Below are 144179 nucleotides of genomic sequence, written 5' to 3'. Positions count from 1 at the left end.
TACGGATACGGTATCAATGTTGGATATCCAGACTCGGATACGGATAGATCTAAACCCCCCTAAACGGATTTGGTCTCAAATATGGTCGGAAAATATCCATACCATTTTGATCCCTACATATGCTTGATCTAAGTCTAGGTAATTGACCGATATAATATGAGGAGGTCTGAGCTGTTGTCTATCTTGTTTCAAGTGATACTAAAGTTTTAAAGATTTATCTTTTGAAAAACATAAAAATGCTATATGATGAGTTTCTGTATGACAAAGCTTGAATTCCTACCAGAGCCATACATGTTATTTAGGCTAGAAAAATTTCCACTTATATGCTACTTGTTTTGCATTGAGTTTAGTCAAGCTTTGTTGACCCTTACGAGAGGTTTGTCATGCTCTTACAATCAAGATCACGTACACTCCACCCACTTATGTACTACTACTACACTAGGGGTAGGCGCAAAAACATGCCATTCCATTTAGATCCACCCAAAAATATTTTACTCCTACACTAGGAGTAAACAGTAAAAACATACTTGATAGGATATCCATCAAATAAATGCTCTAAGTTCTTTTTGCTATCTCTCAAAAGTTTGTTACAGAAAAGAAGCATGGGCTATGCAAAAGTTATTCATAAAAAAGAGTTGAGAAAAAATGAACAAGTGTCTAAGATATCTAAAATAATGGGTACTTACATGCTCGCTTGAAAAAAGAAAAAGAAAGAAAGAAAGAGATGAATAAGATGGCCCATGTTTTCTTGCAAAAATATTTCTAAGTTTCAAAAGAGAGATATGTTTTCAAGGAGCATAGTAGAATTAGGTTAGCCATCATATATATCTACCATATATTCCACACACATGCACATCTTGATTTGATTGTATGACTCAACTCTCTTTGAATTCGAGGTTTTACTTTACAATATATGTATTGCAAGTATGCTCTATCATGCTATTTCCACTCCTATGAGCTCCACATAAGCCTTAGTTGTAGTAAGAGAAAGACATAATATCATTATTTCCTTGGGGAGGATCCACAAATACCACATATATTGAGAGACTTGAGAGTGTCATACAATGGAAGCTCTGAGTTTTTATTTTGAAAATTCATAAAGACTCCAAAATAATGGTTGAACAAAGAACTTGAGACATAGTGCTTGACTTGATGGTTCTATCTTTCAATTGCTCAAGACCCAAGTGAAGGCTAAGAAGCCCCATGGTTGAAGGTAATATGGGTAAGTTTGAAAGTCAGAATAATTTGATCTAATCTGGAGGAGAATTCTTGTTTGAATACATGCGTACTTTTGAGGAGGTACTACAATATTTTCAAAAATCTTAAAACTCCTGATCCATTGCTAAGTTTAGCATTGCTTAGGGATGAGCAAAGGTTAAGCTTGGGGGACCTTATTGATGATAGTTAACACCCATCATAAACCATCAATATAACTTGTATAATGCATGAAAATAATCACCAACATAGGTTTAGGGGTTTAAACTGACAAATTCCACGAGTTTTGGTGAACTTGTATTTTCTGCAGAGTTTATCTAGAAAACCATCAAGGAGGACCTACTTATCAGATTTAGTCACGCTTATCCATGATGGAACCAACTACAGAAGACTCTAGAAGACACCAGAAGGCGAACCACGGCGGCAGAGGGTAGGAGGCTGCCTGGTGGGGCCGACCGAACCCACCTGTAGGCCGCCTAGCCCCCTAGGTCCACTTCTCAGCCTCTCCTTCAAATGTCAGTGCCCCACTGCCTCCTAGGTTCAATCTACGTCATTGCTTTAAGTTGGTTTGATCTGAGGGCTTATGATTGATGGTTCCCCCTATGTATACCCCCCTACCCTCCCTGAGGCATCCTCCATAATTCCATCATCAAGAGAAAGATCATCAAAAGAAGAACCTCAGAGCTCCACAAATATTTAAGGAATAGCTAGTTAAGTTAGATCTAGAGGAAGGCAAGCTTCTCTTAGATTCCAGATCTTGTCAAGAGCGTGGCTTGGTATAGCCTTTTGTATCCTCTCTTGTGTCTTTCATATTCCATATGTTTGCTATATTTATTATGACATTATTCTTCATATTATTCATGTTCTTAGTTATCATGTTCATCGTTTACTTTGACTATATGCTTAGTATAGCTAGATTATCTTTATGTTCAAGCATAAGTTCGTATAGTACTCGCTCTAATGTACATGGGGTGAGTGGCTGACATTGTGTAAATGTGGTGCTTATACGTTGTTTACCTGTGGATGCACCCTATATTCCAGGCCATGTGGTAGATCATGAGTGTGACACTCTCGTTGAGTCCTTTGTAGTTCACTCCCCGAATATAGCTCAAGTAGGATCTAGTTGTGAAGGAAGTCAGGCTCTGTTCTAGATCTTAGTAATATCCCTTTTGTGTAGATATGAAGTTGATCTTAGACATGATTATTAAGTATAATTGCACTAATCATAGTATGCTTTGACTTGTAATTAAGAATGACTTGGGAATTATTTCTCTATTGTATCTACTTAGCCATGCTAGTGCCATCTAGAGGAGTACTCTGAGTGTTCAATTATTATTTATCATTTACCATTCATATCACATTTATCTCGTAATTTACCTCTATTGTGAGTAGAAGAATGGTTGTGGTTTATCTCTCTATCATAAGTATAAGTTATCAATATATTCCCTTTGCCCGTCGTTCCGTAAGGTAAAAATATAAATAACGATACCTAGAATACTCCCGGGTGAAGTGATACAATGGTATATTATCTGTGCGCTTGCAGAACTCTTCATTTATATATTTGCATTATTTCTGAGTCACAATAAAATGCCAAAGTACTTCTTAGTGTCATTCTAGTAGTCATGCTAGGAAGTACCAACAGTGCCCTAATAAACTTTGAGGTGTAAAGTGTGTACTTTACACTAGTGCCAAGTGTAGGGTATGAACTCAAGTCCAACCCACTAAAATTTGAACTCCAAATTTGAAAACAAAATTGAATTTCAGCACTTAGGCAGTTTTGGCTGTCTTGGAATTTAGTTTTGAGTTCAATTTGGGGGAATTATTAAAATAAATTTCATAAATAAACTTGTTCATACAATAGCATCATTTCAAAGTATAAAGTTTGTACTATGCAATGGTGTCATTGGTTGTTATGTGTGGTCGATAATTAATCACTAATTAATTACCAAAGTAGCTAAGTTAATATATTTTCAAAACCTAACTAAAAATGCTAAGTTTAGTTTCAATGTGCCTCTGTTCTTGATCCTATATCTCTCTAACCACTTAGAATTAGATGTTGATGCTTGAAGCAAAGTTGTAGACCAGAGTAAGGAGAACAACTTTTGTTCTTGGAGATTTTTAAGTTGCTACTAAGATTCGGGAGAAAAAGGATGAAGAAGATGCACTGTCAGGCTGCTATAGTGTCGCCAGAGAGCAGCTTGCTTGCCACCGCCGACCGGTTGCGCCGCCCTTGTGCGCTCCAACACGTAGCTACTTCGGTGGCAAGGCCGCAAGCAGGAGCTAGACACCCAGACGCTTCGCCCTCGCCTATACCTCACCAAGCCGCCTGTCGTCCTCGCTTTCTCCTCTTTCCGCAGCAGTCGAGCACCTCCATTTCTCCAGTTGTGTTCGCCGTACTCGGTCATCCATCTCCTAATTGCTCTTGCAGCTAGCTTCACCTCGCCCTTGCGCATCTGCTGAGCCCGCTTGCGCCAGCTCTACTCGCTAGAGTTGGTCGGGAGACGCTTTCTTCCTCGCCGCCGAGCGGAGCGCCGCTGTGCACGCCTCCACCGTGGCCAGGCCACTCCGGTGAGTCTCTTGCCATGTTGTTTCGTGAGCTAGCTTCACCTTCACACCCTGATGCTCATCGGCTGGGTGGTTTTCTCAGATGAGCTCCAGGTGCGTCGGAACGCCGCCGTGTCCGCCGGTTCACGCCGCCATCTTCGTCCTCAACGTCGACCTCCTAGCTCCGCCTCGCCTCCGTCTCAACCAGTAGGCACAGCGACTTTGTGGTGAGCTCTTGATGCTGCCTTGGTCTTTAGCTAGGCCGATTAGGCCGGTTTTGACCGGAACGCCGCCGCGCCGGCAAACTCTACCGCGCTGTGCCGCCATGGCCGCAGGCGAGCTTGCTGCTAACCCTAATCCGCCCAACTGATCCCTTGGGCGGGTTTATGTGGTCGAGAGGAGCATGTAGGAGTAGTTTCCAACGCCGGTGATCTCACCGTCGGCCGCCTCTGCCTCGTCAGAGCATTGTCGGGCCACCATGGTCACCGCTGCGTGTGTGCAGTGCGCTAGGGGCTCAACGAGCACCACCAGGGTGTGCGCAAGGAAGAGAGGAGTGCACTGGGGTAGGTCTCGTCGCCAGCGAGCTCGCTGTCGGTGAGCACCCGCTGGTCCACGGCACCAACGCCGCGGTCAGCGCGGGCGTGGCCCGGACCCCCCATCAGTGAGAGTGGGTGAGATAGAGGAGAGTGAGAAAATGATTTTTATCTTTTTCGATTTTTAGAAAATGCCAAATTATGCTGATTCTTTTTTAATTCATAACTAAATAATTAGAGCTGATAAAATTATGAAACTTTTTGTGTAGCCTTCTTATGATGTGTTTAATCATGGAAAAATATGACTTTGCCATAATCGGTAGTTTTGCTATGCTAAAAAATTACCTATTTGAATTATAAAATTGACCTTGTATGATTTTTGTAGATTAAAATAGTAATCCAAAAATCATGAATTTTTTTATGAATGCTTTACATGCTTAGGCCAACCTTCACAAAAACTTGGTATTGTTTTGATGAATGCTAATTATCCACTTAAATTAGGTATGTTTAAAATGCCTTTTATTAATTTAGGGCCCTGATGAAGATGGATAACCCTGCGCATAGCTAGAGTAGTAGTCAATAACGTAGACGTAGAGTCTAGGATAAAGACTACCTTCGTTTGCCTCATACTCCACGGTTGAGGGGTAAGCGGCAGGCGGTGACAGCCATGTTCGTCCCTCGTAATCCCTCACGTCCAGGTACGGCGTAGAGCTACAGGCTGGTATCGCTTGTTGTGAAAAAGAGCATCCAATGGCTGAGCTGATATGACTATGATGCGATGGGCTTGGAAATAGTGCTTTAGCTTTATGGAGTCCATCACTACTGTGTATGCTATCTTTTTGAGTTTCGAATAGTTTAACTTTGTTCCTGACAAGGCTTTATAGACGAAATAGATGGGAAACTGCTTTCACCTTGTTTTCTTTCTCCTTCTCTTCCACCAGAACAGCATCGACTATTCTAGGTGAAGTTGCCAGATAGAGCAGCAAGACTGCCCCAGGCGATTGCTTGGACAAAGTTGTGAGGTTTGTTAAGTACTTTTTTAGGTCGTCGAAAGCTTGCTGTTGTTTGGGACCCAGTCGAATAGGTCAGAGTTTGGAGTACTCTGAAGAAAGGTAAGCCTTCCGCAAATCTGGTGATAAATCTATTCAAAGCTGCCAATCTGCCTGACAACTTTTGCACTTGTTTTCTATTTGTCGGTGGTTGCATGTTTGCTATCGCCGCTATCTTGCCTGGGTTTGCCTCAATGCCCCTCGCCAAAACCAAACATCCGAACAGCTTTTCCTTCTGAATGCCGAAAATACACTTGTCAGGATTGAGCTGGAGACCGCTCTTACGGAGATTTGTGAAAGTTTCTTGTAGGTCCTCTATGTGTGTTTCTTTCTTTTCACTCTTCACTACTATATCGTCAACGTAAGCCAGTAGGTTATTTCCCTTTTGTTCGTGAAATACTCCATTTGTCATCCTGGAGAAAGTAGGGCCTTGATGAAACTTGTTTTCTCTTCATCCTCCGAGTTCAGACAGATTTGGTGATATCCTGAGAAATAATCCAACAAACTCATCATTTTGCCTCCTCCTGCGATGTCCGCCAACTTGTCAATTCTTGGCAGAGGGTACGGATCTTTCAGACAGTGCTTGTTTAGGTCTGTGAAATCGACACACATTCGCCAATTCTCATTTTCTTTTTGACCATGACTACATTTGCTAAGCATTCTGGGTAGTGAACTGTCCTGATGACTCTATCTAATAGTCTCTGTACCTCTGCTTTCGCTGCTTCGGTTCTTTCAGTTGACATCTTCCTCAACTTTTGCTTTCTTAGCTTGGACCCCTTCGACACATTCAGGCTGTGCTAGGCCAGGTCTCGACTGACTCCTTGCAAATCCTTTGCGGACCATGTGAAAATGTCACTGTTTTTGTGCAGGAAAATGAAATGAGGTCCTGATTCTCTTTGATGGATAAGTCTATGCTGATATGGACGCACTTATCCGGTACTGCTTCGGTTAGAGGAGTTTTCTATGTGTCTTCTCCGGCTTCTGCCCTTGGACTGATAATGTTTTTGTTATTTCGCTCGGTTTCTTCTGGCTTCTTGGCCACTTCGTTGATGAGGCTATAACCGGGTATTGGCTTCCCTTCTATTCGCCTTGATGCAATTTGGTCTCCATGCACTATGATTATCTCGAAAGTTTTGGCTTTGCTGAGTGCTGGGAAAAAACACTCGGCAAAGTTGCACTTTTGCTAACGACCGGCACGCCATCAGACGGCCGTCGCACCTGCCGGTCACGTGATAGTATTTTGCCGAGTGTTAATTTATTGCCGAGTGTCGTATTGTTGTTTGCCGAGTGTCTTATATTCTACACTCGGCAAATTGGGTTTTTTACCGAGTGTAATATGTATGCCGAATGTCTTCATCACTACACTCGGCAAATTAGGTCTTCGTTGAGTGTCCGATGGATTACACTCGGCAAAGCAAAAAAACACTCGGCATATTTACTGGGCAGTGACAAGTCACTTTGCTTGATCACCACTTCGAATTTGTTGATGAAACCTCTGCTGAAAATAGCGGTATACGAATAGTCCATATTGACTATGTCGAACATTATCGTCTCGGTACGAACCCTTTCGCCCTCCTCCAATGATACTGGGATGGCTTTTTGCCGATGGCGTCTATTTTCTTCCCACCGAATCCGTATAATGAGTTTCATGCCGGCTCGAGGGTACGTCTATCTAAGCCCATAGATTCGAAAGCCTTGATGAAAAGAATGTCTGTTGAACTCCCTGTGTCAATGAGAATGTTGTGCAGTGTGTATCCGGCTACGTTCGCCATTGCAACGAAAAGCATCACAATGAGGGTAATCTTGCACTTGGAAGTCGTTTTCGTCAAAGGTGATGGGGACAAGGGGCCAAGCTGGCCTGTTCGAAGGCAATCTTGGGGATACCGTATGGACGCTTCTCTCGTAGTCCCTTCTTGCTCTTTTGTTGTCATGTTCTTGATTGGATCCGCCTGTGTTATGGCAAATATGTGACCATGCGACAGAAGGATGTTGTTCCCTGTATGCTGGTCTTGCGCGTTCTCTTGCTTAGTCTGGTGCGGATGGCTGGACTGTTGCTGATCTGGCTGAACCGGCGAAGACACTACGGCTGATTGAGTTGGGTATTGAGTGAATTGCTGGTAGGGAGGGTATGCTGGGTGCTGCCGGGCGAAAGGTGTCTGGATGTATCCCTGCGAAAAGCTAGGCTGATGCATTGCGCTGCTTCTTGTCGAAAGGAACGGTTGACTGTAGAACTGATTATGCATGTTTTCGGCGCGAGGCCAGTTGTGGAAGATGTGCTTTGGTGCCTCACAGCTTCTTGACGCATCATCTTTTTCCTTGAGCTCTCTCGCCATCTTGCTATATTTGCACTCTGGTGATATGCTCGGCGTTTTCGCCGCATAAGAAACAATACGAAGGTCTGTGTCCTCTTCCTCTTCCTCTACCATCTCGCCCCCTGCGGGAGCCACGACTGCCTCTGGCGCCACATGACGATTGATCGAAACTACGGTATGGTTGAGATTGTGACGGGCTGGATTGAGCTTGCTCTGGTGCAGATTGCCCTGAATCTTCTTGTAGGTTGTTTATCAAGCGTAATGGTCTTTCGTTTCGCTGCACCGTTGTCTGGGTCAGCCTTTGGACTTTGACTGCCTGTCTTTGGATGTTTGAAGTAGGAGACTATGTATACTTGAAAGTGTCCCCCATGAAAGGAGTGAAGAGATTTGGAGTGAAAAGGAAGCTTGCGCCTAGATATGTAGGGCCATACAATATTATGGAACGGAAAGGGAATGTCGCTTATAAGTTCCAACTTCCACCAGAGATGAGTGCAATATTTGATGTCTTCTATGTTTCTCATATGAAGAAATGTCTTCGTGTACCTGAAGAAGCTATTGTACCCACCAACATAAAGCTTCAATCGGATTTGACCTATGAAGAAAAGCCAATCCGAGTGTTAGAAGAGATGGAAAGAGTAACGCGGAGTAAGATCATTAAGTTTTATAAGATGGTATGGAACAATCATAGTGAACAAGATGCCACGTGGGAAAGAGAGGATTACTTACGTGAGGTTTATCCCGCCTTTTTCCAAGAATGGTACGTCTTGCAAATCTCGGGTCGAGATTTTTATAAGGGGGAGGGGCTGTAACACCCTAGGTGTTAAGCTTGCATAATTTGACTTACATTGCATGAGCATGAGCATTCATATATAAGCTTTTACAATTGAAACATGTGATTAAAACATATGAAACATGTTTGATATTTTATGTTTCTTTGTATATATGCATATGATCATGAGTGAATACATGTAAATGGTTGATGTGAGTCACTAAAACATATTAGCTACACTTAGGATGACTAATGGAACATGGTTCATGAAGATCACTTTGCATGATCAAGTACTTAATTGATGCTAGGTATGTTGATATGGAAAGCTTTCTGTGTAATCCATGTATGAAATGATTGTGTGACCTTATAAATAGCTTAAACATGTTTAGAGTGTCATTATGAACAACTTTGGTATTCACGGCTAGGGCTAAATTGGTCACTAAGTCATAGTTCAAGTACAAGTCATCATTTAAATGTAATGGGTTTGACCAAGTTTGAACTATATGATAGAGACTTTGCATGGATGTGTGTACTAAAGCAAAGTTGTAGTATATGATGAGAGGAACAACTTTTATTTTTGGGTTATAGACTAGTTTAGCTCCTAACATATTTGAAATTGGCTCACAAAAATCAGCTTTTCACTGTTTTCAACACTTAGCAAATTTTTCTAAGTCAGTTAACTGACAGTGTCGACGCAGCCAGCTTTGAGATGATATTACTCCTTAACCATTGAGAATTAGGTCTTGATCCTTTAAGAGAAATTGTAGCTAGTACATAGGGCTTCGAATGTTGTTCAGATTATTTGCACTAAGGAGCTACGGATAAAGAGTTTGATTGCCTTCAAATCGTGTCGTCAGGCTCGGGTTCAGGCGCTAATGAACGCCGCATCGCGCTCTGTCATGGCCGACCATGGACAGAGCATGGCCGTCGTTGGCCAACGCCTGGCCTCGACGCCGTGCGCTGGCAGCTGTTATCTACACCGCATCGCGCTCCATTTCCACTCACACCCGCTCGCTCTCTCACTCTCCAGTGCTAGCCCTTCCTCTCACCGCGGAAGAGCACAGCGCCACCGAGCACCGTACCACCTCTATCGTCGCCTCGTGTGCGCTCCACCGCACTGCCACTGCCTCCATCTTGCCCATAGCTGTGCACATCCCCCTCTACCTCCTCGACTTGATTGCAGCAGTTGACAAGCTTCAGTGAGGGCGTATTCGCCGTTTTCTTCCTCGCCGGAGTTCTCAGCCGCCATGGCCGCCTCCACGGTGAACTCGCCACTGCTTGGCTCACGCACGTGTTGCTTTCGGTTGTTTGTGTTAGGGCTTGGTTAGGATAGGTGCTATCTCGTGTTATGATGTTACCACCGTTAGTGGTCTCACCGGCGCGGAACACGGCGACCCACGCCGCCGCGCTCTCACCTCCGCGCCACCGCGCACGTGGCCGGAGCACGTCGGAGCACCTCGCGTCACCTACATAGACATAATAGATCCGTGTAGTCACCGCGGTTCTCGTGTGCCTCTTGCCGAGCCTCGCCGTGGCCTTCCATGGCCGGTGCACTGCAGCACCGTGCTGCCGTGTCGCCATGGCCGACGACAAGCATTCTCCTGTGCACAAGCACCTTCACCACCTAGGTCACCCGACGCGCCTGGGTCTGTAGGACACGTCAGTGCACTTCGTTTCACCGGAGGACTCACCAATGATGAGCTATGGCCGGTCCGCGTCAATCCAGCGCCGCTGCTCTGTTTTGTCTCACTGACATGTGGGGTCAACTGACCAGCGGGTCCCGTCTGTCAGTGACTCAGTGACTCAGTTCAGAAAAGATAGTTCAATTATTTCCAAATTTCATGCTGTTTTGCAAAGTTTATATCTGGAGTTTGGTAGATCCAAATTTGGTGGTTCCAATTTTGTTAGGATCTTGGTGAAGTGTAGTATTTAGGAAAAATCTAATATTAGCACATGTAGTAGAGTTTCTAGAAGAATTAAATTAAAACTTGAAATGTGTTTTTAAATGAATGCAAACTTGTTTAATTTATATCTAGAGTTTATGTGCTCCAAAAATTATGAAATTTATACGGTGAGCTTTTCTTGATAAGTACAAGCTCTGGTGAAAATTTGAGGGTCAGTGCATGAATAGTTTTTTAGTTATAGATTTTCCTTTTATAATTAGGTGATCCTTATGTGAATTGTTATAAATTATCTATGAATCCAATGCCCATGAAATTTATTGAAGGTTGTCCTAGTACCTTATGGATGCTATAAAAAATATAAAATCTATTGCTTGACACATTTCACTAAGGTTTCCTATTTATGTTATTTTAAGCTATTATGCCTTGTCATTTTTGCATAGGATGTTTTACTTGGTAAAATGGCATGAAAATTTTATGGTAGTCTATTAGTAGCACTAGTAAGCCACTATAAATTTCTGAGAATTTATGATGTACATTTGGTATATGTTTATTATTTAACCTAAGTATCTTAGTAAATTGATAAAGGCATTTAAAATGAATAGTTTGGGCATGGTAATTATGTTTTCTTGAGTGTATTTGATGTCCTTATACTGTTGATATGATTGGTGAGGTCAAATTTGGAATGTTTATCTGCAATAGAAATATCGTTGCTTTATAATTCAGGTAAGAAGGGTTTTTGGATAGATTCTGTGGTTTGGTATGTTGCATAGTAAGAATGATGTTTGCTGTAAAAATGGTTAATAACAAAGTTGTAAGTAACTTCTTCATATATCTCGTGTCAAAATTTCAGGACAATAGGCCAAAGGGTTTAGGAGTTATAGCTGTTTAAAGTTAGTATTCCGAAATGCTCGCTCTCTGGAATTTCTAAACAGCACTAGATTGATTGTCTATTTTGGTTAACATAGATTGTGAATTAACTTTTTGTGATTAAATAAACATTGTAGACAATTTTATAATCTTTCCAGAAAGTCCAAGATCACAACATTTGGATAAGTAGAACTTTAGTTGTGAATAAAACAAGTAGCTGTTGTTTGTGGTATAGTAAATGAATTGTTGAAGTGTTTGATTAAGTAATCAAGAAGAGATATGCATATACTCAGTAAAATGTGATACACTTGTTATTACGTTAACACCATGCTATTAAGAATACTTACATGAATGCATTCATCATGTGTCATCATACTATACTTGTCAGCATATATGTATTCACAATATCTTATGCCATATTTATGCATATAGGATCGACAGAGGAGATAACATTGTTGGAGTTCAACAAAGGAGAGGAAGGGGACCAGCAGGAGATTCCTTAAGCTGCAGCTCTCGAAGGCAAGGAACAGACCCCAGAAGAGCTTCTAGAGTGCCCTGACCACCGCCCCACTTCCTTTCTAAAAGGCAAGCCCCGAAGCATTCTAAGTTTCTCAGTATTTTACAAACTATTACTCGAGTCCTTTATGATTGATGCATTAGGTTATAAGAGTTGATTGGAACCACTCAATGCATATAATTTCCTTATCCAGAAATATACCTTTAACCCTATGTAGGTTCAGGATCAAATATATGCTTAGCCATGCTTAGACCGGTAGAAGTCGGGTGATTTCTTGTCACCTACGAGATATAGGTGGATACCGAAGCACGGTTGGCTATATTTGCTATCGTGGAAAAAGAACCATGGGGTAATGTAAACCGAGACTGGGCGGAGTCTATGGTAGGTTGACTCATGTGATTTCATTTGTGCCGATTAAGGACCGTACCATTGTTGGACCTTTTGATAAGATTGAACGCATGCCTATCACTTAGCTGGCCAGATAACTCGTTCTGACCACGAAACCGAGTAGCTCAACTTAGGCCGGGCCTTGCTCTATAAGAGTGTGCACTCTGGATGGTAGTAAGAATGTGTGGGGAGCTAGACTAAGCCCAAGGGTAGGCTAGGCCTAAACGTCCTGGCATTTGGTGTCCCCGATTCTGCGGCGCTGAGTGAACCCGCGAAATGTGTACTTGAGTTGTACCAAAGGTGACCTAAGGTGACTGTGATCTGGTTTGCCTAGGTTTGTGTTAGGAATAAATTCCCAACTGGTTGAAATCGATTTGAATAGCCGTCTCTCCTGGATAGTGAGAAACTTGGCTAGTTCCAACCTCGTAGTAATAGTATTATGGAATATGATGGTTTGGATAAATATGGAATTACAGTACCTGCTATGGTTACTATTGTATGCTCTTAAAATGATATACCACATGTTTGGCATAGGATAGTTGCTAATTTAGAGATGGATAGTCATAATTAACTTGATAACAGAATCATAACTATATAACTAAGTTAATCGCTTTTTATGCAAAATGGTGTCAAGCTACAACCACTTATACAGCCTTGCATAATCCTTGGAGTCAATTTATTTCTGGTTTATGACGGGTAAGTCTAGCTGAGTACCTTCTCGTACTCAGGGTTTTATTCCCATTGTTGCAGATGGCACCGTATATCATGGGTATTGCAAGAGTTGCTTCTATCCCGCTGTGGATGAGGAGTAAGCCTTGGGCAGGCTTCTTTATTAATTCCTCTACATGCTTTTGTGGACGGTGATCGTCTGTTAGCACTGTATTAAACTATGTTGGAAACACTACCTTCAACTTAATTTGCTTCCGCTATTATCTATCAAACTTGGTTTGTAATAACCTTATTTCATACTCTAATGATGGAAATGTATCTGCAAACTTTATGTAATATGTGACATGTATGTTGAATCATGTATGATCTTGGTTGTTTGTGGATTGTTTATCGAGACCCGTCGTGGTACTCGACAGACTACTGGGTTTATATGGGCTCAAGTATGGCAGTGCGACCGCTTGCGGGCTGTCATTGTACTTGTGCTCTTATAAATTGGTCGGTTCTGTGACATTTTCCAATAAGGAAAATCATCCCCCTCAAAGATAGAAGGAGGTACATCCCCGTGAGACATCTTTCTCTAGGCGGTTAAGCCTAAATTCGTGAGCATGAGGCTCTAATACCAATTGAAAGGATCAAGATGGCCAAGAAGGGGGGGGGTGAATTGGGCTAATTCTAAATTTCTTTGCAATAATTAAGTCCTACAGTTAGCCCAATTAACCCCTTGTGCCTAGAAAGTGTTTCTATTGATCTAACACACAAAAGTTTAGCAACCTATGTTCCAATCCTACTCTAGCATGACAATTCTATGAATGTAAATGACAAAAATTGAATTGCTCAAAGTAAAGAGAGAAGGAGAAACATGGCAATGTTTTGCCGAGGTATTGGAGACTCGCCACTCCCCACTAGTCCTCGTTGGAGTACCCACGCAAGGGTGTAGCTCCCCCTTGATCCGCGCAAGGATCAAGTGCTCTCTATGGGTTGATTCTTCGACACTCCATCGTAGTGAATCACCCACAACCGCTCAAAACTTGAGTTGGTTCATCCACAAGTACCGCCAGATGATCACCAAGCTCCAAATCACCACCAAGCCATCTAGGTGATGGCAATCACCAAAAGTAACAAGCACGAACTCTCACTTGACCATGATATGCCTAATGAGAAGGGTGGATGCACACTTTGCTACTCTTGATCTCACTAATGAGGGCTCCCTTTGGGATTCTCAAATCTCAATCACCTCACTAGGACCTTGCTCTTCTTGGCACTCTCAAAGGTGTTTCTCAGTTGTTGGAATGAGCAAAAGTCCCCCCACACACGATTGGAGGAAGTAATTATAAGCATGGCTGAAAAATGAACCGTTATGTGCCTCTACGGGGTAACCAGATGCTCCGGTCATATTGACCGGATGCTCTAGTCAGTTCACCCCAAACTCCAATGTTTAAGTGGTGACCGAACACTAGACAGCGTCCGGTCAACACTGATTAGACACGTCCGGTCGTGATTTTCCCTCTCTAGAACCTTACTGGAGTCGACTAGATGCTAGGACTCAACATTCAGTCACTTCACCTCTCAGCGTCCGATCACACCAATTGATTTCATTTTGATCAAATGAACTGACCGGACTCTATGCTAGTGTCCGGTCAAACCGAAGCCAGCGTCCGGTCAGTATTTGATCCTCCATTCACTTCCAACTCTCGATCATATGTGAATGAAGTTTGCTCCGATGGATCTAAGAGCTTTTTAGGAGCTACCTAGTGCTAGGTTTAGCAAGTGTGCACCACACCTAACTCACTAGACTCACCTAGGTTAAGCTACCCATCCATGCCCCCCTTAATAGTACGGCCAAAGGAAAAACAAAGTCCTAAACTACTCTAAGTGTCTCCTCAACACCAAACGACACTTAGAACTAGTCCATCCTTAACCTTGTCGTCCATCCTTTGAAAACCAAAATGATTTCCATCGTAGGGGCATGACCACCATGATAGACCAATCAATCTCCATTACCGTGGCCTAACTTAATTGCCTCTGCAAAACACACGTGTCGGTGTTTTGGACCGGCGAGCCCTCAACCAACTAGTGAATTTGTACTACGTGTTCCTGATCCCGGATGGTGATGCAAAGAGACACAAGGTTTATATTGGTTTGGGCAATGGGTACCCTACGTCCAATCTGAGAGATAGATCTTGTATTCCTTGCACCGAAATGCTCGTAGTAGGGGATTACAAGCAGGGTGAGAGAGGGAGCTAGTCCCAAGTCTCTACGTGGAGCGGCGTGGGTTGCTTGAGATGTTGATCTCAAGCAGCGAAGAAGCTTGTGTGTTTGTCTGTGTGTTTATGTGTGAGTTCATCGCATGGCGTAGGCCTAAATCGTAAAAACGTCCGATCCCACTGAAACGACCCTGGTCCCTCCCTTTTATAGTTGAAGGGGGGACAAGGGTGATACATGCGCTAGCTACACGGCGTCATGCGAATGGAGGCGGCATGTCCGAGCCCTGTAGCCTGTTACTGTGGTGGCGTCGTCGACGGAGTGGTCCCATCCTTGAAGTACTAGGGCGACGCGTCGGTCACATCCGATCCTGTGCGTCATGGGAGCTCTAGTGTTATCTTGAAGCGGGGCATGGCGGTCAACATACCGGTCACTGTGTGTTGACTGCGTGAGAAGCCGAGACTCAATTGGTGCCGAGGCCGAGCCATCGGGGGAGGCTCGGCGGGCATGAATCCCTAGGTTGCCGAGACCCTAAAGTATATTGCCGAGGCTCAGGGGGGGGGGCAGTAGGTCCTGTGTGCTGATTCCAAGGCTATGGTGACCCGGACTTGACTCCCCATGCTGCGTTGTTCCTGGGGTAGGGGTTAGGTGGCACAGTGTAGTGCAAGCACTGATTGTGGGCATAGCACCAGAGCATTGTGGCCAGTAACCCCTACCCCATCCTATCTGGATGGTATGGCGTTGATGCGACTTCCCGTCTCATTGGGCGCTCTGTAGTGTTGAGCCATCGTTCGGCTGATATCGCGGGAGTGGTTAGCGCATTAATGGGACGTGACGCCTGGCCGAGGAGACTGGTCAAGGCAAGAGCGATGGGTTGTTGCCGAGCCAGCCTCAAGCGGTATAGCAAATCATCATCTCATCTGAGGCTTCACGCGCGGGGCCTTGGGCGAGACGAAGAATTTGTTCCCTATCGAGGCCTCCCGTGCGAGGCCTCACGCGAGGCGGAGATTTGGCAGGCCGTCGAGGCCTCGAGCGAGGTGGAGAACTGGTGGGCTCAGACGAGGCCAGGGTTTAACCAATGGCTTGCCTTTTGGCTTTGTTTTTGATGGGGTCTAAGTGATTCTTTTGGTATACGCTTGGGGTACCCCGTTTTATGGTACCCGACAGTAGCCCCCGAGCCTCAGGGAGAGCGCGAGCGCTCTTCTTGAGGTTTTGACTTGCGGTGGCTCCTGGAGGGATAGCGTTTAGTATTTTGAGGCCTTGGTGGGTGCGTGCGAGCGCACCCACTGGGTGTAGCCCCTGAGGCCCTGGGGGGAGTGGATTCATTCCTCCAGGGTCTTTTTCTCACGTTGAGCGAGGGATTTTATCGTATTCGCCGAGCCCACAAGTGTGAGTTCGGGTCGTGGGGTTTCGGCAAGATCGCAGGAAGAGCCCCCGAGCCTCTGCACATAGCGAGAGGGCGATCAGGAGTTCCCCTAACTTTTTATGCGACCCTCGTGCTTCCTTTTTGCTCGGAAGGAGGGGTGGAATATGCTAGGCTACCCTCGGTGGGCGCGAGCGGTGACATTTCCGGTGAGCTATTATTGGGTAAGTCCAAGTGGAGGCCTGTGCCCCATTCACTAGGGGTCGGCTAGCGGTCCGGAGACACACTCCAAGAGTACCAGAGGGTTTCTCTAGTGGGTGTCGGGGCCATTCACTGGGCCCCAGTGGCTCTGTGCCTCCTTACGGTGGGATCCCATTCGGAGACCTCCCTACCGGTCTCGGACACAACTTAGGATGTCCTGAGCGATTGTTTGCTCGGGCCTTGGCCATACGCGGGCTCACCCATAGTCGTCCCTGACTCTGTTGCCCTGGGGTGGCTGTCAAAACCCTCAGGGGCCCAGCCTTTGAACCCCTAGACCATAATGGGCTCGATGCCCTTTATCACGTTTTTCCGAATCTTCCAGCGTGGGCTTGGGTCGCTTGTCTTTGTCTTGGGTGCAGGAGGAGCCCCTGAGCCTCCGCATGGAGCGAGAGGGCGATTAGGGGCCCCCTGAGTTTTTTTGTTCGACCCTCGCACATTGTTTTTGTTCAGACAGAGGAGTTGTTTGCTGAGCCCCCTCGAGTGCGAGCCTGGGTCGCTGGGTCTCGGCAAAGTTGCAGGAAGAGCCCCCGAGCCTCTGCATGGAGCGAGAGGGTGATCAGGAGTTCCCCTGGCTTTTTGTACGCCCCTCGCACGTGAGGGTTTGTTTGCCGAGCCCCCCTTGGGTGCGAGCCTGGGTTGCAGGGTCTCGGCATATCTGCAGGAAGAGCCCCCTAGCCTCTGCATGGAGCGAGATGGCCATCAGGAGTTCCCCTAGCTTTTTGTATGACCCTCGCACGTCCTTTTCGCTCAGAAGGAGGTGTTGTTTTGCCGAGGCCCCTCGAGTGTGAGCCTGGGTCGCTGGGTCTCGGCAAGGTTGTAGGAAGAGCCCCTTAGCCTCTGTGCGGAGCCTAGGTCATTGGGTCTCGACCATCAGGGGTTCCCCTGGCTTTTTGTACGACCCTCACGCTTCCTTTTCGCTCAGAAGGAGGGGTGGAATATGCTAGGCTACCCTCAATGGGCGCGAGCGGTGGCACTTCCGGTGAGCTGTTATTGGGTAAGTCTGAGTGGAGGCTCGTGCCCCATTCACTAGGGGTTAGCTAGCGGTCCAGAGACACACTCCAAGAGTACCAGAGGGTTTCTCTAGTGGGTGCCGGGGCCGTTCGCTAGGCCACGGTGGCTGGGTGCCTCCCTACGGTGGGATCCCATTCGGAGACCTCCCTACCGGTCTCGAACATGACTTTGGGCATCCCAAGCGTTTCGCTTGCTTGGGTCTCGGCCCCGTATGGGCTCACCCATAGCCGTCCCTGACTCTGTTGCCCTAGGGCGGCTGTCGAAACCCTCGAGGGCCTAGCCTTCGAACCCCTGGACCATTATGGGCTTGGTGCCCAGTCCCTTCGTCCGAAAGGAATCAGGTGGGGGATATCTCCCCCGTTGGCCGGACAATGGCAGGCACGCCTTTTGAGGCAATTTTCTTGGGGAGGCAGAATGGCGTCTGCCACTATAGTGGTTGGATGTGACGTGGTGTCAGCGGATGGAACATAACTGTTCCCGCGATTAATGAGGAAAAGGTGGGCACATGGGCGGTAAAGTCGGATCAGGATTAACTGTGCCGGATCTGAGGGAAACTTCCCTGATTTCATCCCTCGTCCATTTTGCCTTCATCCTACATAAATACGCAATGAGCCTCGCCCTTCCCCTCCTTACTTTGCCTGCATTAGCTTTGCCACCCTAGAGCCGTCGCTAGAGCAAAGAGCACTAGGAAGAAGAAGGGAGAAGGGCAAGGCAGAGAGAGAGGGAGAGAGAGACTCACCACCGTAGTTGAACCTTCCACCGCACTCATGGCCGGCAACATTGTTGTCATCGAGGTGGACCCTTGGGGTCCATCCGATGTATCCGTGGAGATGCTCCAGTTGCTCATCGACAGCGGTCTTCTTCGTCCGGCTACCGACCCCAATAGGCCAGAGTGGATTGCTCCGTCGGGCAAGCCGGAGCCGAGGCCCCGCAACGGCTACGTCATGAGCTTTGTGTCTTTTCTCGAGCGCGGCCTCGGCCTTCTAGTGGACCGGTTCATGTGGGCGCTCCCACACTACTATGGCGTAGAGCTCCACAACTTCAACCCCAATTCCATCATGCAGGTGGCCATCTTCATCGCCGTCTACGAGGGGTATCTGGGGATTGCTCCCCATTGGGAGCTGTGGCTCCACCTCTTCCGAGCAGGGCATACCACTAAGCCGATGGGTACATCGGGCATGAGGAAGGCGGTGAGGGCCGGTGGCTGCACTCTCCAAGTGCGCTAGGACCATCAGCACCTCAACATCTCAGCCTAGCTTGCGTCAATGAATTGCCACTGGTACATGAGCTGGTTCTATCTTCGCAACGATGATGGTGGACTTCCCCCCTACACCGAGCGAATCGTGGGGAGCTGCCCAGAGAGGTGGAAGTATGGTGTCCCGAGGGAGGATCAGCCCAAGCTACAGCCGCTCCTAGAGGGGCTAGAGACGCTACGGGACCACGGCCTTACTGCGGCTGTGGTCGTGGCCGCCTTCCACCGCTGGAGGGTACGGCTGCTGATGGCTCGGCGGCGGCGCCTATTCAAGATGAGGCCTAATGAGCTGATCGAGGGCATCTGGATGTCTACCTATGCCCTCTTCGATGAGGAAATTCTTCGCCGAGTGAGGGAGATGGTGGAGGTGAAGCTGAGGAGCAGTGGCCCGACCCCCTTTGTGATGTGCCCGTCATGGGGGTTCCTCTCGCTGGTAAGTCACGCGCCGCTGCAGCCCCTAAGGCCTCCCCGTTTCTCATCGTTTCTTGTTCCCTTATCCGCGTTCATCATTCCTGCAGGGGATGAGGGATGTGCGAGACTCCCCGCCGCCCGTTCCCAAGGATGCAAGGCGGTGGGCGGTCAACCAGGCGCACACCGAGGCATAGAAGAGGCGGAAGGATGCTAAGGTGGTGAAGCACACGAGGAAGATCCTCGCGTGCGAGGAACTAGAGAAGCACCGCTATCATCAAAGGTAGGACGGTCTCCCGTTGGAGGTGTCCCCATCGCCATCGCTATTGACAGACGCTTCGGATGGAGATGATGAGGGCGAGATGGGGTGGGGTCCCCTGGACCATCTCCCTAACATCGGGGAGACGGTGCTCGGGGCGTCGGCATGTAGTCCGACGCTCCTAGGGGGAGGAGGAGGAGCTAACTCGGGGCCAGCAATCGCCCGCCCCAGGGCCGAGGCTGACACACCCAAGGCATGGGCATTGGGAAAGCACGTCGTCAGCCCTGTGGGCTTGATGGCAGTGGTGGAGCAGGTGGCGGTGGGGGCGACGCAACTACCCCCGCAAAGGACCGAGGGGGTGCCGAGGTCCGTCGAGGACCGGCCGGCGCCAGCGGATACAGAGGTCGTGCCTCTACCTCTGCCACTGCCTTCGTAGAGGAGGGTCACCGTGCCGATGCGGTTGCAGCCCCGCTCGAGGTAAGCATATTTTCGGCAGAGTTGTAGCATTTTCCGTTCGTTCTTCGGTCTTATGCTAACCCCATAAGTATTTTGTCTTTAGCTGATAGTGACCTATGGAGGTGCCCACTTTGGTGCCCTTAAGCCGCTCAAGGTGAGCCCTGGCTCCTCCGCCCACTAGGTGGCGGAGGCGCAAGCCACCATACAACGTGGCATGGTGTCGGCGAGGGCCAACCCAAAGGAGCTGGCCACCCAAGGAGGGGCTACCGAGGTGACCCCGACATAGACAGGGGAGGGAGTGCCTCCACCCCGTGAGATCAAGGCTTGTGAGTTAGATGGGGTCGAGGCGCCCTCAGTTGCCGAGGCCCCCCGGGCCTCCGAGGCTGAGGCGACAGAGGCTGGGGCGCCTAGGACCACTGAGACCACAGCGGCGGGGGTCAGAGCCCCTGGGACCATCGAGGCCACGATGGCAGAGGCTGGAGCCCCAGGGGCCACCGAGGCCGATGCGATTGCGGCGAGGCCATTGGCCCAAGTAGTGGAGATGATGGCGGCGGAGGCCTCGGTGGCACCCCTAGTCCAAGGACTTCCACCATTGCGGGAGAGCGCCTGGGAGGCTAAGGTCTATCCGATCTCCTCTGACAATACTTCCTAGGCGCAGGAGGTGGTCGACACCGAGGTGGCTGGCACCGTGGAATAGCTGGCTCCAACCCTGGGTGAGGGAAGCTCAGCCCTTGTGCGGGTACAACCCGAGCCCCACGGGTGGGATCACCCACGTGTTCTGTGGCAGAGCCAGGACAGCCTTGAGGGGGAGCCTCTGTTCGCCCTCGAGGATGCGGCCGAGGGCGGGCGCTAGGACACCTTCAAGCAATACCGCCAGCTGGCGGAGCGGTCACTGCGGATGGCGCTGTTTGTGGTGGCCGACGATCTGCCCGGCGTCGCCCAGGTTCGCGCCTTCTTTTCTCATGTGGTGTTATCTTTTTCTGAGTTTTCTTGTAGTGAATGACCCCTATTCTGCTTACCCAGGAGCTCGAGACCCGGTCCCTTGGGAAGTCGGTCTTTCTCCGGTGGGAGAGGGACATCTAGGACTAGCTTTAGCGGCAGAAGCGCCTGCTTGCCGGCACCAACGAGCTCCTGTCGGTGCGGAGCGCGGAGGTGGAGGACGTCCGCCTTCGTTGTGCCGATGCGAAGGTTGAGGCCACCACGGCCCAGGAACAAGTCACCCCTTTGGCGGCATGGGTCAAGGAGTTGGAGGAGGAGCTAACCCGCATGGCCGGTGATCGGGATGCCTTCAGGTCTCGGGCTAAAGAAGCGACGGCCTTGGGCAAGGTCCTTGCTGGGCAGCTAGGGGCAGAGCAGAGTGTGCACTAGCTGACGAAAGGTGCCTTGGATGAGGCCCTTAAGGTGGCTGAGGCCTCCCGAACCGAAGCTATGGTCTAGAGGGGAAAGGCCTAGGGTGAGTCCTATTCCCCTTGTTTTATTTGCTTTTCTTGTGTTCGCCCCCTAACTCCCTGGTGTGATGTAGAGCTAGGGAGAGAGGCTTCTAGGGTGGCCGAGGCTTCTTGGGTCAAGGCCCAGCGCCTAAAGGCGAAGGCTGAGGCTTCTCAGGTCGAGGCCCAGCGCTAGAAGGAGAAAGCCGAGGCCTCTCAGGTCAAGGCCCGACGGTGGAAGGGGAAGGCCGAGGGTGAGTCCCATAGGCTTTTGCCCCTATTTGGCTTGTTTTCCTTTACGCTCAACCCCATTCCATTTCTGTTGGTGCAGAGCTGGAGAAGGAGGTCACTCGGGCAGCCGAGGCCTCTATCGCTGTGCAGGCGGTGCTCGAGACCAAGATCGAGGAGCATGACATGCTGAAAAGTGCTGTCTGTACCACCTACAAGGCCCTAGAAGTCAAGGGGGTCCAGTCGGGCAGCTCCCTCGGGAGCCGCCTGATTGCGTTGAGCAGCTAAGTGCGCGAGCGGCTCCGAGGAGCGCTGCACATGGGCATCAAGCGTGCGCTGGCCGTCATCGCCTCGCACTACATCAGCATTAACCTCCAAGCCATCAGCGATGGCTATGTCCTGCCCGACGATGATGAGGAGGCTAATGAGGTGGTCGCGAAGCTGATGGAGGTGGTGGAGGGCCCCAGCATGGCGCTGGCCAAGCTGTTCGAAGAGGAGGTGGTCCCTCCCCCGCCGTCCACCGATGCTGGAAGCCCTGAGCCTTGACCTAGGCCCAAGAGGCCATGTAAATAGAATAGGGATTAACTTTGTATCATAACGCTTGTGGCTGTCAAGGCCTTTTTTAAAGTACTCGTGTTTCTTAATCGTTTTTCTTATATTTCTGAGCCTCTGTCCTTTGTTGTCTCTGATTTGATTTCTTTTGCAAAAAACCTCCTTGGAACCTAAGCCGCCCCTTAGGCAAAAGGTGGTGAGGGAGTGCCATAGCCCAAAGGCATAGGCCGTCTCATGACTCTACTAGCCTTCTAGCCCTGAGATAGACTTTTGGTCCTTGGGTTTTTCACAATTGATTCATCAGAGCGTGCTAGAGAGTTTGACATAGGAATTTTTTCAAAAAAATGACTAAAAAATGGTGCGTGGGACTTAGGGGGGAGTCCCCCATCTAGCCCCAGAGGGAGGCTCGGTTCTGCCAAGGCAGAGCTAAGTCTCCCTTACGGTGTTATCGTATTGCTGAGACCCGCGATGGGCTCGGGGGGTTTCTCGACAAATTAGAACAACTAAAGAAAGCTTCTTAATTGTATTTCAAGAAACAATGTATACAATGCTTGGAAATTCAAGGGTAAAAGCAACGTAGTTGTTCTATGTTCCAAGCGTTGGTGAGGATTTCGCCCTTCTCATTGGCTAGCTTGTAGGTCCTGGGTTTCAGCACTTGGGCGACGATGTATGGTCCTTCCCATGGCAGGGTCAGCTTGTGGCGGCCCTTGTTGCTCTGTCTCAGCCTCAAAACTAGGTCGCCTACCTTTAGGTCTTGGCTTCAAATGTGCTAGGCCTAATAGCGTCGTAGGGCTTGCTGGTACTTGGCCGAATGCAGCAGCGCAATGTCTCAGGCTTCCTCCAGTTGGTCGAGGGCGTCCTCGCGGGTGGTGCGGTTGCTTTGCTCGTTGTAGGCCTGTGGCCTCGGGGAACCATATTCCAAGTTAGTGGGGAGGATAGCCTTGGCTCCATAGACCAGGAAGAAAGGTGTGAACCCCGTGGCTCGGCTTGGAGTGTTCCTAAGGCTCCAGATGACCGATGGGAGTTCGGCGAGCCATTTCTTGCCAAACTTCTTCAACCGGTTGTAAATTCCTGTCTTGAGGCCTTGTAGGATCATGCTGTTGGCACATTCTACTTGGCTATTTGTCCTTGCGTGTCCTATAGCTGACCAGGCCACACGGATGTGGTGGTTGTCGCAGAATGTCAGGAATTTTTGGCCGGTGAACTACGTCCCGTTGTCGGTGATGATGGTGTTCGAGACCCCGAACCTGTGGATGATGTCAGTGAAGAATAGCACCGCTTACTCAGATTTGATTTGATTGATTGGACGAGCCTCGATCCATTTGGAGAAATTATCGACTGCTACCAGTAGATGGGTGTAGCCCCCGGGGGCCTTTTGCAGAGGCCCGACCATGTCGAGCCCCCACACAGCAAACGGCCATGTAATGGGGATGGTTTGGAGGGCTTGGGCTGGGAGGTGCGTCTACCGTGCATAGTACTGGCATCCATCACAGGAGCGTACTAACTTTGTGGTGTCGGCAACCACCATCGGCCAGTAGAACCCTTGGCGGAAGGCGTTTCCGATGAGCGTCCGAGGCGTCGCATGGTGCCCATAGGCCCCTGCGTGCAAGTCCCAAAGTAGGGCTTGGCCTACCTCGGTGGTGATGCATTGTTGGAGGACACCAGATGGATTTTGCCTATATAATTCGCCGTTGCAGAGGACGTAAGTTTTGGCTTGTCGTGCAAGCCATTGGGCTTTGGTCCTGTCACTAGGAAGCTCTCCCTGAGCGAGCCAATCAAGGAATGGGACTCGCCAGTCCATGTCATGGTTGGTCTGGGGAGGCTCCGTGTCGACTTCCATGACCTCAGGCTCAGCCGAAGGAGTCTCGGCGGCAGAGGGGGCGTCAAGCCCTACGGTGGGTTCGGCTGGTGGGCCCTCTTCCACTGCCGAGGCGTAGTCGATTGAAGGCTTGTGGAGGTCTCTGGCAAAGACATTCAGGGGGACCGGAGCCTGTGCCGATGCCATCTTTGCCAGTTCGTCCGTGGCCTCATTGTATTTCCGCACGATGTGGTTGAGTTCAAGACCATCGAACTTCTCTTCTAGGCGATGTACCAACTTGCAGTATGCCTCCATTTTGGGGTCAAGGCAGTTTGACTCCTTCATGACTTGATCGACGATGAGCTGTGAGTCGCCCCGGATGTCAAGACGCCATACTCCAAGTTCGATGGCGATCTGCAAGCCATTGACGAGGGCTTCATACTCGGCTGTGTTGTTGGAGGTGGCGAAGTGGAGCTGAACCATGTAGCGCATGTGTACTCTGAGGGGCAAGATGAAGAGCAGACCCGCACCTGCCCCGGTCTTCATCAGGGACCCATCGAAGTACATGGTCCAGCACTCCATCTGAATTTGAGTAGGTGGCAGTTGGGTGTCGGTCCACTCAGCCACAAAATTGGCCAAGACCTAAGACTTTATTGCTTTCTGAGGCACAAAGGTCAGGGCTTCCCCCATGAGTTCGACAACCCATTTGGCTATCCTACCCGAGGCCTCCTGGTTATGGATTATCTCTCCCAAGGGGAAAGACGACACTACGGTCATTGGGTGGGACTCGAAGTAATGACACAGCTTGCGCTGAGCCAAGACTACAATCTTGATCAGCTTTTGGATGTGGGGGTAGCGTGTTTTGGTCTCGGAGAGTACTTCGCTGATGAAGTAAATAGGTCATTGGATGGATAGAGCGTGCCCCTCTTCCTGCCTCTCCACTACCATGGCTGCGCTGACCACTTGGGTCGTTGCGGCGATGTAGAGTAAGAGGGCCTCATCCCTGGCCGGCGGTACCAGGATAGGAGGATTGGTGAGCAGTGCTTTGAGCTTGGCGAGGGCTTCTTCGGCCTCGAGGGTCTAAGAAAAGTGTTTAGATTTCCTCAAGAGGCAGTACAGAGGCAAGCCTTTTTCGCCAAGGCGTGAGATGAAGCGGCTCAGGGCTACAAGGCATCCCATGACCCTTTGCACTCCCTTGAGGTCTTGGATTAGTCCCATGCTGGTCACGGCCGAGACCTTCTTCGGGTTGGCCTTGATGCCGCGTTTTGAGACTATGAATCCCAAGAGCATGCCTTGGGGGACCCCGAACACACACTTCTCGGGGTTGAGCTTGATGCCCTTCTCTCTAAGGCATTTGAAGGCTATCTCTAGGTTGTCGATGAGATACCCAGCCCTTTTGGACTTGACCACGATGTCGTCCACATAGGCCTCGATGGTTCACCCGATGTGCTCACCAAAGACCTAGGTCATGCACCACTGGTATGTGGCCCCTGCATTTCTAAGGCCGAAAGGCGTAGTCACATAGCAGTACATGCCGAATGGAGTGATGAAAGAAGTCACAAGCTGGTCGGACTCTTTCATCTTGATTTGATGGTAACCGGAATACACATCAAGGAAAGACAGGGTCTCGCATCCCACAGTGGAGTCAACGCTTTGATCGATTCGAGGTAATGGGAAGGGGACTTTCGGACAGGCTTTATTCAAACTGGTGTAGTCTACACACATCCTCCACTTCTCATTTTTCTTCTTGACCAACATAGGGTTAGCTAACCACTCTGGATGGGATACTTCCTTGATGAATCCGACTGCCAAAAGTTTCTGCACCTCTTGGCCGATGGTCCTGCGCTTTTCCTCGTCGAATCGGCACAGGTGCTGCTTCACCGATCTAGAGCCAGCCCGGATGTCCAAGGCGTGCTCTATGACCTCCCTCGGTATGCCCAGCATGTCTGAGGGACTCCCTACGAACATATCGACATTCATGTGGAGAAAGTCGATGAGCACGGCTTCCTATTTGATGTCGAGGGTGGCGCTGATCCTCAGCGCTCGGTCGTCGGGGCAGGCTAGGTCGACCGGGATGAGTTTGACGGCCTCCACAGGCTCTAAAGTCCCTGTACGTCACTTGGGCTCGGGCAGCTGGCTGTTGAGTTAGTCGAGGTCGGCGATGAGGGTCTTGGCCTCTATGAGAGCCTTGGTGTACTCGATGCACTCGACGTCATAGTCGTATGCATGCTCATACGTCGACTCAATCATGATGACACCATTGGGGCCCAGCATCTTGAGCTTGAGGTACATGTAGTTGGGGACCGCCATGAACTTGGCGTAGCACGGCCGCCCTAGGATGGCATGGTAAGTTCCCTTGAACCCAACCACCTCGAAGGTAAGGACCTCCTTACGGTAGTTGGAGGGAGTACCAAAGCAGATGGGTAGGTCGATGCGCCCGAGGGGTCGCGTGTGTTTGCCCAGCACAATGTTGTGGAAAGGCGTGGCGTCACCCTAGAGCTGTGACCGGTCGAGCTCTAGGAGCTCCAGGGTGTTGGCGTAGAGGATGTTGAGGCCGCTGCCTCCGTCCATCAACACCTTAGAGAGTCAGGGTGTTGCCGATGATCAGGTCGACAACGAGTGGGTACTTCTCGGGATTCGGGACATGGTCAGGGTGGTCATCCCGATCAAAGGTGATCACCTCCTGAGACTAGTCGAGGTATCAGGGAGTGGCCACCTTAACCAAGAAGACTTCTCGGCGTTCCCTCTTTCGTTGGCACGTCGTAAGGCACGCTGAGGGTCCACCAAAGATCATGAAGGCAATGTGCACCTCTAGGAACCCATCGTCCTTGTCGTCATCCTGATCATCGGCGCCCCTCTTCTTGGCATCGTCGTCGGGGAGCCCTAGCTTGGCATAGTAATGCCGAAGCATGGTGCAATCCTCGAGGGCATGCCTCACTGGGCCCTAGTGGTAAGGGCAGGGCTTCTTTAGCATGTCGTCAAAGAGCCCAGGGCCTCTAGGGCCTCGGGGATTCTTACATTCTATGGCCATGACTAGATCGGCCTCGAGGACCTCTTGCTTCCCCTGGTGACCCTTTTTCTTTTTCTTGGGGAGGTGGGGAGCCGAGGCCCCAGGGGCCTCATCCCTTCGCTTCCCCTTGGAGTCACTATCGGGGATGATGGCCCCCACAGCCTCTTCGCTTGAGGCAAAGTTGGTGGCGATGTCGAGGAGCGCGGCAGCTGAGGTCAGCATGTTTCGGCCTAACTCTCGGACTAGGTCTCGGCAAGTGGTGCCGAAGAGGAAAGCCTAGACGATTTCTAAGTCACCAACACTGGGCAACTCGATGCACTATTTAGAGAAGCGCTGGATGAAGTCTCAGAGAGACTCATTCAGCTTTGGGTGACAGCTTTTAAGGTCCCAGGAGTTTCTAGGACGCACGTATGTGCCCTGGAAATTCCTGACAAAGACCCTGACTAAGTCACGCCAGTCGTGGATCTGTGTGGGAGGAAGGTGTTCGAGCCAGGCTCGTGCCGAGTCTGACAAGAGCAAGGGGAGGTTGCGGATGATGAGTAGGTCATCATCCATGCCGCCTAGCTGACAAGCTAGGCGGTAATTGGCCAGGCAAAACTCGGGGTTGGTTTCACCAATGTATTTCATGAGGTTGGCCGGTTGGTGAAACCAGGCCGGAAACTGAGCGCCTCGGATGGCCCTGCTAAAAACTCAGGGGCTAGGTAGTTTAGGGGAAGGGCTGCGGTCCTCCCCACTGTCGTAGCGGCTGCCTCGGTGTGGATGGTAGCTGTGAGCGGGCCCCTCATTGTCATTGCGTCGTCGCCTGCTGATCACCTCATGGTCACCCTATGCCTCGCGTTGGTTACGGAGGCGGTCATGCAGTAAGGGGACCCTATTGATTGTCGGTGCCTGAGGGGGCTCAGGACAAACCAAGGCCTCCCTATCCTATCGAGGCGGTGCCGTGGGAAGGTCCGAGGCGCCCCCGCGCCGTCGGGAGGCGGAACTCTCGGCTTGCTGCACCGCAGCGGTCTTGAGGAGATCTTGGAGCTTGCCGCGGACCCGTCGCCCCTCCGTGGTAGAGGGCTCGGGCATTGTGTGGACTAGCATCATCGTAGCCGCGATGTTCTGGCTAGCATGATTGAAGATTGGGGGTTGCTCACTCCCTTCGTTGTTGTGGATGCGGTGGTGAACGTCGCGAGCCCTCCGTCGGGCTCCTCCGCCATCACCGCGACCTCTCTGCTCCTGCTTGAGAGTGTCTCGAAGCTGCTGCAAGACGAGTCGGTCTTGTTCGACCTTGGCCTGGAGCTCACGGAGCTGTTCCAGGTCCGGACGTTGAGGTTGTGCGGGGGCAAGGTTCCTGATCCACGCTGCCAGTGGGACAACGCGCGGAGGTGTGGCAACGCCTGCTCCTTGGCGAAGCGGGGAATGGTTGCCTGCCCCCTCATCCTCCTCGCCCACCCTCGGCATCCCAAGCCTGATGTGGAAACACTTGTGAGTGGGGTCGTAAGTGCCTTCGCCATCGGAGTTGGAGTAGCCGAAGCAGTAGTCACTCGCGGCCAAGAAGCGGCGCATGGCTTCAGGGTCGCAAAGTCTAGAGAAATCCACTCCGGCCCATGCCTTGTCCTCCTCCAAGGAGTCAGCGTGGGTGTGGGTCAAAGTCGTGGTGTCGAAGTCGAGGGCGAAGCGCTGGCGGCGTCCTGCGGGATCCACGTGAGCGGAAGTGTAGGTGTAAGCGTAGGAGGCGGCAGCATTTCTCAACCCAAAGGGGTACGGGGATGGTGCCATCGCTGGGCTCTGCTCTGCCAGAGTTGGCTCCTTAGGAAGTGGTGGGGCAGAGCTTGATGACGGGGCGTCGCCGCACGCCGCCGGCGTTTTTCCCTTGTCCAAGCTCAGGCTAGACAGGTCCCCAACCAGGGACCTTGCGCCAATAGCTGGGCGTGGGATACCGGTGGGGCGTGGTGCATCACCCTGGGTTTGCGTAGTGTCGGGGTGGTCTTGTCCACGTCGCGCTTGGTGGGTGTGACGGGGGCGGTGGCCCTGGCGCCGCCTGCGCCTGGGCTGCCGATGTGTGATGTCGTCATCGGTCGGTGGGGCTCGGGGTGTTAGGAGTACCATGTCATACTTAGATCTTAGAGACATGAACTCTAGGCTCTCGAACCAGGTCACCATGCTGAGATGTAGTGGTCGTACGGGGTCTGCCATCCGGAACTTGTTGGGATGACAAAGCTAACATGTAGAGGCCCCTACCTGGCGCGCCAACTGTCGGTGTTTTGGACCGGCGAGCCCTCAACCAACTAGTGAATTTGTACTACGTGTTCTCGATCCTGGATGGTGATGCAAAGAGAAACAAGGTTTATACTGGTTCGGGCAATGGGTACCCTACATCCAGTCTGAAAGATCGATCTTGTATTCCTTGCACCAAAATGCTCATAGTAGGGGATTACAAGCAGGGCGAGAGAGGGAGCTAGTCCCAAGTCTCTACATGGAGCGGCATGGGTTGCTTGAGATGTTGATCTCAAGTAGCGAAGAAGCTTGTGTGTTCGTCTTTGTGTTTATGTGTGAGTTCATCACATGGCGTAGGCCTAAATCGCAAAAACGTTCGATCCCACTGAAATGACCCTGGTCCCTCCCTTTTATAGTTGAAGGGGGGACAAGGGTGATACATGCGCTAGCTACATGGCGTCGTGCGAACAGAGGCGGCATGTCTGAGCCCTGTAGCCTGTTACTGTGGCGGCGTGGTCGACAGAGTGGTCCCATCCTTCAAGTACTGGGGCGATGCGCCGGTCACATCCGATCCTGTGCGTCATGGGAGCTCCAGTGTTATCTTGAAGCAGGGCATGGCGGTCGACGTGCCGGTCACTGTGTGTTGACTGCGTGAGAAGCCGAGACTCAGTTGGTGCCGAGGCCGAGCCATCAGGGGAGGCTTGGTGGGCGCAAATCCCTAGGTTGCCGAGACCCTGAAGTATATTGCCGAGGCTCGGGGGGAGCAGTAGGTCCCGTGTGCTGATTCCAAGGCTATGGTGACCCGGACTTGACTCCCCACGCTGCGTTGTTCCTAGGGTAGGGGTTAGGTGGCATAGTGTAGTGCGGGTGCTGATCATGGGCACAGCACCAGAGCATAGTGGCCAGTAACCCCTACCCCATCCTGTCTAGATGGTATGGCGTTGATGCGACTTCTCATCTCGTCGGCCGCTCCGTAGTGTCGAGCCGTCATTCGGCTGATATCGCGGGAGTGGTTGGCGCATTAATGGGACGTGACGCCTGACTAGGGAGACTGGTCGAGGCAGGAGCGATGGGTTGTTGCCGAGCTGGCCTCGAGCAGTATGATGAATCGTCATCTTGTCCGAGGCTTCACGCGTGGGACCTCGAGCGAGACAGAGAATTGGTTCCCTGTCAAGGCCTCCCGTGCGAGGCCTCACGTGAGGTGGAGATTTGGCAGGCCATCGAGGCCTCCCGTACAAGGCCTCGAGAGAGGCGAATAACCGGTGGGCTCAGACGAGGCCGGGGTTTAACCAATGGCTTGCCTTTTGGCTTTGTTTTTTATGGGGTTTAAGTGATTCTTTTGGTATACGCTCGGGGTACACCGTTTTATGGTACCCGACAACACGTTAGTCACAGTAATCACGTATTGTCATTAATCACCAAAACCCCCTAGGGGCCTAGATGCTTTCACTGCCAACTCATGTCTTATGGTGTGTTTGGTTTGTGGAGTCACCCCATGCTTCATGAGTTGATCCATCATGAGTTCATCCCAAGAATTTTGGTGGTTCATTCCTCATCCATATACTAATTATTAGTTTGTGAAAAATGAGGTGATGATGGATCAACCTATTCCATTTTACAAACTAAATAAAAAAAGTGAGGAATGAGAAGAAGATTGACCACCCCATTTCTCAAATCAAACACATGTTTCTCCTTTCATTCCCACATAGTTTACCATCAGGTTTGAATGATCCAAGTGAGACGAGAACAACTCAAAAACCCTCTGGGAAATATGGAGACATTGAAACAATGTTGTATTCAGACATCTGGTGCCAAGCATAGACCGCCTGGTGGCTGCTTGCAAAGAGGCAGCCAGATCATGGACCTGCAGGATACCAAACAATGAAGCTTTGAAGAGGAACTGGAGTAACATAGTTGACATGTAATCTCATCCCCACCTTTGCTACTCTTGGTTGTAAACAGTAAACTGGAGGGCTCTACCCCATCCACCCACCTATCTAACCGGCATCAGTGGAATGAATGAATCAGGTGGGGATTGGTTGTGATCCCCCCGAAGCTTGACCTCAAAAAAAACCTCTAGGTTCAAGAATCGATCTACTCGAAACAATAGCCAAGGAAATTCGCAAACTGGTGGAGGTAAATTTTTGTCAATTATACATAGTCCACAGTTCCAAAATTCTGATGTATTGAATCGAACTCTTGATATCAGTGGTGGAACAATACAGTGTATGGAAACTCCCCTCAAGAATCAAAAGATAAAACTCCACAAAGCATAGCCGTCAACAACCGGCCTTCATATAAAGTGATTTGGCGTGTTCCTTAGATTAATCCAAAAGCTTGTACTTTATGTCAAAGGTGGTAGCATCTCAAGATTTTGGTTGGGTAGAGTCCTCATATCCCCAGCAAATCTTTCAAACAAGATCATCCTTTTTTCTTTTGTATGCAATGTAACATATTCAATAAGTGTTTGACAACTTGAGAGATGAATCAGGTGAAGGGACTAAAGTTACCATAAAAAATAGGACAAGGCTTGGTTTACATGAACTATATGTTCTGACATATGAATTATAATATAATCTTCAGTGTCTTCATAGTTTCAGACATCTGTCCATTTAGCATACTAGAGACCGACTGCTGCTATATATCCATCAACCACAAAGACAATCTTGTATATTAATATGGTACAGGACAAAGTAAGAGCTTTTTGCTGTCAGAAGCTCCAAGCCTCTTCACTCTTCGCTAAGCATGACTCATTGTTATTGAAATGGTGTAAAATCAAACTTGAGCTTTGTAACTTCAACCACCCAAAAGCATAAGGGAATGAAACTAAATTTAAAAACAATGATTGGATTCAATACAATATGCAAATGATGCGTCCAAGAGCCCAACAGGAAATTGAGAGAAATTTCATTAGAAGACAAGCTGTGGTCTGAGAAAGATGCCCACGAGATCTATAATGCAGGAAATGTTGACGAAAATAGTACAGACATCCGTGGAACCTATATCAAAGTTCAGAGCTACAACTTTACAAGGCACAATTGTGAAAACTAAAACTGAATAATAAGATCAAATGTAAACCAAAATATCTCTAAACCTTTCTTTTAATGCTAGAACACAAGTGCACATGTTGGATTATATAAGTTACAATCAAAACATCACACATAGTATTTCCTAATAGACTAACTATCCAAATAGGTCTTCCGTAACTAACTGACTGACATCTCAAAGTATTTCTGTTGTTCTAGGCCTTAGCATTCGAACACTAGGCTATCACTCGAGTTACCAAAAGCATAATAATGAATGAACAAAAGGAACAAGAATAGACGAATAGGCACTCATAAGCAACTGAAGGAATTAGGGTTCCATTCCTCCCCCTTGCATTGCTCTCCTGGAGCTCTATTTATACACTTCCATATCAGTTATAATGCCGGTAATGCCCTTCCAACTGCCTCGATCCTAAGGCATATTCCATACTTTTGAGCCCTTCTTGGTCCATTTTGTCTTTGACCTCCCTTGGAAAACACCTCCCTTGTCTGGTCCCCCCATCCTACACTTTGCCACTGACGCAACGAGGGGGGTCCATGTCGAGGGAAATGCACTGCTTCTGTCCTTTCGACCATTTCGCAACACCAACGAAAGAACTAACCTGCATGTTGAATAAACAGAGTTGTACCAAAAATGTCAAGAAGAGCAAAAGGGGGTTCACACCCTTTTGATGCGTCGTGGTTAGGATAGCTGAAAAGCTATCGGTACGATAATGGCCGAAAGTCGTTCGTGCGTCCTACCGATAGCCATGGGGCTTTGACAACAATGCCAGCAATCAAGGTGTGAGTACCGAAGGGTGTGCATTGCCTCCTAGCACCATTAGCGGGCCTTTCGGTTCTCATTGGAGAAATTATTGTTGAAAAGCACAGAAAAAGGGGAGTCAAAACTATGTGCCATCCTCCAACAGTAGCCCCTCGGTGCCTCTATTCATCGCTTGCATTGAAGAGGGCGCCATAACTTTGTAATGTTTCAATTCCCAGCGCCATCCCAAAGGATGTGAAATGCGCGTTTGAGAGATTCTTGCAATGGAACTTTGAACGTTTCCGTTGTGCACAATTGTGCTAATATAATTAATTAATTTGTTTCTTGGTGTTTTTTTCAATCGACGCGACGCCTGGGGCGACGGTTGGATTCCACCCCTTTTTAGTTTCGTGCCACATCTCTTGGCCTTCCTTCACATGGGTATATATGCCCCCCATTTGCTGATTTGAGTCATGCTTCCTGCATTTCAGTGGCCAAGAGATCGTTCGGAGCTCCCAGCACTTTCAGCAAGCGTTTCGCATCTTCTTGAAAATTTCGTGCTTCGGTTTTGTTTGACGACCCAGTAATATTTTGTCTTTCCCTCGCTATTTTCCTTTTTGTTTCCTTTATTTTTTTGCTTTCATCGCATTTGTGATTTTGCCATCTCTTTAGATGGCTCGCACGGTAGAGGTGACTTCCTCCTCTAATTTGTCAGGCAGGAACGATACCAACTCGAAATCTTTGAGCAAAAGGATTATTGACGGTTCAATGTCTGAGAGGGTGAATGATGGTTCGACCGGGTATTCGGCTTCATCCAGCAACAAACATTCTAATTCATCTGGCTAAAATGAGCACAACTCTCATGACTGTCATGCTGGAGTTGTATCTTTGTGGCTGGCTTACAATTCCCGCTCAAAAAGTTCATTGCTGATGTGCTTGAACGGTTTGAAGTCTAGCTTCATCAGCTTACACCGAATGCTATCACACGCCTTAGAGTTTTCGCTATGGCCATGAAGATGATGGGATGCGAATTGCTGGTGGACATGTTTGTTCATTTTTAAAAGATCCAACAATGCCAAAACAAGATCCAAAAACCTAATATAGGCAAAGAGGTTTACTCTGAATTTGGTGCTTATATTTTTGTTCCAAAGAAGACCCAAGGCACCATTAGTAGTCTAACCACTTATTGGAATAAATGGTCACAATGGACCAAATATTGGTTCTATCACCTTGTCTCCATGGACTCTGATGTTGATGCTGAAGCAAATGGAAGAGATAGGGCCTCGCCATTGGTCTCTAAGCTGACGCCACTTTTGGGGGCTCATTTGCCTACCGTTTCGTCATCTTGGCCAGAAGATGTGTGGAGCAGAGAAGCTTTCACTCTTACCTCTTTATGGCAAACTAGTCAAGATTTGATTGAGGAATGGATAGCTTATGGTCAAAAGCCTCTATGCTCTTACACCATGTTTCACAGAATAGTTGATCTTAATGGATATAAGGGCCCGACTCTAGAGTGCGAACGCCCTAAGTCTTTCTGCAACAACAAGGTATTCGTCAAATACATCGAAGGTCAAGTCAATAGGGTTTGTGGACCATATCTTGAGAAAGAGCTGGACGCAAAAGTTGCACCCCTCAGTTCAAAAAGGAGGATGAGCTGAGTTTTTGACTCTATGGGGGTGGTTTATGAGGACAAACCCCATTTGGAAGAAGAAGGTGAAGATGAAGCCAAAAAAAGCAAAGTTGCCCCAATACCAAAATCAAAAGGCGTTCGCAAGGTCGCTGGTAAGCGTAAACCATGTGAACTTGAAGATGTGCGAATAGGACGGGACCTAACAAAACCCATGAGAAGAAAAGGCCGCAAGGTCACATTCTACCTTGGCGGTGACGCTGGCGAAACTAGTGAAAGTAAGGATCAATTATTAGTAAGCTTTTCTGCAAAAGTTAATCTTGATTCTTGCTTCAAACTTACCTTGATTCCCGTAAGCCTGTATATCCTTGGAGTCTTTCTTTTTCATCGGTTAAGTCTTGTTGAGTACCTTTGTACTCAGGGTTTGTTAAACCCTTGTTGCAGGTGAACCTCAGCATCAAGTAGGCTTTTGTCCATGCTGTATGATGGTTCTGGAGGATGAGAGTCACCAGTAAAGCTAGATTGTGGTGCACTTGGGCAGGGTGAAACTCTTTTGATGTGATGTATTATGTGGTACCATCATGCTACCCTACTGCCTTACTAGCTAAAACTTATGGTTTGTAATAATTAACAAATGGTTTGTAAACTTATGGTTTGTAAGACTTTCGCTATTATTCTGATGTAATATATTTGTATATTTGTATATTTGTATAAACTGTCATAATACTGCAATGCTTTCTATAATGTATCCTACTCGAAAAGAAAATGTGGATGATTTGGGTTTCTTGAGGACACCCGACAGACTACCGGGATTGTGTGGCTTACGTGTGCAGCAATCAGAAGTCTGGGAGACAATGACAGGTGCATGTGGGCCATATAATTTGGGTGGTTCTGCCACAGCTAGTATCAGAGCATGTCATTATAGAGGTTGTTGTAGTACGACTTTATAAAACTTCAAAATGAACAATACAAATTAGTTTCAAGCCTACTTTGGTCAAAAATGTTGTTTCTAACTCACCCTTATGCTTGCTTAGGATGCCTCAAGGAGTACCGTTCATCATGACTAGGGCTGAGAACACTGAAGGATTTCCGGCAATGCTGTGAGAGCTGATGTGGCGTGCCAACTTCTCCTATCAGCCGGAGTACTTCGTCTACACCACTCAAATAGGTCCCAACACTGTAGAATGTTATGCTAGTGTCCTTTTACATCCTAGACTCATGACCGGACCACTAGAGAGGTCTCATGCTTTCTCTGGTATTGGAAGTTCTCCTAAAGCTACAGTCCAAGCCTGTGCCTACAGTGCTTTTACTAGCATTAGACGCAGATACTCAGAGCTTAACAATTCCTATACCTTTGCCTACTTTCCTTACCGAGTTAGCTGGGGTGTGAATGAAGTCCTATACCCACATCCTTTGTATGAGGATGACACCCAAAGTTGCATGATGTTGGAGCTTATCCGAGCTCTAGATGTCTTATATTGAAGCATTACTTCAAAACTAAACACAACTAGAAGACATTAGGGGATTTAATGTCAGATCTAGAAAATCTTCGTAACGTCATTCTTATCCTTCTAGGGAGAGTGGAGAGCGTTTTACTACTCTACCCCAGCATAATCGCTATACACCCCGGGACAAGCTAAGAAAGGCAATGGGAGAGCCAGGGAATCTTACCCGTCCTAAAGCACTAGGAGATACTAATCAACCTATCTTCTACTCTCTTCCTGCTTTTCCCCATCATAGTTTTTCGTGTTTTTTGTATCACCATGAGGGTAGAGGATAGACCTAGAAGAAGTTGTGTAAAGTGGGATAGCATGTTTAATATCACCCTATGTTGTAAAACTTAAGTATGTTGTTCATTTCTGTAATTTGTAAAAATATGCAATAAAGCTATGTAAATAGGTTTGTAGTAAGCGTAAGATCGTTCATGCATCATGTCATTAATTAAATTTTTATTTACCTTTCTTTTACAAGTAATTTGGGGTTAAGTATGCTGCCAATCCTATTCATGTTATCTTGTCCTATGTAACTCTATCTGTTTGTGGAATCCAGTAACTAAAGGATCATTACTTCCCTACAGTATGAGGACTCGTTCTAGAGCTACAGGTACACCTAGTTCTTCCCATGATTGTGCTGCCACACCTCCGCCTAATCCACCACTAGCACCCACTCTTACTGATGCAATGGTCACTTTGATAAACATCAGTGCCGACAATGCGCGTATCCATCAGGCTTTGGCACAAAACAAAATGCCTGCTCCTCAGGGTCATCAGGTTCCACCAACAAATAACACATATGCCAACTTTCTCAAAACCCATCCTCCTATCTTCTTGAAAGCTGAAGAGCCACTAGAGGCAGATGATTGGATCCGAACCATTGAACAAAAACTTGGTCTTATCACTGCAGTGATGTCCATAAAACCCTATTTGTAGCACACCAACTTTAGGGCCCTGCTAGCGCCAGGTGGGCAAATTACCTCGCAAGCCAGCCAGCGAGACATCAGGATCCATGGGATGCCTTTCACACTACCTTCCGAGCACACCATATTTCGAAGGGTGTGATGGAGATGAAGTTGGACCAATTTCTTAGGTTGCAGCAAGGAAGCCAGAGTGTGATAGAATACCTAGGCAAGTTCAATCATTTATCACAGTATGCCCTAGAACATGTCAGTAACGATGCTAAGAAGAAGCATTGGTTTATACGTGGCCTTAACACCAAGATTCAGACTATGCTGACCACCTGTACCACTGCTGGCCATAATGAGATTATCAATATTGCTATTGCTTCTGAAGAAAAGAACTGCCTGCACAAGGAGGCGAAGAAGAGGAAGAATGTGCACATGGGATTCTCTGGTGGCAATAATTAGTGCCCAAGGATTGTGTATCAACCTGGTCATCATCCTGCTTATCGTCCACCTTAGCAACATGGCCAGCAGCAGTCATCTATCTGACCCGCTACAGTTCCTTCCTATCCCCCCAGCCGAATACCACTGGTGTTAGTCCTAATAACCCACCAAATAATACTAACCTCCCATGTTACAAGTGCGGAAAGGTTGGGCACTTTTCTCGATATTGTTGTCTTCCTAGGCAGAACAATGCTCCTAGGCCACCCATGAACCAGCAGAACAATTATCAACAGCAAAATAGTCAGCAGAATGCTCAAAAGAAAGGACCTGGTCCAAAGATAGGTCAGGTTCATTATATTTAGGGAGAGGCTATTCTTGAAGGTGAACCTATTGTGATGGGTATGTTTTGTATCGCCCATACCCTACTGTTATATTCTTAAATTCCAAGTGCATGGCATGTTTCTTCGATAAGGCATTTGTCATAGAATATCAACTACCCTTGGGAAATTACAGAGAGTTACCTGAATTACTGAGTCTCCATTTGGGTTACTAACTCCTCCATAGTTATAACCTTTCTATAGGAAGTTGGAATAGTAATACCACTTTTCCCTTGTTGATCTATGAAACATCTTGCTTATGAATGTGCTTAACACATTTCCTTTTCTATTACTCAACCCTGGGCTTTTAGGTGTTGCTTAATCTCGGGGCGAGATTTCTGTAAGTGGGGAGGAGCTATAACACCCTTGGTCTTAAGCACCACTAAAACTTGATCATGTCAACATCATGCATAGTAAGCATCCATTTTAGCTAATCATGCCTTTCATTCACTAAAATCAATGTTAATTTGTAGCAATGCAATGCATATACATGGTGTACTGAGCAAGAAAAAATCATTTTAAGGTATTTTGTGACCTATTTTTGAATTTCACTAAAATACTTGGAAATGTGCCAGTTGACGGTAGTTTACACCCATCATAAACCATCAATATAACTTGTATAATGCATGAAAATAATCACCAATATAGGTTTAGGGGTTTAAACTGATAAATTCCATGAGTTTTGGTGAATCCATATTTTCTATAGGGTTTATCCAGAAAACCATCAAGGAGGACCTACTTGTCAGATTTAATCGCACTTATCCACGATGAAACCAACTCTAGAAGACACCAGAAGGTGAACCATGGTGGTAGAGGGCAGGAGGCTGCCATGTGGGGCTAGCCTACAGGCCACCCGGCCCCCTAGGTCTACCCCTCAGCATTTCCATTAAAAGTCGGTGCTCCACCGCCTCCTAGGTTCAATCTATGCCATTGCTTTAAGTCGGTTTGATCTGAGGGCTCAGGATTGATAGTTCCCCCTATATATACCAGCCCCTACCCCCTGAGGCATCCTACATAACTCCATCATCAAGAGAAAGATCATCAGAAGAACAACCTCAGAGCTCCACAAATATTTAGGGCATAGCTAGTTAAGTTAGATCTAAAGGGAGGCAAGCTTCGCTTGGATTCCTGATCTTGTCAAGAGCGTGGCTTGGTATAGCCTTTTGTATCGTCTCTTGTGTCTTTCATATTCCATATGTTTGCTATATTTGTTTTGACATTATTCTTCATATTATTCGTGTTCTTAGTTATCATGTTCATCGTTTACTTTGATTATATGCTTAGTATTGCTAGATTATCTTTATGTTCAAGCATAAGTTCGTATAGTGCTCGCTCTAATGTACACGGGGTGAGCGGCCAACATTGTGTAAGCATGGTGCTTATATGTTGTTTACCTGTAGATGCACCCTATATATCGGGCCATGTGGTAGATCACGAGTGTGACACTCTCGTTGAGTCCTTTGTAGTCCACTCCCCGAATATAGCTCAAGTAGGATCTAGTTGCGAAGAAAGTCAGGCTCTGTTCTTGATCTTCCTTAGTAATATCCCTTATGTGTAGATATGAAGTTGATCTTAGGCATGATTATTAAGTATAACTGCACTAATCATAGTATGCTTTGACTTGTAATTAAGAATGACTTGGGAATTATTTCTCTAGTGTATCTACTTAGCCATGCTAGTGCCATCTAGAGGAGTACTCTGAGTGTTCAATTATTATTTATCATTTACCATTCATATCACATTTATCTCTTGATTTACCCCTGTTGTGAGTAGAAGAATGGTTGTGGTTTATTTCTCTATCATAAGTATAAGTTATCAATATATTCCCTTTGCCCGTTGTTCCTTGAGGTAAAAATAAAAATAACGATACCTAGAATACTCCCGGGTGAAGTGATACAATGGTATATTATCTGTGCGCTTGCAGAACTCTTCATTTATATATTTGCATTATTTCTGAGTCACAATAAAATACCAAAGTACTTCTTAGTGTCATTCTAGTATTGATGCTAGGAAGTACCAACAGTGCCCTAATAAACTTTGAGGTGTAAAGTGTGTACTTTACACTAGTGCCAAGTGTAGGGTATGAACTCAAGTCCAACCCACTAAAATTTGAACACAAATCTACTTTCAATTTCTAGGACAAAAGGTATGATACTATTTTAATAGTTATACAACTTATGAGTAGGCAAAGAAGATCTGTTCCAAGAGAAGACATCGATCATCCCAACACTGGAGGAATCAACTTTCCAAGAATGAAGAAGAAGGAGAAGCTGTGAAGGATGAATCTACTTCACCAAAGGCAAGTCCACATACCAAGCAGGTCTGGAAAGAAAAGGTGGCATCATCATTAGAGTCACTATCACAAGAGGTGCAACCATCAAGGTCTCCATCTCCGAGACCGATTGATGTACCCGAAGAATGAAGGACTTCTCCAGCCAAGTCCTGTTCGAAGGACTAAAAACATCAAACCCTTGTCGGGAGGTAAAATTGGTAGTTATCCACATTTACTCTTCCGCATTGCATAAATTATTTTTACTTTAGCATATTTACTTTGTTGCATTCGCACTGCATTTAAAATAAAAAAATCATTATTGCATTATAAATCCTAAGCCCCATGAGAATACTTTTTACGGTGTGTAAAAACCCCCAAGAATATTCACTATAGTGGCATAAAAAATAAAATTACTATGCATACATTTATTTATAATCCATTATATCATAAAATCCAAAAAAATATTAGAAAGACATCCTGCTAAAATTCTGCTAGGTAAAAAAAACAATAAAAATCTTTCTAATTCCAAGAACGACTAACCCCTGGACGGCTGACCGCTAACCCTTTTATTCTAATCCGTTCGACAAGTTTTGTTGTTCTTGTTGACATTTTGTCGGATGATGCACGAGATCAAGAGCGATGTCATGCGGTCGTCTTTATCTCTCCTCATCAGGAACTCAGCTTCCTGTTGGATGAAAAGGACATCCACCGGCAAAACCGCTCTAAGAAAGACAACTTCAACATTCGACCACGTCAACAACCAGCTGAGGGAAAGGCATCCCCATATATCTAGATAAGTATTCCTTTCCTTTTTAGTTTTAGTTCTAAGTTTGCTTTATAAAAAATGCAAAACTAAAAACAAAATAAAAATTTATCTATATATAGTAGTAGTGTGTGATCTAAAAATGAAAACCAAATAAAAAGTGTGTGTCTAGTTTTCTTTAAGTTTGATTTTTAAGAGCTAAATAGAATAAATAAAAAGGACTCTAAAGATGATCTCTTGAATAGAAATGATGAATAGTTGCTCTGTTGTAATTCCTTTCAAGTACCTAGTTTTTAGCCTTGAATTCTCTTGAGTTCTGGATAAGATTGTTTTGATATAAGAATTTGCTCTAAACTTGAAACTCGTGGGTAGAGCGGATCAGATACGGACGGATATCACTGATATTATATTTGTTTTCATATTTCTATCTAGATTTAGATTCAAATAGGGATAGCGTCAACCATGCTATATAGGATATGACTGGATATCAACATCATAAATATACGATTTGAGTATTCAGATACAGATACAGTATCAATGTTGAATATCAAGACTCGGATACGGACAGATCTAAACCCCTCTAAATGGATTTGGTCTCAAATACGGTCGGAAAATATTCGTACCATTTTGATCCCTACATATGCTTGATCTAAGTCTAGGTAATTGACCGATATAATATGAGGAGGTCTGAGCTGTTGTCTATCTTGTTTCAAGTGATACTAAAGTTTTAAAGATTTATCTTTTGAAAAACATAAAAATGCTATATGATGAGTTTCTGTATGACAAAGCTTGAATTCCTACTAGAGCCATACATGTTATTTAGGCTAGAAAAACTTCCACTTATATGCTACTTGTTTTGCATTGAGTTTAGTCAAGCTTTGTTGACCCTTACGAGAGGTTTGTCATGCTCTTACAATCAAGATCACGTACACTCCACCCACTTATGTACTACTACTACACTAGGGGTAGGCGCAAAAAACATGCCATTCCATTTAGATCCACCCAAAAATATTTTACTCCTACACTGGGAGTAAACGGTAAAAACATACTTGATAGGATATCCATCAAATAAATGCTCTAAGTTCTTGTTGCTATCTCTCAAAAGTTTGTTACAGAAAAGAAGCATGGGCTATGCAAAAGTTATTCATAAAAAAAGAGTTGAGAAAAAATGGACAAGTGTCTGAGATATCTAAAATAATGGGTACTTACATGCTCGCCTGAAAAAAGAAAAAGAAAGAAAGAGATGAATAAGATGGCCCATGTTTTCTTGCAAAAATATTTCTAAGTTTCAAAAGAGAGATATATTTTTAAGGAGCATAGTAGAATTAGGTTAGCCACCATATATATCCACCATATATTCCACACACATGCACATCTTGATTTGATTGTATGACTCAACTCTCTTTAAATTCGAGGTTTTACTTTACAATATATGTATTGCAAGTATGCTCTTTCATGCTATTTCCACTCCTATGAGCTCCACATAAGCCTTAGTTGTAGTAAGAGAAAGACATAATATCATTATTTCCTTGGGAAGGATCCACAAATACCACATATATTGAGAGACTTGAGAGTGTCATACAATGGAAGCTCTGAGTTTTTATTTTGAAAATTCATAAAAACTCCAAAATAATGGTTGATCTGAGGGCTTATGATTGATGGTTCCCCCTATGTATACCCCCCTACCCTCCCTGAGACATCCTCCATAACTCCATCATCAAGAGAAAGATCATCAAAAGAAGAACCTCAGAGCTCCACAAATATTTAAGGCATAGCTAGTTAAGTTAGATCTAGAGGATGGCAAGCTTCTCTTAGATTCCTGATCTTGTCAAGAGCGTGGCTTGGTATAGCCTTTTGTATCCTCTCTTATATCTTTCATATTCCATATGTTTGCTATATTTGTAATGACATTATTCTTCATATTATTCATGTTCTTAGTTATCATGTTCATCGTTTACTTTGATTATATGCTTAGTATAGCTAGATTATCTTTATATTCAAGCATAAGTTCATATAGTGCTCGCTCTAATATACACGGGGTGAGTGGCCGACATTGTGTAGATGTGGTGCTTATACGTTGTTTACCCGCGGATGCACCCTATATTCTGAGCCATGTGGTAGATCACGAGTGTGACACTCTCATTGAGTCCTTTGTAGTCCACTCCCCGAATATAGCTCAAGTAGGATCTAGTTGCGAAGGAAGTCAGGCTCTGTTCTTGATCTTCCTTAGTAATATACCTTTAGTGTAGATATGAAGTTGATCTTAGGCATGATTATTAAGTATAATTACACTAATCATAGTATGCTTTGACTTGTAATTAAGAATGACTTGGGAATTCTTTCTCTATTGTATCTACTTAGCCATGCTAGTGCCATCTAGAGGGGTACTCTGAGTGTTCAATTATTATTTATCATTTACCATTCATATCACATTTATCTCTTGATTTACCTCTGTTGTGAGTAGAAGAATGGTTGTGGTTTATCTCTCTATCATAAGTATAAGTTATCAATATATTCCCTTTGCCCGTCGTTCTGTGAGGTAAAAATATAAATAACGATACCTAGAATACTCTCGGGTGAAGTGATACAATGGTATATTTTCTATGCGCTTGCAGAACTCTTCATTTATATATTTGCATTATTTCTGAGTCACAATAAAATGCCAAAGTACTTCTTAGTGTCATTCTAGTAGTGATGCTAGGAAGTACCAACAATGCCCTAATAAACTGAGGTGTAAAGTGTGTACTTTACACTAGTGCCAAGTGTAGGGTATGAACTCAAGTCCAACCCACTAAAATTTGAACTCCAAATTTGAAAACAAAATTGAATTTCAGCACTTAGGCAGTTTTGGCTGTCTTGGAATTTAGTTTTGAGTTCAATTTTGGGGGAATTATTAAAATTAATTTCATAAATAAACTTGTTCATACAATAGCATCATTTCAAAGTATAAAGTTTGTACTATGCAATGGTGTCATTGGTTGTTATGTGTGGTTGATAATTAATCACTAATTAATTTCCAAAGTAGCTAAGTTAATAGATTTTCAAAACCTAACTAAAAATGCTAAGTTTAGTTTCAATGTGCCTCTGTTCTTGATCCTATATCTCTCTAACCACTTAGAATTAGATGTTGATGCTTGAAGCAAAGTTGTAGACAAGAGTAAGGGGAACAACTTTTGTTCTTGGAGATTTTTAAGTTGCTACTAAGATTCGGGAGAAAAAGGATGAAGAAGATGCACTATCAGGCTGCTATAGTGTCGCCAGAGAGCAGCTTGCTTGCCACCGCCGACCGGTTGCGCCACCCTCGCGCGCTCCAACACGTAGCTGCTTCGGTGGCAAGGCCGCAAGCAGGACCTAGACACCCAGACGCTTCGCCCTCGCCTATACCTCACCAAGCCGCCTGCCGTCCTCGCTTTCTCCTCTTTCCGCAGCAGTCGAGCACCTCCATTTCTCCAGTTGTGTTCGCCGTACTCGGTCATCCATCTCCTAATTGCTCTTGTAGCTAGCTTCACCTCGCCCTTGCGCATCTGCTGAGCCCGCTCGCGCCAGCTCTACTCGCTAGAGTTGGTCGAGAGATGCTTTCTTCCTCGCCGCCGAGCAGAGCGCCGCCGTGCACGCCTCCACCATGGCCAGGCCACTTCGGTGAGTCTCTTGCCATGTTGTTTCGTGTGCTAGCTTCACCTTCACGCCCTGATGCTCATCGGCTGGGTGGTTTTCTCAGATGAGCTCCAGGTGCATCGGAACGCCGCCGTGTCCGCCGGTTCACGCCGCCGTCTTCGTCCTCAACGTCGACCTCCTTGCTCCGCCTCGCCTCCGTCTCAACCAGTAGGCACAGCGACTTCATGGTGAGCTCTTGATGCTGCCTTGGTCTTTAGCTAGGCCGATTCGGCTAGTTTTGACCGGAACGCCGCCGCGCCGGCGAACTCTACCCCGCCGTGCCGCCATGGCCGCAGGCGAGCTTGCTGCTAACCCTAATCCGCCCAACTGATCCCTTGGGCGGGTTCGTGTGGTCGAGAGGAGCATGTAGGAGTAGTTTCCGACGCTGGTGATCTCACCGTCGGCCGCCTCTGTCTCGTCAGAGCGTTGCCGGGCCACCATGGTTGCCACTGCGTGTGTGCAGTGCGCTAGGGGCTCGACGAGCACCACCAGGGTGTGCGCGAGGAAGAGAGGAGTGCACTGGGGTAGGTCTCGTCGCCAGCGAGCTCGCTGTTGGCGAGCACCCGCCGGTCCACGGCACCAGCGCCGCGGTCAGCGCGGGCATGGCCCGGACCCCCCTGTTAGTGAGAGTGGGTGAGATAGAGGAGAGTGAGAAAATGATTTTTATCTTTTTCGATTTTTAGAAAATGCCAAATTATGTTGATTCTTTTTTAATTCATAACTAAATAATTAGAGCTGATAAAATTATGAAACTTTTTGTGTAGCCTTCTTATGATGTGCTTAATCATGGAAAAATATGACTTTGCCATAATCGGTAGTTTTGCTATGCTAAAAAATTACCTATTTTAATTATAAAATTGACCTTGTATGATTTTTGTAGATTAAAATAGTAATCCAAAAATCATGAATTTCTTTATGAATGCTTTACATGCTTAGGCCAACCTTCACAAAAAAACTTGGTATTGTTTTGATGAATGTTAATTATCCACTTAATTTAGGTATGTTTAAAATGCCTTTTATTAATTTAGGGCCCTGATGAAGATGGATAACCCTGCGCGATGTTAGAGTAGTAGTCTAGGCTAAAGACTACCTTCGTTTGCCTCATACTACACGGTTGAGGGGTAAGCGGCAGATGGTGACAGCCATGTTCGTCCCTTGTAATCCCTCACGTCCAGGTACGACGTAGAGCTACAGGCTGGTATCGCTTGTTGTGAAAAAGAGTGTCCAATGGCTGAGCTGATATGACTATGATGCGATGGGCTTGGAAATAGTGCTTTAGCTTTATGGAGTCCATCACTGCTGTGTATGCTATCTTTTTGAGTTTCCAATAGTTTAACTTTGTTCCTGACAAGGCTTTATAGACGAAATAGATGGGAAACTGCTTCACCTTGTTTTCTTGCTCCTTCTCTTCCACCAGAACAGCATCGACTATTCTAGGTGAAGTTGCCAGATAGAGCAGCAAGACTGCCCCAGGCGATGGCTTGGACAAAGTTGTGAGGTTTGTTAAGTACTTTTTTAGGTCGTCGAAAGCTTGCTGTTGTTTGGGACCCAGTCGAATAGGTCAGAGTTTGGAGTACTCTGAAGAAAGGTAAGCCTTCCGCAAATCTGGTGATAAATCTATTCAAAGCTGCCAATCTGCCTGACAACTTTTGCACATGTTTTCTATTTGTCGGTGGTTGCATGTTTGCTATCGCCGCTATCTTGCCTGGGTTTGCCTCAATGCCCCTCGCCAAAACCAAACATCCGAACAGCTTTTCCTTCTGAATGCCGAAAATACACTTGTCAGGATTGAGCTGGAGACCGCTCTTACGGAGATTTGTGAAAGTTTCTTGTAGGTGCTGTATGTGTGTTTCTTTCTTTTCACTCTTCACTACTATATCGTCAACGTAAGCCAGTAGGTTATTTCCCTTTTGTTCGTGAAATACTCCATTTGTCATCCTGGAGAAAGTAGGCCCTGCATTTCGCAACCCTTCCGGCATACGACGGTAACAATACGTGTCACCTGGGGTGATGAAACTTCTCTTCATCCTCCGGGTTCAGCCAGATTTGGTGATATCCTGAGAAATAATCCAACAAACTCATCATTTTGCCTCCTCCTGCGATGTCCGCCAACTTGTCAATTCTTGGCAGAGGGTATGGATCTTTCAGACAGTGCTTGTTTAGGTATGTGAAATCGACACACATTCGCCAATTCTCATTTTCTTTTTGACCATGACTACATTTGCTAAGCATTCTGGGTAGTGAACTGTCCTGATGACTCTATCTAATAGTCTCTGTACCTCTGCTTTCGCTGCTTCGGTTCTTTCAGTTGACGTCTTTCTCAACTTTTGCTTTCTTAGCTTGGACCCCTTCGACACATTCAGGCTGTGCTAGGTCAGGTCTCGACTGACTCCTTGCAAATCCTTTGCGGACCATGCGAAAATGTCACTGTTTTTATGCAGGAAAATGAAATGAGGTCCTGATTCTCTTTGATGGATAAGTCTATGCTGATATGGACGCACTTATCCGGTACTGCTTCGGTTAGAGGAGTTTTCTATGTGTCTTCTCCGGCTTCTGCCCTTGGACTGATAATGTTTTTGTTATTTCGCTCGGCTTCTTCTGGCTTCTTGGCCACTTCGTTGATGAGGCTATAACCGGGTATTGGCTTCCCTTCTATTCGCCTTGATGCAATTTGGTCTCCATGCACTATGATTATCTCGAAAGTTTTGGCTTTGCCGAGTGCTGGGAAAAAACACTCAGCAAACTTATCATTTTGCCGAGTGCTGGAAAAAAACACTCGGCAAAGTTGCACTTTTGCTAACGACCGGCACGCCATCAGATGGCCGTCGCACCTGCCGGTCACGTGATAGTATTTTGCCGAGTGTTAATTTATTGCCGAGTGTCGTATTGTTGCTTGCCGAGTGTCTTATATTCTACACTCGGCAAATCGGGTTTTTTACCGAGTGTAATATGTATGCCGAATGTCTTCATCACTACACTCGGCAAATTAGCTCTTTGTTGAGTGTCCGATGAATTACACTCGGCAAAGCAAAAAAAACACTCGGCATATTTACTGTTTCCGGCAGTGACAAGTCACTTTGCTTGATCACCACTTCGAATTTGTTGATGAAACCTCTGCTGAAAATAGCGGTATACGAATAGTCCATATTGACTATGTCGAACATTATCGTCTCGGTACGAACCCTTTCGCCCTCCTCCAATGATACTGGGATGGCTTTTTGCCGATGGCGTCTATTTTCTTCCCACCGAATCCGTATAATGAGTTTCATGCCGGCTCGAGGGTACGTCTATCTAAGCCCATAGATTCGAAAGCCTTGATGAAAAGAATGTCTGTTGAACTCCCTGTGTCAATGAGAATGTTGTGCAGTGTGTATCCGGCTACGTTCGCCATTGCAACGAAAGCATCACAATGAGGGTAATCTTGCACTTGGAAGTCGTTTTCGTCAAAGGTGATGGGGACAAGGGGCCAAGCTGGCCTGTTCGAAGGCAATCTTGGGGATACCGTATGGACGCTTCTCTCGTAGTCCCTTCTTGCTCTTTTGTTGTCATGTTCTTGATTGGATCCGCCTGTGTTATGGCAAATATGTGACCATGCGACAGAAGGATGTTGTTCCCTGTATGCTGGTCTTGCGCGTTCTCTTGCTTAGTCTGGTGCGGATGGCTGGACTGTTGCTGATCTGGCTGAACCGGCGAAGACACTACGGCTGATTGAGTTGGGTATTGAGTGAATTGCTGGTAGGGAGGGTATGCTGGGTGCTGCCGGGCGAAAGGTGTCTGGATGTATCCCTGCGAAAAGCTAGGCTGATGCATTGCGCTGCTTCTTGTCGAAAGGAACAGTTGACTGTAGAACTGATTATGCATGTTTTCGGCGCGAGGCCAGTTGTGGAAGATGTGCTTTGGTGCCTCACAGCTTCTGGACGCATCATCTTTTTCCTTGAGCTCTCTCGCCATCTTGCTATATTTGCACTCTTTGGTGATATGCTCGGCGTTTTCGCCGCATAAGAAACAATACGAAGGTCTGTGTCCTCTTCCTCTTCCTCTACCATCTCGCCCCCTGCGGGAGCCACGACTGCCTCTGCCGCCACATGACGATTGATCGAAACTACGGTATGGTTGAGATTGTGACGGGCTGGATTGAGCTTGCTCTGGTGCAGATTGCCCTGAATCTTCTTGTAGGTTGTTTATCGAGCGTAATGGTCTTTCGTTTCGCTGCACCGGTGTCTGGGTCGGACTTTGGACTTTGACTGCCTGTCTTTGGTGATTACGCGATGCCTTCCGTCGCCTGTAATCATCATCTGATCTAGCATATCGGTTCATGATTTCGAAAAGTTCCTTTACAGTGGTTGGTGGCTCCCGGGCAAAACGCGCTTCACACTGTACTGTAGCTAAACCTTCGATGGCTGCTGCTATAACCGCTGCTTCCGGCACATTCAATACCTGTGCCTTGAGCTGAACAAATCTTTTCAGATAGTCTGATAAGGCTTCGTCATCTCGCTGTACGCAATTCACGAGGTCCTTGTGGTTTTCGTCCCTAGCTGGTATCCTTGGAAAGTTGCCAGAAGTTCCGCATTGATCTGCTGCCATGAGCAAATCGAAAGGGGATTCAGAGACGTATACTAGTCATGGGCGATATTCTCGACGGCCAAAGATAAGTGATTTCGCCTGAGTCATGGTGTCTCCTCCGTCCGAAAACACCGCAGTTTCATAGCATGCTATAAATTTTCTTGGATTGGTCTTTCCGTCCAAAGGTGGGATGCGAGGTTTGTAGTTCATTGGCCATGGGTGTTGCTGCAGCTCTTTAGACAACGGCGAAGTTGGATCATATGCTTCTATGTTTTCGTCCGGTATGCTGATATCCGGCAAAACTATGTTTTCGCCAGCCTGATTGATACCTTCGCCACCTGCCCTTCGCAGCTGTTGTATTCAACTGATCAATCTTTCTCTTTGGTTTTCGGCTTGCCTGATGGCCCCCTGAGTCTGCTCAGCTCTATTTCATGTTGCAGCCTGCTGCGGCAGTTGCTCCTTTTCCTGTTGCAGCCTTAGGATTTCCTACTGATAAACATCCAACCTTCTCAAGTCTCTTGCTTGATCGGTGATTTCGCCGTCTTCGTCATCATTCCTGTCTTGGTTGCAAACCACTTCTTGAACATGTCCTTCTAGCGTCTCTTCTCGTCCACCCGGTTGTTCTGTCATGTCGCCATGAGCCTGTGGTGCATTCGGTCTTCCGTCTCCACAGCCGTGGCCACCACCACATCATTCGCTGTAGATTTCGTCACGACAACGGCCACCGCTGCCTTGGACGTTTCCGCATTCTTGGTACCTGTTCTCGCTCCTTTCTTTGGGGGCCATAGTAAGCTCGAGCAACAATCACGGTGGGCGTCAATGTTGTTCTAGGCCTTAGCCTTCGAACACTGAGCTACCGCTCAAGTTACCAAAAGCACAATAATGAACGGACGAAAGGAACAAGAATAGACGAATAGGCACTCATAAGCAACTGAAGGAATTAGGGTTCCATTCCTCCCCCCTTACATTGCTCTCTAGGAGCTCTATTTATACACTTCTGTATCAATTATAATGCCGGTAATGCCCTTCCAACCGCCAAGATCCTGAGGCATATTCCATATTTTGAGCCCTTCTTGGTTCATTCCGTCTTTGACCTCCCTTGGAAAACACCTCCCTCGTCTAGTCCCCTCTTCACGGACTCTGTCGCTGACGCAACGAGGGGGTCCACACCGAGGGAAATGCACTACTCCCGTCCTTTCGACCGTTCCTGCCATTTCGCAACACCGATGAAAGAACTGATCTGCATTTCGAATAAACAGAGTTGTACAAAAAATGTCATGATGAGCGAATGGGGGTTCACACCCTTCTGACGGGTCGTGGTTAGGATAGCCGAAAAGCTATCGGCAGGGGCAGGATAATGGCCGAAAGCCTTTCGTGCGTCTTGCCGATAGCCATGGGGCTTCGACAACAATGCTGACAATCAAGGTGTGAGTACCGAAGGGATTGCCTCCTGGCACCATTGGCGGGCCTTTCAGTACTCGTTGGAGAAAGTAGTGTCCAAAAGCACACAAAGGGGGAGCCGAAACTATGTGCCATCCCCCAACAATTTCCTAACTGGCTCTCCAGCTCAGCAAATTAGCAACAGTTCAAAACTTAGAGCTTTATAAAACATAGAACATCCTTCGATGAGCCGATGAGGGCAGGTTCCTTCTGGACTCTGGAGAACAATACGTTGTACACTAGGTTTCAAAAAAAAAAAACATTGTACACTCAGCCTCTGCTTCTGAATTCAGTTAACGGTTTCTAAGGTCAATGCGGAACATTGTGGGCTCAAACATGATCACCAAAATGATACTCCAGTCACAGGACTGAATGAAAACACTCAAGCATCTATGTTGGAAGCAGGTTCTGAAGCTTCCGGCTCTATGACAGGAGAAGCAATTCTCGTTCTCTCCTTCTTGTTTGGCTTCTTGGTGCTCTTCAGCTTATTGGTCATGCTATCTGCCTTAGAAACAATCTGAGAAACTGTGAAACCAGCTTCTTCAAAAATTGAAGCTTTCTCATGGACTAAGGAGCTCCTGGAGATGACATCAACACCATCATAGGCCCATAATCCTAACACCGCCTCTCCTTTCAGCCCAATTCCAAACCAGCCAAGACCAGCAATGGCTATATCCTTAGAGTTTGTATCCCAACTGTTCCCAGAAACTTTGAACTGTTTCCTCACCCATTTACCAAGCTCCTTTACCCGCTCCTGGCCTATGGGAGGCTGCAAAATTACCAGAACAACAGTGGAAATGTAGTTTATGCAAAGTACTAGAACAATATCTAGGGAAAGGCATGTAATGCTGTGCTACCTGTAGTTGTAAGCCAAAGTGTTCTTTCATCAATGCTGCTGCGTTTTCTGTCTTTCCCATGTGAAGTGGGACAAGTGGTGATGCCCAAACTGTAACATAAATCGATCCTACAGTTAACTCTTCAACATCCAGGCGCACCAGTCCACCAATATGTATAGACTGTCCTGTCTGGAAACGATGCAAGAACAAAGTACACTTCAAGTAATGATCATTTGACAACTGCTGTATAGTAGTGAATAATCCTGTGTCACAAATGCTTTATCTAATGATGCTCCAAACAATTTAAGATCAAATCAACAATGTCAGTGAAGAACATCACAACCTAATAACTGAAAATTCATAAACTTAATTATTTGTCCATTATCTAGTTCAATTCATAACCAATGAACTGCTAAGTTCAGTTTCGCAAAAACTGCAGTACTATATTTGAGTAGACATTTTACAGATTAAACCAAGTTGCAGCGTGCTGCAGTTTTGACAAGAAACTTTTGTGGAACTTGAGAAGATAGGAAGCAGCCAGACCATTGGACATATTGACACGTATCGTTAGGGAATATATCAAGATAAGGAAAATAAATGTGACCTTTATTCTGTAAGTTCTGGGACTCATCTCCTTTCTCACTTGAACCAACTTCATCTCCTCGCTCGTCAGTCTAGATGTCAACTGATGCCCATGGAGAAGTCCAGGAGTATCAAACAGCTTCGCTTGAGCGCCAAGAACGCCGTCTAGCTTAATCACGTCAAGGGTCGTTCCCGGAACTGGAGCCTCCGTCAAGGTGGGTCGCCCGACTATGCCAGAGCATCTGGCAATCGCATTGAGCAGCGTTGACTTGCCAACATTCCGCGCACCCACGGCCCAGACATTGCCGCGCGTCCCGGCGAGCTCGCGCACATGTTCGAGCAGGTCGCGGACGCCCCATCCGCGCGCGGCGCTAACCAAGTGCACCCCAGCGAGCAGAAGGTCGGAACCCGCACCGGCGCGAGCGCGGGAGTGCGCCCACGCGTGCACATCGTCGGGGGACAGGGACGGCGTGGGGAGCAGGTCGAGCTTGGTGACCACGAGCAGCGCGCGTGGGAGGTTGGCCGGGGCCCCGTGCTTCCAGTCCGCGCGGTGGGCCTCGCCGGCTGCGGCCACCAACCGTGCGACGGCGCGCGGGAACGAGCCATCGAAGTCAGAGGCGTCCGTCAGGAGCAGCACTAGTGACCTGGCCCCGGAAGGCGACGCGAGGCGCGGGCCGACGGCGGCGACGAAGTCGAAGTCCGGGAGGAGCCGCTCGGCGTCCGGATGCTTGACGCGGCCGTAGTGGCGCAGCGAGTGGCATCGCGCGCACACCAACACCTTGCCCTCTCCCTTGGCCTCCGCCGTCTCAGCCGCCGCCGCGGCCGGCTTGTAGCCCCCCGACGGCTCTAAGTCCTCCCGGAGGTGACCGGACTTGAGGGAGGCGGATATTCGGGTGTCGTCGACGGTGACGGGCGCGAGGCGCGCGCGGTAGTCGGGGGATTTTGCGGAGGGGAGCAAGAAGAACCCCGGGAGCGCGGGGTCGGAGGATTGCATGGCGATTCCGCATCCCGGGCAGACTTCATTGACGCGGACGACCGGGAGGTCAGAAGATACCACCGCTGGAGGCGGTGATGTGGACGGCGGCGTTGCGGGTGGTGAGGAGCAGAGGTGGCGGCGGAAGAGGATCGATAAGGTTTTAGAGGTTTGGGCGGAAGCGCTGTGTTGAGGTGGGAGCGGAGGAGGACGGGAGGGTGCAGGCGTGTTTGGGAGGAGGAACCGGCGGACGGCGGGGTGGAGGCGCCGCGCGCGGGATAGCATCTTGCTGTGCCGCCGCCGCTTGGTGATCGGCGGGCGGTGGGTTTCAGGTGTTCGACACGAGAGGACAGGCTGCTGCTTCCAAACCTACAAGGTGTTCGACGTAAGTTCGACATGGAGCCAACGTTTTGGGCTTTGGCCTTGTGATGAAGTTAATGTGGGCCGTTTACACTGGGCTTTCATTCAGTACCGCTATCACAATTCGCAGGCGGAAAACCCATTCTGTCACTGCACACCCGTCGTAGCTGATTTATCTTCTTGGACTCTAAAATTAGGGCCTTAAATGATAATTGCTTTGAAAGATCTGTGCATACAAATCTGTTGAGTGAGATTAAAACTTTTTATGTATTTAGAGTTCTCTGAGTGTACCATTTCTCAGGTATCCAGAGAGTGTAGTGTTGTGGTAGGTACTCTGGCGGCTATAAGCCTGAATTGTACTATGATCCTCTTCTGTGGCAAGACCATGCATAGCTTCATTGGTGTCCGGGAACTATGATTTTCATTTCAAAAGAAAATCTAAAATTACCTCCGTGCTTTGGTTTGAAGTGATTTGGAACACAATTTTGTCTTTTTCAATTAAAAAAAGTTTGATAAATATTTTATAAGGTTTTTGTAACCACAAAAAAATGTCTCTAATCTTATATAAATTCTGGAAAAAGGAATCTAGAGGTAGTTTGGGATAAAAAAAATTCAAATATAATATTTAAAGCTCGTGAAAATCTCTCTAGAAGCTTGAAAACTAGATTTAGCTCTAGGAAAATAGGAAAGTGTCTAAAAACTAGAAAATTTTCCCAAACATTGTAGTTGATAAACATGATTTAAAAACTTTGCACAACAATAATATGAGATGTAACTAGCATTAATATTGAATGTATTCATGCTATGCATTCATGTTGGTTGTGTCTTATATTTTTGTTGCAAAAAGTTCTCAAAATGTTCTTAGACATGAACTATAATGTTTTGGGACTTTTCTATATTTTTACGATGTTTTCCATTTTTCTATAGCTAAATATGTTTTGTAAGTATCTAAAGATATTTTCACGAGCTCTAATATTTTTTTTGGATTCGGTCATATCCCAATCTATTTCTAGAATTTTTTTTCTTAGAATTTTAAAAGCTTAGAAGAAATTTCTATGGTTTAAAAACCAAGTATTTACTTAAATGTTTTTTACTAAAAAAGGCAAAACGTCTTCGAAACCACTTCAAACCACGACAGAGAGATAATTTAGATGGTTTTAAGAGTTTCAGAGGTAAAATATCTAGTTTTAGAGTACGAGATGGTAAATCAGACTACATTTATATCTTAGGAGTTAGAATGGACTTTATTCTTCCCTAACAAGGGTGGAGCTAAGAGTGTTGTAGAACTGAACCAACCCATGAAGTTCCGAGCAGCACCTATCTAGCAAAAATTTTTTAATTTTAACATTTTTTGGAAACTAATTTTAAATCTAACACGGTCGGGTTTTTTAAACTAACACTTTTTGCCGCACTTATTGCCCTGGCGCGGCTAAATGCCTGTGTCGTGGCCGCGCCATACATGGTGGCGCGGCAGAGGGCTGACGTGGCGGCGCCCGGAATCGCTGACCGCTGACGGGGTAGGGCCTGCCGCGCCACCGATCTTGGCGCGTCACTGTCGCGCCCAGATCCGTAGCGTGGTAGAGCCGAATAAAACCCCCGCCGCGCCCATGTCCGCCAATGGCCGAGCATCCGCCATTGCCCGAGCAGCGCAGCAAGGCCGCCTGGCTGCCACGCCCACGTCCGACTGCGCCAGCCCGCCGCTGAGCACGCCGGCCGCCGCGGCAGCCAGCCCGCCGCCGAGCACGTCGGGCACCGCGGCCGCGGCCGCCCGCGCCAGCCAGCCCGCTGCCGAGCATGGCACGGCCACTGGCCACCCGGTACGGCCGCCGAGCCCACACGCCGGCGCGCCACCCCCTCCGGCCACGCACGGCGGCTGCCCGTCGAGGACTGCTCCCGCGCCTACCGGCCTGGTCTAGCGCGCTGCAGCGAGGTACTCCCCTAATAAAGTTAGTAAAATTATTAAAGTATAGTTAGTAAAGTTAGTTAGTTTAGTTAGTATAGGTAATATAGTAAGTTAGTATAGGTAGTAAAGTTAGGTAGTTTAGTTAGTACAGTTATTGAGTCTAGTTATATAGTGAATTTAGTCTAATTAGTTGTTGTAGTTAGCCTTGTATAGATGTTAATATTAGATTAGTTAATATAGTTATAGTTAGAATATTTATTAATATTACTATGGACATTACGTACGACGATTTCGACGACTTAATGAAGTTTCTTGAAATGCTTTTGCAGATGAATTGTTGTGTTAGAGTTTTGTATGGAGGAAGTGTTAGGAGAGAAGATGGTATGTTTGAGGATATAGAAGAAGAATTGGAATGGTTTGATGAACCTCCTAGCTTCAACGACCTTTGTGTCCGTTTGAATGCAAAGTTTGGCGGTGATTTCACACTGAAGGGGATGTTTGATACTGGGAAGATTAGGGCACACTATGTCCTCATGCCCTTACGCGACCCTGCTACACTGGTCCTGCTACACTAGGGTTCTCCAAGATTCCAATGTGCCCATGACTGAGGTGGTGGTGGAGAATGGGTACAGGATGTAGGTGTTCAGGACGGCCCGTCTATTGACGGTGTTTGAGGCAATGAGCAAGAATTGAGGGTCGAAGGGGAAGCAACTCATGGTAACATGGATTTAGATGGTCAGTTGACGCAGGAGCAGTTTCATTCAACTACAGTAGGTTGTATAAGCAATGACTTCGATGTGAATGATTTCGAACGGGAAGAGGAGGAGTAGGGGAAGGAGGATAGGATCGGTGATGTAGTTAGGAGTGATTCGGACAATTCTGATGATGATCAAGGAGGTACAGATGCTATGCCAATACCGGCTGATATCATGCCAGTACCGATTCATACTATGCCATTACCAGTACCAACTGAGGTTTTGCATGGTATCCAGGCTCAGGGTAGACTAGTCACAGATTTGGCTGCAGATGATACCCCCTATGATTCATGGGTCAGAATTAGCGAAGCGCATCAGTATATTCCACCACCACCTTACACAACGACTGAGCTTGAGCAACTAAGGTCCAAGAACATACCTTTCATGGACGTTTCGAACTATAGGGATGTTAGCATGACGGATATGGCAATTTATGACACCGGTCTCCAGATGTGTAGGAATTCATTGTATAACCATGAGAAAAAAACCCTTAGGAAGGGGATGATATTCAACACAATGTCAAAGATGAAACTCTTCCTTCAGGACTATGCTGTGTACCACCATAGGCCATATACCGTCACTCATTCGGACCAGGAGTTGAGGTACCACGTGATATGCAAAAACGGTTGTATGTGGAGGTTAAATGCATGAAAGAGACAGAGTGATGACAAGTGGAGGATAACTAAAGTTGTCGAACCCCACACTTGTCTAGACAATTGGGGGAAGGAAAATCATCAGCAGCTCACTACACGTTACCTTGCCCGTCGTATATTGGGGCTCGTTGATGATAATAACGACATCTTAGTGTCTTCTTTACAACAGTCCATATCTGGATTCGTTAGGTATGATGTGACATACGGAAAGGCTTGGCGTGCTAAGCAAATTGCTCTGGCGATTCGATGGGGTACTTGTGAGGAAGCGTATAGCAGGGTGCCTCGCATCTTATGTGCAATGCATTACTACAACCCTGGCTTAAAATGGTTTGTGGATACCGGAGGGATGTTTTTTCGGGACCTATTGAGACATGTCCTCTATCGTGTGTTCTAGTCGTTCGCGCAAACGGAACATGCATTCCAGTTTTGTTGGCCAGTCATACTTGTTGATGGCACTTTCCTAATAGGAAAGTACAGGGGTACCTTGATGATGGCTGCTGCTGTTGATCCTGAGGACTAGATAGTACCCATGGCTTTTGCTTTGGGAGAGGGAGAGAACGATGAATTGTGGTCATGGTTCATGTGGCTTCTACGTGTGCAAGTGCTTGCCCCAACTCGCACTATATGTTTGATCTCGGACCGTCACGCAGGGCTTCTTAATGCTGCATCTGAGCATATAGATGGGTTCTCGCCTCTAGTACATATGTGGTGCATGAGACACTTTGCCGCTAATTTCTAGCGGCGTCAGCGAAAGCAGGAGGTATGTGACAAGGTAAAGGCTCTATGTTGTGTACGTACAGAGCACCAGTTCAAGGAGACAAAGAGAGAACTAGATAAGATGGTAAATACAACAGGAAAGGCCTGGTTAGAGGCGCAGATGGAACAGAAGGCTCAGTGGGCGTTAGCATATGATGAGGGGGGTTTCAGGTATGGCATCATGACCACTAACTCCTCAGAGTCCTTCAACCGTGTATTCACTGGAGTTCGATCATTGCCTATGTCTGGAATTGTTGAGTTCTTGTTTCATAAGTGCAACGAATATTTTGTGAAGTGGTGGGAACTTGCGCAGAGGAATATAGCTGAGCAGGGGCATTTTGGAAAGGTCGGAGCTGAACATTTGAAGGAGGTCGAGGAATTGGCCAAGCAGCACACTGCTGAGCCGTATGGACCCCGCCACCATATCTTTAGTGTACGGGGCAAGAGTGACACAAGCTTGGGCGGCGAACATTATGGTGGATGAAACTATCGAGTTGATCTTGAAAAGGTAGAGTGCAGTTGCAATGTCCCTCAGATCATGCATGCCCCTTGCTCTCATATGATCATGGCCTGCAGGGTTCGTGGGTACAACTATGAGGATCTGCCATATATGTCACCCTTATATCTCCATTCGAACACCGTTAGTATTTGGAAGATGAGCTTCGAGCCATACCTTGACCCGACATAGTGTCCACCTTATAATGGTTATGACTACGTGCCGCATCCAGATCTAATGAAGGTAGGGAAGGGTAGGAGGAAGAAGAAGCGACTCAAGGGGGACATGGACGCTATGAGAGGGTACGACGAAGACATGTACGGCGGGGGAGACTTCAATGAGACCTGTGGCAGGAATCTTTGCTCCGTTTGTAAACAATCTGGTCACAAGGCTAGCCAGCATAGAAGACAAGGGTAGCAGGTGATTTCATGTTGTGTTCGTACTGCATAACAAGTAGTTCAAATTTTGCAATGCTACATAATGTTAATCTGAATATTGTTAATTTGAATACTCTAACCCTTTTTATCAATTTGTAATAGGATGGCCCCTCCCACGCCGCACCAGCTATACCCCCTTCTTGAGGTGGAGTATGACGACCCCCTTCTTCCACCGGATGATGAGGTTTCCAAGAGGCGTTCGAGGGATCCTTACATTCCTGGGACTTACATCGAACTTATGTCGAACGAATATTGTCGTCAAAAACTTGCAGACTCATAAACTAATGAAAATGTTATGTGGCAACTTGTCGTCTATTTATTTGCTTCATGTTCGTTTCAACTTGCGCACGGTCGTAGCACCACTTGTAGTTTTGTATAGCACCGACAACAACTCAATTGAAGCTGGATGTAGTTTGTCCGCGTCACTGTCGTGGCGTCGTCTATGGCGCAGCACTGACATGCCATGGACTCTGGCGTGATAGAACCTGGGCTATGACACGACCGAACCAATGGGCTACGGCGCTGTATTCGAGATAATTTCACCCGATTACGTTCATTTTAGAAATTTTAAACGCATGATATAAACAGATGTGATCACTTAAGATCGATCATGGGTAATCCGAGTACATGACACATGGGTACAATACATCAGTAGTTCAAATAGAATATAAGACAGCACAATGGAATTTCTACTACATAGCTACATTGATCATTAATAAAGCATGGAACTAACAGTTGGCGCAATTAAAAGCCCTCAATCAGAAACATACTAAGTAAGCAACTTGTCGTCCGAGTACCAATCCTCAACCACAACCCTGTTGTTGTGGCTAGGCTCACCTGTATTGCCCTGATCTGCCTTTTGCCTGTAGTAAGCGGCCTCCACTTCATCTGCAGCCTCTGCGGCCTGAGTGAAGAACGTGTCGTCATCCTCCTCTGCCTACAAGCCTGCCTCTGCTAGAGCAATGAGCTCGCTCAGTCTACCAGTGTCGTCTTCAGCCTCATCCGCCAGCAAGCCCGCCTCTGCTAGAGCGATGAGCTCGTTGACTCTAGCAGTGTCGTCCTCATCCTCGTTACCCTCATCAGACAACACAATCGGTGATTCAACGGTGCGACCAGCTTGCTTTTTGTGCTCATCTAACTTTTTTTCCTCGTACCTTGCACGAGCCACCTCTACAACATGGTCCTCGCTGCATCCAATCCCATAATGTATAAAATGTAATTAGTTAGCAACGCGACTATATTACATTTAAAATCAGGCAACGAAAAAAAGGCTTCGAAGTACTTACTGGCACATAATGAAACAACATGCTCGTTTAAGACCTACATCTATACTCTTGTCTCCTCCCTTGCCTCCTTCCTTGCCCTCTCTTCCTCTAATGTAATCCGTCTCTCCAATCCCCATTTGACAAGCCCAACGTCGATCGGGTTACAAATACCGCGCTATCTAGCAAACTCACGCATCTTGTCTTTGTGATGTTTAACAAAAAGGTTGGCGTAGTCAGGTCCATATCCCCTCTTTCGTGCAATTACTTGCTTCCCCTTCAGTTCATCCAACAACTTAGCTTGACCATTATAACATTCCCACCTGCATTTCCTAGTGCTCTGTTCAAACGATAAATTATATCATATATGTCTTAGCAAAAAAAACAAAATACGATTTTATGGTTACCACAAAAATAACCAACCTCATTATAGTCAATCATATGGACGCAATAATGGCCTATTCCAAGCTCCGAAGGGATTAGACCGTAGTTGAATTTAACACCACATTTGCACTTGACTGGCGGTGCTTTGTAAATTAACCTTTCTTTCTTCTTTTACTTTGCTTTTGAAGGTTCTTCGGGCCATTTGTTCTTAGGACCATACAACCACTCTTTGAAATGATACTTCGTCATTGAATACACCTAAATAACGTGACATTAGTACATGACACATATAGCTCAGCACTTCAACACATACACTTTGCACTTACTTCATGCTTGTTTGGAGACACAAACTCTAACGTATTGTCAGGGTTTATCATGGCTCGGTCTCCGCAATGACACAAAGGAGGTTCTTTGAGTCATCTAACTACGGCTAAGTGCTTCTCTTTAGCCATCATTGGAGGGGGGTTAGGGGGAGGTGGAACCCACTGCTCGAAGTGCTCTCATGGATGTCGTCCTCTCCACCAATCGTCGAAAAGGAGGTACTTGGGGTCAAACTTGTCTGCACTGTCGATCCACTGAAAGAAAAAGCACCTCTCATGGTCCTACACAACAAAAATTCAACAAAATATTAGTAACCTAGTAATACAAATGAAGAAGAAAAATATACGGAAATAATTACTTACATTAAAACGATTGTACGTGTAAAAGCAACGAGTCGCTGTGTCCAGATGTCTCGATTGAAATACATCAGCCGGACGACCACAGTCACAGTTAGGGACAGGGAGTTCAGGAGGGACGGGGCATCTTTGCTAGACTTGTCGGGGTACAATTCTCTAGGACGATCCCATTTTCGCCATAACTGCTCCCGAACCATGTCTTCCATCTAATAAAACGGTTCAAATTAAACATCAATCAAAACAACGCAAATTAATGTAAAATATAATCATTTGCAATGCAACTAAAATAATATAACCGACAATTATAGCAACAAAAATATACATGGTAAATATACTTCTAACTAAATAATTAACCTTAACATTGACAAAATCAAACTAATATATTCCTTCAAACCGTAGACCATAGTTCTCAAACATAATTTTTCTCCTAAACTTAGCTCACATTCATAATATACTATCCACCATTCAAACAAAAATAAAATATGCATTATTACCTTGCACGAGGACGAGGAGGGAGGAAGACGGACGGGGAATGGAAGGGAAGGGAGGGAGGCGGCAATGGAGGGCCGGACGGGGGACGGGCTGTCGGCGTTCGTGGGGTGGCGGCCGGCGTGCTCAGCAGCGGGCTGGCGCGGGTAGACGCAGGCGCGGCGGCCATGCGGCCTTGCTGCTCGGGCAACAGGACTGGCGGCGGAGATTTTATTCAGCTCTGCTGCGCCAAGATCGGTGGCGCGGCAGGCCCTGCCCCGTCAGCGGTCAGTGATTCCGGTCGCCGTCATGTCAGCCCTCTGTCGCGCCACCATGCATGACGCGGCACAGGCATTTGGCCACGCAAGGGCAATAGGCGCGGCCAAAAATATTTGTTTTAAAAAAAACAACCATGTTAGATTTAAAATTAGTTTTCAAAAAATATCAAAATTAAAAAAAAAAATCACCTAGCACACCACCAAAGAAGATTGAATACTTACCCAGCTAGCATAGTCCGTCAGCACATAAGCTTGCCTAGCGCCCTCCCTTTTTTTATCCAAGCTTCAACATGGATTACAATCCCGAGATAGCTCCTCGGATCATGTGTGTGGTAAAAAACTATAGAGATTGATAATATAAGACTTATGTTACATCATAAAAAGTTCTTTAAAATATTTAATTACCTTTATTTGAAATGCCATATTTATCGCAAATTTGTTTGTCAAAGTCTCACTTTGAATAAATTTGTGAATGATCTAAATGACATGTTTTGAATTGGGGGGAGTGGTAGATCAATTACAATTGAGTTTCATAAGAACCCTGCAAAGTCATTGTGAGTGTTGTATTCTATCAGCATAGACATGTTCGCGTGTGGTGGTTTTAAGACATTAAGGAGGCATCGAATTTTTTTATAAATTTTATAACAATTTGTACACAAAGCTGAGCATCTAATAGGTGGCTTGTAACCTTTTGCGGCATATGCTTCCAAACTAGGCGTCATGCTGGCCAATTTCTCTTCATCCAATGTTGGATGTTCTGAACATCAATATGGGTGATGAAAAAAGGTCACAACTTAAACCTCCCATACAAGAAAAGAACAATTCTTTCTTTAAAGAAAATCATGATTCTTTTTTCTTTTCGACACGGAGATAATGAATATAAGCATTTTCCATTGCAGAGCACTTGTATTATTTGATACTGTTTTGCAAAAGTTGGTATTATTTGTACCAAGTCACCATGCATTTCGTGTTGTGACCATCATGTAAGTATTGACGGAACTCATGGCACATAGATAAACTAAAATATTGGATTGGCACATGTATTCTTATTTATTACTCACCTCTTTCAAAGAACAAACGAAATGTGAGTACAATAAAATATTAGCATGTGTGCAAATGCGAAAAAAAGAAGAAAAAACATGCAAACAATATGTTGAAACTATACAATGTGTTGAAAGCAGCCCTTTGTACAGAACGCTAGAATATCAACTCAAAACTGATTTGGTCTCCCTAAAAACGGTGACCAATCTCTTAAATGAACAAATCGATCACGTTACTCAAAGCTGATCACGTTACTCAAAGCTTGGCACCATTCTCGTCGTTACCATCCCAACCACCAGCATTACCACCTTGTTCATTGCCAAACTCGAAATCCATTCGTGCATCAAGCTCTGCTGAATATTAGAATAGGGATTCTATGGTTTCGTCGTCGTATTCCTCCTCATCCTCGTCGTTAACAATAACCGTTTCACCATGATGAATCCACACTGTGTAATCCTCAACAAATCCTCGCATAATCAAATATGATCTGATGATAGTCACATCTGTCCATGCCATACGGTTCTTGCAATCTTTACAGGGATAAATAATTGTATCATTATTCTCTTTCAATGTCGTTGCATGCTTCTTTGCGGCTTCAATAAATTTATCCACCTCTTCACGGAAACCTGCCTTGAACCTTAACGAACCATACATCCAAGAGTTCCTATACTCCATCTTTTACAACAACAACAAAACAAACATTAAAGGACTACTTATTCATATATATATATATATATAAATGAATAAAATTAATAATTACTTGAGAATAATTGTATATACTTCAGATATATATGAATATAAATATAATATAATTACATGAAGCATACAAACACACCATGATAGAGGAAAATTATTTAATGGCCCATTTATCCATAAATAATTAAAATACATATTTATTGATTACAATAAACAATTTCAAAGACAACAATAAACAACAATTATACTTTACCCAATATCTTTCATACAAACCCTAGTCCAATTTTATCAAACATAAATTTACAAAAATGAAATTAATAAAAAACTAAACTCTAGATCTAGATCTACATGCACATGAAACATGCATAAAACTAACTAATTGTTCACTAAAATCAAAAACATGGCTAAATAAGGGTATGTCTTGTTCCCCTTCCTAATTTACCCTAGTACATTTAAAACTTAGGTCTAATTTGCTTCATAAGTAGCTCAAGCACCATAGAAGAGAGAGAAAAACAAAACTTTAATTACTCACTAACCAACCATTAAAACTTAAAAAAACGTGTGGAATAGTATTTTCTTACCTTCTACAACCTCTCCAGCAAAGGATTTGAGACTAAAACATTCTCCTTAGTAGAGCAATTTTTGGGAGGTGCCCAAGGCGTCCCCATCTTTCTTTCATGGGTTGGAGTGAGTGACCCGAGGAGAAAGAAAGTGTTACAGCTGTTTTATATGTAGATCATTTGTAGGGGCAGCTGATGATTGAGCCGCCCCTACAAATAGCAGGTAATAACACGTGGCTATTTGTAGGGGCGGCTCAATCACCAGCCGTCCGTACAAATTGAAACACCGGGGGTGGCTGGTGAGTGAGCCGCCCCTACAAATCAGACCCATTTGTAGGGGCGGCTCGTATCACCAGCCGCCCCTGCTGTTCCATTTGTAGGGACGGCTGGTGTCTGAACTCCCGAGCATACCACTGTAGCGGTGGCTCCATCACCAGCCACCCCTATAAAAAATTCATCCTATTACTAAAAATCGTTTTTTACGTAGCGTAGCCATGTTCACGTGTGGTGGTTTTAAGACATTAAGGAGGCATCAATTTTTTATAAATTTTATAACAATTTGTACACAAAGCTGAGCATCTAATAGGTGCCTTGTAACCTTTTTGCGGCATATGCTTCCAAACTAGGCGTCATGCTGGCCAATTTCTCTTCATCCAATGTTGGCTGTTCTGAACATCAGTATGGGTGATGAAAAAAGGTCACAACTTAAACCTTCCATACAAGAAAAGAACAATTCTTTCTTTAAAGAAAATCACGATTCTTTTTTCTTTTCGACACGGAGATAATGAATATAAGCATTTTCCATTGCAGGGCACTTGTATTATTTGATACTGTTTTGCAAAAGTTGGTATTATTTGTACCATGCATTTCGTGTTGTGACGATCATGTAGGTGCCTGTTTAGTTCCCAAAATTTTGCAAAATTTTTCAAGATTCTCTGTCACATCAAATCTTTGGACGCATGCATGAAGCATTAAATATAAATAAAAAATAAAACTAATTACACAGTTTAAACGAAATTCACGAGACGAATCTTTTAAGCCTAATTAGATTATGATTGGACACTAATTACCAAATAACAACGAAAGTGCTACAGTACCATTTCCCAAAAAATTTCGCCAACTAAACAAGGCCTAAGTATTGACGGAACTCATGGCACATAGATAAACTAAAATATTGGATTGGCACATGTATTCTTATTTATTACTCACCTCTTTCAAAGAACAAACGACATGTGGGTACAATAAAATATTAGCATGTGTGCAAATGCGAAAAAAGAAGAAAAAAAACATGCAAACAATATGTTCGAACTATACAATGTGTTGAAAGCAGCCCTCTGTACAGAACGCTAGAATATCAACTCAAAACTGATTTGGTCTCCCTAAAAACGGTGACCAATCTCTTAAATGAACAAATCGATCACGTTACTCAAAGCTGATCTGGCGGCCGGCGGCCGGCGCCGCCGCCGAGCGCGCGCTGCTTGAGCATCTGGGTGTAGTTGAAGATGGAGTTGAGGCGCTGCTGGCGCAGGTCCTCCTTGAAGCCGCGGATGAACTCCTCGGCCTTGGCGTCCACCTCGGACCTCCTGGCCGCCTCCTCCCTCTCCCGGTCCGGCCGCCGGCGCGCCTCCAGCGCCAGCGCGTAGGCCTCGTCCATGCTCATCCCGCTGGGCTCGTCGTCGTCTGCCCCCGGCGCGCGCCCCGACGACGACAGCGGCGATGGCGGGAGTGGGAGCGCGCGGGGGGACGGCTTGGTCGTCGCCGGCTCCTGTGTTTCGGCGCTGGCGGTTGCTGTGGTGGCGGCGTCAGGGTGCGGGAACGGCGTGGTGTTGAAGCAGGCGGAGGGGAAGGAGAAGATGGAGAAGGAGCGGAGGCGCTGCAGCACCGCGGAGGAGGCCCTCGGCGTGACCCCGGACCCGCGTCGTGGAGACGGCAGCAGCGGGCGTGCCCTGGAGAGGACGGCAACGGCGGCGACGACCGCGTTGACGAGGAGGAACCATAACGCGCTGGAGCTCAGCCACGCCGGCAGCGGCGCCCACCACCACTCCGCCGCCATCATCTGCGGCTGGCCGGCCGGCCGGGCACCAACTGGATCGCGCACCCTCTCTACTTCGCGCGCGCGCTTCTCCTGGGCGGTGCTGGCTCTGCTTCGAATTACCCCCAAAAAACTTTGCGCTCCGAGTTGAATAGTTAGTTGATGGATGGGCAATGGTGGTGTGGCCGTGGCGGACGCGCGGGTGGGGGAGTATATATAGCGTAGCGTAGCGTGAGGCAACCAATGTCAGTAGCTCCCATGAACCTTCCGAGTTCCGAGTATGCAATGGTGTCTGATGTCCCATGCATGCATGTTCACCACGCCTCGAGAGACACTAGTCCACCACGCAATGTACTGCCGCAACTCCGTAGTAAATTGCGTGCCCTCACGTCTCTCATCTCATCCCATTGCTAATAGTAGTACAACGAACAATCGCTTTCGAGGATATTGCTCTTGTGTGTCGTCACCGTCATGCGACATCGTCACGGTCCTCAACCGACGTTGTCGCTTGAGCATTCTCTGTGCTGACTGGGTGTGGTGTGTAGATTCGTGCGTGCGTGGCTGGATGTCTATATAGACAAGCAAACAACCAACTGCAAGGCAGCTTCACGTCACCTGAGACTTGGCCATCAAGCAGCATTACTGCACGTCCGTTTAGCTAGTATTAATATTATTAGTGCCATGCTTAGTATTGCTTTACATCAAAATTTAAGAAGAACAATTCTAAGATCGTGTCATCAAGGGATCGATGGTATAAGGGATTGATATCAGCTGATTCAAATGCAGCACTGGAATCGGCTCTCTTCAAATGACGCCAGCAGATAACGACAAAAGCTATGGTTGGTGTCGGAAAAAACATGTCGGACTCTACAAAAAGGAAAGATTAAGGTCTAAGTTATCTTAAATTAGGAATGTTTTATCTTATGCCAGAGATTATAATGAGTCATACTTAAGTAAGATTCATGCTTAGGTTCCGGGTATAAATATTAGGACCCCGGCTATTATAAAAAAGATCATCCAATCAATCAATATAAGTTACTTTTTTTTTGGCTCCGTGCCAACCCTTAGGAGTAGGAGTAGAGTAGATTCCGACGAGTTCTTTAACAAGCAGGGCTGCATCGGTCCGCCCGACCTCCGACTTGCCTGTAAGTACCATCATGGCTTATACCTCTGTTTGTACGGTTGCATCGGATAAGTTCGACCTTCACTACAAACTCTAGTATAAGCTAGTTATCGAGTCTTATCTGGTTCAAGTATGGCTGCATCGATCTGGTCGACCTCCATTGCTCGAATTAGATTAAGGTCAAGTTATCGGCTCCTATCTAAGGGTAGCGTCCTTCGGGTAGATTCATAAAGTTACCGATCTTGCTGATGTTCTTATTGTCATTAGTTTTTTCAGCAACATCAACTTACCCGATCGAGATCGATCTAGATCGGCCTCACATCCCTTTAACCCCTCGTTTATTTTATTATATTGCAATGGTCCTTACTTTAAGCGACGGGTTACGTTTTATCGGCTGTTCTACTTCGATCTTGATCGTGCATAGTACGCGGTCAGGGCATGTCTGATCTTGAGGAGGTTTACTAGCTAGTTGAATCTGGTCTGTAGCTCACTATCATGGCTGTATCGATCCGATCGACCCCCTACTGTTAGTACTCTAGATCGGAGGATGCTAGCTGGTAGGTTTGCTTTTGACCAGGCATGACCTTAACTGTTTGCTATGTCTGCATCGGCTAAATAGCCGATCGCCTATGCTCTAACTGCCTACAGTGTGTCTGCATGATTCTGTTAAACGTGAATAGATCCTGTTTACTTTAAAGGATTTGATTTGTTGTCTTTATCACGACTGCGTCGATCCGGTCGAACCCCACTAGTTAGAGATAGCAGGTTAAGTCTGATAAGTTCATAGGTTTGTCTGTGTTAAATAGTCGATTGTTCACATGTTGTAGTCCATTTTCACCCGAATCGGCTATTTCAGCCAATTCGCTCGAGCTTTCACACATATAGCGTGTCTTTCGGAAAGCCTGTCAGGTGTATAGATGGTTTTACGGATTCTAAGGTTTTAGTTTGTTATTATCATCATAGCTGCCATCGATCCAGTCGAACCTCACTGTTGATGGTAACAGATTAGATTCAAAGCGTCTGTAGATCTATTCATACTAGACAGTCGATTTGTTCGCATGTTATATCAATTCTCGTAAGATTCATCGGCTCAATGATTCATATTGGTAATATCAACCTAGCTGATGATTTCACTTACATCTGCGGACATTGTACTTATCAACATAAAATCAATCACGATCCATAAGCTTTACTGTCCCTAACAGCTGATTTCTTCGCGTGTCGTATATTTAGTCGATTTTTCCCGTCTAGCTGCTCCCGAAGCGGCACATTTGGAACTGTCTAGGGCAAAGACCTGGCATGTTCCACCTTAAATTACTGATAAACTTTCTCTCCTTGTCAATTGTAGATCAAATTGACTAGCAAGTATTTACTTAAAAAACTTAGAAGAAATTTCTATGGTTCAAAAACCAAGTATTTACTTGAATGTTTTTTTACTAAAAAAAGGCAAAACGTCTTCAAAACCACTTCAAACCACGACAGAAAGATAATTTAGATGGTTTTAAGAGTTTCAGGATGTAAAATATCTAGTTTTAGAGTACGAGATGGTAAATCAGACTACATTAATATCTTAGGAGTTAGAATGGACTTTATTCTTCCCTAACAAGGGTGGAGCTAAGAGTGTCGTAGAACTGATCCAGCCCATGAAGTTCCGAGCAGCACCTACCTAGCACACCACCAAAGAAGATTGAATACTTAGCCAGCTAGCATAGTCCGTCAGCACATCAGCTTGCCTAGCACATCACTTAGCACCCTCCCTTTTTTATCCAAGCTTCAACATGGATTACAATCCCGAGATAGCACCTCGGATCTTGTGTGTGGTAAAAAACTATAGAGATTGATAATATAATACTTATGTTACATCATAAAAAGTTCTTTAAAAATATTTAATTACCTTTATTTGAAATGCCATATTTATCGCAAATTTGTTTGTCAAAGTCTCACTTTGAATAAATTTGTGAATGATCTAAATGACATGTTTTGAATTGGGGGGAGTGGTAGATCAATTACAATTAAGTTTCATAAGAACCCTGCAAAGTCATTGTGAGTGGTGTATTCTATCAGCATAGCACTACTACATAAACCATTTTTAGGGGACGGCTCGTAATACTTTGTAGGGGCGGTTTAGCCAGCCGCCCCTACCGAACCGTCTCTACAAATCATGTATTTATAGGGGCGGTTCTCAGGCCGCCCCTAACAAATCGATTTATAGGGGCGGCTGTAGTACCAGCCGCCCCTATAAATCGATTATGTAGGGGCGGCTGTAGTACTAGCCACCTCTATAATGCCTGTTTGTAGGGGCGGTTCAATCTAGAACCACCCCTACAGTACGTTTTCCAACAAAAAAAAATCAAATTTATAATTAAATTCGACCAGAACACTGTTTGTTTCCGTGTATTCCATCCAGCAGTTCGCGTTGCCGAACGTCCCCGCGACCAGCGTTCCGAACTGCGTTCGTGTTGCCGAACGCCCTGCGACCAACGTTTCGAACCGCGTTCGCAGTTGCCGAACGCCCCGCGACCAGCGTTCCGAACCCCTTAGACTACAAGCACAAGAGTATTATATAAACTGCAATTACAAGTCCAATTCAGAAGAATATATACAATCCATCATTAAATATATAAATTCCATACACATTGTTATCAACGTCCTAGAGCTAGCCTTTCAGTCTCACGAAGGTGTTGGTACTGAGGGTTTCTACCTAAATCAGACTCTCGGTCATGGTAGGCGCCTTTGACGTGTACAATCAGGTCCAATATGAAATTGCAAAGGTCGCCGATGAGCTCTAAGAGTTGGTCATCGTTGTATGGGTCTCTTTTCATTCCTTTCTCTTCTTTCCACTATAAGAGAACAAGTTTCGGTTTAGTATTTCATACCATGTACGAAGTTTTTATACTACGGGTGAAGAGGTTCAAACTTGCCCTTAAGGGGTGTCTCCTGTAGGCACCGGTGTTACTGATCATAGAACATATATAGTATCCACAATGTACACTCCCAGGCTTCTGCTTGGGGCACTGTGTGTTTTACATATGAAAATGTTAAGTAATACTTTTGACAGCCATGTAATGGAGTACTGAAGAAGTAAGTTACACTTACCACACATAGTGTTTTTATAGCCAACTTTTCCTTCCTTGCTGGATCATGCCTTCCATGATGATTAGTGACATAGAATCTAAATGCCCTTGCTGGATCATGCCTTACTTGCTGGATCATGCCTTGCTGGATCACAGCCATGTAATGGAGGACAAGGACTTACAGGCACCACGTGCGAATTAGATTCATCTCCATTTCTCCTCAGGTGAAAGCATGTGTGCATGTCATTGAAGTCAAAGACAATTTTCCCGACTAGGCTTCCAAATGTGTTAGTAGGGAAGCATGCTTGTATGAGGTCTATGCTCGTTGGGAGAACATGCAAGTACCAATCATGGATGGGAACTTCGAAAGAAGCAGTCCAATAGTCTGAAACGACTAGGCCGGAAGGGCGGCCCAGTCATCGACCGGAAGGTTTGGCCGAAGAGGAACAACACCCGCTCGTCGACTGCTTCGGCCCACCTCTCCAACCAGAGCGTTTCGCTTCGACTCCAGCCGCCACAAGACGACCTCTTCCGATCGGAAGGCCTGGCCTAAAACACTACTTCCGACTTCGACCCCTGCATCTCTGACCGGGGATCACAAGAACCCTGCTCACCAGCTCTTCTCCGACCGGCGCACTCAGAGCCGACTGGAGCCATCCGATCGGGGATGCCTGCTCGGTAGGAACCAGGAGACGTGCGGAGAAAAGCAAGGCAAGGCTCACAAGTCAAAACCACTGTACCCGGGACCATACCCTGCATGGAATAGTACTCTACAGCCACCCTGAAACAAACAGTATTGTAGGTGCCGATATCTCCTTCTACAGTATTGCAGGCGCCGCTAAGACTCCCATATGGTAAGCCCCCCCCCCCCCACGTGCCTCTAGGCATCGATAGCGTTATGGGCGCCGGGATTTACCGTACTGGGTGAACGTGGTGAGACTCCTCACATGCCTCTAGGCATCAAGCAGTATTTACAGGTACCGACGTCTACCATCCCTAAAGAAGGCAGCACGACCTCCCACATGCATCTGACATTCTACAGTGACATCAACAGTGTTGTAGGTGCCTACCATTATCTTGTACGCACTAGCGTGGGCAACAAGGCTTGGTAGCATACGTACCCTCACCCTCTTACTTGTAAAGCCATCCCCTTTATCTATAAAAGGGGATGCGCCTCCTCCAAAAAAGGAGAGCCCTTCTTGAAGATAACAAGCACCGATTAAGTTCACTAGCTCACAACCACAGAACTGCCAGGGTTCACACCCCAACCACACGCTTGAACACTTAGCTCATAGCGTAGCTCCTATCGCTCTTGGCTCTTCCGACCGGAGTCGATCGGACCTCTTATACACCCCATCTTTCTCCTTCTTGTTTGTAACCCCACTACAAACTTCAAGCACCTAGGCTCTGAAATAAAGTCACTGACCGACCCAAACTGGACGTAGGGCCTGTTGCCTGAACCAGTATAAACCCTATGTCATTAAGTGCTAGGCCACCTCCAATCACAACGTACGGACAAAACTACAAATATTTACTAGTTGGTCACATTCTGCACCGACAGTTGGCGTCGTCCGTGGGGAAGATGTTGTACGTTCAACACTTTTTGGTCATCAGATGGCCCACTTTTCTGCCACCCTTGCCATGGCGGGCTCGGGCGATACGATTCGCTTTGGCTTGCTGGAGTTTCCCGCACTCTCACCCGCTGGGATGCGGGTTCCACCTGTCTTCGAGCCATCCTAGGCCTTCCTCTTCAAAAGCCCAGACTTCATCACCGATCGGCTCGACGTGCTACACCTCCACGAGGAGGCTCACGTCCTAGCACCCGTCGGAGGGGCGCCCTCCATCGACTTTGGGACGCATGGCTTCGACGATGTGGCATCTGCGCTTCTTTCTGAGCAAACTCTCTGCTCAAACCCCGCTGTAAGCAATATGTGTACTATTATTTACTCTTTCCTTACTGTCTCCCAACGATCACCCGGAGGGACTGTATTGCCCACACCACAAACACTGTACGATCGATTCCTCTATGGCCTCGCATCCTCTGCGGATGCGTACGCTCGGGGGCTCTGAAGGATGCTGGTGTCATCCCCCCTCACATCCGAATTTGTGGGAATGGTAGGCTACGCTCCTACCAAACTCCCGGATGGCGAGGGCGAGAGCGACGGTTCTAGCATCGACGATGTGGCACCCCACCACCATCCATCCCAGGAGTGCGCTATGGCGGAGGCTCTAGGATAGCCACCCGTGGTTGTGGAGTCTGCGTAGACTCACACCCCTCTGGACCCACATGCGGGGGCCCTTGTGTCTGCCCAAGCACACGCCGAGGAATTACGACAATGGCGGTAGAGCCAGCCACCGCCTGTGCCGGCGCAGTTGGTACAGCACGTTCTGCCCCATGCACGTGGCTCGATGAGTGGCATTCATGGTCACGCCCGTTAGGTCCAACACGACATCATGAACGAGGGAAATGATCTCCCCCAATTTGCCCGGGTGGACCAGAACATCGCTGTTGCGGCAATGCTTTTACGCGGCGTTCCCGAGCCCATCGACCCCCAGGAGCAGGCAATCTACCGGAACCTCCAGGTTCTAATAGAAGCCATTGTTGTCCAATAGGCAGAAAGCTCCGCGTTGCGACTCCGACCCACTCTCCCCACCGGAGGAACAGGGATGCGCCAGACGGATCGCTCCATTCACTCACTGCTATAGCCATCAGGCACGGCTCAGGGGGCGCCAGACCCACCATGGTCCGGCCTAGCGCCTGCCCCACGCGAACCACCAGTACTTGAGCGGCCCGATCTGCACCAGGACGCTCGTAGCATCATCGGCAACTAGCATCGGGCCTAACACGATCATGACGTCCAGCATACGGCGGCAGGCGACACGGATCCTGGCTAAACCCTCAAGGGGAGCGGTGAAACACGCCCTAGGCGTAGTCGCTGGCCAGATTACCGGAGCCCCAGCCCTGAGGGCCTAGGACCACAGGCCTTTAGCCGATGTATCTAGAGAGCACTGTTCCCGCAGCGATTCCAGCCACCCACCAACATTGCCAAATACACCGGGGAGACAAACCCAGGCATTTGGCTCGAAGACTTCCGGCTCGCCTATCGGGTCGGATGAGTGGATAATGACTATTTCATCATTCAGTATATTCCCATTTGCGTGGGGGAACATGTTTGGGCATGGCTTGAATTCCTCCCGCACGACAGCGTCCACAACTAGGCGGATCTCAAGAGGGTCTTCGTCGGGAATTTCCAGGGGACATATGTCCATCCTAGAAACTCCTAGGACCTCAAGAGCTATCAGTAGGAGCCCAGCGAGTCCCTGCAGGATTACATCTGCATGTTTTCCCAATGATGCAACTCCCTCCCTGATGTTGTCGACGCAAACATCATCAGCGCATTCCTCTTCGGGACAAACTGCGAGTCCCTGATCCACAAGCTTGGCTGCCTAAAACCCCATACCACCTGTGACCTGCTCGACGTCGCCACTAACCTCACCTCTGGCGAGGAGGCAGTCGGAGCAGTCTTCGGCGGAGGCCAGGACAAAGGCAAGGCCAAGCGCGCGGACCCAGACGAGGGCCCCACCACGCAGAGGGGCAAGAAGAACAAAAAGGATTGGCGCCAATTGGACAACACCACGATGGTAGCCGTGGCTGGTCGCATGGGTAAGCAGCCTCAACAAGGGCTGCCTGACCACTTCAACAAACTCATGGACAACCCATGCACCAACCACGCCTACCCCGTCAAACATCTCTACAAGGACTATGAGCTCCTCAAACGTTTCCTCCGACTGACCAGTGGGCCAAAGGAGGGAGACAGCAAGGAGGCTGTGGCTAAAAAAGGAGGGACGGTAGGCAAGGACAGGGACGTTTTCCCCGACGCTAATGAATGCATCATAATCTTCGGCGGGTCCGATGTCATCTGGTCCAAGCGATAGCACAAGGTTCGCTATAGAGAGGCATGTGCCGCCGAGACGGCCATCCCCTCCTTCCTTAGCTGTCCGGAATCTCCGATCACCTTCGATCAGAGGGATCATCCCTCCCATGTCGCGAGACCAGGACGCTATCCGCTTGTCATCGACCCCATCGCCCACAAGAAGCGCCTTACTAAGGTGCTGATGGACGGAGGCAGCTGCCTCAACATCCTATACGTCGACACCCTCGATGCCATGTGCATCCCCCGATCGGAGCTCCGCCTGGCGGGCTCCCCCTTTCACGGGGTAATCCCAGGAGCATAGGCATACCCACTCGGACAGATCAATCTATCTATCATGTTCGGCAGCTAGGCCAACTTCCGCTCGGAGATCCTCACCTTCGAGGTGGTGGACTTTCTAGGGTCCTACCACGCCATCTTAGGGCGGCCATGCTACGCAAGATTCATGGTGATCCCCAACTACACCTACCTCAAGCTAAAGATGCTGGGACCAAACGGTGTCATCACCGTGAGTAGCGCCTTTTCGCACGCCCTCGCGTGCGACCGCGAGCACTACGAGCTCGCTACCACGGTCGTCAACTCGTCCAAGCTCCCACAGCTCGAGGAGTCATCGGCTCTGGTAGTCCCAGACTGCAACAAACCAACTTCCTCGATGGCCTTCCGTCCACTCGAACAAGCCAAGGTGTTGGGAATCGACGCCGCCAACCCAACCAAGATGGTTCGGATCAGGACCCAGCTCTCGACCAAATAGGAATGTGATCTCATCAACTTCCTACGCAACAATCATGATGTCTTTGCATGGCAACCCTCTGACATGCCGGGGATACCGTAGGAGATCGCCGAGCACACGTTGTGCCTTATCCCAGGGCTCAAAGCCCACCAAGCAGCGTCTGCGTTGCTTCGACGACGAGAGGCGTAGGGCCATAGGTGAAGAGATCACCAAGCTCTTGGCCATAGGATTCATCAGAGAGGTATTCCACTCCAACTAGCTCACCAATCCCGTTCTTGTCAAAAAGAAGACTAGGAAGTGGAGAATGTGTGTTGATTATACTGGGCTCACCAAGGCGTGCCCAAAGGATCACTTTCCTTTGCCGTGCATAGACCAGATAGTTGACTCCACCTTGGGTTGCAAGATCCTCTCCTTTCTGGATGCCTACTCAGGCTATCACTAGATCAGCGATGAAAGAATTCGATCAGCTCGTAACCTCGTTCATCACCCCATATGGTTCGTACTACTATGTAACTATGCCTTTCGGCCTAAAGAACGCTGGTGCCACCTACCAAAGGTGCATGCAGCAATGCTTCATTGACCAAATTGACCCACTCGATCAGCCTAATCAAGTCAAGTGACCAAAACCAACAATTACCGTCTATGTTGATGACATAGTGACCTGGCCATGACATTCACGAACCTCTGAAGGTTCAACATCAAGCTGAACCCCGAGAAATGTGTTTTAGGGTTCCAAAGGGGAAGCTGCTTGGATACATCATGTCCGAACACAGCATTGAGGCCAACCCCGAAAAGATCATGGCCATCTCCAACATGGGCCCCATACACAATGTCAACAGCGTACAAAGGCTCACTGGCTGTCCGGCTACCCTAAGCCGCTTCATCTCCTAGCTCGATGAACGGGGGATGCCGCTCTATAAGCTCCTCAAAAAGATGGATGACTTCGTTTGGACTGAGGAGGCCCAGCAGGCTCTAGAAATCCTCAAAGTGTCCCTGACATCGGCCCCAATCCTCATTGCTCCCAAACGGGGAGAACCCCTCCTCCTCTACATCGCGGCAAGCAACCACGTGGTTAGTGCCGCCCTGGTCGTCGAAAGGGAGGAGCCAGGACACCAGCTCAAGGTACATCAACCCGTATACTTCATCAGGGAGGTACTCACCGACCCCAAGGTTTGGTACCCCTAGGTGCAAAAACTCCTATACACCGTTCTAATGGTGACTAGGAAGCTCCTGCACTACTTCACTGATCACAAAGTTGCAGTTGTCACTTCATACCCACTTGGAGACATCATCCGCAACTATGATGCCATAGGGCAGATCTCCAAGTGGGCACTCAAACTCATTTGCCATGACATCAGGTATACCCCTCATACCGCTATCAAGTCTTAGGCTCTCGTGGATTTTGTCACCGAATGGACGGAGGTCTAGCTACCGACCCTGGACGTCACCCATGAGTACTGGACAATGTACTTCGACGGGTCCATAATGGCACCTAGCTCAGGGGCCAGAGTGGTTCTGATCTCCTTGGACGGAAGTAGGCTCCGCTATGCCATCTACCTCCATTTTTCAGCTTCAAACAATGCCACAGAATACGAGGCCCTTATCAATGGACTACGCATCACTATCGAACTCGGCACTACGTGACTCTACATTCGCGGCGACTCAGAACTGGTCGTCGATCAGGTCATGAAGGAGTCTTCCTTCAAAAGCCCCCTCATGGCAGTGTATGGCTAAGAGGTGCGCAAGCTCAAGGACAAATTCTAGGGGATCGAACTACATCATGTCCCTCGAAGGGACAACGATGCCATCGATTTCCTTGCAAAATTGGCCGCTAGGTGGGATCCATCCTCAAGTGGAGTCTTCATCAACGACGCCCACAAGCCATCCACCCACATCCTAGAAAGTCTGATCCAGACTCACCCCGATGCCCAGCCGGCGCTTAGGGGCTCTGACCCCGATGCCAAGCCAGCGCTCAGGGGCATCGATCCCAGTACCTCTATGACGATGTCACCCGCAAACGTCGCTGTATTGGCACTCGATCAAACTGATTGGCGAGTACCACTACTCGTCTACCTCCTCAAGGAGGTTCTCCCACCCGAAAGGACTAAAGCCCGATGGATCGCTCGATGCGCCAAGACCTTCATCGCGCTCGGTGATGAACTCTACAAACGGAGTCCGTTAGGGGTACTCATGAAGTGTATCCCCACCAACCAGGGGAAGCAGCTCCTCCTCGAGGTCCACGCTGGAATTTGTGGACATCACATGGCCCCAGGGTCGCTGGTCAGAAAAGCCTTTCATCAAGGTTTTTACTGGCCCACCACACTATGAGATGCAGAGGAGGTCATCCACAGATGTGAAGGATGCCAGTTCTACGCTCGATAAACACATCTACCGACAGAGGAACTCCAAACCATCCCCATCACCTGGCCATTCGCGGTCTAGGGCCTCGACATGGTGGGACCCCTCAAAAAGGGCCCAGGCGGTTTCAGTCACCTACTCATAGCAGTTGACAAATTCACCAAGTGGATAGAGGCCAAGCCCATCACAAACATCCGCTTGGAAGAGGCGGTCAAATTCTTCCTCAACATTATCTATCGGTTCGGCGTTCCTAACTATATCATCACTGACCACGGAACCAACTTCACTAGAAAGAAGTTCCTAGACTTTAGTGATGGATACGACATCAGGATCGACTAGGCCTCGGTCGAACATCCACGAACCAATGGTTAGGTCAAGCGCACCAATGGCATGGTCCTCCAAGGACTCAAGTCATGCATCTTCAACAGACGCAACAAATACATCAGACGATGGGTGGCAGAGGTCCCAACAATCCTCTGGAGCCTACGAATGACCCCGAATCGATCCATAGGGTTCACTGCCTTTCTTCCTGGCTTATGGAGTTGAGGCAGTGCTGCCCTTCGACCTTGACCACGGTGCCCTAAGAGTGAAGACTTTCGACCACGACCGAGCAGCAGGAGGCTCAGCAAGATGTAGTCGACCTACTCGAGGAAGCCCGTGAGACGATCGTCATCTGCTCCGCTCGCTATTAGCAAACTCTCCGCAAGTACCACAAAAGAAAGATCAGGGGGAGAATCCTCGAAGTCGGCAACCTCGTACTCCAGAGGACCCAATCAACAAAGGAAAAACGCAAATTCTCTTCACCATGGGAAGGACCCTATATGGTGACCGAAGTAATCCTACTGGGCACCTACCGACTGGAGGACAACAACGACAAAGCTCTCACCAACACTTGGAACATTGAACAGCTACGTCATTTTCTCCTAAAATTTGGTATTACCGCTTTTTTAGTCAACACTTACTCCTAAAAAGCGCCCCGGCCTGAACAGTTTTAGCCCAGGTCGCTCGGGGGCTACATAAGGGCATAATATCGAATATTACCTCTATTTTTATTACATGGTAAGCAAAAATTTCCCCGAATGGAAGCACATTTCCTTTCCTTTAACTGTCCTATGTAATTTTGTTCTCACTCCTAACCGAGCGCACCCCGCCATGACCTACAGCTATGAGCAGCCGAGCCCCGTGGGTCATGCCCAGGCTCTTAAAAAAGCTGCAGCCTATGGAACTAATGGGTAGGTGTGAAAAAGAAAGGACAAAAACAATAGCTACGCTAGGATAAAAACAAAGAACGGATAGTGATTTTGTCACAGAGAACAGGACTGATGTGTTCATTAATACAAAAACTAATCACACAGGGGCTCACCCACGAACGACGAGCGCGGGTCTCGGTCGGACATTTCTAACTAAAGCTCTCCGAACCCCGTCACTTAGGTCATCAAGATGAGCATGTGTTCATAATACAAAAACTGATCACATAGGGGCTCACCCACGAATGACGAGCGCAGGGTCCCGGTCAGACATTTCTGACTGAAGCTCTCCAAACCCTGTCACTCAGGTCATCAAGGTGAGCATGTGTTCATTAATACAAAAACTGTTCACACAAGGGCTCACCCACAATCGATGAGCGCAGGTCCCGGTCGGACATTTCCGACTGAAGCTCTCCGAACCCCGTCACTCAAGCCATCAAGGTGAGCACTACCAACCCCCTCTATTTCCTTACAATCATTTCATACATCCATAAGCGCATTCATTCCATATACCTGAACCTCCCAGATGATTCGGGCCCTAAACCGCCCGGGGGCTCGGGAACTAAGCATCGCACGTGCAGCGAAATGCATCACAACATTCCGTGTTGCGTCATGAAGCGGCGGTTGCCTCATTCGACATGAGCAACCAATAGAACCAGGGGAGAAAAACGTAGATGAGCCCCGTGTGGCCCTCGCCTGGTCTGGCAAATTAGGTCATCTCAACCTTCTTGTTCGATCCTAAACCTCTTGCCAAACCCATAGAATCTCCATCGAGGAGAGGCCGTTAGGCCACCTGGGTCAGTCTTTGAAATGACCTAGACATCTGTCGGGTTGTAGGTAAAGGAGTAGTGGATTGTCACAAGAGGGCTATGCTGACCCCATCATAAACAACGGACCTGAATTCCACTCGATCACACCCGTTAGAGAACTCACCGAGCGCATCACTCGAGCCCGAGCGATCGGGACAAGCGACAAAACTCAGCCCCTCCGGTTGTGAGGAACCGAGGACGGGGTAACGCACACAACTCACACCGACCCCTACTAAGGCCCAACAGGGCTCGGGGGCTCAAGACAAAAAGCCTGGGACTGTGACCCCGAACTCACCCCTTCCAACTACGCTCCAAAAACCTAGGTTTGCGACCCCGATCTTGCCCCATCTGGCTACACTTCTGACTGTGCTCCAAACACCGAGTCTGCGACCGCGATCTCGCCCCACGACCTCGACTCGCTCAATCCCACGGCGCACAACGATACCAGGATCAGTGAGATCTATCTTGTCCAAGACACGACTCTGACTCACTCGATCCCACGACATGCAACGACGCCAGGATCAGTGAGCTCTATCTCGTCCAAGACATGACTCCGACTCGCTCGATCCCACGGCACGCAACAATGCTAGTATCAGTGAGCTCTGTCTCATCCAAGACACGACTCCGACTTGCTCAATCCCACAACATGCATTGATGCTAGGATCAGTGAGCTCTATCTTGTCCAAAACTAACTCCCTCACTTGATCCCACAGCACACATCGATGCCAGGATCAGTGAGCTATGTCTCGTCCAAGACTAACTCCCTCACTCGATCCCACGGCGCACATCGATGCTAGGATCAGTGAGCTCTGTCTCATCCAAGACTAACTCCCTCGTTCGATCCCATGGTGCGCACCAATGCCAATATCAGTGAGCTCTGTCTCATCCAAGACTAACTCCCTCGCTCGATCCCATGGCACGCACCGACGTCAGGATCAATGAGCTCTGTCTTGTCCAAGACTGACTCCCTCACTCGATCCCACGGCACGCATCGACACCAGGATTAGTGAGCTCTGTCTTATCCAAGACTGACTCCCTCGCTCGATCCCACGGCGCGTATCGTCACCAGGATCAGTGAGCTCTGTCTCATCCAAAACTAACTATCCTCGCTCGATCCCATGGCAGCGCATCGACGCCAGGATTTATGAGCTCTGTCTCATCCAAGACTGACTCCCTCGCTCGATCCCACTAGTGCACATCAACGCCTAGGATCAGTGAGCTCTATCTAGTCCAAGACTGACTCCCTCGCTTGATCCCACTGGTGTGCACCGACGCCAAGATCAGTGAGCTCTATCTCATCCAAGACTGAACTCCCTCTGCTCGAATCCCACAGTGCACATCGATGCCAGGATCAGTGAGCTCTATCTCTTCCAAGACTGACTCCCTCTGCTCGATCCCATGGCATGCATCGACTGCCTAGGATTAGTGAGCTCTGTCTCGTCCGAAAACCCTTGACTGACTCCCTCGGCTCGATCCCATGGCGCGCACCGACGCCAGGATCCATAAGCTCCCTCTCACCCAATCTCTCAAAACAAACTAAAAACCGCCTTGGCTGCACAATGACACCTTGGGCGACAAAACTCTATCTCAAAATAAAAACTCCCCCATTGATAACATAGGAAACCACCTAGATGGTTCTGCCCGAACCTCCCGGAGGCTCGGGGGCTATAGCCACGGGTGCGCTCACGCGCACCCACCAGCAAGACAAAAATACCCCAGATGATTCTGCCTGAATCACCCAGGGGCTCGAGGGCTCTTGTCGGGTTCATAAACCCAGAGTCCCTCGGGGACCGGCTTCCACGCCAAGGCTCGGCCTAGGCCGATAGAACGTAACTCATGGGCTAGCCCAATAGTCTAAAATAATAGGCTGGAAGGGTGGCCCAGTCACTGACCGGAAGATCTGCCCAAAGAGGAACAGCGCCCACTCGTCAGCTACTTTGGCCCACCTCTCCGACCAGAGCGTTCGCTTTGACTCTAGTCGCCACTGGATGGCCTCTCCGATCGAATGGCCTGGCCCAAAACACTACTTCCGACTCCGATCCCACGTCTCCGACCAGGAACCTGCTCACCGCTCTTCTCCAACTAGCGCACTCAGAGCCGACTGGAGCCATCCGACTGGGGACACCAGCTCGGTAGGAATTAGGAGATGTGCAGAGAAAAGCAAGGCAAGGCTCACAAGTCAAAACCACTGTACCAGGGACCATACCCTGCACGGAACAGTACTCTACAGCCACCCTTAGATAAACAATATTGTAGGCGTTGACATCTCCTTCTATAGTATTATAGGCGCCACTAAGACTCCCATACGGTAAGCCCCCCCTACGTGCCTCTAGGCATCGATAGCGTTATGGGCGCCAGGATTTATTGTACTGGGTGAACGTGGTGAGACTCCTCATATGCCTCTAGGCATCAAGCAGTATTTACTAGTACCAATGTCTACCATCCCTGAAAAAGGCAGCACGACCTCCCACATGCATCTGACATTCTACAGTGACATCAACAGTGTTGTAGATGCCTACCATTATCTTGTACCAGCCGGCGTGGGCAACAAGGCTCGGTAGCATATGTACCCTCACCCTCTCACTTATAAAGCCATCCCCTTTATCTATAAAAGGGGATGCGCCTCCTCCAAAAAAGGAGAGCCCTTCTTGAAGATAATAAGCACCGATCAAGTTCACTAGCTCACAACCACAGAACCACCGGGTTCGCACCCCAAGCACACGCTTGAACACTTAGCTCATAGCATAGCTCCTGTCGCTCTTGGCTCTTCCGACCAGAGCCGATCGGACCTCTTATACACCCCATCTTTCTCCTTCTCATTTATAACCCCACTGCAAACTTCGAGCACCTGGGATTAGGAATAAAGTCACTGACTGACCCAAACTAGACGTAGGGCACATTGCCTGATCTAGTATAAACCCTGTGTCATTGAGTGCTAGGCCACCTCCGATCACAACGTACAGCAAAACTATAAATATTTACTAGTTAGTCACATTCTGCACCGGCATCACGAGATGGTGAAAATATCTCTCCGACCTCAACAACTTGGTCCAAATTTGGGAGAGGGGGAGGCAGTGAAGAAGTAGTCAATATAATGTCCCATTTGTGCTTGAGGATGAACTACCCCATAATGTCTCCAAGTAACACCAGCCCCTCGGGAGTTGCATAGTCTAACCTCCACTGCTTGAACTCAGGCTTCACGGTATGCACCTCGACCCTAGTGTAGTCCCGTGGTATCTTATTATTGTGGTGTAAGCCACCAGGAGGATGTGCCACACCTGTTGCCACCTCCATCATAGTGTTCTGCCGGCCGCTGAGAAACACCAAGGTGCAGCTAGTTGGTTCTCGTATGCGATCGACGGGGGTTGTGGCTGCAGTGGACGTCACTAATATCCATGGCTCTGTAGGCAGTCCTTGCTCCTCCAGCGCCTTCGCAACTAGAGCCTTCACTTGGAGATCAAGATTAGTCTCCCGGTCTCTGCCATGTTTCTTGTACATGTGCCTGTCCTCTTCGAATCCTTGCTTCCAGGTCGTCCTTTTCCCTAGCCCCCTGGTGTGGTCTGTGTGCTCCTTGTTTCCCAAGCCAAGGCTAAGCTCGTCCCTCTCTCTTAGAAGGATTGAATGAGCCCTTCTCCTTGTCTTCAACATATTTCAGTATCCTTGATAGTACCTCTTGGATCTCCGGCTTATCAAACTTAAGATTACCGCCGGATGATTCTGTACTCCTCCATATATCCAATTCCTTGAGCGTACCTTCAAATTTGTCACATCGATATTCCCAATAGCTACGGCCTCTTCGTCCATCTTCCTAAACTTGCTCTTCCTTGGCATAGTAGCCACCGGGGCCTAGATGATGGTAAGTGTTTGTTCCTCTTCGCCAGCTCAGGTGTTACGGGCACTGAGGTCTAATGCCTCCGGTGAAGTCTTTTGAGCCATGAGCTCCTCCCATTGACTAGGAGTTATTTTGTCGAACTCGTCGAAGGGAGTTAACCCCTTTTGGATATACTTCATGTTGAGCTCCAACCTCCAACATCGGAATAACTCTCCCATCATCCTGAAAGCATTTTTTACAAGTTCTTGCTTACCCTCCAGAAATCTAAATTTGAGCTTCAAGCTGCCTATCCCATAGTTCATTCTTTTTATTCTCTGGTACCTCTTTCTAGTTAGGGATTGCTGGGTTCAATTTATCTCTTACTATGGCCTCGATCGCATTATAGAATCAGTCCTCTTAATTCCTTCGGCTCAAGGATCTCCCGTGCTGGCCCTGACCTCCATTATCACATAGCATGCCTTATCTGGATATAGATTTCCTTTTCTATCCCTTCGTTTCCTCTTAGGCTTGGTAGTCGTGGTTGTGTCTTGAGGTTGTGGAGTAAAGGCATCGTGATTCCATCTCTAGTGGCTATTGCCTCTGCTCTCCTTTCCTCTACTCCATCTTGTCTAGTGAGATGTCGTGGACAGTCGAACGTCATCTTTTCTGAGTTTCAGGAAGGGACCTGTATCTACGACAGGTCAAAGTGTTAGCAGAGGTAACACAGCTAAAGCTTTAGCAAAATTTACAAGCTGTAGCAAGTAGTAGTAGTAAGTAGAAGGTAGTAGAGTAGAGTAAGTGCAGCAGTAGGGTGGTAGTAGTAGAGTAAGAGCAGCAGCCACTTAGGAGTAGTAGTAGGAGCATCACTGAAAGAAGAGCAGCAGTAGGAGTAGCAAGTACAGGGAGGAGGAGTAATAGGAGTAGTAAGAGGAGTAGTAGTAGGAGTAGTGATAGGAGTAGTAGGAGGAGTAGTAGGAGTAGTGGTAGGAGGAGGAGTTGTAGTAGTAGCAGCAGCAGCAACCACTACACACCAGCAGTATATAAGCAACAAAAACAGAGGAGTAGTAGTAGGAGCAGGAGGAGTACTTGTAGGAGTAGTGGTAGGAGGAGGAGGAGTAGTAGTAGTTGCAACAGTCACTACACACTAGCATTATATAAGAAAAATTGCTAAATGCCATCACAAGGAGTCATTTTGTTGGATACAATTGCAAATGTGAATGGCTAGGAACATTGGAATAGATGAAGTATGAATATCTATGTTGGTTAAAAGGTTTCCATCTTTATTGTTGTCTCCATGGACATGATTGTGGCTTGCTTTTAAATAATAAAGATATATATTACAACCAATTCTTATTTGTATCTATGCTCAAATAAATACCAGTGTTGGATCTAGATCTTTGCATGTTGTATGATACTATAAAAATGGACATTTAGTTCCTGATGTTGTATGCTCAAATAAATACCACAATCTGAACACAAACGCAGCATAGATCCTTATCATACAAACATACTATGTTGCCATCGAGCAGGAGCAGAAGAACAACAAAGTACAGATATCCTCCACAATCCAAACGCAAACGCAGCACAGATCCTTATCATACAAACTACTGCAACGAAGGAGATGAGCTGCACTGACCTTCGAGACGGATGGCGACAGCGGACGATGAGTGAGGCAGCGGCGGTGGAGGAGCGCCCGAGAGCGACCCCTGCATCGACGTCGGTGAGTTCGGTGGTCAAGGTCAAAGAGGGAGCGCCGGTGGCGGGATACCAGCTAGAGCACGCGGTCGAGCCGGCGGAGCTTAAACCCTAGCCCCGGCGACCTGCGGAAAGGCGGCGGTTGGGGAACAGAGATGGTGGCGGTGGAGGAGCACCCGAGAGCGACCCCCGCATCGACGTCGATGAGTTTGGTGGTCAAGGTCAGAGAGGGAGCACCGATGGCGGGGACACCAGATAGAGCACACGCGGCCGAGCTGTCGGAGCTCAAACCCTAGCCTCGGTGGCCTGTGGAAAGGCGGCGGTTGGGGAACGGAGACGGCGGTGGTTGTAGGCGGAGGATGGAGTAGGTCAGAGAAGGCGGTTGTAGGCCACGGAGACGACGGCGGCGGCAATGGGGGTGGCGGAGAAAAAAATCGGCAGACTGACGACGTCCGAGAGGAAGAAAGCGCCCAAGTCATTTCGGCCTCCCGCGCAGGTCATTTCTAGGGGCGGTTCCTGAGCCAGCCGTTCCTACAAATCGATTTTTAGGGGTGGTTCCTGATCCAGCCACACCTACAAATCGATTTGTAGGAGCGGTTCCTGAGTAAGCCGCCCCTACAAATATTTTTTAATTTATTTTAATTAATAATTTTATAATTTATATATAAAGAAAACAATGAAAATTTATATAATACTTTTTTGATTATTCTATATATGTATAGATAAAGATAAATATAAACAATTTCATGATATATATATACAGATATAATTTTATATTTTCTTCTTTACAAAAATAATATTTTAAAATTTTAAAATTTAAATTTTAAAACAACAAAGAAAATTTTAGGACACTAAATGACCTCAAATAAAAATTTTGTAAACATCAAAGTTGTAGAACTCATCAAGATGTACAACTTATATTTTGGTCATATTTTCATTTGACCAAATTTGAATAGTTCAAATTTTGAATTTCAATAAATGTCAACTTAAAATAAGATTTTGAAACCTTAAATGGTTTCAAATAAGAAAGTCATGAGCATAGAAGTTGTTGAACACATCACTATCTACAACTTTTATTTTGGTCATATTTTCATTTGACAAAATTTGAATAGTTAAATTTTTGAATTTCAATAAATGGCAACTTCAAAAAAGATTTTGAAACCTTAAATGCTTTGAACTATAAAAGTCGTGAACATAAAAGTTGTTGAACTCATCACTATATACAACTTTTATTTTGGTTATTTATTCATGTGATAAAGTATTAGTAAATATTGTTCATAAATTCACACATGACTCATAGTTTCATGAACTATATGAGAGATATGTTGCTTTGTGAACAATGTGTACTATCACTTTGTCAGATGAAGAAATGACCAAAATAAAAGTTGTATATCTCGATGAGTTATACAACTTTGGTATTCATCACTTTTCAGCTGAAATTATTTAATGGTTGAAAATCTCGTTTGAACTTGTCATTTTTTAAAATTTGAAAATTTGATGTGCTCAAACTTTGTCAAACGAAAAGAATGACCAAATCAATACAGTAACTTGATAGGGCCTGATTTTAGAAAATTTTAGGAAAAAACCATCACATTTGGAGTTAGTATGAGGGAGAAAGACTAGTTACAAATTTTACCCAGAGATTAAAAAGGAAAATCACAACTGTTCATGATGAACAATGATTTTAGAAAATGATTTCAATGGTAAAGGTGATGAATATAAAAGTTGTATAACTCGTTAAGATCTCTTACTTTTATTTTGGTCATTTCTTTATTTCATAAAGTGTTAAGTGATTTCATAAAGTTTTAGTAGTAATAGAGTGGATGTTCAAATAGATTCATTTGGATGTTGCAAAGGGTAGTCTCACACACATACATAAATGTAGTCACACACATACAAAAGTATGTAGTCTTACACACATACATAAATATATAGTCTCACACGCAGGCATAAATGAAGTCTTACAAACACACACTTACACAAACACTCCACGTCCAACAACTAGCTAGCCCGCTGTAACGACTTTCCCCTTGACACATTTTTGTTCCCATGGCAATATGTCTTTGGGTAGGTTCTTTTCCACAACACTAATCTTTTTAGAAAAGTCTGTGAATAGAGGCATCTCATCATAGTTATTGTAAGCTTCAACATCATCCACGCCATCAACTCCAATAATGTGATGTTTCTCGGAGGCAGCCACATGCTTTGTCTTTTTTTCGGGGGGAGGTTACTTTGTGGGTCAGACATATAGAAAACTTGTGCGACACATGAAGCGAGCACCCAAGGGTCATCTTAGTAGCCTAGATTCTTGAGGTCCAGGACTCTCAATCCAATCTCGTTCAGTTGGTGTTGTTTGATCCAGAGGCATCGGAATAGGGCCACCGTTATATCCCTTTCATAGTCAAGTTCTCATATCTCTTCAATGATGTCAAAGTATTGGATCTTTCGCCCCAATCCATCGAGAGCCTCTATTCGAACACCGCTGTTTTGGTTCGCATATTAACTATCCTTTGCGTGGGTATAGTACGTATACCCATTGATGTCATAAGCATTCCAAGATGTCGCTTGTCTTGATGGCCCCTCCGCTAACCTACTGATGGTAATAGAGTCTATGGTTTCTCTAGGCGGTATGTTTTGGTCCTTCAACCTTGTAGTTAGTCATTGCTTGTGTTGTTTCATGACCTAATCATCCGAACGGCCATTTCTCTCTGCCATAATGATATCCAAGTGTTCATCAATGTACGGTTGCATCAGTTGTGTATTCTGCAAGACATTGTAATGTACCTGACTCACCTCTTTATAATCATGGTCGATGAACACTTTTCTACCACTGGTGCCCTTCCCAGCTAGCCTACCCTTGTGATGAGAATCGGATTTACCAATCCCTTTCTATACTTTTAGGTACTCTTGACAGCACTCGACGACTTCTTCAGTACTATAACCCTCTATCATGGAGCTCTCTAGGTATGCTCGATTATGCATGTATCAACTTAGAACCAACATGAACCGCTCATAGGACCACATTTCATGCAAGTAGCAAGGGCCCAGCGCCTATATCTAATGAACCATGTAAATCATGAGATGTGGCATTATATAAAAAAAGCAGGAGGTAAACACACCTCCAGTTGGTTTTGTGTCTCCACCACAAATTCATGTAGGTCACTCAGCTGTTGCTTGCTAATCGTCTTCTATGAGATCTTCGAAAATAAGTAGCACATGCAGGTGATGACCATTTTCAAGAACTCTAACTTTATAGCCCTGATTTGCAATAGGTAGAAACACTGTCAGCATCACATGGCAATCATGAGCCTTGTAGTGTATTATTGACAAGTCCTTCATTGAGACTAGCTTCTTCACATTTGTTGAAAACCCAGTCGGGACTTTGACCCCCCTCAAGAAAGTGCATATAGCTTTCTTCTCGTCTGGTGTTAGGTTGAAGCACGCCACGGGCAGAGTGTATTCTCCATTAGCCTCAGGTGCCGGGTGAAGCTATGGCATCACGTTTAGCTGTACCATGTCTTTCTGTGCTTTCAGACCATCCTTTGACTTGCTTGTGTCCATCAAGGTAGCAATGAGACTCTCAAAGACATTCTTCTGCATGTGCATAGCATCAATGGCATGGGGGACCTCCAAGTCTGGCCAATAAGGCAGATACTGAAAGAAGATCATTTGTTTCTTGAAAGGTACGCCTTTGACAGGAGGTGTGCTTCTATCTCTGTTCGTCCCATCTGGATTCTTCTTTCTATAGACGACGTGTATGTTTTTCACCATTCTATACACGTGTTCTCTGTTATGACGTCTCTCTAGAGGGGGTTTAATCTCTAGGGCGTTGTCATAAAGTCTAAAGAACAATTTGCTGCGGTACTTGTGATTTGTCTTTAAGAAGCGTTGGTTCCTTAGGTAAACTATCTTCTTGGATGCATCCAGGTACACCCATGTAGTACCATCCAAGCAAACCAAGCATCCCGTCTTTCCTTTGATCTATCCAGACAATGCAAACATCACAGGGTAATTATTGGTAGTAACAAATAATATTGCTCTACATATAAAGTCCTCCTTTCGGAACGCATCGTACATCTGCTCCCCATGCCTCCATAGCCTCTCCATTTCTTTCATCAAAGGCTCGAGGAACACGTCTATATCAATGCCCGGTTATTTAGGGCAAAAAATAAGAATAGTGAGGAGAAGGTACTTTCTCTTCTAACACAACCATGTTGGGATGTTGTACATGGTCAAGATCACTGGCCATGTGTTGTGGTCGCTCATCCTCTCATTGAAGGGATTCATTCCATCGGTGCTCAAGCCAAACCGTACATTCCTTGGGTCATCGCTGAATTCTTTGTGCTTCTCATCAAACCTTTCCCACTGACTACAATCAGCCAGGTGTGTAATCTTATCATCATCCACCTTGTGCTCATCATCCCACCATGTCATGAGTGCAGCTTCTTTAGGGTTTAGGAAGATACGTCTCAAGCGGTCGGTCAATGGCAGGTACCACATTACCAAGGCAGGAATTCTTTTCTGCTTTGCATCTTTGCCTAATGGAGTGTCCTCTAGGGGCTGAGATTCTTATACCACCTTTTTTGTACCCTTCTTATTCCTCTTTTTCCCTATGGAGGCTTCATCCCCACCATAAAGGTCATTGTTCTTGTACTGACTGGCCCCACACCAGGGACATTTATCCAGGGACTTGAACATTTCGCCACGAAAAAGTATACAGTGGTTGGGGCATGCATGGATTTTTTCAACCCCCATTGTCAATGGACTTATGATCTTCTTCGCTTGGTATGTGTTGGTGGGAACTGAGTTTGGTTGTGGAAGCACCCATGACAGGAGATGCAATAGATCATTGAAACTACAGTCTGACAAATCGTACTTAGCCTTCAGGATGAGCAGCTCAAGCACAAAACGTAGCAATGTTCAATATGTCGAATAGCCCTTTTCAACACCATACACAGTCTCCTTCGATGCTTTTGTCACCCTTTCTAAATTTTCTAGACTTTTCGGGCTATTTGGTAAAATCTCTGGTCCAAGGGCTTGAATCATATCCTCCAAATTATCTTCATCCCTGACACGTGCTCCACCATCATTATTGGCACCACCTTCGTCGTAACCATCCCAACCACCAGCATCACCACCTTGTTCATTGCCAAACTCGAAATCCATTCGTGCATCAAGCTCTACTGAATATTATGATAGGAATTCTATGGTTTCGTCGTCGTATTCCTCCTCATCCTCATCGTTAACGATAACTGTTTCACCATGATGAATTCACACTGTGTAGCCCTTAATAAATCCTCGCATAATCAAATATGATCTGATGATAGTCACATCTGTCCATGTCATAGGATTCTTGTAATCTTTACAGGGACAAATAATTGTATCATTATTCTCTTTCAATGTCGTTGCATGCTTCTTTGCGGCTTCAATAAATTTATCCACCTCTTCACGAAAACTTACCTTAAACCTTAACGAACCATACATCTAAGAGTTCCTATACTCTATCTTTTACAACAACAACAAAACAAACATTAAAGGACTACTTATTCAGATATATATATATATAAATGAATAAAATTAATAATTACTTGAGAATAATTGTATATACTTTAGATATATATGAATATAAATCTAATATAATTACATGAAGTATACAAACACACCATGGTAGAGGAAAATTAATTAATGGCCCATTTATTCATAAATAATTAAAATACATATTTATTGATTACAATAAACAATTTCAAAGATAACAATTAGCAACAATTATACTTTACTCATTATCTTTCATACAAACCCTAGTTCAATTTTATCAAACATAAATTTACAAAAACAAAATTAATAAAAAAACCAAACCCTAGATCTAGATCTATATGCACATGAAACATGCATAAAACTAACTAATTGTTCACTAAAATCAAGAAACATGGACCAAATAAGGGTATGATCTTGTTCCCCTTCCTAATTTATCCTAGTACATTTAAAACTTAGCTCTAATTTGCTTCATAAGTAGCTCAAGCACCATAGAAGAGAGAGAAAAACAAAACTTTAATTACTCACTAACCAACCATTAAAACTTCAAAAAAGTGTGGAATAGCATTTCTTACCTTACCTTCTACAGCCTCTCCACCAAAGTATTTGAGACTAAAACCTTCCCCCTTAGTAGAGCAATTTTTGGGTGGTGCCCAAGGCATCCCCATCTTTCTTTCATGGGTTGGAGTGAATGACCCGAGGAGAAAGAAGGTGTTGCAGCTGTTTTATATGTAGGTCATTTGTAGAGGCGGCAGATGATTGAGTCGCCCCTACAAATAGCAGGTAATAATACGTGGCCATTTGTAGCGGCTCAATCACCAGCCACCCATATAAATTGAAACATTGGGGGCGGCTGGTGAGTGAGCTGCTCCTAAAAATCAAACCCATTTGTAGGGGCGGCTCGTATCACCAGCCGCCCCTGATGTTCCATTTGTAGGGGCGGCTGGTGTCTGGGCTCCCGAGCACGCCACTGTAGGGGTGGCTCTATCACCAGCTGCCCCTACAAAAAATTCGTTCCGTTGCTAAAATTTGTTTTTTATATAGTATAGACATGTTCGCGTGTGGTGGTTTTAAGACATTAAGGAGGCATCGAATTTTTTATAAATTTTATAACAATTTGTACACAAAGCTGAGCATCTAATAGGTGGCTTGTAACCTTTTTGCGGCATATGCTACCAAACTAGGCGTCATGCTGGCCAATTTCTCTTCATCCAATGTTGGCTGTTCTGAACATCAGTATGGGTGATGAAAAAAGGTCACAACTTAAACCTCCCATACAAGAAAAGAACAATTCTTTCTTTAAAGAAAATCACGATTCTTTTTTCTTTTCGACACGGAGATAATGAATATAAGCATTTTCCATTGCAGGGCACTCGTATTATTTGATACTGTTTTGCAAAAGTTGGTATTATTTGTACCATGCATTTCGTGTTGTGACGATCATGTAAGTATTGACGGAACTCATGGCACATAGATAAACTAAAATATTGGATTGGCACATGTATTCTTATTTATTACTCACCTCTTTCAAAGAACAAACGACATGTGGGTACAATAAAATATTAGCATGTGTGCAAATGCGAAAAAAGAAGAAAAAAAAACATGCAAACAATATGTTCGAACTATACAATGTGTTGAAAGCAGCCCTTTGTACAGAACGCTAGAATATCAACTCAAAACTGATTTGGTCTCCCTAAAAACGGTGACCAATCTCTTAAATGAATAAATCGATCACGTGACTCAAAGCTGATCTGGCGGCCGGCGGCCGGCGCCGCCGCCGAGCGCGCGCTGCTTGAGCATCTGGGTGTAGTTGAAGATGGAGTTGAGGCGCTGCTGGCGCAGATCCTCCTTGAAGCCGCGGATGAACTCCTCGGCCTTGGCGTCCACCTCGGACCTCCTGGCCTCCTCCTCCCTCTCCCGGTCCGGCCGCCGGCGCGCCTCCAGCGCCGGCGCGTAGGCCTCGTCCATGCTCATCCCGCTGGGCTCGTCGTCGTCTGCCCCCGGCGCGCGCCCCGACGACGACAGCGGCGATGGCGGGAGTGGGAGCGCGCGGGGGGACGGCTTGGTCGTCGCCGGCTCCTGTGTTTCGGCGCTGGCGGTTGCTGTGGTGGCGGCGTCAGGGTGCGGGAACGGCGTGGTGTTGAAGCAGGCGGAGGGGAAGGAGAAGATGGAGAAGGAGCGGAGGCGCTGCAGCACCGCGGAGGAGGCCCTCGGCGTGACCCCGGACCCTCGTCGTGGAGACGGCAGCGGCGGGCGTGCCCCGGAGAGGACGGCGACGGCGGCGACGACCGCGTTGACGAGGAGGAACCATAACGCGCTGGAGCTCAGCCACGCCGGCAGCGGCGCCCACCACCACTCCGCCGCCATCATCTGCGGCTGGCCGGCCGGCCGGGCACCAACTGGATCGCGCACCCTCTCTACTTCGCGCGCGCGCTTCTCCTGGGCGGTGCTGGCTCTGCTTCGAATTACCCCCAAAAAACTTTGCGCTCCGAGTTGAATAGTTAGTTGATGGATGGGCAATGGTGGTGTGGCCGTGGCGGACGCGCGGGTGGGGGAGTATATATAGCGTAGCGTAGCGTGAGGCAACCAATGTCAGTAGTTCCCATGAACCTTCCGAGTTCCGAGTATGCAATGGTGTCTGATGTCCCATGCATGCATGTTCACCACGCCTCGAGAGACACTAGTCCACCACGCAATGTACTGCCGCAACTCCGTAGTAAATTGCGTGCCCTCACGTCTCTCATCTCATCCCATTGCTAATAGTAGTACAACGAACAATAGCTTTCGAGGATGTTGCTCTTGTGTGTCGTCACCGTCATGCGACATCGTCACGGTCCTCAACCGACGTTGTCGCTTGAGCATTCTCTGTACTGACTGGGTGTGGTGTGTAGATTCGTGCGTGCGTGGCTGGATGTCTATATAGACAAGCAAACAACCAACTGCAAGGCAGCTTCACGTCACCTGAGACTTGGCCATCAAGCAGCACTACTGCACGTCCGTTTAGCTAGTATTAATATTATTAGTGCCATGCTTAGTATTGCTTACACCAAAATTTGGGAAGAAAAATGCGGAAACTTGAAGCTTCTAAGATCGTGTCATCAAGGGATCGATTGCATAAGGATCGATATCAGCTAATTCAAATGCAGCACTGAAATCGGCTCTCTTCAGATGACACCAGCAGATAACGACAAAAGCTACGGTTGGTGTCGGAAAAAACATGTCGGACTCTACAAAAAGGGAAATATTAGGGTCTAAGTTATCTTAAATTAGGAATGTTTTATCTTATGCCAGAGATTGTAATGAGTCGTACTTAAGTAGGATTCATGCTTAGGTTCCGGGTATAAATATTAGACCCCGGCTATTGTAAAAAAGATCATCCAATCAATCAATATAAGTTAATTTTTTTCGGCTTCGTGCCAACCCTTAGGAGTAGGAGTAGAGTAGATTCCGGCGAGTTCTTCAACAAGCAGGGCTGCATCGGTCCGCCCGACCTCCGGCTTGTCTGTAAGTACCGTCATGGCTTATACCTCTGTTTGTACGGCTGCATCGGATAAGTTCGACCTCCACTGCGAACTCTAGTATAAGCTAGTTATCGACTCTTATCTGGTTCAAGTATGGCTGCATCAATCTGGTCGACCTCCATTGCTCGAATTAGATTAAGGTCAAGTTATCGGCTCCATCTAAGGGTAGCGTCCTTCGGGTAGATTCATAAAGTTACCGATCTTGCTGATGTTCTTATTGTCATTAGTTTTTTCAGCAACATCAACTTACCCGATCGAGATCGATCTAGATCGGCCTCACATCCCTTTAACCCCTCGTTTATTTTATTATATTGCAATGGTCCTTACTTTAAGCGACGGGTTACGTTTTATCGGCTGTTCTACTTCGATCTTGATCGTGCATAGTACGCGGTCAGGGCATGTCTGATCTTGAGGAGGTTTACTAGCTAGTTGAATCTGGTCTGTAGCTCACTATCATGGCTGTATCGATCCGATCGACCCCTACTGTTAGTACTCTAGATCGGAGGATGCTAGCTGGTAGGTTTGCTTTTGACCAGGCATGACCTTAACTGTTTGCTATGTCTGCATCGGCTAAATAGCCGATCGCCTATGCTCTAACGCCTACAGTGTGTCTGCATGATTCTGTTAAACGTGAATAGATCCGTTTACTTTAAAGGTTTGATTTGTTGTCTTTATCACGACTGCGTCGATCCGGTCGAACCCCACTATTAGAGATAGCAGGTTAAGTCTGATAAGTTCATAGGTTTGTCTGTGTTAAATAGTCGATTGTTCACATGTTGTAGTCCATTTTCACCCGAATCGGCTATTTCAGCCAATTCGCTCGAGCTTTCACACATATAACGTGTCTTTCGGAAAGCCCGTCAGTGTATAGATGGTTTTACGGATTCTAAGGTTTTAGTTTGTTATTATCATCATAGCTGCCATCGATCCAGTCGAACCTCACTGTTGATGGTAACAGATTAGATTCAAAACGTCTGTAGATCTATTCATACTAGACAGTCGATTTGTTCGCATGTTATATCAATTCTCGTAAGATTCATCGGCTCAATGATTCATATTGGTAATATCAACCTAGCTGATGATTTCACTTACATCTGCGGACATTGTACTTATCAACATAAAATCAATCACGATCCATAAGCTTTACTGTCCCTAACAGCTGATTTCTTCGTGTGTCGTCTATTGAGTCGATTTTCCCGTATGGCTTCTCCCGAAGCGGCATATTTGGAACTGTCTAGGCAAAGACTGGCATGTTCCACCTTAAATTACTGATAAACTTTCTCTCCTTGTCAATTGTAGATCAAATTGACTAGCAAGTATTTACTTAAAAAACTTAGAAGAAATTTCTATGGTTTAAAAACCAAGTATTTACTTGAATGTTTTTTTACTAAAAAAAGGCAAAACGTCTTCAAAACCACTTCAAACCACGACAGAAAGATAATTTAGATGGTTTTAAGAGTTTCGGATGTAAAATATCTAGTTTTAGAGTACGAGATGGTAAATCAGACTACATTAATATCTTAGGAGTTAGAATGGACTTTATTCTTCCCTAACAAGGGTGGAGCTAAGAGTGTCGTAGAACTGATCCAGCCCATGAAGTTCCGAGCAGCACCTACCTAGCACACCACCAAAGAAGATTGAATACTTAGTCAGCTAGCATAGTCCGTCAGCACATCAGCTTGCCTAGCACATCACTTAGCACCCTCCCTTTTTTATCCAAGCTTCAACATGGATTACAATCCCGAGATAGCACCTCGGATCTTGTGTGTGGTAAAAAACTATAGAGATTGATAATATAATACTTATGTTACATCATAAAAAGTTCTTTAAAAATATTTAATTACCTTTATTTGAAATGCCATATTTATCGCAAATTTGTTTGTCAAAGTCTCACTTTGAATAAATTTGTGAATGATCTAAATGACATGTTTTGAATTGGGGGGAGTGGTAGATCAATTACAATTAAGTTTCATAAGAACCCTGCAAAGTCATTGTGAGCGTTGTATTCTATCAGCATAGCACTACTACATAAACCATTTTTAGGGACGGCTCGTAATACTTTGTAGGGGCGGTTTAGCCAGCCGCCCCTACCGAACCGTCTCTACAAATCATGTATTTATAGGGGCGGTTCTCAGGCCGCCCCAACAAATCGATTTATAGGGGCGGCTGTAGTACCAGCCGCCCCTATAAATCGATTTGTAGGGGCGGCTGTAGTACTAGCCACCTCTATAATGCCTGTTTGTAGGGGCGGTTCAATCTAGAACCACCCCTACAGTACGTTTTCCAACAAAAAAAAATCAAATTTATAATTTAAATTCGACCAGAACACTGTTTGTTTCCGTGTATTCCATCCAGCGTTCGCGTTGCCGAACGCCCCGCGACCAGCGTTCCGAACTGCGTTCGTGTTGCCGAACGCCCTGCGACCAACGTTTCGAACCGCGTTCGCATTGCCGAACGCCCCGCGACCAGCGTTCCGAACCCCTTAGACTACAAGCACAAGAGTATTATATAAACTGCAATTACAAGTCCAATTCAGAAGAATATATACAATCCATCATTAAATATATAAATTCCATACACATTGTTATCAACGTCCTAGAGCTAGCCTTTCAGTCTCACGAAGGTTTTGGTACTGAGGGTTTCTACCTAAATCAGACTCTCGGTCATGGTAGGCGTCTTTGACATGTACAATCTGGTCCAATATGAAATTGCAAAGGTCGCCGACGAGCTCTAAGAGTTGGTCATCGTTGTATGGGTCTCTTTTCATTCCTTTCTCTTCTTTCCACTATAAGAGAGCAAGTTTCGGTTTAGTATTTCATACCATGTACGAAGTTTTTATACTACAGGTGAAGAGGTTCAAACTTACCCTTAAGGGGTGTCTCCTGTAGGCACCGGTGTTACTGATCATAGAACATATATAGTATCCACAATGTAGACTCCCAGGCTTCTGCTTGGGGCACTATGTGTTTTGCATATGAAAATGCTAAGTAATGCTTTTGACAGCCATGTAATGAAGTACTAAAGAAGTAAGTTACACTTACCGCACATAGTGTTTTTATAGCCAGCTTTTCCTTCCTTGCTGGATCATGCCTTCCCTGATGATTAGTGACATAGAACCTAAATGCCCTTGCTGGATCATGCCTTGCTGGATCACAGCCATGTAATGGAGGACAAGGACTTACAGGCACCACGTGCGAATTAGATTCATCTCCATTTCTCTCAGGTGAAAGCATGTGTGCATGTCATTGAAGTCAAAGACAATTTTCCCGACTAGGCTTCCAAATGTGTTAGTAGGGAAGCATGCTTGTATGAGGTCTATGCTCGTTGGGAGAACATGCAAGTACCAATCATGGATGGGAACTTCGAAAGAAGCGTCCAATAGTCTGAAACGACAGGCCGGAAGGGCGGCCCAGTCATCGACCGGAAGGTTTGGCCAAAGAGGAACAACACCCGCTCGTCGACTGCTTCGGCCCACCTCTCCAACCAAAGCGTTTGCTTCGACTCCAGCCGCCACAAGACGACCTCTCCGATCGGAAGGCCTGGCCTAAAACACTACTTCCGACTTCGACCCCGCATCTCTGACCGGGGATCACAAGAACCCTGCTCACCGCTCTTCTCCGACCGGCGCACTCAGAGCCGACTGGAGCCATCCGACTGGGGATGCCTGCTCGGTAGGAACCAGGAGACGTGCGGAGAAAAGCAAGGCAAGGCTCACAAGTCAAAACCACTGTACCCGGGACCATACCCTGCATGGAATAGTACTCTACAGCCACCCTGAAACAAACAGTATTGTAGGTGCCGATATCTCCTTCTACAGTATTGCAGGCGCCGCTAAGACTCCCATATGGTAAGCCCCCCCCCCCCCACGTGCCTCTAGGCATCGATAGCGTTATGGGCGCCGGGATTTACCGTACTGGGTGAACGTGGTGAGACTCCTCACATGCCTCTAGGCATCAAGCAGTATTTACAGGTACCGACGTCTACCATCCCTAAAGAAGGCAGCACGACCTCCCACATGCATCTGACATTCTACAGTGACATCAACAGTGTTGTAGGTGCCTACCATTATCTTGTACGCACTAGCGTGGGCAACAAGGCTTGGTAGCATACGTACCCTCACCCTCTTACTTGTAAAGCCATCCCCTTTATCTATAAAAGGGGATGCGCCTCCTCCAAAAAAGGAGAGCCCTTCTTGAAGATAACAAGCACTGATCAAGTTCACTAGCTCACAACCATAGAACCGCTGGGTTCGCACCCCAAGCACACGCTTGAACACTTAGCTCATAGCGTAGCTCCTGTCGCTCTTGGCTCTTCCGACCAGAGCCGACCGGACCTCTTATACACCCATCTTTCTCCTTCTTGTTTGTAACCCCACTGCAAACTTTAAGCACTTGGGCTCTGAAATAAAGTCACTGGCCGACCCAAACTGGACGTAGGGCCTGTTGCCTAAACCAGTATAAACCCTGTGTCATTGAGTGCTAGGCCACCTCCAATCACAACGTACGACAAAACTATAAATATTTACTAGTTGGTCACATTCTGCACCGACAGTTGGCGCCATCCATGGGGAAGACGCTGTACGTTCAACACTTTTTGGTCATCGGATGGCCCACTTTTCCACCACCCTTGCCGTGGCGGGCTCGGGCGATACGATTCGCTTCGGCTCGCTAGAGTTTGCCGCACTCTCACCCGCTAGGATGCGGGTTCCACTCACCTTCAAGCCATGCCAGGCCTTCCTCTTCGAAAGCCTGGACTTCATTGCCGACTGGCTCGATGTGCTACACCTCCGCGAGGAGGCTCGCGTCCTGGCACCCATCGGAGGGGCGCCCTCCATCGACTTCAGGACGCATGGCTTCGACGACGCGGCATCTGTGCTTCTTTCTGAGCAAACTCTCTGCTCAAACCCCGTTGTAAGCAATATGTGTACTATTATTTACTCTTTCCTTACTGTCTCCCAACAATCACCCGGAGGGACTGTATCGCCCACACCACAAACATTGTACGATCGATTCCCCTACGGCCTCGCATCCTCTACGGATGCGTATGCTCGGGGGCTCCAAAGGATGCTGGTGTCATCCCCCCTTGCATCCGAATTTGTAGGAATGGTAGGCTACGCTCCTGCCAAACTCCTGGATGGCAAGGGTGAGAACGACGGTTCCAGCATCGGCGATGTGGCACCCCACCACCATCCATCCCAGGAGTGCGCTATGGCGGAGGCTCTAGGATAGCCACCCGTGGTTGTGGAGTCTGCGTAGACTCACACCCCTCTGGACCCACATGCGGGGGCCCTTGTGTCTGCCCAAGCACACGCCGAGGAATTACGACAATGGCGGTAGAGCCAGCCACCGCCTGTGCCGGCGCAGTTGGTACAGCACGTTCTGCCCCATGCACGTGGCTCGATGAGTGGCATTCATGGTCACGCCCGTTAGGTCCAACACGACATCATGAACGAGGGAAATGATCTCCCCCAATTTGCCCGGGTGGACCAGAACATCGCTGTTGCGGCAATGCTTTTACGCGGCGTTCCCGAGCCCATCGACCCCCAGGAGCAGGCAATCTACCGGAACCTCCAGGTTCTAATAGAAGCCATTGTTGTCCAATAGGCAGAAAGCTCCGCGTTGCGACTCCGACCCACTCTCCCCACCGGAGGAACAGGGATGCGCCAGACGGATCGCTCCATTCACTCACTGCTATAGCCATCAGGCACGGCTCAGGGGGCGCCAGACCCACCATGGTCCGGCCTAGCGCCTGCCCCACGCGAACCACCAGTACTTGAGCGGCCCGATCTGCACCAGGACGCTCGTAGCATCATCGGCAACTAGCATCGGGCCTAACACGATCATGACGTCCAGCATACGGCGGCAGGCGACACGGATCCTGGCTAAACCCTCAAGGGGAGCGGTGAAACACGCCCTAGGCGTAGTCGCTGGCCAGATTACCGGAGCCCCAGCCCTGAGGGCCTAGGACCACAGGCCTTTAGCCGATGTATCTAGAGAGCACTGTTCCCGCAGCGATTCCAGCCACCCACCAACATTGCCAAATACACCGGGGAGACAAACCCAGGCATTTGGCTCGAAGACTTCCGGCTCGCCTATCGGGTCGGATGAGTGGATAATGACTATTTCATCATTCAGTATATTCCCATTTGCGTGGGGGAACATGTTTGGGCATGGCTTGAATTCCTCCCGCACGACAGCGTCCACAACTAGGCGGATCTCAAGAGGGTCTTCGTCGGGAATTTCCAGGGGACATATGTCCATCCTAGAAACTCCTAGGACCTCAAGAGCTATCAGTAGGAGCCCAGCGAGTCCCTGCAGGATTACATCTGCATGTTTTCCCAATGATGCAACTCCCTCCCTGATGTTGTCGACGCAAACATCATCAGCGCATTCCTCTTCGGGACAAACTGCGAGTCCCTGATCCACAAGCTTGGCTGCCTAAAACCCCATACCACCTGTGACCTGCTCGACGTCGCCACTAACCTCACCTCTGGCGAGGAGGCAGTCGGAGCAGTCTTCGGCGGAGGCCAGGACAAAGGCAAGGCCAAGCGCGCGGACCCAGACGAGGGCCCCACCACGCAGAGGGGCAAGAAGAACAAAAAGGATTGGCGCCAATTGGACAACACCACGATGGTAGCCGTGGCTGGTCGCATGGGTAAGCAGCCTCAACAAGGGCTGCCTGACCACTTCAACAAACTCATGGACAACCCATGCACCAACCACGCCTACCCCGTCAAACATCTCTACAAGGACTATGAGCTCCTCAAACGTTTCCTCCGACTGACCAGTGGGCCAAAGGAGGGAGACAGCAAGGAGGCTGTGGCTAAAAAAGGAGGGACGGTAGGCAAGGACAGGGACGTTTTCCCCGACGCTAATGAATGCATCATAATCTTCGGCGGGTCCGATGTCATCTGGTCCAAGCGATAGCACAAGGTTCGCTATAGAGAGGCATGTGCCGCCGAGACGGCCATCCCCTCCTTCCTTAGCTGTCCGGAATCTCCGATCACCTTCGATCAGAGGGATCATCCCTCCCATGTCGCGAGACCAGGACGCTATCCGCTTGTCATCGACCCCATCGCCCACAAGAAGCGCCTTACTAAGGTGCTGATGGACGGAGGCAGCTGCCTCAACATCCTATACGTCGACACCCTCGATGCCATGTGCATCCCCCGATCGGAGCTCCGCCTAGCGGGCTCCCCCTTTTATGTGGTATTCCCAAGAGCGCAAGCATACCCACTCGGACAGATCAATCTGCCTATCATGTTCGGTAGCTGGGCCAACTTCCACTTGGAGATCCTCACCTTTGAGGTGGTGAACTTTCTAGGGTCCTACCATGCCATCTTGGGGCAGCCATGCTATGCAAGATTCATGGTGATCCCCAACTACACCTACCTCAAGCTAAAGATGCTGGGACCAAACGGTGTCATCACCATGAGTAGCGCCTTTTCGCATGCCCTCGCGTGCGACCACGAGCACTATGAGCTCGCCACCACGGTCGTCAACTCGTCCAAGCTCCCGTAGCTCAGGGAGTCATCAGCTCTGGTAGTCCTAGACTGTAACAAACTAACTTCCTCGATGGCCTTCCGTCCACTCAAACAAGCCAAGGCCATGGGAATCGACGCCACCAACCCAACCAAGACGGTTTGGATTAGGACCCAGCTCCCGACCAAATAGGAATGCGATCTCATCAACTTCCTATGCAACAATCATGATGTCTTTGCATGGCAGCCCTCTGACATGCCGGGGATACCACAGGAGGTCGCCGAGCACACGTTGTGCCTTATCCCAGGCTCAAAGCCCACCAAGCAGCGTCTACGTTGCTTCGACGACGAGAGGCGTAGGGCCATAGGTGAAGAGATCACCAAGCTCCTGGCCGTAGGATTCATCAGAGAGGTATTCCACTCCGACTGGCTCGCCAATCCCGTTCTTGTCAAAAAGAAGACTAGGAAGTGGAGAATGTGTGTTGATTATAATGGGCTCACCAAGGCGTGCCCAAAGGATCACTTTCCTTTGCCGTGCATAGACTAGATAGTTGACTCCACCTTGGGTTGCAAGATCTTCTCCTTTCTGGATGCCTACTCAGGCTATCACTAGATCACGATGAAAGAATTCGATCAGCTCGCAACCTCGTTCATCACCCTGTATGGTTTGTACTACTACGTAACCATGCCTTTCGGCCTAAAGAACGCTGGTGCCACCTACCAAAGGTGCATGCAGCAATGCTTCATTGACCAAATTGACCCACTCGATCAGCCTAATCAAGTCAAGTGACCAAAACCAACAATTACCGTCTATGTTGATGACATAGTGACCTGGCCATGACATTCACGAACCTCTGAAGGTTCAACATCAAGCTGAACCCCGAGAAATGTGTTTTAGGGTTCCAAAGGGGAAGCTGCTTGGATACATCATGTCCGAACACAGCATTGAGGCCAACCCCGAAAAGATCATGGCCATCTCCAACATGGGCCCCATACACAATGTCAACAGCGTACAAAGGCTCACTGGCTGTCCGGCTACCCTAAGCCGCTTCATCTCCTAGCTCGATGAACGGGGGATGCCGCTCTATAAGCTCCTCAAAAAGATGGATGACTTCGTTTGGACTGAGGAGGCCCAGCAGGCTCTAGAAATCCTCAAAGCATCCCTGACATCGGCCCCAATCCTCGTCGCTCCCAAACAAGGAGAATCCCTCCTCCTCTACGTCGTGGCAAGCAACCACATGGTTAGTGCCACCCTAGTCGTCGAAAGGGAGGAGCCGGGACACCAGCTCAAGGTACAGTGACCCATATACTTCGTCGGGTCTAATGGTGACCAGGAAGCTCCTGCACTACTTCACCGACCACGAAGTTGCGGTTGTCACTTCATACCCACTTAGAGACATCATCCGCAACTACGACGCCATAGGGTGGATCTCCAAGTGGGCACTCAAACTCATTTGCCATGATATCAGGTATACCCCTCGTACCGCTATCAAGTCTCAGGCTCTCATGGATTTTGTCACCGAATGGACTGAGGTCCAGCTACCGACCCTAGACGTCATCCACGAGTACTAGACAATGTACTTCGATGGGTCCATAATGGCGCCCGGCTCAGGGGCCAGAGCGGTTCTGATCTCCCCAGATGGAAGTAGGCTCCGCTACGCCATCTGCCTTCATTTTTCAGCTTCAAACAACACCATAGAATACGAGGCCCTTATCAACAGACTACGCATCGCCATCAAACTCGGCGCTACGTGACTCTATGTTCACGGCAACTCAGAACTGGTCGTCGATCAGGTCATGAAGGAGTCTTTCTTCAAAAGCCCCCTCATGGCAGCGCACGGCCAAGAGGTGCGCAAGCTCGAGGACAAATTCTAGGGGATCGAATTGCATCATGTCCCTCGAAGGGACAATGATGCCGTCGATTTCCTTACAAAATTGGCCGCTAGGCGGGATCCATCCCCAAGTGGGGTCTTCATCAACGACGCCCACAAGCCATCCACCCACATCTTGGAAAGTCCGATCAAGATGCACCTCGATGCCTAGCCGGCGCTCAGGGGCTCTGACCCCGACGCTAAGCCAGCGCTCGGGGGCACCGATCCCAGTACCTCTATGACGATGTCACCCGCAAACGTCGCTGTATTGGCACTCGATCAAACTGATTGGCGAGTACCACTACTCGTCTACCTCCTCAAGGAGGTTCTCCCACCCGAAAGGACTAAAGCCCGATGGATCGCTCGATGCGCCAAGACCTTCATCGCGCTCGGTGATGAACTCTACAAACGGAGTCCGTTAGGGGTACTCATGAAGTGTATCCCCACCAACCAGGGGAAGCAGCTCCTCCTCGAGGTCCACGCTGGAATTTGTGGACATCACATGGCCCCAGGGTCGCTGGTCAGAAAAGCCTTTCATCAAGGTTTTTACTGGCCCACCACACTATGAGATGCAGAGGAGGTCATCCACAGATGTGAAGGATGCCAGTTCTACGCTCGATAAACACATCTACCGACAGAGGAACTCCAAACCATCCCCATCACCTGGCCATTCGCGGTCTAGGGCCTCGACATGGTGGGACCCCTCAAAAAGGGCCCAGGCGGTTTCAGTCACCTACTCATAGCAGTTGACAAATTCACCAAGTGGATAGAGGCCAAGCCCATCACAAACATCCGCTTGGAAGAGGCGGTCAAATTCTTCCTCAACATTATCTATCGGTTCGGCGTTCCTAACTATATCATCACTGACCACGGAACCAACTTCACTAGAAAGAAGTTCCTAGACTTTAGTGATGGATACGACATCAGGATCGACTAGGCCTCGGTCGAACATCCACGAACCAATGGTTAGGTCAAGCGCACCAATGGCATGGTCCTCCAAGGACTCAAGTCATGCATCTTCAACAGACGCAACAAATACATCAGACGATGGGTGGCAGAGGTCCCAACAATCCTCTGGAGCCTACGAATGACCCCGAATCGATCCATAGGGTTCACGCCTTTCTTCCTGGCTTATGGAGTTGAGGCAGTGCTGCCCTTCGACCTTGACCACGGTGCCCTAAGAGTGAAGACTTTCGACCACGACCGAGCAGCGGAGGCTCAGCAAGATGCAGTCGACCTGCTCGAGGAAGCCTGTGAGATGACCATCATCCGCTCTGCTCGCTATCAGCAAACTCTCCGCAAGTACCATGAAAGAAAGATCAGGGGGAGAATCCTCGAAGTCGGCAACCTCGTACTCCGGAGGACCCAATCAACAAAGGAAAAACACAAACTCTCTTCGCCATGGGAAGGACCCTATACGGTGACCAAAGTAATCTAACCGAGCACCTACCAACTGGAGGACAACAACGACAAAGCTCTCACCAACACTTGGAACATTGAACAACTACGTCATTTTCCCCTAAAATTTGGTATTACCACTTTTTTAGTCAACACTTACTCCTAAAAAGCGCCCTGGCCTAAATAGTTTTAGCCTAGGTTGCTCGGGGGCTACATAAGGGCATAATATCGAATATTACCTCTGTTTTTATTACGTGGTAAACAAATTTTCCCCCGAATGTTAGCACATTTCCTTTCCTTTAACTGTCCTACGTAACTTTGTTCTCACTCCTAACCGAACGCACCCCGCCATGACCTACAGCTACGAGCAGCCGAGCCCCGCGGGCCATGCCCAGGCTCTTAAAAAAGCTACAGCCTACGGAACTAATGGGCAGGTGTGAAAAAGAAAGGATAAAAACAATAGCTACGCCAGGATAAAAACAAAGAACGGATAGTGATTCTGTCACAGAGAACAGGACTGATGTGTTCATTAATACAAAAACTAATCACACAGGGGCTCACCCACGAACGACGAGCGCGGGTCTCGGTCGGACATTTCCGACTAAAGCTCTTCGAACCTCGTCACTTAGGTCATCAAGGTGAGCATATGTTCATTAATACAAAAATTGATCACACAGGGGCTCACCCATGAACGACGAGCGCAGGTCCCGGTCGGACATTTTCGACTGAAGCTCTCCAAACCCCGTCACTCAGGTCATCAAGGTGAGCATGTGTTCATTAATACAAAAACTGTTCACACAAGGGCTCACCCACGATCGATGAGCGCAGGTCCCGGTCGGACATTTCCGACTGAAGCTCTCCGAACCCCGTCACTCAAGCCATCAAGGTGAGCACTACCAACCCCCTCTATTTCCTTACAATCATTTCATACATCCATAAGCGCATTCATTCCATATACCTGAACCTCCCAGATGATTCGGGCCCTAAACCGCCCGGGGGCTCGGGAACTAAGCATCGCACGTGCAGCGAAATGCATCACAACATTCCGTGTTGCGTCATGAAGCGGCGGTTGCCTCATTCGACATGAGCAACCAATAGAACCAGGGGAGAAAAACGTAGATGAGCCCCGTGTGGCCCTCGCCTGGTCTGGCAAATTAGGTCATCTCAACCTTCTTGTTCGATCCTAAACCTCTTGCCAAACCCATAGAATCTCCATCGAGGAGAGGCCGTTAGGCCACCTGGGTCAGTCTTTGAAATGACCTAGACATCTGTCGGGTTGTAGGTAAAGGAGTAGTGGATTGTCACAAGAGGGCTATGCTGACCCCATCATGAACAACAGACCTGAATTCCACTCGATCACACCCGTTAGAGAACTCACCGAGCGCGTCACTCAAGCCCGAGTGATCGAGACAAGCGACAAAACTCAGCCCCTTCGGTTGTGAGGAACCGAGGATGGGGTAACGCACACAACTCACACCGACCCCTACTAAGGCCCAACAGGGCTTGGGGGCTCAAGACAAAAAGCCTGGGACTATGACCCCAAACTCACCCCTTCCAACTGCGCTCCAAAAACCTGGGTTTGCGACCTCGATCTTGCCCCATCCGGCTACACTTCTGACTGTGCTCCAAACACCCGGGTCTGCGACCGTGATCTCACCCCACGACTCCAACTCGCTCGATCCCACAGCGCGCAACGATGCTAGGATCAGTGAGATCTGTCTTGTCCAAGACACAACTCTGACTCACTTGATCCCACGGCATGCAACGACGCTAGGATCAGTGAGCTTTGTCTCGTCCAAGACATGACTTCGACTTGCTCGATCCCATGGCACGCAATGACACCAGTATCAGTGAGCTGTCTCATCCAAGACACGACTCCAACTTGCTCGATCCCACAACGTGCATCGACGCCAGGATCAGTGAGCTCTATCTTGTCCAAAACTAACTCCCTCACTCGATCCCATGGCACACATCGACGCTAGGATCAGTGAGCTCTGTCTCATCCAAGACTAACTCCCTCACTCAATCCCACGGCGCGCATCGACGCCAGGATCAGTGAGCTCTATCTCGTCCAAGACTAACTCCCTCGTTTGATCCCACAGCGCACACCAACGCCAAGATCAGTGAGCTCTGTCTCGTCTAAGACTAACTCTCTCGCTCGATCCCATGGCGCGCACCGACGTCAGGATCAATGAGCTCTATCTCATCTAAGACTGACTCCCTCACTCGATCCCACGGCACGCATCGACGCTAGGATCAGTGAGCTCAGTCTCATCCAAGACTGACTCCCTCGCTCGATCCCACAGCGCACATCGATGCCAGGATCAGTGAGCTCTGTCTCATCCAAAACTAACTATCTCGCTCGATCCCATGGCACGCATCGACGCCAGGATTTATGAGCTCTGTCTCATCCAAGACTGACTCCCTCGCTCGATCCCATAGTGCACATCAACGCCAGGATCAGTGAGCTCTGTCTAGTCCAAGACTAACTCCCTTGCTCGATCCCACGGCGTGCACCGACGCCAAGATCAGTGAGCTCTGTCTCATCCAAGACTGACTCCCTCGCTCGATCCCACAGTGCGCATCGATGCCAGGATCAGTGAGCTCTGTCTCGTCCAAGACTGACTCCCTCGCTCGATCCCATGGCATGCATCGACGCTAGGATTAGTGAGCTCTGTCTCGTCCGAAACCCTTGACTGACTCCCTCGCTCGATCCCATGGCGCGCACCGACGCCAGGATCCATAAGCTCCCTCTCACCCAATCTCTCAAAACAAACTAAAAACCGCCTTGGCCACACAATGACACCTTGGGCGACAAAACTCTATCTCAAAATAAAAAAAACTCCCCCATTGATAACATAGGAAACCACCTAGACGGTTCTGCCCGAACCATCTGGAGGCTCGGGGGCTATAGCCACGGGTGCGCTCGCGCGCACCCGCCAGCAAGACAAAAATCCCCTGGATGATTCTGCCCGAATCACCCGGGGGCTCGAGGGCTCTTGTCGGGTTCATAAACCCGGGGTCCCTCGGGGACCAGCTTCCACGCCAAGGCTTGGCCCAGGCCAACAAAACATAACTCATGGGCCGGCCCAATAGTCTAAAATGATAGGCTAGAAGGGTGGCCCAGTCACTGACCGGAAGGTCTGCCCAAAGAGGAACAGCGCCCGCTCATCAGCTACTTTGGCCCACCTCTCCGATCGAAGCGTTCGCTTCGACGCTAGCCGCCACTGGATGGCCTCTCCGATCGAATGGCCTGGCCCAAAACACTACTTCTGACTCTGATCTCGTGTCTCCGACCAGAGACCTGCTCACCACTCTTCTTCGACTGGCGCACTCAGAGCCGACTGGAGCCATCCGACTAGGGATGCCCGCTCGGTAGGAACTAGGAGATGTGCGGAGAAAAGCAAGGCAAGGCTCATAAATCAAAACCACTGTACTAAGGACCATACCCTGCACGGAATAGTACTCTACAGCCACCCTTACACAAACAATATTATAGGCGTCGACATCTCCTTCTACAGTATTATAGGCGTCGCTAAGACTCCCATACGGTAAGGCCCCCCCACGTGCCTCTGGGCATCGATAGCATTATGGGCGTCGGGATTTACCGTACCGGGTGAACATGGTGAGACTCCTCACATGCCTCTAGGCATCAAGCAGTATTTACTGGTACCAACGTCTACCATCCCTGAAGAAGGCAGCACGACCTCCCACATGCATCTGACATTCTACAGTAACATCAATAGTGTTTAGATGCCTACCATTATCTTGTACCTGCCGACATGGGCAACAAGGCTCGGTAGCATATGTACCCTCACCCTCTCACTTATAAAGCCATCCCCTTTATCTATAAAAGGGGATGTGCCTCCTCCAAAAAAGGAGAGGCCTTCTTGAAGATAATAAGCACCAATCAAGTTCACTAGCTCACAACCACAGAACCGCCGGGTTCACACCCCAAGCACACACTTGAACACTTAGCTCGTAGCATAGCTCCTGTCGCTCTTGGCTTTTCCGACTAGAGCCTACCGGACCTCTTATACACCCCATCTTTCTCCTTCTCGTTTGTAACCCCACTGCAAACTTCGAGCACCTAGGATTAGGAATAATGTCACTAACTGACCCAAACTGGACGTAGGGCACGTTGCCTAAACTAGTATAAACCCTGTGTCATTGAGTGCTAGGCCACCTCCGATCACAACATACAACAAAACTATAAATATTTACTAGTTGGTCACATTCTGCACCAGCATCACGAGACGGTGAAAATATCTCCCCGACCTCAACAACTTGCTCCAAATTTGGGAGAGGGGGAGGCGGTGAAGAAGTAGTCAATATAATGTCCCATTTGTGCCAGAGGATGAACTGCCCCATAATGTCTCCAAGTAACACCAGCCCCTCGAGAGTTGCGTAGTCTAACCTCCACTGCTTGAACTCAGGCTTCACGGTATGCACCTCGACCCTAGTGTAGTCTAGTGGTATCTCATTATTGTGGTGTCCGCCACCAGGAGGATGTGCCACACCCATTGCCACCTCCATCACAGTGTTCTGTCGGCCGCTGAGAAACACCAAGGTGCAACTAGTTGGTTCTCGTATGCGATCGACAGGGGTTATGGCTGCAGTGGAACCTTGGCTGCTAAGAACTTTCGGAGGGCTGCCAACTAATGCCAGTTCTCCAAGTGACATCACTAATATCCATGGCTCTGTAGGCAGTCCTTGCTCCTCCAGCACCTTCGCAACTAGAGCCTTCACTTGGAGCTTAAGATTAGTCTCCTGGTCTCTGCCATGTTTCTTGTACATGTGCCTGTCCTCTTCGAATCCTTGCTTCCAGGTCGTCCTTTTCCCTAGCCCCCTGGTGTGGTATGTGTGCTCCTTGTTTCCCAAGCCAAGGCTAAGCTCGCCCCTCTCTTTAGAAGGATTGAATGAGCCCTTCTCCTTGTCTTCAACATATTTTAGTATCCTTGATAGTGCCTCTTGGATCTCCGGCTTATCAAACTTAAGATTATCGCCGGATGATTCTGTGCTCCTCGCATATATCCAATTCCTTGAGCATACCTTCAAATTCGTCACATCGATATTCCCAATAGCTGCAACCTCTTCGTCCATCTTCCTAAATTGCTCTTCCTTGGCATAGTAGCCACCGGGGCATAGATGATGGTAGTGTTTGTTCCTCTTCGCCAGCTCAGTGTTACGGGCATTGAGGTCCAATGCCTCCGGTGAAGTCTTTTGAGCCATGAGCTCCTCCCATTGACTAGGAGTTATTTTGCCGAACTCATCGAAGGGAGTTAACCCCTTTTGGATATACTTCATGTTGAGCTCCAACCTCCAACGTTGGAATGACTCTCCCATCATCCTGAAAGCATTTTTTACCGGTTCTTGCTTACCCTCTAGAAATCTAAATTTGAGCTTCAACTGCCTATCCCATAGTTCATTCTTTTTGTTCTCTGGTACCTTTCTAGTTAGGGATTGCTGGGTTCAATTTATCTCTTACTATGGCCTCGATCGCATTACAGAATCGTCCTCTTAATTCCTTCGGCTCAAGGATCTCCCCTACTGGCCCGACCTCCGTTATCACATAGCATGCCTTATCTGGATATAGATTTCCTTTTCTATCCCTTTGTTTCCTCTTAGGCTTGGTAGTCGTGGTTGTGTCTTGAGGTTGTGGAGTAAAGGCATCGTGATTCGTCTCTATGGTTGTTGCCTCTGCTCTCCTTTCCTCTACTCCATCTTGTCTAGTGAGATGTCGTGGACGTCAACGTCATCTTTTCTGAGTTTTAGGAGGGACCTACATCTACGACAGGTCAAAGTATTAGCAGAGGTTACACAGCTAAAGCTTTAGCAAAATTTACAAGCTGTAGCAAGTAGTAGTAGTAAGTAGAAAGTAGTAGAGTAGAGTAAGTGTAGCAGTAGAGTGGTAGTAGTAGAGTAAGAGCAGTGTAACACCCTAGTGTTAAGCCTACATTTGGGCACTGCAAATCACGCATAGCATGCATCATAAAGCATAATTAATCATGCATGCCTAATCATGCAAATAACAACTGAAACACTGTTTCGAAACATATGAAACATGCTCGTGAAACATGAATGTTGCATATACTTGTTTAGAATTGTGTTTGCCCAAAATTCTTGCTAGATTAGTAAAACATGTTTAGCTATTATTGTAAATCATCTAGCAATGTTTAGTTCAATTTTTGGAACAATGTTTGTATTCCAATTTAATTCAAAATTTGGCTTCAAAGATAAATTTCCAAAAATTAGGGTTTTGAGATAAACGTGGACTTTGATGTTACAATTCAAAATCTAGAAAGAATTTGGCTTTGGTCATAAAAGCAAAGTTGTAGAGAATTAAATTCTAAACAACTTTCATTTTTGGTACATTTTCAAAAGAGGTCATTTTCTTGCTCAAAATAATATTTGAAAGAGGGCATTTAAAAATTTCTTGAAAATCTAATTGAAAAAGGACTTTTTCTCCTTCATGGGCCGCCGCCTCGCTTTCGGCCCAGCCGCACAGGCGGCCCGGCCTGCCTCCGCGCCCGCCGCCCACTCACCCGCCTCTGCCTCGGCCCAGCTGGCTCGCCGTGGCCCAGTCCACCGCACGCTGCCTTCTCCTCCCGCGCGCCACGCCCGACCGCGTCAGGCACGCCGCGCCGCATGGCGAGCGCATGCCGGTGACGCCGGCCGGGTGGCGTCCCGTGGCCCCCGCAAGCACGCGCGCCGTGCCGATATCACGCCACCGCAGCTCTGCATTCACGCTGTCCGAGCGCAGCATTCCACACTCAGCCAGCCGCAGCAGCTCCTTCCGCGCGCAGTGAGCTCGGCCACCGAGCGCCGCGGTCGTTCCGCCGGCGAATTGCTCCCCCTCCTTCGCCTCATTCTCCGATTCCTCGCGCCAGCAGCTCCGCGTTGTAAAGCCCTTTCAGTTGCGCCCGTGTGTGGCTGCCGTAGGCGAGGTGAGAGGCCGTGGTGACCGTTTTCTTCCCCGCTCGGCCATGGCCAAGCTCGTCGGAGCTCGTGCCCGCGCCCGTGAACCGCTCCACCTCGGTCTTCCTTCTCTCGCGCATCAGCACTGCTCTGCCCCCGTGACCTTTGTGCGCGCCTTTCCATGGTTTGCCGTGGCCGGGAAGCGCCCGCCCGCAAGTACGCCGCGCCGCCGCGCCTGTGCAAACGCCGGCGAGGCGCTCTGCCTCGGCTGGCCAGGCCGAGCCAGGTCATGGGCTGACGCCCTATTGGGCCGTCTCCCCTCCCTTGCGCTCGGGCCGCGCAGGCCGGTGATGGCCGTGGGCTAGCTGTTCCCCACGGGCCGGCCCAGTATTTCTTAAATGAATTGATTTCCATTTATTAATTGTTATTTGAAATCTGAAATGGTTTGAAAAATGTTTGGATGATCAAATTTGCTCCAAATTTGTTGAAACAAATTTTGCTAGGTTCCTTATCATCAGATCTACTTGGGAAAATTTTTGCATGTCATTTTTGGGATACTTTTCTGTAGGATTTTATTTAATCATGGATATTGCTGATAACTTGAAAAATATGTAGAAAAATCTATATTCTGCAGAAAAATATGATTTCAAGTTTGTTAATCTTCTTAGGTCATGTACTTCCTAGGAAAAATATGTTTCATGCATGTGCTGTGGAAAACTTTGGAGGTGTAGTTCAAGTGCCTTTAATGGTTGATTTTTGTTATTTTTGCTAGAGAGCAAACTTTGTATAAAACATGCATGTGGTAATTTTTGGACAGTCATTATATGCTATTAAGAACCTAGGAAAAATACTAATTCTAGTTGTTTGACACTTTTCATAGTACAAAGTAATTTCATGCTCATTTTTATGCTATAGCTTGTCATTTTTGTGTAGGGTAGTTTACTTATCCAAATGCCATGAAATTTTTATGGTAGGTTGTTTAGGATAGTATTAGGCTACTGTAATTTTCTCAGATTTTTAGGAGCATCAAAAATGTATGTTGCTATTCAAACCTGTTATTATTTAGGGTTTAAGCAAGTGTTGCTTTAAGTGTGATTAAGAAATTAGTAAAGCTTTGGTGTATCTTTGAAGCATTTCATAAGATATGTTGATTTAACATATTAGTAGTAGAAGAGAATGCAGTAGATGACATGTGCTTGTAGTATAGTTTCTTGGATGATGTTGACTACCTTGCATTTAAACATATCCATTGCATTCATCTCCTTCGATGCACCGTTTGCATAATCACTTACGTGCATTACATCATACAGGATCGCAAACTGAGAACCCAGTCGTCATACCCGAGGAGCCCGAGGAGCAGTTCGAGGTGCAGCAGCAGGAAGTGCCAGAAGCCGACGAGGAGGACGTTGAGGAGCTTCCGAGTGCCCCGATCACCGTCCGAGCTCCTTCGAGAGAGGCAAGCCCCGGAGCATTTTTTTCTCCCGGTTTGCAATTATTTAATTAAATGCTTTACTTAATTGATGCATTACATTCAGGAGTTGTTTGCAACCGTTGCTGCATTATACCTTGCTTACCTTTGTTATACTATATCCTTGTTACCCTGGTATCCGCAGTCGAGTCAATGCTTAGCTGGCTTAGACCGGTAGAAGTCAGGTGATTTCCTGTCACCTGCGAGCTATAGGTGGTTACCTGGATCTGCTTGGATGACTATGAAGTCATGGTATAACTAAGTGTTAAATGAAGTTGAGACCGGACGGAGACTTGCAGAGTTTTGGACTGTAGTGTTTCCGTCTGTGTCGATTAAGGACCGACCAGTTGTTGGGCCTCGAGTCATGTTGAACGCATGCCTTACATTTAGCTGGCCAGGATAAAGTACCTTCCGACCGCGAAGCTGGGAGATTTTTCGGGCCGAAGTAGATTGCCCGCAACGCACTGTACCTGGAGCAGGTGTGGTAGGACACGGGGGCGGGATGATAAGACCAAAGTGCAGTCGGTCGGCCCCCGGGTACATGTGGTTCCTGGCAAACTCGAGATTCCTGGAAAGTTGACTCGGTGATCAATATCTCACTTTAGCGGGTGAGTGAGGTTTGTGTAAGGAATAAATCACCAACTGGTTAGGAATCGATTCGAATCGCCATCGCTCCTGGATAGTGAGCACTTGACTTGAGTTACTTCATCGTAGTAAATGTTATGGAACACTTGGACAGTTATAATGAATATGACAGTAAGGAAGTTGTTTAATGATCATGGGTTATCGTTATCTGCTTAATCACATGTTTACTCTAGTATAGGTGCAAATCTAGTTGACAGGTTAATAATAATTAACTTGGCAATAATGCTTTTAGAAAGGTTCTTGAAATGCTAAAAATGCTTCTTTTTGCAAACGAGTCAGCTACCCTACTATAAAGCCCTTCATAATCCTTGGTGTCATTTATTTTCGATTATGTCGGGTAAGTCTGGCTGAGTACCTTCTCGTACTCAGGGTTTTATTCCCACTTGTTGCAGATGGGCAGATGTATTATGGCTACTGTATCAACTGCCTTTATCTTGCGATGGGTGATGCTTAGGACCATGGGCATGGTCATTCCTTACGTCTCATCTGATGCTTTTGTTGGAGATGATCATTCACTGGCACTATATTTAAACTCCGCGTGAGTGTGTGTGTGGTTTGAACAAATGACTTCCGCTACTTTTATTCGAACTGGTTTGTAATAACTATGTTTAAACTCTGATGTATCTGAGATCGCGAACTTTTATGTAATATGTGATGGTGACCGCTAAACTTATTACGATCATGGCTAGGACACGAGTTGGTTTGAAATCCTTCATGATTTCACGGACTACCGGGTTATACGGGCTTAAGTTTGCTCAATCGTCTGCTCTAGTGGATGATTTTCTTACTTAATTTCGTATAATTGGTCGGTTCTGTCACAAGCAGCAACCACTTAGGAGTAGTAGTAGGAGCATCACTGAAAGAAGAGCATCAGTAGGAGTAGCAAGTACAGGGAGGAGGAGTAATAGGAGTAGTAAGAGGAGGAGTAGTAGTAGTAATAGGAGTAGGAGGAGGAGGAGTAGTAGGAGTAGTGGTAGGAGGAGGAGTTGTAGTAGTAGTAGCAGCGGCAGCAGCCACTACACACTATCAGTATATAAGCAACAAAAACAGAGGAGTAGTAGTAGGAGCAGGAGGAGTACTAGTAGGAGTAGTGGTAGGAGGAGGAGTAGTAGTAGTAGTTGCAACAGCCACGACAAACTAGCATTATATAAGCAGAAAAATAGCAGCACCAGCTTGCCAAAACAAATAGAGCAGCTGCTGCTTGCCAAAACAAATAGAGCAGCACCAGCTTGCCAAAACAAATAGAGTAGTTGCTGCTGCCAAACATAGAGGAGAGGATAAGAAACACTAGCATTATATAAGAAAAATTGCTAAATGCCATCACAGGGAGTCGTTTTGTTGGATACAATTGCAAATGTGAATGGCTAGGAACATTGGAATAGATGAAGTATGAATATCTATGTTGGTTAAAAGGTTTCCATCTTTATTGTTGTCTCCATGGACATGATTGTGGCTTGATTTTAAATAATAAAGATATATATTACAACCAATTCTTATTTGTATCTATGCTCAAATAAATACCAGTGTTGGATCTAGATCTTTGCATGTTGTATGATACTATAAAAATGGACATTTAGTTCCTGATTTTGTGAACTGCAGACATAATCTTATAATAATCTTATATAATAATATAATTTCATTGCAACCTTCATTGCAGCCTTCTCAAATTCAAGCATAAACTTGATAGCAATCTAAAATGTTTTCAACTCTTCGATAATGCAGACATGCCAACTATTTGGAAAGGAAACATCAACATATATTTAACTTATAAGTAGCTTTCCAATCTCCAGTGCTTTGATGCAGTGCTCCAAGTTGTAAATAATTTTTCAAACTATAGTGATATCCTCCACAATCCGAACACAAACGCAGCACAGATCCTTATCATACAAACATACTATGTCACCATCGAGCAGGAGCAGAAGAGCAACAAAGCACAGATATCCTCCACAATCCGAATGCAAACGCAACACAGATCCTTATCATACAAACTACTGCAACGAAGGAGATGAGCTGCACTGACCTTTGAGACAGATGGCGACGGCGGACGATGAGTGAGGCGGCGGTGGTGGAGGAGCGCCCGAGAGCGACCCCCGCATCGACGTCGGTGAGTTCGGTGGTCAAGGTCAGAGAGGGAGCACCGGTGGCGGGACACCAGCTAGAGCACGCGGCTGAGCCGGCGGAGCTTAAACCCTAGCCCCGGCGACCTGTGGAAAGGCAGCGGTTGGGGCACAGAGACGGTGGCGGTGGAGGAGCACCCGAGAGCGATCCCCGCATCGACGTCAACGAGTTCGGTGGTTGAGGTCAGAGAGGAAGCGCTGATGGCGGGGACACCAGCTAGAGCACACGCGGCCGAGCCATCGGAGCCCAAACCCTAGCCTCGGTGGCCTGCGAAAAGGCAGCGGTTGGGGAATAGAGACGGCAGTGGTTGTAGGCGGAGGATGGAGGAGGTCAGACAAGGCAGTTGTAGGCCACGGAGATGGCGGCGGCGGCAATGGGGGTGGCGGAGAAAAAAATTGGCAGACTGACGACGTCCGAGAGGAAGAAAGCGCCCAGGTCATTTTGGCCTCCCGCGCGGTCATTTCTAGGGGCGGTTCCAGAGCCAGCCGTCCCTACAAATCGATTTGTAGGGGCGGTTCCTAAGTAAGCCGCCCCTACAAATATTTTTAATTTATTTTAATTAATAATCTTATAATTTATATATAAAGAAAACAATGAAAATTTATATAATACTTTTTTTATTATTCTATATATGTATACATAAAGATAAATATAAACAATTTCATGATATATATATACATATATAATTTTATATTTTCTTCTTTACAAAAATAATATTTTAAAATTTTAAAATTTAAATTTCAAAACAACAAAGAGAATTTTAGGACACTAAATGACCTCAAATAAAAATTTTCTAAACATCAAAGTTGTAGAACTCATCAAGATGTACAACTTATATTTTGGTCATATTTTCATTTGACCAAATTTGAATAGTTCAAATTTTGAATTTCAATAAATATCACCTTAAAATAAGATTTTGAAACCTTAAATGGTTTCAAATAAGAAAGTCATGAGCATAGAAGTTGTTGAACACATCACAATCTACAACTTTTATTTTGGTCATATTTTCATTTGACAAAATTTGAATAGTTGAATTTTTGAATTTCAATAAATGACAACTTCAAAAAAGTTTTTGAAACCTTAAATGCTTTGAACTATAAAAGTCGTGAACATAAAAGTTGTTGAACTTATCACTATATACAACTTTTATTTTGGTCACTTATTCATGTGACAAAGTATTAGTAAATATTGTTCATAAATTCACACATGACTCATAGTTTCATGAACTATACGAGAGACATGTTGCTTTGTGAACAATGTGTACTATCACTTTGTCAGATGAAGAAATGACCAAAATAAAAGTTGTATATCTCAATGAGTTATACAACTTTGGTATTCATCACTTTTCAGCTGAAATCATTTAATGGTTGAAAATCTCGTTCGAACTTGTCATTTTTTAAAATTTGAAAATTTGATGTGCTCAAACTTTGTCAAACGAAAAGAATGACCAAATCAACACAGTAACTTGATAGGGCCTGATTTTAGAAAATTTTTGAAAAAAACCATCACATTTGGAGTTACTATAAGGGAGAAAGACTAGTTACAAATTTTACCCAGAGATTAAAAAGAAAAATCACAACTGTTCATGATGAACAATGATTTTAGAAAATGATTTCAACTGTAAAGGTGATGAATATAAAAGTTGTATAACTCGTCAAGATCTCCTACTTTTATTTTGGTCATTTCTTTATTTCATAAAGTGTTAAGTGATTTCATAAAGTTTTAGTAGTAATAGAGTGGATGTTCAAATAGATTCGTCTGGATGTTGCAAAGGGTAGTCTCACACATATGCATAAATGTAGTCACACACATACAAAAATATGTAGTCTTACACACATACATAAATATATAGTCTCACATGCAGGCATAAATGAAGTCTTACAAACACACACTTACACAAACACTTCACGTTCAACAACTAGCTAGCCCGCTGTAACGACTTTTTCCTTGACACCTTTTTGTTCCCATGGCAATATGTCTTTGGCTAGGTTCTTTTCCACAATACTGGTCTTTTTAGAAAAGTCTGTGAATAGAGGCATCTCATCATAGTTATTGTAAACTTCAACATCATCCACGCCATCAACTCCAATAATGTGATGTTTCCTAGAGGCAACCACATGCTTTGTCTTCTTTTTCGAGGGGAGGTTACTTTGTGGGTCAGACATATAGAAAACTTGTGCGACACGTGAAGCGAGCACCCAAGGGTCATCTTGGTAGCCTAGATTCTCGAGGTCCAGGACTCTCAATCCGATCTCGTTTAGTTAGTGTTGTTTGATCCAGAGGCATCGAAACAGGGCCACAATTATATCCCTTCCATAGTCAAGCTCTCATATCTCTTCAATGATGTCAAAGTATTGGATCTTTCACCCCAATCCATCGAGAGCCTCTATTTGAACATCGCTATTTTGGTTCACATATTTACTATCCTTTGCGTGGGTATAGTATGTATACCCATTGATGTCATAAGCATTCCAAGATGTCACTTGTCTCGATGGCCCCTCCGCTAACCCACTGATGGTAATAGAGTCTATGGTTTCTCTAGGCGGTATGTTTTGGTCCTTCAACCATGTAGTTAGTCGTTGCTTATGTTGTTTCATGACCTAATCATCCGAACGGCCATTTCTCTCTGCCATAATGATATCCAAGTGTTCATCAATGTACAGTTGCATCAGCTGTGTATTCTGCAAGACACTCTAATGCGCCCGACTCACCTCGTTGTAATCATGGTCGATGAACAATTTTCTACCACTAGTGCCCTTCCCAGCCAGCCTACCCTTGTGACAAGAATCAGATTTACCAATCCCTTTCTATACTTTTAGGTACTCTTGACAGCACTCGATGACTTCTTCAGTACTGTAACCCTCTATCATGGAGCTCTCTAGGTATGCTCGATTATGCATGTATCAAATTAGAACCAACATGAACCGCTCGTAGGACCACATTTCAAGCAAGTAGCAAGGGCCCAGCGCCTGTATCTAATGAACCATGTAAATCATGAGATGTGGCATTATATAAAAAAAGCAGGAGGTAAACACATCTCCAGTTTGTTTTGTGTCTCCACCACAAATTCATGTAGGTCACTCAATTGTTGCTTGCTAATCGTCTTCTGTGAGATCTTCGAAAAGAAGTAGCACATGCGGGTGATGGCCATTTTGAAAAACTCTAACTTTATAGCCCTGATTTGCAATAGGTAGAAACATTGTCAGCATCACATGGCAATCGTGAGCCTTGTAGTGTATTATTGACAAGTCCTTCATCGACACTAGCTTCTTCACATTTGCTGAAAACCTAGTCGGGACTTTGACCCCCCTCAGGAAAGTGCATATAGCTCTCTTCTCGTCTGGTGTTAGGTTGAAGCACGCCGCGGGTAGAGTGTATTCTCCATTAGCCTCAGGTATCGGGTGAAGCTGTGGCATCACGTTTAGCTGCACCATGTCTTTTTGTGCTTTCAGACCATCCTTTGACTTGCCTGTGTCCATCAAGGTAGCAATGAGACTCTCAAAGACATTCTTCTACACGTGCATAGCATCAATGGCATGGAGGACCTCCAAGAATGGCCAATAAGGTAGATACTGAAAGAAGATCGTTTGTTTCTTGAAAAGTACGCCTTTGACAGAAGGCGTGCTTCTATCTCTGTTCGTCCCATCCGGATTCTTCTTTCCATAGACGACGCGTATGTTTTTCACCATTCTGTACACGTGTTCTCTGTTATGACGTCTCTCTAGAGGGGGTTCAATCTCTAGGGTGTTGTCATAAAGTCTAAAGAATAATTTGCTGTGGTACTTGTGACTTATCTTTAAGAAGCATCGGTTCCTTAGGTAAACTATCTTCTTGGATGCATCCAGGTACACCCATGTAGTACCATCTAAGCAAACCAAGCATCCTGTCTTTCCTTTGATCTGTCCAGACAATGCAAACATCATGGGGTAATTATTAGTAGTAACAAATATTATTGCTCTACATATAAAGTCCTCCTTTCGGAACGCATCGCACATCTGCTCCCCATGCCTCCATAGCCTCTCCATTTCTTGCATCAAAGGCTCAAGGAACACGTCTATATCAATGCCTAGTTATTTAGGGCCAAAAATAAGAATAGTGAGGAGAAGGTACTTTCTCTTCTGACACAACCATATTGGGATGTTGTACATGGTCAAGATCACTGGCCATGTGTCGTGGTCGCTCATCCTCTTATTGAAGGGATTCATTCCATCGGTGCTCAAGCCAAACCGTACATTCCTTGGGTCATCGCTGAATTCTTTGTGCTTCTCATCAAACCTTTCCCACTGACTACAATCAGCCGAGTGTGCAATCTTATCATCATCCACCTTGCGCTCATCATCCCACTATGTCATGAGTGCGGCTTCTTTAGGGTTTAGGAAGATACGTCTCAAGCGATCGGTCAATGGCAGGCACCACATTACCAAGGCAGGAATTCTTTTCTGCTTTGCATCTTTGCCTAATGGAGTCTCCTCTAGGGGCTGAGATTCTTATACCACCTTTTTTGTACCCTTCTTATTCCTCTTTTTCCCTGTGGAGGTTTCGTCCCCACCGTAAAGGTCATTGTTCTTGTATTGGCTGGCCCCACACCGGGGACATTTATCCAGGGACTTGAATGTTTTGCCATGAAAAAGTATACAGTGGTTGGGGCATGCATGGATTTTTTCAACCTCCATTGTCAATGGACTTATAACCTTCTTCGCTTGGTTTGCGTTGGCGGGAACTAAGTTTGGTTGTGGCAGCACCCATGATAGGAGATGCAATAGATCATTGAAACTACAGTCTGACCAGTAGTACTTAGCCTTCAGGATGAGCAGCTCAAGCACAAAACGTAGCAATGTCCAATGTGTCGGATATCCCTTTTCAACACCATACACAGTCTCCTTCGATGCTTTTATCACCCTTTCTAAATTTTCTAGACTTTTCGGGCCATTTAGTAAAATCTCTGGTCCAAGGGCTCGAATCATATCCTCCAAATCATCTTCATCCCTGACACGTGCTCCACCATCATTATTGGCACCACCTTCGTTGTTACCATCCCAACCACCAGCATCACCACCTTGTTCATTGCCAAACTCAAAATCCATTCGACCATCAAGTTCTGCTGAATATTAGGATAGAGATTCTATGGTTTTGTCGTCGTATTCCTCCTCATCCTCGTCGTTAACAATAACCGTTTCACCATAATAAATCCACACTGTGTAGTCCTCAATAAATCCTCGCATAATCAAATGTGATCTGATGATAGTTACATCTGTCCATGCCATAGGGTTCTTGCAATCTTTATAGGGATAAATAATTGTATCATTATTCTCTTTCAATGTCGTTGCATGCTTCTTTGCGGTTTCAATAAATTTATCCACCTCTTCATGAAAACCTGCCTTGAACCTTAACGAACCATACATCTAAGAGTTCATATACTCTATCTTTTACAACAACAACAAAACAAACATTAAAGGACTACTTATTCAGATATATATATAAATGAATAAAATTAATAATTACTTGAGAATAATTGTATATACTTTAGATATATATGAATATAAATCTAATATAATTATATGAAGTATACAAACACACCATGGTAGAGGAAAATTAATTAATGGCCCATTTATTCATAAATAATTAAAATACATATTTATTGATTACAATAAATAATTTCAAAGACAACAATTAGCAACAATTATACTTTACCCAATATCTTTCATACAAACTCTAGTCCAATTTTATCAAACATAAATTTACAAAAACAAAATTAATAAAAAAACCAAACCCTAGATCTAGATCTACATGCACATGAAACATGCATAAAACTAACTAATTGTTCACTAAAATTAAGAAACATGGACCAAATAAGGGTATGATCTTGTTCCCCTTCCTAATTTATCCTAGTACATTTAAAACTTGGGTCTAATTTGCTTCATAAGTAGCTCAAGCACCATAGAAGAGAGAGAAAAACAAAACTTTAATTACTCACTAACCAACCATTAAAACTTCAAAAAAAATGTGGAATATCATTTTCTTACATTCTACAGCCTATCCACCAAAGTATTTGAGACTAAAATCTTCCCCCCTTAGTAGAGCAATTTTTGGGAGGTGCCCAAGATATCCCCACCTTTCTTTCATGGGTTGGAGTGAATGACCCGAGGAGAAAGAAGGTGCTGCAGCTGTTTTATATGTGGGTCATTTGTAGGGGCGGCTGGTGATTGAGCCGCCCCTACAAATAGCAGGTAATAATACGTGGCCATTTGTAGAGGCGGCTCAATCACCAGCCGCCCATACAAATAGAAACACCGGGGACGGCTGGTGAGTGAGCCGCCCCTGCAAATCAAACCCATTTGTAGGGGCGGCTCGTATCACCAGCCGTCCCTGCTGTTCCATTTGTAGGGGCGGCTGGTGTCTGGGCTCCCGAGCACGCCACTGTAGGGGCGGCTCAATCACCAGCCGCCCCTACAAAAAATTCGCCTCGTTGCTAAAAATCATTTTTTTACATAGTGTAGACATGTTCGCGTGTGGGGGTTTTAAGACATTAAGGAGGCATCAATTTTTTTATAAATTTTATAACAATTTGTACACAAAGCTGAGCATCTAATAGGTGGCTTGTAACCTTTTTGCGGCATATGCTACCAAACTAGGCGTCATGCTGGCCAATTTCTCTTCATCCAATGTTGGCTGTTCTGAACATCAGTATGGGTGATGAAAAAAGGTCACAACTTAAACCTCCCATACAAGAAAAGAACAACTCTTACTTTAAAGAAAATCACGATTCTTTTTTCTTTTCGACACGGAGATAATGAATATAAGCATTTTCCATTGCAGAGCACTTGTATTATTTGATACTGTTTTGCAAAAGTTGGTATTATTTGTACCAAGTCACCATGAATTTCGTGTTGTGACGATCATGTAAGTATTGACGGAACTCATGGCACATAGATAAACTAAAATATTGGATTGGCACATGTATTCTTATTTATTACTCACCTCTTTCAAAGAACAAACGACATGTGGGTACAATAAAATATTAGCATGTGTGCAAATGCGAAAAAAGAAGAAAAAAAAACATGCAAACAATATGTTCGAACTATACAATGTGTTGAAAGCAGCCCTTTGTACAGAACGCTAGAATATCAACTCAAAACTGATTTGGTCTCCCTAAAAACGGTGACCAATCTCTTAAATGAATAAATCGATCACGTGACTCAAAGCTGATCTGGCGGCCGGCGGCCGGCGCCGCCGCCGAGCGCGCGCTGCTTGAGCATCTGGGTGTAGTTGAAGATGGAGTTGAGGCGCTGCTGGCGCAGATCCTCCTTGAAGCCGCGGATGAACTCCTCGGCCTTGGCGTCCACCTCGGACCTCCTGGCCTCCTCCTCCCTCTCCCGGTCCGGCCGCCGGCGCGCCTCCAGCGCCAGCGCGTAGGCCTCGTCCATGCTCATCCCGCTGGGCTCGTCGTCGTCTGCCCCCGGCGCGCGCCCCGACGACGACAGCGGCGATGGCGGGAGTGGGAGCGCGCGGGGGGACGGCTTGGTCGTCGCCGGCTCCTGTGTTTCGGCGCTGGCGGTTGCTGTGGTGGCGGCGTCAGGGTGCGGGAACGGCGTGGTGTTGAAGCAGGCGGAGGGGAAGGAGAAGATGGAGAAGGAGCGGAGGCGCTGCAGCACCGCGGAGGAGGCCCTCGGCGTGACCCCGGACCCGCGTCGTGGAGACGGCAGCGGCGGGCGTGCCCTGGAGAGGACGGCGACGGCGGCGACGACCGCGTTGACGAGGAGGAACCATAACGCGCTGGAGCTCAGCCACGCCGGCAGCGGCGCCCACCACCACTCCGCCGCCATCATCTGCGGCTGGCCGGCCGGCCGGGCACCAACTGGATCGCGCACCCTCTCTATTTCGCGCGCGCGCTTCTCCTGGGCGGTGCTGGCTCTGCTTCGAATTACCCCAAAAAAACTTTGCGCTCCGAGTTGAATGGTTAGTTGATGGATGGGATAAGGACCTGCTCTGGTTCCTTGGACGGGCAATGGTGGTGTGGCCGTGGCGGACGCACGGGTGGGGGAGTATATATAGCGTAGCGTGCGGTTTATCGTGTCTGCTTGGGAGTGCCACGGCACGAGAGGTGAGGAAGGTTGTCCGCGCGTCACTGATCCAGTCATCATGGATGAGCAGAGCAAAGCAACGAGGCAACCAATGTAAGTAGCTCCCATGAACCTTCCGAGTTCCGACTCTGCAATGATGTCTGATGTCCCATGCATGTTCGCCACGCCTTGCAACACTAGTCCACCACGCAATGTATTGCCGCAACTCTGTAGTAAACTGCGTGCCCTCACGTCTCTCATCTCATCCCAACATCCCATTGCTAATAGTAGTACAACGAACAATCGCTTTCGAGGATATTACTCTTGTGTGTCGTCACCGTCATGCGACATCGTCACGATCGTGCTCCATCCTGAACCGACGTTGTCGCTTGATATTCGTGCGTGCGTGGCTGGATGTCTATATAGACAAGCAAACAACCAACTGCAAGGCAGCTTCACGTCACCTGAGACTTGGCCATCAAGCAGCACTACTGCACGTCCGTTTAGCTAGCTAGTATTAATATTATTAGTGCCATGCTTATGAAAGTAGTATCAGTGCTAATAATCTAGTATTCTGTCACCCAGGTGTGACTGTTCCATCTGCTGAAATTTCAGCTAATACTAGTAATACACACTTAACCAGTGCCGTGCGCACATACGCATGCTGTCAGAGTCGTTGTCCTGCCTGGATATTGTCTGCTCTCACACGCCTTGCTTCTCAACTGTACTACATGTACAATTCTTGGGACTTCTGTGGCGGCCGGCCCCCGGCCATCTCGCCGCCGACTCTTGGCGCTGCCGGACAACAAACATGGAACGAATGAAACGCGCTTTTGCTCCAATTCTCCAAGTCCAACAACGAGACTTGAACCAACCGGCTTTGATTAAGTGGAATATGCAGAGGATTTGAGTTGGGTGTCTCGTCGTCAACATAGATAGATGTTTGGGGGCCTTCTTCGTGATAACTAGGGCTGGAGGTTCAAAATATTTTGGGTCATCGGATCGACCCAAAAGCTTGATCAAATGAACTATAGAATGGCATTCATGTAATTTGATGGGAGAGGAAAAATGAACTAGAACTAGGACCACCTCAACATCGGCTACCTCAACTGTTACGTCGACTAGGACTATCTCCAGCATGGCATCTTCGACTATGGCTACTCCATCCCACGCTCGGCTACCTCGACATCGGCACAAAAGGGCTACCGCCTTGCCTGAGCACTCCAACCACCACATCTGCAACGCATCGACTGTTATGACTACGGAGGGATGTCAGCTCGTTGGCTTAAAACCTTTAGCTTCTTCTCTAGTCTCGTCATCCGTGCTGCTCCCGCTGTGACTGCGGGCGGGGGATGTTAAAGTATATTGGAATATCTCCAAATATGGTAGATTAGTAGGATAATATAATCTTGGATTGCCTTATTTGTGAAGGAGGCTTCTTGCCCCTCAAGCAATGTACTCCTGTATAATTAGGCCCGATGCTCAATAATACAATCAATCAACCAATTCCACCAATTCTACTCCTTCTACACGTGTTTTCTTATTGTTCAAGATTTACTTTTGGATGATTCTCCCTCGTCTACTTATTCTTGGTCTTGGTTTGTAGTTTTGGGTTGTCTAGCTAGCAACACATGGTAACAAGTATAATCGATTAAAAATAGATGTAATCTTTGTTGATTTATGATTTCAAGTCACCTTGCCCAGAGTTTCCGATCTCAGACCAGAATTTGGGTCCTCGGAGATTCAGAATTTTCGAGCTTGAACAAAAATTCTAGTCCTATTGCCCGCTACAAGTTTTATATTTTTAGGACCCTATTTACACTTCTGCATGACATCTCAATCCTTCCAGTCGTGCCAAACGTGTACGGCTTTTGAAGCAAAAACAGTGAAGTCAAAGCCATAAAAACATGCTTCTTCCTAGTTTCACCGTTTTTTGATAAGCCCAAACCTCCCAAATAGGGCTTATATATTGGGTGAGATGATGCAATACACTAGGAATAGCTTAATAGATCGGAAACAGTGAGATGATGGAAATAGTCTGTAATCCTGTAATCAAATACCAGTTTCACATTTAAGATGCACGGTATCCGCCAGAGCCTCTATCAAAGAACAAATGAAATGGACTAGGATAAAATGGCACAAATATGCATAGCAAAACCAAACAAGGAAAAGACTAACAGCTGTACACCTGTAGAGTGCAGACTGACGAATGCAAGCAGCCTATGTACAAAAACATAAAAAACGATTTCGCCTCCATGCATGAAAATGCTGACCAACATCGATTTGAACCACCAGAACACGTGAGTCAAAGCTGATGTGGCCGGGCATCCGGCTGGCGGCGGCCAGCACCGAGCGCGCGCTGCTTGAGCATCGATGGAGTTGAGCCGCTGCTGCCGCTGGTTCTCCTCCGCCTTGGCATCCACGTCGGACCGCCTCTCCGGCTCTGGCGGCCGCCGTGAGGCCAGGACCAGAGCATAGGCATCCTCCATGCTCATCGCGCTCGGGTCCTCCTCCTCCTCCTCCTCCTCTGCTGCCGGCGCTGGCTGTGATGTGGGCACGAGCTCGCGCGGCGACGGCATGGCCATCCTCGGTTGTGTCACCGGCTCCTCTGTTGCTTGAGCGGCGGTGTGGGCGTCAACGGGCTGCAGCAAGGTCGGGGTGTCGAAACGTGCGCAGGGGTAGGATAAGATCGAAAGGGAGCGGAGGCGGCTGCAGCAACACCGACGAGGCCCTGCGCGTGACCCCGCCGCCACTGCGTGGCGACGCCGTTGGACGCGTCCGCGAGGACAGCACAGAGATTGCGCCGACGACCGCGTTTAGGACAAGGAACCACGCGGCCTCGGAGCCCAGCCACGCCGCCATCGTCGGTCCAGTCCCGTGAGGACTCGGTCGTTCTTGCCCTGGCGCCCTGCTCTGCTCTCCTCTGGTTCCCGAAAGGCTCGGAGAGATGGACAGGATCAGAAGGAGGCAAGCAGTGCTGCTTGGACAATGGGAACGGTGTTGCCAGGACTATATAGGGTATATTATATATTAGCCCCGTTCGGCTGGAGGGTTTTTTTTTTTTTTTTAAAAGTGGATGAAAAACACCATTCTCGATGGAATATTATGAGAGAAAAACACGGTTCTGAATGAAAAAAAACAGCGGATCAAGCCAGGTTAAAGAGCACGCGGGCCATTAGCGCGTGGTTCACTCGGTTTCGCTGTGGAAAAAGCAGGGTTTAACTCATCAAAGGCGATACTAGTCTGCTTCGGCGCGTTTCCAGACCCGGAGAAAACGGTCAAACGCAGACTGGGCATGCTAGCTTCGCATGATTGGATTCTTTCTCCCGGCCAAAATACACATTTCTCACGGGTCGAAGACCAGGGCCTTGTTCACTTTACATTTTTTTTTTTTGAACCCGATGAATAGTATTATTTTCGTCTTATTTGGCAAATATTGTCCAATCGTGGACCAACTAGGCTCAAAAGATTCATCTCGTGATTTTCAACTAAACTGTGTAATTAGTTATTTTTTTTACCTACATTTAATACTCCATGCAAACGGCTAAAAATTGATGTGATGAAGAGAGAATAAAAAAACTTAGAATTTGGATGGCATCTAAAGAAGGCGCTGGTCTTCTTGGTCCCTGCACGACCACTCCAGTGTTATGACCATGGCACCGAGGTCTACCTCGCCTCCTGTTGCTGCAATTGCAAGGCCATAACATCGCCGACATGCGACCCAACGACTGCCGTCCACTGAGCATCCACACAGTGCGACCACACGTGTCAATAAAATATTGTTCATGATGAATGAATAAATAAATTTGAAAATTATTATTATTATTACAAAATCATATTTTTCTAATACATAGATGCACAACCGTAAATTCTGATTTTTCTAATGCATAGAAGGAGTCTAAAACTCATATCATCATTATTGCCCTATTCACAACATTTACACCATCACTTCTAATGTCATATAGAAAGAATATTATGTCTAATAATGCATAGAAGCATAACAAGAAATCATGATTTTCTTTCTAATGCATAGATGCAATCATTAACTTAAATCACTATTATTCTAGCCACAAACTAATAAACAATTATTACCATCACCTTTATCCTAACTAAAAATCAAGAATATTGTTCTACGCATGTTAGTTCAATAGTGTGTATAATTATAGAAGCTAACTACATGACACAATTTTGTAGAAAGATTCTCACACGAGGGCTAGCCATGTTGCAAAATTTAAAAATAGACCCACTGATTTATTAAAAAAAACAGTGCAGTAAAATGAGCCATAATAAGAACTAAATTCTTCTACCTATATCATCACTAAACCACTTAAATCACACAAAGTACATTTTAGCTATCTAGAATGGACATTTGATTAGTGAGCAAGACTGACGATGTATGTTGATCTTTCTTTTTTTTGAAAAAGGAAAAGTTTCTGCCTCTGCGATCACACACAGCCAGGTTCTTATAAGTTTTTAGCTCATCTGCTGACTACAATCGAACAAATAAGAGCACACCAAATTGTAGGGAAAATTTAAAAACAAATTATAACAAATTATATTATTGTTTGTCCATCCATTCTTGGCAAAAATATCCAAAGCAACGAGCTCCAAAGCTTCGCTCGCGGATCGGATGGTCTCAATTATATCATCGCGCTGCAGCAATGCCCAAAGTAAAACACAACCAATTTGTTCATCACCCGAAGATAGCCTGCATAAATTAAGGATGTGACACGTTTTTTCTCTAAAAAATAAGATCATTACGCGTACACCAAATTGTCCAAATAATGGCTGCAACCCTACAAAGATTAACTTGTGTTCGTTTTGATCGATGTCAGTTTAACCAATTCTCAAGCATGTGAACTATGGATCTAGGTGGTGTTAACCCAGTGGCTATATATGTTGATCCATGGGTAGTTGGTTTATATTGATTAGTCTTGGCAAAATTAATTAACTCTGTGAAACTATACTTACAAGCATCTGAAATTAGGTATTATATTGCTAATAATCCTTGTATTAGGATTTTTTAATAGGACAGCCTTAGTTTGTGTAAGTACCTAAAAACAAATAGCATTATCGGGGTTATGATCCCCAGGTGTCTCAAGACACCGATTAGTTAGCAGGCCGAGCGGCCCACGATACATCAGCTAGCGAAGGCCCAAACAACCGAGGCCCAGTTGAGCCAAGTGAACCAGGCCGAACGCCAAGGCCAGGGTTAGCCACAACCCCTCCCTTCTGCCGTAGCCGCACGACACACAAAAGACTCATGACCTCACCACCGTCCCGACCCTTGGGAAGGAAGGGGAGAGGTCAAGCCCAGTCAAGCGTGCCTGCTCTGACAGGAGTAAGCACGCCGCACTGACCCTGCAAGGACCGAGTGGACAGCGGTCACCTCGGTCCGGTCAGACGCCAACCATGTGCCACGCAGTATAGACAAGACGCACAGCGGTGACGGTCAGTACGACGACCCGATGTCCAAATACGGTCCAACAAGATATATGTACGATTCTACCCACTACGGGATGGGATCCACGACGGAGGCCTTGACTTAGGGGCCACCCAACCCAGCGGGAGCCACGACCCCAGAGCTTGGGATCGTGGCCACCAACTTCACAAGCTGATTAGGCGACCGGCGACCTGGGGGCAGCTACCAACTCCTATACGATGCCCCCAGGAGAACAAGAGGCAATGACAAAGGCCACGACGAAGACCACGTCGCACAGGACGGCTGGCAAACCACCACCATGCCTACAAGCCACCACGGCTGACACAGTAGCACCACGCCACACCTTACTGCGACGTGGGCACAAGACCATGACGACAACCACGCCCAGACGTGCTCCACAAGATGGCGTAGCTTGCATGCCAAGTTAGCTAGACTCCTCCCTCAGACTCACGACCCTTCGGTCGGGAGAACCTCCTACTCTGTACATGCACCGGTCCCGAACTCTATATAAGGGCAGCCAGAGCATCCTCTCGATTCATTCTCTATTATCTTGAACACATTCTCACCATAGTAGGGCTCCTAAGGCTTTCCTTTAGGCAGTCCATCTCCTAGCTCTAGCTCTCCTACCTCTTCCACCATTCTTGCACCCCCATTGTAAGAACTTCAGAGCCTTCAAGCGAGGAACATGCTCTCGATCATCTCTGAGACTAGACGTAGGACTCTGGCCTAAACCAGTATAAATCATCATGTCTTTTGGATGCTACCATTGTCTTCCTAGAGCAACGCGGCAATCGTATAAGTTTACTAGTCTAGTTTACAAAACACCGATAGTTGGCGCCAGGTAGGGGATAGTCGTGCACTCTCGATTGTTGAGAAGGAAGCGATGGCTCCTCACATCGACGGTGGACTCGCTCGTAGAATGGCCCACGGCGGCCACATCCGCCATGAAAACTACGAGTTCATCAATGTCGAAGGGCCAGCGCCTGCATCCACCTTCAACCACCGCTCGAACCTCAGCTCTAGAGATCTAGACCCCACAGTTTATGGCGGACACACTCTCGGAACTGCCTTCAGCGGTAGTATCCCAGAGTCTACCTACATAGGGGGGCTAGTAGCCTCTCTCGTCACTATCCACATCCAAGTCTTCCACCCAGGAAGCCAGAGGCCCATGGCTCATGGCAAGCTCACCTAGGGAATGGCCTCAATTGACCACATCCTTTCGGGGAACCACGAGGTTATCCACACCAATGGGTCAACACCCATCACCAGCTTCTACCCTATCCAAGCCAACCACGTGGGAAGCCTGTTTCCAGCGATAAGACCACACCCCGAGCGGTGTCTTCGCCACCAGCGGAGCGCAGCATGTCAGGGCATGCACGAGCGACAAAATCACTCGCCGCCATGTGGCATCGTCATCAGTGATCAAGTGTCTGCCCGGAACTAGGGTCCAATCCCGCATGATGGACAACCCATCCGCCACGTCCTGACAAACTGCCAGTTTTCACTCGGAGGCATGAGCATCTAAGGGAGCAGGCTCTCTGAGGGCACCATGCGCCGCGCCAAGCGGACCGAACCGTATCGCCCTCAGAACCTACTTCCACAGCGCTAGCTCACGCCAGGTCTTCGTTGAGAGCGGCAACCACACCCAGAAGCGGAGACACGATGACCGTGAGGTCGTCGCGCCACGAGGGCTCAAGCACTAGAAGGCACGAGCCATCCCGGCTAGAAACTACAGCAGGCCGAACATGAAGGAGTCACCCTCGAGGGCTCACAAGCCCACCGAGGATGTCAAGCCAGCAAGGATCGGCCCAAGGCCACCCGAAAGGTCAACCCCTGCCAAGCTTTGACCGCTCCAAGTGCTAAAGAAGCGCCATCACCAGCTCACAGCCCAGGGACCGCAACTCCTCCTCCATGAGCAAGCGTTCGGGGGCTTGCCACGCCTTGAGCAACGATCGCCAGTTTCATGATAGCTTTCGGTACATCGGTCAGTCACGTCAACATTGACCCTAGCCTCTCTACCTAAGCACATCCACATACATGTGTAACCTCACACATAGTTGTAGAAACCCAAAGTCAGCTTCTAGAGTAGGCCAAAGAGCACGATACCCACACATTTCATCCAAGTGTCGCTCGACTCCTAAGTGACTCAATCCGATTTGCACCAGTAAGTCAGACACGACTCACTCATGGGGGCTACACATATAGGCATGCCCAGACCCATCCTGGTGTAGCATAGTTTGTCATCATCCTTGTGACCTGATTCAAAATTTTCCAATCATATCTCATGCCATGGCAAATCAATGACCCGTTCTTTAACTTCTCGTTCGCACTAAAGGTCGCTCCGGCCAAGCCACGTGGACTAGCTCCAAGGCAAGGCGAAGCACCCGCCGTACTAGTTTGGAAAGGAACGGGGCACTATCTCACTCAAGGCAAAGAGAACGAAAGGAAGCAGAACGCTCAACCCTTACTCGCTTTTCTTCTTGCATCACATCGGATCTACGACCTCTCCCCAATGTCTTGCCACGCGGTCGGGTTGCGCACCTTTTAGCCCTGTGAGCTAGCCCCTAGGCTAAAACACGCACCTACACGCACAAGACTAAGGGAAATGGCGTACATTCCTAGCTCAAACTTGAAGAGGATGGGGAAACGACAAAATGGCAAACGAATGCGCCAATCACACATCATATATACAAAGCATGAACATGTTCATCACAACAAGATCACCCATATAGCACAAAACATTTACACTAAAAACCATCATTCACCGAAAGTCTAGAACTGGCGGCGGATGCAGGTGACTAACATCTTACCTGCAAGAACCTTTGCACCATGAGCGGCGGCACTGCCAATGGCAAGGATATCACTTTCGGACTTCCCCAGTGCATATCCTCGCCCAACAGCATCAAAATCAACGCAGCCATTGTGCAAACCGACCGATGTCAAGGCGGCATGAACGCCACAATGGACCCCCTCAAAAATTAGAGGATCCACTTAGAGGCGGGCCTCATAAAGGCAAAGCACCAGCTAGGCGTTCCCTCGGTCGATGCCGAGCATGACATCGTAGAGGGCCCACCTGAAAGTGGTTAGCCCTACCAGCTGGTTGTCCATCTCCAGCATCTTCTTGTTCGCAACCACTTTCTCCTCCTGTTCTAAGAGCGCCCTCACGCGCAGCCCTAAAAAGAACAACTAGTTCATGACCAGACATAGCAACAAGGCAAAAGCACAATGCAATGTAGAAGGGGACTCACCGCCACAAGCTGAGCGTAGCTTCTATCATTTAGCTTCGAGACACTAGCGCCCCTGCTTGGCTTTGTTTCGAGCAGCGCCAGCCGAGGTGACCTCTATCTCTTGGACGGCCAACGTATCCTTGAGACTGGCCACCTGGGACGTTAGAGCCTCAAGCTAGGACTGAGCCTGCGCCTCCCGATGGAGTAGTTCTTTCATCCTTTGGGAATCCTATAGCTCCCCATGCATGCATTGCACTTTGGCCTCTGCTGCATCCAGGCGGTCGTGGTCGGCGGCACCCCACGCCTATGCTTGATAGGCCAAGCGCAAAAACCACCACGACTTCTCCATCGAAATCTTTGCCAACCTCTGTAAGAAAGAAGAAAGATCAGACAACGGCGTCCACGATAGTGGCAAAGTCACCTACCAGTTCCACCCGCTCTGCCTACCCAGCGTGGTCTGGGAACTCGGGCTCCACCTGTCAGAAGTCCTAGTTGGTGCACAGCTGCATGGCGGTGAGGGTGACACTGACTCCCTGCCGAACTCCAGCCACCACTGCATGCTCATGATCCTCCATTAGAAGAACCTCCTAGAGGCGGGCCTCTTCTGTCTCATGGCGGGAGGCCGCCAGCTGCTCCTCTAACGCTAGCAATAAGAAGATAAGAAGATTAGGAGTGGCAAACAATAAACATGACGACAAGACAAAGAAGCATCCTTACCCATGAGGCGGGCCTAGACATTGGTGGTTGCCACCTATGCGGCGACGGTCTCCCTCTCTGAGGCCTCAAAGGCCACCCTGATGGCATCAAGGCAGTGCTCCAGCCGGCTCACCTCACTGGTGGCATCAGAGTAGCGCTGGTGGGCCTCATTCGCCCTACGGACAAGCTCACGGAACTCATGCCAATCATCCGATGAAGACGACAACGAGCTCGACCCCCATATAGGTGGGGTCACGACACGAGTGGCAATAGCGGCCCCTCTAGACGTGGCATGGGAGGCAGCCCCGGGAACTCGCACGATCAATATAGGTCAAACCTCAAACTAAAACATCACCTAAATACATACCCTTGCTCACGTAGGCAAGCTCGAAGACATGGTGGTAGCGACACACCAGCCTTCGGTGACTCTTCTCGTGGCCGCTTGCCACGATACATTCTGATGAAGAAGGGACTACGAGCATGCAAGAGTAAGAACAAGGAAGTGGCAGAGCAAGCGACTCAAAGCAAATGCCTCCCCCGCTAGCAGGTGAAGCAACTAGAGGAAAGGCAGAGCGATGGGTGCCCACATAGCGGCGCGAACCAAGCAAGCTCGAAGACGCAGTGGTGGCCCACTAGCCTCTAATGACTCCTCCCATGGCTGCTTGCTACAATACATTCTAGCTAACGAAGAAGGGAGTACGAGTGCACAAGAGCAAGAACAAGGAAGTGGCGGAGCAGGCAACTCAAATCAAATGCCTCCCCTACCAGCAGGTGAAGCGATCAGAGGGAAGGCAGAGCGATGGGTGCCCACGCAGCGATGTGAACCAAGTAAGCCTTGCGCATTCCCACTCTTTCCATATGAATTTGATTTATGTGCCCGTGTTCTGTGGCGCACGACTGCTCACAAGTGGGCGCCATTATGCCACAACGTGACCGGGAAGGCCAACCGCACCCGAGATCGTGTGCAGAATGACCCACCGCAACTACGACCCCATGTCTTGCTTAGGACACCCACTCTTGGGACGTCCCTTAGAAGGGTTCGAGGCCACAAAGGGATAGGAGCAGAGTGAGATGGGCCCCTGTGGCTTTAATCGGTGGTGCGGAGCTACGCAACCATATCTCTGTGTTTGAGTCATCCGCTTTGAAGTCGCCCGGGTTGACCCCCTATAGGGGAGGCATCTTGCCCTCTAACAGCTGCGGAGGTGACCGGGGACCGACAGGTTTGATGGCTGATAATTTATAGGACGTCTCTCGACGTGGCACAACTGAACTCCATGTCGATTGGGGAGGATATTGGGTCCCACTCAAATTACCCATCGACCCTGATGAGACGCACTACTCCAACCATGTGGTTATGGTGGACAAGCCTCTCCCTACGTGGGGTGAAAACCAATGAACTAACCTTTTCCCCAAAAGATCATATATAGGAAGGGCCCCAGTGGGACAAGGCAAAGGACGAGGGATGAAGGAGCAATAGGCAAACTGCACGTAAGACCTGCACCCTTTTTCCATTTCCTTAAATTCCTATGCAAAATGATTTGCTTCATGAGCAAACAGGCACCGTTAAGTCATGAAGTTACTAGGGAGGCGGCAAGCCCCTAGGTCCGCGGGCAGGGTGACCTATCGTGCTTGTGACCCCGCGGCGCGCTTAGCCCCTGGCTGGCCCTTAGATGGCATGAGGCCACAAAAGGGATAGGGGCAGGATGAGGTGGGCCCCTATGGCTCTAATTGGTGGTGTAGAGCCTCACGACCACCTCTTCCTATGTTCGAGTCGTCTGCTTTGAAGTCGCCTGGGTTGACCCCCTCTAGGGGAGGCATCTTGCCCTCTAACCACTAAGGAGGTGGTCGGGGACTGACGGGTTTGACGGTCGACGATTTATGGGATGTCTCTCGACGAGGCACAACCAAACTCCATGTCAATTGGGGAGGATATCGGGTCCCACTCGAATTACCCATTGACCCCACCGAGGCGCATAGCTCCGACCGCGTGGTCACAGTGGACATGCCTCTCCCCTTGTGGGGAGAAATGAAACCTGCCTATAACAAGGCAACACGACCTCTCTAGGTCGGTAAGGACGCTAGGAAAAAAAAGAGCCGTGTCCCCACAACCCGATAAGAGGTCAAGGACAAGCCACGACCTAACTCCCTCCTACGTCCTAGGTCCAAAACCTAAGGCTAGACTCCTCCAAGAGAGATTAATGAAGCAGACGACAGTGGCAACGACACGCCTGATCTAGAGGTAACCCTCACAAATTCGACCCCTTTCCTTCTGTTTCTCCTTCAAATTGCAGGAATGGTGATAGAAGGCGAGAACGAGGTAAGGGACGACCTCAGATAGATTGAGCTATTTATGTGGCAGCGATCAAGGAAGCGAACCGCGTCCATGCGAAGTCTGCCCTGGTATAGGTCCCACTAGCCCTCAGGAAATGAGTCGACATGCCGTAATGTGCAGGAATGCCAATAAGTCATAGAGAATCCAGGGAGGTCGATCGCCCCTAGGATTCACGCATAGAACGATCCTCAATCATCATGACCACAAGGTGTGTTATGCGATCACACATGAGTGGACACCGATAAGTCACGTCGCTGCCAGGGAGGCCCGAAAGCCCCTAGGCCCACGTGTAAGGCAGCCAACCGTGTCCACAACCTAGCATCATGCTTAGGAAACCCACTCTTAGGCTAGTCCTTAGAAGGGCTCAAGGCCACAAAGGGATAGGGGTAGGGTGAGATGGGCTCCTACGGTTCTAATCAGTGGTACAGAACTACGCGACCGTCTCTCTCTGTGTTCGAGTCATCCGCTTCGAAGTCGCCTGGGTTGACCCCTCTAGGGGGAGGCATCTTGCCCTCTAACCACTGCAGAGGCGGTCGGGGACCAATAGGTTTGATGATCGATGATTTATGGGACGTCCCTCAACGAGGCCCAGCCGAACTCCTTATCGATTGGGGAGGATATCGGGTCACGCTCGAATTACCCATCAAACCCGATGAGGTGCATCACTCCGACCGCGTGGTTATGATGGACATGCCTCTCCCTATGTGGGGTGAAACCAAACTTGCTTGTAACAAGGCATCACGACCCTTGGGTCAAAAATGGCACTAGGAAAAAGGAGGGGACACCTATGATCCTGCAATTAGGTCGAGGTCCAGCCTCGACCGACTCCTCCCTAAGCCCTGAGTTCTCAATCCTCAACCGGATGGCAACGCATCCTACAAGGGTCATGGTTCTCTTTAAAATTCTCCCTCTTCTCCTTACTCAAACTCAGCCTCGCAAAAGGGCTAAAAGCAATATGTAGACATGGTTAGAGGTGGTTCAAACGGTAGGAAGATCCCTATTTATAAGATCAAGGGCAGACTAAGCAGCCTAAGACTCCCATGCCGCATGGCACACCACGTGAAGCCACAACCAATGTTAGATGCCCACCTAAAGTCGGGGAAATTGAGACCCCCCCAGAGGCAGGGCTGGTACAGCCTCAGCAAGACCACTTGGCCCTGCCTAGGTCACGAACCCTGATATGCAGCACACTGACATAGTAGGGCTTAACAGTCGTGTACCACATCATCAGGGCATCCTGACGGGGCAGAATGTAACAACCACCTACCACATTGAACCCACCAGCCTACATGGGGTCGAGTGACGAAGCTCGAATAGGCCACGACTATGAACCCACGCTCAGTGTACACGCATCTTAGCGCTTTCACGACCACTTCATGATCGCAAAAATGCTCGGGGGCTACTGTTAGGGTTATGATCCCTAGGTGTCTCAAGGCACCGATTAGTTAGCAGGCCAAGCGGCCCATGATACATCAGCTAGCGAAGGTCCAAACAACTGAGGCCTAGCTGAGCCAAGTGAACCAGGCCGAATGCGAAGGCCAGGGTCAGCCACGCCCCCTCCCTTCTGCCGTAGCCACACGACACACAAAAAGACTCACGACCTTACCACTGTCCTGACCCCTGGAAGGGAAGGGGAGAGGTCAAGCCCAACCAAATGTACCTGCTCTGATAGGAGTAAGCACGCCACGCTAACCCCGCATGGACTGAGGGGACAACAGTCACTTCAGTCCAGTCAAATGCCATCCCTGTGCCACACAACACAGACAAGACAACACCGCACAACAGTGATGACCAGTATGGCAACCCGCCATCCAAATATGGTCCAATAGGATATATGTATGATTCTACCTACTATGGGATGGGATCCATGACGGGGGCCTTGACTTAGGGGCCACCCAAGCCAGCGGGAGCCACGACCCCGCTTTTGTCTGTTCCTATTGTCTTAGGAGTTAACAACTTTAAATGGTTATTGCTATTGACTACCATTGTTAAATCCGGGTACATATTCCCTTAACCACTTTTTTCTGTTCCTAAGGCCTCATGACAAGCCATACTATTGTATGCATCATTGATGACACCACAACTGTTTCATTGGAGCTTTTTCACAATAATACTCTAATTGCGAGTGTTAGCAATGACCGTGGATTTCACTACACATCTCACCAAAACTTAACATTTGTACCCCCACAACTATTTGAGAGCACTTGTCCTTTCTTACTCAGCATGAGGCCTATGATACTTTATAAAAATTGCAAGACGTTCTTAACTCCATTCTAGTGATCTATATCTAGACTGGACTTCTACCAAAATATCCCGGATATGTAAGCTACATCAGGGTAAGTTCTTACTTGTACATTCATTAAGCGTCCAACAGCTGAAGCATATGGAACCATGTTCATTTAATCGATCTCATATCAGTTCCTGAAACACTGAAAGTTCCCAAATCTATTACCCTTGACTATAGGAGCAGGCATAGGTTTACTCGCATGCATACTTTATTTCTTTATAATTTTTTCTAAGTATGTCTTTGCGATAGTCCTAATACCTCTTTTCATCTATCTCGGTGAATTTCAATTCCTAGAACCAATGAGGCTTCACTAAGATCATTCACATTGAAACTTGAGGACAAAGGCTTATTCTTCTCCAATGGCAGATTAATATTACTACTAGTGAGTAGGATGTCATCTATACACAAGATGTGGAAAAAGATTTTTCTATTCTAGAACTTTGCATAAACGTTATTGTCCTCATTTTCTTTAAACCCAAACTTTCTTATCGTTTCATCAACTTCAAATACTACTGTCTAGAGACTTGTTTTAACCCATAAATGGATTTCTACAGGCGGCATCTCATACGTTCTTTTTCTTCCACGACAAAACCTTTGGGTTGTGTCATGTAAACGTTTTCATACAAATCGCCATTGAGGAATGCTGTCTTTATATCCATCTGATGTAACTCTAAATCATAATATGTCAATAACACTACTATGATTCCAAAAGAATCCTTGCATGAGATTGGAGAGAAAACTCTCATCGTAATCTATTCATTCTCTTTGCGTAAAGCCTTTTGCTACAAGTCATGCTTTATATCTTTCCGCATTCGCTTTAGAGTCATATTTTGTCTTGTAGACCTTTTCACAGCCTACAGTTTTGGCTCCACTAGGAATTTCTTCTAAGTCCCAAACATTGTTGGTATTCATCGAATTCTTTTCAATTTCCATAGCTTCTTGCCATTCAAACGAGTAAACGCTTCTCATGGCTTCTTCAAATGAGGTGGGATCACCCTCCATTTGAATTTCTTCACTAGCATAGACTTAATAGTCATCAGAAAACTGGTTTACTAATTCTTTGAGACCTTCTGGGGCCTCAACTACTAGCACTTTTATGTTGGGCTGTTGTTGCTCTTCATTGCCAAGAGACAATTGATTCTATAGGCTTCTGTATCACAAGATTCTTGTTTACATTATTCATCTTCTTCGAAGAGCGAATAACATGTGTTGTATAAGTCATACAACATCAACAGGTATCGAGAAATTTGTTGCTTTGAATCACTAAAGTGAGCACACAGTCCCGCTTCTCTTCAAGTCATAGGTCTCTACATATCGTGCTCCCCCAAATCGTCCCATCTTTTATAAAGATAGTGTATCTTCTAATTTCTTATTTGGGTTCAATATGTTAAAACCTTATATGGTGCTTTAAGCACCGCTTTAATATCTTTGACAGTGACTACGCTATCTTCCTCTCGGAACTTTAAAAAATCTAGGAATTTAGCCGTTTCTCTGCTTGGGGGTATCATTGTTATGACCGACGGTCATATTCATCAAAATCTTTATCTCACTCTTAATGAAGAGTAGTTTCTTAATTGATCTTAATTCTTACTCTTAATTTATCTCACAATTCCCCCCCTCGAAATATGGCATGAACTATACTGCCATAATTTCGAGAACTTTTCAGAAAACTATGAACGAGGAGACACTTATGAATTACTTCATTCACATGATTATGCCATGCAAATAAAGTTATTTCTTGATCCATATAGGAGTATAATTTCCTCATTCCACTGTACTTTAGCAAGTCACGCTTGCATCTTTTTCTTGTCCTTTGATTAGTATTGACCATGACGGTGCATTTTTATTGTGCCATGGTCAATACTAGGATAGCATAAGAGCTACCCAAACTTCTCTCGCCATGCGGGATACAAAAACATATGAGTCATCACAAAACTTCTCCCGCCATGCAGGATTGACTAGCATAAGTACTATGTCAAACTTCTCCCCATGCGGGATAAATCTATATATAAATTACCGTAACAAAAAATTTAGTCATGATGACTAAAATATTCACTTATACTTCATTTTCTAATTAAATCATTCCGTTAGTTCTAATTTAATCAGAAAATTAGTAAACTAACAAAAACTGTTCTGAACTGACTTGACTCAAGCCTTTTCATTCATATACCCCAGCATTGTAGTCCGTTGGTATGCAACCGAGTGATCTCGTTGGTTAAAAAATAAAACTTAAAAGATGCTTCTGTATCAATTCTACATCACCGTTGGACAGAAAATAGAATTAATGCATAAAACTCATAAATTAACTTGAAAGACATATAACTACTCTTCAAAATTAATTTTTCCCATTGGTTCGAATTTATTTAGAAGATAATCAACATCATTGCAGCGAAACACGATAATAAAATATATTCTATTAGTTTAGGAGCATTTCTTGGCCTTTATCTACTCTCTGGAAAATTCATCACGTTGGTGTAAAATTTATCAGAGATTTAAACTTCAACCTTAAACTCATTATAATACTATTATCATCAACGTTGGTCAGAAAATAACAATACCATAATTTAACATAAACAAATCGGACTACTCCTCTAATTTAAATTTTCCCATTAGTTCCAAATTAATTAGAGGATAAACATAATCATAATTTATGAAAAGTAACTGCTCTTCAAATTAAATTCTCCTATTGGTTCGAATTTAATTAGAAGATAATCAGTATTAAACTTTGCAGCAGAAACATGAAAATATAATTTATCTACTTTTCAGAAGCATCACATTATACTCATCTCCTCTCTAAATAATTTATCCCGTTGGTTCAAAATTGAATAGAGATAAAAACTAATTAAAATTCATCAAAATTCGCTTCTGAAAATAAATAAACAAATTTATAACCTTTAGTGTGCATTCGGCCCGACCCATTAGGCGCTCGCACGTGGCCCATAACGCAGCGGCAGTGCGCGGCCTAGCAGCGCCTGCGCTCGTAGCCCAGCGCCCTGCTTCACCAACGCGCGCCCGCTCCCCCGCGCCCAGGCCACAACCTGGGCCTGGGTCGGGAATCCACTGCCCCGCCTAGCCTAAAAGCCGGCCTGATCAACATCGGTCATCGATCATGATCCAACGGCCAGGCAGTGATCTCGGTGGAACAAAATCCCTAGGCAGCCGCCGCTCCCGTAGTTCATTCGTTCTCTCTCCCTCTCCTCTCCTCTTCGCCGCAGAGGCGATAGCGGCGGCGGCCACGATGGCCGTCGGCGCCGATGAGGGAAAAAACTCCGCCGGAGTAGATCCGGCTATCCACCCTCTACCTCTTTCTTTCTCTTTGCCGCCCGCTGTAGCCGCTCGCACCTAGGAAACTCGCAACGGCAGTGCCATCGTGGTACCCTCACCGGCGCACGCGTGCGGCCGGAGCCGCGTGTGGCGCTGTCGAGCGGCTCCCCGGTGGTGCCCTATGGACTGAGGTGGAAAACGCGCTTGCGGCAAGACCACGCTCCCCCTTCCCACGCAGCGTCCAGACGACGGCCGGTGGTGCCGACGGCTGGTAGATGACGGCGCTGTTGCGAGGCCTCTAGCTGGCGCGCAAGCTCCCCTGAGGGTGGGCGCGCTGCCGTCGAGCGGCCGCTTGGCGGTGCCCTGAGCTCTGGCCCTACGTCGGCTTGGCATGACTTCCCGCGCGGCGCCATCAGTCGGTCGGCGGTGGCGGGACTTCTTCCCGCCCGATGGCGGTGGTGACGGCGGCGAGTGTACCCAAGTAGGATCCTCCCCTCTCCATCCTTTCTATTCTTGCGATCTAGGGTTAGGGTTTGGGAAAAATTTGGAAATTTCTCAGCTTCTAATTTCTTTTCTGTTTTCTACCCTGATCTACACACTAGAACCTTTCTCTGGTACCATTGATAGGATTTATAGGACCTCTAGGCATAGATCAGTGGGTAAAACTCAACTTAGACAAAAGGAACTTGCTGATGTACCTCACCAAGTAGCGTCGCGGCCATGGCGCCGCAGCGACATGGCCTTAAGTGTCGGAGTAGAGGTAGCTTAACGCGCCCGCTAGGGCGTCGAAGGTGGCAGCAGTGCAGCCGCGGTCCATTGGCAGCGGTGAAGGCGATGGAGCTTCCCGTCGCTCACAGCGCGCCCTATAGATCGGACTAGGGATAGGAAAATTGGTGGGGCTCTGATGGCTACGGTGAACCTCGTGCATTGCGCCCCAGCCCCCACCTTCCTATTAATAGCGCTCGCGACGGGGGCCGATCAGCTAGGAGAACGGCTGGGCGCCCCCAATCAGGGCGTGGATTAAAGGCCCAATTGGCCATTGGACCAACCGGTGGAGTCAATCTAACAAGGCCAAAATAGAGGAGCTGCTGACGATGATTGGACGGCAGGGTGCGTCAGGCGTGGACCACGAGACGCTCATGCTGGCGAGGTTGGCACAGGCTAGCCAGGACATTCAGGACCTCAAGCACAACGTGATGTGTCTCCAGTTTTCTTTAAGACTTGTTTGGCTGGGCTCCCGGTAGCTCCGGCTCCACCTGACATCCTACGGCGAACACTGTAGCACACTGTAGCGGCGGAGCTGTTTTTCGCTCTCCACCTTTTTTTCCTCTCACTGTAGCGCGGTTACTGTTCACGAAACCAGTGAAGCTCCAATTCCTGTCTCCCCCGGCTCCGGTTCTGACACGCTACAGTCGTGAACAGTGTAGAAGCCGAAGCCTCTGGGAGCCTGGCCAAACAAGTCCTTAGTTGTCCTTGGAGTAGCAACAGGATACTTGTCTCTTTTTACCTAAAAATAAAATTTTAAGTTTGGACTAAGTTAAGTTTGACTAGGTTTATAGAAAATAGTATCATCATTTGTATTTCTAAATAGATCACATCTATTGTGAAAATATATTTCATTATCCATCTAGGCATCTAATGATACTTCTTGAATGAATCGCAATGCAAGCTGATGATGCACATACATCTCATCGGTATCACATTCAATCTTCAATTTGTTTTTTCTTCAGATTCATATGCTATCTAGCTGGTTATTACGTTATAGTTAATTGCTAGTAAATGCAAGGCTCGAGATTTAATCCACGAGTAGGTTAGGTTGCTAATCAATTCAAGGTCGTGTATATTATTGTCACCACGATCATATTCATGTCATGCGCAAGTATGGTCATCATGGTCCATCATGACCTCATGGCTAATATTTACTAGTGTGGTCGGCTGGGGTCGCCATCTTTCTCAGATATTATCGGTGTCATATACTACATCTTTGATATCCTGATCTGCACAGCAAACAAAAATGGACCTATGCTATCAGTCGTTGCAATGCAGTTCTCTAGAGTGTTGCATGATATCTTGGGTGTCCTCCTGTTAGACCAAATTAAACCGCAGTAATAACTAGTTAGTAACAAACTCTAATCTAACCATATATAAAAACATTACGTTGCAAGAGACATTTAAAGTGATCTGATCTATTATCTTGTGTGATGATGGGCGATTGATGGTGTGTGTTTGTTCATTTTAGTGTTGCATAAGCATATTTGGTTTGAGCTTGGATTATATTATATTTATTTAATATCACTACTAATCTATCAACCCGTTTTGCCACATGAGCCCATATTTTAAGAGATATAAGTATTAGAGATTTATATGTATGGATTTAAGGCATAAAAATTTGCGTTTTCATGTATCATATTCTATCACAATACTCATGTACAGTTGTGAAAGATTTAGTCACCAAGCTAGTACTCTATATATTTTTCGCTTCCAATTCTTCACTTTGTTGCATCGCATTTTCATGCATGCTAGACATATTTAGTTGAAAAACTATCTCTCATGTATTCAGATTCTTATACAGTACTCAGAAATTATTTGTTTTTATTTATCTATTTATGATCGCGTCCACATTTTTCCCATTTGCATCGCACTTGTGTATTTTGGCATGTACGTGTTCAATTGATACTCTCTCAGATGTTGGTAGTCTAAGAGAAAACTCATATAGGTACATTCCTATATCGTTTATTCTCTTGTGATAAACTTTAATTACCAATAACTATACATACTTTTCTATACCCATTAATTTTTCATACCTTCAGGTGTATTATATATTCAACGTGTGCTTAGTCAAAACCTTAGCTTTAGCTACATATTTGGCTTGGAAATTGACAAGCACATCACATCATGCATATGCATATATGGTCTGCATAGCACGTTATGCATGAAACTAAGTTAAATTTTCTATAGAAACAATGATAGAAGCAAGTAATGTGTGTAGTTGAAAATCTATGCTATAGCTATGTATTTAGCTTGAAAATTGACGTGCTAATCACTTCATGCATATGCATATATAGTTTGCATAGTGATACATGTTATGTATGCTTACCTTGAATTATTTGTTCTATGTCAACAATGATAGAAGTGAGTGATTTGGAAGCAACATATAAGTATTTTCAGTTTTTTTAACTGATGTAGGTAATTTAGATTTAATGATTACTTTAGATTATTATAATACTATATAGTAGAGTTAGGTAATTTATATGCAAATTAGGTGACTACTTTATAATTACTTTTATAATGGCATATGTAGGTAATTTAGATGAAGATAAGGGGTTACTTTAGGTTACTTTAAATAATGACATAGGTGTAATTGAGATAAAAATTTAATAGGTTACTTAGACTACTTTTATAGTGACACAGGTGAGTAATCGTTTAGAAAACATATTATTCCAATGACCATTATTATTTAGGATGATTAGGT

The 144179-nt window shown here is 46.9% G+C and overlaps 5 protein-coding genes and 1 pseudogene across 5 annotated transcripts; 1 reads left to right on the top strand and 5 right to left on the bottom strand.

The window, feature by feature from the left end:
- Positions 1-50483: 50483 nt before the first annotated feature.
- LOC136546103 (GTP-binding protein BRASSINAZOLE INSENSITIVE PALE GREEN 2, chloroplastic) lies at positions 50484-53287 on the bottom strand. The gene is made up of 3 exons (XM_066538077.1): positions 51960-53287; positions 51377-51544; positions 50484-51288 (listed from the first exon to the last, which is right to left on the bottom strand). Exons 1-3 carry the CDS (start codon positions 53193-53195, stop codon positions 50902-50904), a joined length of 1791 nt encoding a protein of 596 aa, XP_066394174.1. The 5' UTR covers positions 53196-53287; the 3' UTR covers positions 50484-50901.
- Positions 53288-64822: 11535 nt separating this feature from the next.
- LOC136546101 (pathogen-associated molecular patterns-induced protein A70-like) lies at positions 64823-66001 on the bottom strand. The gene has a single exon (XM_066538076.1). It carries the CDS (start codon positions 65690-65692, stop codon positions 65063-65065), a length of 630 nt encoding a protein of 209 aa, XP_066394173.1. The 5' UTR covers positions 65693-66001; the 3' UTR covers positions 64823-65062.
- An 8241-nt stretch (positions 66002-74242) lies between these two features.
- On the top strand, positions 74243-74548 carry LOC136544032 (uncharacterized). Its single transcript, XM_066536318.1, has one exon. The coding sequence runs from the start codon at positions 74243-74245 to the stop codon at positions 74546-74548; it is 306 nt and encodes a 101-aa protein (XP_066392415.1).
- Positions 74549-91466: 16918 nt separating this feature from the next.
- On the bottom strand, positions 91467-92587 carry LOC136546100 (pathogen-associated molecular patterns-induced protein A70-like). Its single transcript, XM_066538075.1, has one exon. It carries the CDS (start codon positions 92347-92349, stop codon positions 91720-91722), a length of 630 nt encoding a protein of 209 aa, XP_066394172.1. The 5' UTR covers positions 92350-92587; the 3' UTR covers positions 91467-91719.
- A 29754-nt stretch (positions 92588-122341) lies between these two features.
- Positions 122342-123585, bottom strand: LOC136546099 (uncharacterized). The gene has a single exon (XM_066538074.1). It carries the CDS (start codon positions 123537-123539, stop codon positions 122595-122597), a length of 945 nt encoding a protein of 314 aa, XP_066394171.1. The 5' UTR covers positions 123540-123585; the 3' UTR covers positions 122342-122594.
- Positions 123586-125641: 2056 nt separating this feature from the next.
- LOC136546098 (uncharacterized) lies at positions 125642-126432 on the bottom strand (annotated as a pseudogene).
- Between the last annotated feature and the right edge of the window lie 17747 nt (positions 126433-144179).

The sequence above is a fragment of the Miscanthus floridulus genome, chromosome 3 (genome assembly GCF_019320115.1).
Source record: "Miscanthus floridulus cultivar M001 chromosome 3, ASM1932011v1, whole genome shotgun sequence".
Taxonomy (NCBI): Eukaryota; Viridiplantae; Streptophyta; class Magnoliopsida; order Poales; family Poaceae; genus Miscanthus; species Miscanthus floridulus.
This window is presented reverse-complemented; position numbering and strand designations above follow the sequence as displayed.

What these genes read in the sequence shown, in the direction of transcription:
- LOC136544032 (XM_066536318.1), top strand. Translation starts at nt 74,243, where the DNA reads ATGGTGATCCCCAACTACACCTACCTCAAGCTAAAGATGCTGGGACCA.
- LOC136546100 (XM_066538075.1), bottom strand. Translation starts at nt 92,349, where the DNA reads ATGATGGCGGCGGAGTGGTGGTGGGCGCCGCTGCCGGCGTGGCTGAGC.
- LOC136546101 (XM_066538076.1), bottom strand. Translation starts at nt 65,692, where the DNA reads ATGATGGCGGCGGAGTGGTGGTGGGCGCCGCTGCCGGCGTGGCTGAGC.
- LOC136546103 (XM_066538077.1), bottom strand. Translation starts at nt 53,195, where the DNA reads ATGCTATCCCGCGCGCGGCGCCTCCACCCCGCCGTCCGCCGGTTCCTC. An exon ending in CCAGAACTTACAGAATAAAG is followed by an intron (nt 51,545 to 51,959) that starts GTCACATTTATT and finishes CATCGTTTCCAG; the next exon opens with ACAGGACAGTCTATACATAT. An exon ending in ACTTTGGCTTACAACTACAG is followed by an intron (nt 51,289 to 51,376) that starts GTAGCACAGCAT and finishes GTAATTTTGCAG; the next exon opens with CCTCCCATAGGCCAGGAGCG.
- LOC136546099 (XM_066538074.1), bottom strand. Translation starts at nt 123,539, where the DNA reads ATGATGACTGGATCAGTGACGCGCGGACAACCTTCCTCACCTCTCGTG.